The following is a 105,260-nucleotide window of genomic DNA, read 5'->3' as shown; positions in this document are numbered from 1 at the left end:
ATAAAATAAATAAATCTTTAAAAAAAAAAAAAAAAACCAAAAAACTAAATTCTCTCTCTAGAACATCTGTTTGCAATAAAAGAGCCAGGAAGGTACGACGGCACATCTGTTAGCTCAGCTCCATAGAGGCTGAAGCAGGAAGATGAGAGTTCAAGGCCAGCCTAGGCTAACAGGGAGACTCAACCTAAAAAAAAAAAAAAAGTTAAAAGTAACACAACACACTTCTCATGTCTCTGTGTTCTTTTCTTGCCACTAAATCCAGAGCCTTGCCTGAAACAGAGCCACAACCGACTGGAAGGAGCGAGAAGTTCCCAAACAAAAGAGAAAAATACACTTTGGAGGTTAGTAGAAGATCAAGAAGGGCAATCGGGCAGCTACCGGTTTCTCCTCCGGACCCTGAAAGAGCCCCAGGAAGAGGGGAAGACAAGAGAGAAGGCTTCTCAAGCCTACAAGAGGAAGTGGACCCGAGAGACACGAAGTAGAGGTCAGAAAACAGTCATGCAGAAGGAAAGCGGCAAACTAAGCTGCCCTGAGCTCCAAGGCCTGCATGCAGCCCAGGGCACAGGAAGTAGGAGGCAGAGCCTCTGGCCAGTTGCGGGGTGGGGTCAGCCTGAGCCTCTTTCAGGGTGGAGCAACTGGGACCTCCAGCAGATCTTGTCTGTTGGTTCTGGGGCAGCCTGGGCCCGAGGTACAGGGCCCATGTCCTGACCAGAAACCTCAGCTATGTCCAAGCAGTCCGGGACTGTGCCGGGCTGCTAGCCTGGATACATGCGCACAAGCCCTGTGCAAAGACCTAGCCTTAATAGCAGCACTCTGGAGGTAAAGGCAGGCAGAACTCTGTGAGTTCAAGGCCAGCCTGAGCTACATCATGAGATCCTGTCTCAAAACTAGCATGAGCATACCCCTTACTAGGGCCAGGGCTAGCTTGGTCCTAGAATCTACTGCTGCTTTCCAAACCCTTCAAGCAACGAAGGCCTACACGAGGCCTGGGAGGTGGGGCTGTAGAGGAACTGACTTACCCCAGGGTAGGTGGAGTTCAGGACTTGGGGGGAACAGGGAAGAAGATGCATCAAGGGAGGAGTTTAGATCAAGTTGGCACTGGAGGAGTGCTTTGTCTGCTGGCTCTGGCTTGGCGCCTCACTCTGCACGGGTCTCTTTGGAAGTCGGAGGAAGACAGGCATTCAGAGAAGCTACTCTGGGGCAAGGGATTAGAATCCCTTGAGCTCACAGGCAAGAAGGGCCATTTTCCCAAAGAGCAAATGCTGGACTGTGGCTGGGGCCTCAGCAAAGAGCACCCTAACTGCTAAGCACCCCTCCCTCCGGGGTGTGCCCTGCCCCTCCCTGAGTCACACCAAGGAGAGAGAGGAAAGGGAAGAAAGGAGAGGCACTGACTACAGAAGGAAAGGGAAGCAGAGGAGGAGAGAAGCCACGTAGGAGTTGGTGACAGAGAAGACCAGAGAGGGCAGACCTAGGGCAAATCTAGGACAGGGGGAGATCAAGAGAGGGCAGGCTGAGCATCCCAACGTGGGAGCGCCCCTGAGCACAGGACCCAGGGGCGGGGAGCCAAGGGGCGGGCCGGCCATGTCCCACGGGACCTACTATGAATGCGAGCCTCGGGGTGGCCAGCAGCCACTTGAGTTCTCAGGGGGTCGAGCTGGGCCCGGGGAGCTGGGGGACATGTGTGAGCATGAGGCCTCCATTGACCTCTCCGCCTACATCGAGTCTGGGGAAGAACAGCTACTTTCTGACCTCTTTGCCATGAAGCCAACGCCTGAAGCCCGAAGCCTTAAGGGCCCAGGAACACCTTCATTTCCTCACTACCTGCCGGCTGACCCTCGGCCATTTGCCTATCCCTCACACACATTTGGCCCAGATAGGAAGGCTTTGGGACCTGGCATCTACAGCAACCCAGGGAGCTACGACCCCAGGGCTGTGGCGGTGAAAGAGGAGCCTCGAGGGCCAGAGGGCAACCGAGGCACCGGCAGAGGCAGCTACAATCCCCTGCAGTACCAAGTGGCACACTGTGGGCAGACAGCAGTGCACCTCCCCCCGACCCTGGCAGCACCTGGCCAGCCCCTGCGCGTCCTCAAGGTAAGACTAAGGTAGCTCTCCTGGTTTCCTCCCCGGGGTGGAGCAAGGTGGTTGGATGAGGGAATTCTGACTACTGGGCATCCCTAACGAGTCTGTGTTTGGTGCTCCTCTGTGAACATGGCTTACCCCAAGACCCTGTTTCCAGACTCTGAATTCATTTCTCAGAGCTCTACTGTGTCCTAAAGATACTTGTAGTAGCCGCTCTATCCTGTTCCGGAGGAGGGAGGGAGCGTTCTGCTGTCCACTATGCCCCGTCTCTTGTTTCTCTGCTGCCTGCTTTCTGGATGAGGAAATGCGGCTGACTAGAATTTTTCAATAAGAGACTTATTGCAGACAAACCAAAGGAAAGGGTCCTCAGAGAATATGAGAGCAAAAGAAAGCTCTGGTCTCAGATCAGGGACCATATGCATCCGGGCTACACAGACACAGGGTGATGCCCGGGAGCCCTATATCCCTTTAAGGCCTCAAGTATGCCCTTTGCTACTGGGATTCCTGCTTAGCCTTCACTCGGCCTCCTGGTGGAGCCTCACCTCTCTGTCCCCTTACCCTCCAGGCCCCTGTGGCGGCTGCTGCCCCTCCCTGCAGCCCCCTTCTCAAGGCACCCTCCCCTGCTGGCCCCTCGCACAAGGGCAAGAAGGCAGTGAACAAAGATAGCCTGGAGTACCGGCTGCGACGCGAACGCAACAACATCGCAGTGCGCAAGAGCCGGGACAAGGCCAAGAGGCGCATTATGGAGACACAGCAGAAGGTGTTAGAGTACATGGCGGAAAATGAGCGTCTGCGCAGCCGCGTGGACCAGCTCACCCAGGAGTTAGACACTCTCCGCAACCTCTTCCGCCAGATCCCCGAGGCTGCCAGCCTCATCAAGGGTGTCGGGGGCTGCAGCTGAGCCTGCCTGGCAGACTATGGGCACCGGGCCCTAAGGACCCCGCCCACCCTCCTAGGTCCCCAGAGTCCTAAACAGGCCAAGCCTGAAAAAGAGATCATGGACAATGGCAGCCAGTAACTGGGAAAGTCGGGACCAAAATGATTCTGTGGCTGAATAAATTGCACTGTGACTTGATGCTGGAGCTGTTCACTGGGTCTTGGGCCAGGGCCTGGTGGGAATGCTGTGTGTATACTCCTGGAAGACCCCGAGGGCAGGGAATACATGTGGCTAGTCCACATCGTGTCTTCTCCATGGCCAAATGAACGCCTAGAAATACTAACATGCTACCCATGGCTCTGTCCGTCACACCCTCCAGCCAAGCCTCAGCCTGTCCCTCTCTGCTCCTCTGTCACTTCACCTCCATGTCCACCCACCTACCCACTTGGTCCTTTGTACACTGAGCACAGGCTTGGTAGCACCACCACGGTGCAAGCCAGTGTCTGGAGCAGCCTCTGCATCGTGCCCTGAGAAACTCCTGGGGCTCAGCGTGATCCAAGTGCTACACAGCTCCAATGCCAGGCCCACTGACCTTTGGCCTGCTCTCTGACTTTAGGCCTGGGAGCTCTTTTCCCAGGTGACCAAGGGAAATTTTTCTGATGGCCCTGCCATATTCGTGGTCCTTGAGCTGTGGATCCAGCATTCAGTCTCTTTTTTCTTGTCTTACTTCCTCACTCCCATCTTTATCCCTCATCCCCCAGGCCACTGGCTTCCTAACTCTGGAGAAGGTAAGCACCCCGAGGAATCAGTTAGGATCTGACTTCATGTGTATGTGAGAACACTGACCATGAAGAAACCGATGACAAGCCCCACTACTCCGGGTGTTTTCTTTCCCACAGAACTGCGACCCAGGAAGGGAAACCATACAGTAGTTGAGGGCGTCAGCTTGCTGTCTCACCTTGAGCCAGTTACCTCTCCTTTCCATGCCTCAGTTTCCTCATCTGCACAGGAGGAATCTGAGTACCTAGCCCACGCTGTTATTTTCATAGAAAAATGGAGTTTGACATGTTTGACATGTGGTGAGCATGAGTATTCTGTTCCATTTGCTAAAAGGAGAGAGAGCGAGAGAGGGAGGGAGGGAGAGAGAGAGAGAGAAAGAGAGAGAGAGAACCTAGAATTACACAATTATTTAGAGGCAGAATCAAAATTAGCTCCATGAAATCACAGATCTCAAGAGGTCCTAGGAGAGACCTCAAGAGATCATCTGGGTGAGCTTTGCCCTCAGACAAGCAAGATAGTGGGAGCCACATCTTGTAGATAAAGTAGGGAGGGCCCGAGTGGATAAACGCTCGCTCAGTCTCTCGCTGCCTCAGCACTGTACCTTTCTTTTACTCTCTCCTCAGCAAAAAACAGCACAGATGTGGCCCATGAGGCACACTCGAGGAATAATTACGGAGCTGGGGACCAGACCGAGTTAGCAGAGTGCTTGCCTGGTGGTCACCAGACCCTAAGTCCCAGCGCTAGCACCATGGAACAGCAGAAAAGAAATCGTGAATTGGCCCCACAATGTCAGAGACTAGACAGGATAAGAGTGTGTGTGTGTGAGAGAGAGAGAGAGAGAGAGAGAGAGAGAGAGAGAGAGAGAGCACAGGTCTGTTTCTCTTTCCACTTCAGATCTCAATGGTAGAAATTCTCACCGTGTCCCAGGCATCTTGTGTACAAGATGTCCAAATGAACGCCTAGAGATACTGACACGCTGCCCATAGCTCTTCCACCACTTCCTCAACCTCACCTCCAGACTAAGGTCCAGGCTGACACCCTCGAGGCTAGCTAACCTTGGCTCCCTTTTGCCTCTGGATCTCAGCACTCTCTTTTTCCTGCGTCCTCGGGTCTTCAGCTGATGAGGGGAGATTTGAACCTTTGAGTGGATGGACTGATGGACTCTGCTTGACTAGGAGATGCAGCTGCCCATCTCTGTGGCACCTGGGAAAACCCTCTCACTTTCCCCAGTGAGATCCCAAAGAGATATGACAAAGAACAGCCAAGCACACCCCTCCTTCTTTCCACCTGCACGAAGCTCTCAGTCTCTTAGCTGGCTTTGGCCAAAGTAATTTAGTCAATCATCCTTCCTGAGAAAGAGACAATTTCTCAGCTGCAGGAATAGGAAAAGTTAAGGATCACATCCACCATTCTCTGTTCTTTTTTTTTTTTTTTTTTTTTTTTTTGAGCTGGGGATCAAACCCAGGGCCTTGTGCTTGCTAGGCAAGCACTCTACCACTGAGCTAAATCCCCAACCCCTCTCTGTTCCTTCTCAAGTAGCTCTGCTCTCAGGAGGCTGCCTTCCTTCATCAACTGGCTTCCCCTGGCAGTGTGGAGACTGGAGACTGGTGGAGTGTGGGGGCTAGAGAAGAAGGAGACAGAACCTTCATGCTGGCCCCTCTCTTGGCACTCCCCTGGTGTGGCAATGACTCCCCTGCTGTTGGAGCTCTAGTACCTGCCATTCCTGTGGCTTCCCATGGCTCTCTTACATGCTTAGATAAAGTGCTTTCGTTCTCATTATCCCACTTAAATGTGCCTGCCGGGGAAATCAAGTTAACAAACATACTGTTTTGGCTAGGAAAGTTAAAGGCCTTGCAGAGGAAGTGACATTTAAGTTGAAACCTAAAAACTTTCCAGGAGTCTGGTGTGCTTCAGAGTAGACTGTGGGCACAGGGAAGAGCAAAATGCCAAGGATGACTGGGCTGGATGACCTGAAAGGACAAACTTGGGTACTCCAGAAAATACCTCCTCTTCAGGAAGGAGTTGGCAAAGGACTCTCCTGCTGTTCCCTCTGTCCTGAAGCTGGAGCCAGGAGGCAGCTGCTTTATCTCTGCCCCGAGAATGACCTCTCAGGGCTGTCCACAGGGAAAGAACTCAGCAGGCCGAGAGGAGGGAGGGGCATTTGGCCAAGCCCTGCTGCAGGGGCTCCAAGTCTGGGGTTTGAGAACCTGTGAAGAGCAGCGAAGCAACCCTTCCCCACCCCCCAGCCACATCCATTCCTCTTGTTCAGAAGCCCCTTTTCCTTCTTGGGCAGAACTGAGGTAATGGACAGGAGTCCTGAACTGAGACTCGATCTCAGGCTACAGAGAAGCCTGTGAGAAGGAAGGTTGTGGGGAGATACAGACACCACGAGGGAGGAAGCTGGCCAAGGTGAGTCTACCAAGGTCAGTCAGCGGGTGCTTGTGAAAGCTGCCCCCCTCGATGCACACCTCCCAACCCCCAGAGATTGCCTCACTCCCGGGGCCCCCAGGGCCCCCATCCCAGTGTTGCAAGATCCCGGTTGGGGTTGTGGTGGAAAGAGGCCTCTTCACCTCCAATGCTTGCCCTGCTCCAAGCCTGTGAGAAACTCTAGAAGGTAGGGATGAGACAGCAGGGCCTGTGTAGTCCCCCTTAGACATTCACTCGTTCCCACGAAGGCTGACTCCTCCTTGAAAGTGAAAGAGGTCTAACCTGGACAGTACTCTCTAGCCTGAGCTCTGAAAAACCAATGGCAGGTGAGAGTCTCTCCATGGGGGAGAGAAGGTGGGCGTTTTCAAAGACGCCATTTGACTACATCAAAATGGCCATCCGTTGTGACTTGAGGGAGCAGGGATGGTCCTTTGTCCTTAATGGAAGGCCTTGCTTGCAGGGCAAGACCCTGTGCTCTCCCACTTGTCTTTAAAAGAACCAAAGTGTGATGTAGGTAGAGGCAAGCCAAATAGAGCGTAGCTCCACCCCAGTGGCCTGAAAGCTAAACTTCATCCGAAAGGCTCGAACTCAAAACCCCTGTCACCACCACCTACCACCACCCACCAACATCTAGTTGGGTGTCATGGTCACCCTGGCCAGACCATCCAACCCTGCTGCAATCGGGACGGTTTGCAAAACTCCCACTAGCTCCCCTTTTGTTACCATCTGAGGTTAGGACTGTACTTGGGAGATAAGCTCGGGCTCCACCCACCTGTCCCACAGACTGCTGGCCTTCTGCAACTGGGAAGGTTTGCAAAACCCCTGCTAGCTCCAGCTGTCAACATCTGAGGCTAGGGCTGCACTGCGAGATAAAGGCTGGCTCCACCCACTGGCCTGCCTTCAAACCTCCAAAGTATCATGGCCCCAAAAGGAAATGCTCCTAGAAGCCTACTCAGGGTCTGGAAACCTTCTTGGGCTAGCCCCCAAGAGCCTCTTACCTGTATCTTGGTGTTCCTTCAACGGCTTCACTTTCTGGTTTTGTTTTTTGTTTGTCGAGACGGGGCCTTAACAACTGAAGCCCAGGCTAGCCTAGAATGCAGAGCCATTCCTGCCTCAGCCTCCTGAGTGCTGAGATTTCGGGCTTAATGCATCACATTCGACTTCTTTTGCACTCCTTTTCCTCAGCTCTCTTCTCGTCGCACTCGTGTTTTCTCTAGAAAGGCTCTTGGAACACTTATCTTGGCCAGGCACTGCACTCACTGTAGGAACTACAGGCTGCACAAGGGTAATCTTAGCTCTTGTGGAATTCAGTTAGAGTGGCAGACAGGCATGGTGCGAAGGCATAATTCTAGATTGTGGGCACTGTGTCTAAAGGAGAGGTGATTCGTGATCAGTTTTGTTTGTTGTAAGACAGGGTCTCACTATGGTGGTTCAGGCTGGACTTGAACTCTTTTTTCTTTTTTTTTTTTTTTTTGTTCTTTTTTTCGGAGCTGGGGACCGAACCCAGGGCCTTGCGCTTCCTAGGTAAGCGCTCTACCAGTGAGCTAAATCCCCAGCCCCTGGACTTGAACTCTTAATCCTCCCATTTCAGCATCCCAGGTACTGGGATTGCAGGGGTGTACTAGAACACTTGGCACCAGTGGTGGGCCTCGACGCAGGCATCTGCTTTTAATGCGAGGGTTAGGAAAGGTTTGTTTGAGGTAACACAGGAACAGCACTCAAGAGGTAAGTCTGGCAAAAAGCAGGGTTTCCCACATACAGAGAGTTGTTCCTAAGCAAGTCTTTCCCAGTCACTGGCCCAGAGTGCAGTTGGCATGGGGCAGACAAGATTGGGAGGGACAGGGATGCTTGGAATGAGGCCCAGCAGAGCTGAGGCTGGAGTTCCCAAGATCCCTCAGGTGGAATCATAATGAAAGGACTGCCCTTCCAAAAGAAGAGATCCCAACCTCTCTCTCCCTCTCTCATAGAAAGGGAAAGCATAGATAAAAAAGAAACAGAGTGTCGGTGAGATAGCTCAGCAGGCAAAGGCATTTACTATTAAACCTGATGCTAGTTTGATCCCCAGACCAAATGGGGAATGGCTACACACACACACACACACACACACACACACACACACACACACACATGCTTAGACACACACACACATGCACTTGCACTCACGCGTGCACATATACACCACTGTCTTTAAATTTTTATCTTTAGATTTATTTATTGTATTTTGTGTGAGAATTTTGCTTGCATATATATGTGTGCACCACATGCATTTCCAGTGCCAAAGAGGTCAGAGGGTATCGGTCCCTGCCCCAACTGCTATTCTGCAGATACCATGGGGGTCCTGGGACCCAACCTAGGAAACTTTCGAGAGCTGCAAGTGCTTTTAACTGCTTAGTCAACTCTCCAGCCTCCAAAATAAATATCTTTAAACATGTATGCTTATATGTTTAAAAACGTATAAACAGGGGTTGGGGATTTAGCTCAGTGGTAGAGCACTTGCCTAGCAAGCACAAGGCCCTGGGTTCAGTCCCCAGCTCGGACCCCGGAAAACAAACAAACAAACAAATAAAAAAACCCAAAAACGTATGTACATAAAAATCATTTAAAACACATAGGTTTGAGCTGGGCATGGTGGTGCAGGCCTTTTAAGTCCAGCATTTGGTATGCAGAGGCAAGAAGATCTCTATGAGTTTGAGGCCAGCCTGGTCTACGTAGAGAGGTCAAAGGTAGGGATTATGCATAGTGAGACCCTGTTACAAAACACAAAAATACTAATAATTAAAAAAAAAAAGGCATTGGCTGGACTTGGTGAGGCAGGCTTGCAACCCTGGCACTCAGGGACTAAGAAAGACATTAACAAGTTTGAGGTCAGTCTGCCAGCCTTGGCTACATAGCAAGACCCCATCTTAATAAAAATAAAAGGCTTATAGCAGACTGAGGGTGCTCCTATCTTACAGCTTTTAATTTCCACTGGGAAAAAAACTGGCTCCTAAAGTGGTTGGGCTGCAGGGGAGGCTGCAGACTGAAGGTATAAAATCCCAACTGCTAAGAGTGGAAGGAAGAGGGGGTGGGGTGTAGGGGAGGGAGGGCAAAAAAAAAAAAAAAAAAGAGTGGAAGGAAGAGCCGGTGGCTGAGATTTCCGACCTGGGAGCATACAATTGAAGTTGATGAGAAACATTTTAGAGCAGCAATAGTCTGTCTGCTGGAACGATTTTTGCTGGTGGTCCTTAGCTGCTCAAACACAAATGCAAGTGCTCGATCCATCTAAGCTTGGTGCTGAACTAGGGAGGCGGGGTCGTTATGATAGTCAAGGGAAGGGGTTGAAGCGATTCAGGAAAGAATTTCGGTGGAGAGTCTATACCCTAAGACAGAGAAGGGGAGAATAAAGAAAAGAAGGGTCACCGTTCCCCAGCCAGCTTGTCCAACAGCAACAGCTAGGTTGCAGTGAGCCAACCGAGCAGCGAACCATAAGGAAAAGAGATCATATCAGAGAAGGGTGTTTGATTCCGTTATTTCATAGATGCTTCAGTTTCTGCTGGTGATAAGGCTCTGGGCACGGCCCTCAGACTGTCTCACTTGAGAGGAATGGAGGAGAAGGGTGTCAGAGGTGGAAGGGAGAAGGCTGAGAGGAGCGTGCTGAGGGAGCTTCGCGTGGTTATGTCATCACCACCGCTGCAGGGACACCACCTGTGGGGACCGTGTCCCTCAGGCCACCCTCCCTCCCTCGGGTCTTCTCTCACCATTTCCCTAAAGCAATCCTCCCTTCTCCAGTTTCTGTCTGGTTTCCCTTCATGGCTCCAGTTTCTCTTTTCCTCCCAATGTGACTTCCACCTCCCTAGATGAATCTGAGAAGCCATCCTGGACAGTAGGTGTGACCAGGAGTCTGTGAGGGTTGAAATCCCACAGCTGTTTTATTGTCTAATCCTGCTGCACCTCAGTTGTAAAGTTGGGATAGTATCAATGATGCCTAAGCCTCCTAAGGTTAGTGAAGAATCATGGGAGTATAGGGCAAGGTCAGACACGAAACCTTGATGAGACAATGGCTGTTCTTAGTGTAACCCCTCACCTTCTCTTGCCTCATCTTCACTCTCTCACCTCCACCATACCTCCACAGTTACTTCATATGCCTTCAAAGGGACGAACAAGACTTACTTCTCTCTGAAGTCTGGCAGAAAAACAGAGTCACACAAAAGTCAAAATGGAGCTGGGGGTGAAAGAGAAAGGCTCAGCAGTTAGGAGCACTTGGTCCTTTCGCCAAGGGTTCTGTTCTCAGCACTCCCACGATGGCTCATAAATGCCTGTCACTCCAGTTCCACACCATCTGATGCTAAGCTCACATGTGATGCATATGCCAGCAAAACATTATACACACAGAATGATGCTTTGCTTGTTTGTTTGTTTGTTTGTTTGTTTGTTTGTTTGAGACAGGGTTTCTCTATGTAGCCCTGGCTGTCCTGAAACCCACTCTGTAGACCAGGTTGGCCTCGAACTCACAGAGATTCACCTGCTCTCCCTGCCAAGTGCTGGATCTAAAGGCGTGCTCCACTACTGCCTTGCTATAAATAAATCTGGAAAACAAAAGTTAAGAATAAGTAAGTAAAAAGATAGAATTGGGCATAACAATACATTTGGGTGATCTCTGCACTGGATTTCAGTAGAGGGGAAAGGTCGAGAACCTGAGTTCAGGTGAAACGTATATCAAAAAAAAAAAAAAGAAAAGAAAAGAAAAGAAAAGAAAAAGTCAGGGAAATATATAAGTGCTGCTAAAAATATGTCAAAGAGGCCTGGAGAGATGGTTCAGTGGTTAAGCGGACCTGTAGCTCTTGCAGAGAGCCTGTGTTCAGACCCCAGCACCTACATGGTGACTGACAACCATCAACAATGACGCCAAGTCTAAGGGATCCGACACCCTCTTCTGACCTCCATAGACACTGTGGAGCACGTGCGCCGCACGCGTGCGCACACACACACACATATATACACATAATATATATATGTATATATACATAAATAAAGTGAATGAATGAATGAAAGCAAAACACACACAATACATCTTTGAAAAGCTCTTTGGTGGGCTAGAGAGATGGCTCAATGGTTAAAAGCACTGACTGCTCTTCCAAAGGCCCTGAGTTCAATTCCCAGCAACCACATGATGGCTCACAACCATTTGTAATTAGATCTAATGCCCTCTTCTGGTGTGTCTGAAGACAGCCACAGTGTACGTATATATAATAAATAAATCTTTTTAAAGGAAGGAAGGAAGGAAGGAAGGAAGGAAGGAAGGAAGGAAGGAAGGAAGGAAGGAAGGAAAGCTGTTTGGTGGGCTGGAGAGATGGCTCAGTGGTTAAGAGCACTGACTGCTCTTCCAGAGGTCCTGAGTTCAATTCCTAGCAACCACATGGTGGCTCATAACCATCTATAAATGAGATCTGGTGCCCTCTTCTGGCCTGCAGGCACACATGCAGACAGAATGCTGTATAGATAATAAATGAATCTTTTTAAAAAATAAAGAAAAGCTGTTTTTAAAGTTGTGGAAGAATTGCTGCTGGAAAACAAGATCTATCCTGTCTGGTGAATAATGGTAGGTAAACTGGATCTGTGCAAAGCGGGAGCAGGGATTTCTTCCAGGCTTTTCCTGCGTCTGTGCAGGGCTGACTCGTAGGTCCTAAATGGAGAGATACACTTTAGCTAGCTGTCACCTCCTATGGTTGGCTATGCCAGACCTGGGAGGTGTCACATAATCTGCTTATAGGCATGCGGGGGGGGGGGAATAGTAGTATGGGGCAAGTTCCACCCCACCCCCACCCGCACCCCCTCCATCCCCACCCCTGACTCTGGCAGGATCATGCCTCTCTCAGCATGACCACCAGGAGGCAGCAAAGAATAAGAGTGTGGACAGAAGGGCCAGGAACCCGTTTTGTTTTTTGGGTTTTTTTTTTTCGTTTTTTGTTTTTGTTTTGTTTTGTTTTTTCAGGGGAAAAGGTCTTCAGACACCTGGAGAAAGCTATATTTGTCTTAGAGAAAGAACTAGAATCCCCTTCAAACTTATACAGCTGTTAATAATCAATTTTTAAATTCTAAATTCTTGGGGCTGGGGATTTAGCTCAGTGGTAGAGCGCTTACCTAGGAAGCGCAAGGCCCTGGGTTCGGTCCCCAGCTCCGAAAAAAAAAAAGAACCAAAAAAAAAAAAAATCTAAATTCTTTAACTCCAATGTGTGTGTAATTTTTTTTTCCTTCTGGTGAGAGTGAAAGTAGGACTTTGCCCCAATCTGCGTAATAAATATCCTTTTCTTGACTTAGCAGTTATCACGAGCTGGACACTCCTCTTTTTCTTTTCCAACAACTTACGCTTATTATTTTTACTTACGTATATTGTGTGTCTGTATGTGGGTGTGTACATGAGTGCCAGTGGAGGCCTGAAACATTGGGCTCCAAAGAGCTGGAGTTTCAGGTGGTTGGGAGCCACCTGACATGGGTTTTGGGAACCAAGAGTTCTCTGGAAGTACAGCATGTGCTCTTAGCTGCTGAGCTATCTCTCCATGCCCTGGGCACTGTTAGTGTGTTAGAGACTCACTTGCTGGAGAGATGGCCTAGTGGTTAAGAGCCCCGACTGCTCTCCCAGAGGTCCTGAGTTCAAATCCCAGCAACCACATGGTGGCTCACAACCATCTGTAATGGGATCTGATGCCCTCTTCTGGTGTGTCTGAAGACAGCCACAGTGTACTCATATAAATAAAAATATATAAATCTTTAAAAAGAATATTTAGGGCTGGAGAGATGGCTCAGTGGGTAAGAGCACTGACTGTTCTTCCAAAGGTCCTAAGTTCAAATCCCAGCAACCACATGGTGGCTCACAACCATCTGTAATGAGATCTGATGCCCTCTTCTGGTGTGTCTGAAGACAGTGACAGTGTATATATATAAAAAAAATAGATCTTTTTAAAAAAAGAATGTTAAAGAAAGAAAGAAAGAAAGAAAGAAAGAAAGAAAGAAAGAAAGGAAGGAAGGAAGAAAGAAAATAACGTCTCCCAGGCATGTTGACATACCCTTTTAGTCCTAGCATTTAGGAGACAGAGGCAGGTGGATCTCTTTTGAGTATAAGGCCAGCCTGGTCTACAAAGAAAGTTCCAGGACAGCCTGGGCTGTTACACAAAGAAACCCTGCCCCCAAAAACAAACAAACAAACCAAAGATAAGTTCTAGTCCTTACCTGTCATACACTAGATACACCGTTTTAACATATGTAACTTTATCGTGTGCATTCAAAGCAAAAGAGCGGAGCAGACATGACAATGCCTGGCCACACGGAATGTCAGCACTTGGGAAGCAAAGGCAATAGGGTCACAAGTTCAAGGTCTGGGCTACACCAAGAGAGAAGTTAGAATAATAATAATCCCCACACTGAAGTCCTGACAGGAAGTAGGCTTCTTCTAGGAGTTTGGGAGAACAGGAAGAGCCTGAGCTAGTAAGTACTGAGGGAAAAGCAGGTCTTGTCAGGATCTAATAGGCCAGAGACCTCCTCAGACTGTTCCCTCCCACCTCTGAGAGGTGTGGAATTTGGGCTGGAGATGTTAAGAAAGGCTTCCCAGAGTGAGGTGGGAGCTTCCCACAGGAAAGGTCGGAGTTAGCCAGGCTGGGGAAGAATGGTGGCCAATCAGAGAAGATAGTTCAGAAAAGCACAGTAGGAGGCAAGAAAACAATAAAGTCTCCAGGACTTCTTAAAAAAAAGTCTTTGAACTTCTGTTAGGTCCACCGGAGAGTTTATCTTCCCTCTCCTGGGAAGCAGTGGGCGGACTCTACAAAGTGTCATAGGCCCATCCCGCAGCCCCCAAAGGAGATAGCAGCCAACCTGCGTGTTTGTTGGGCACCTGGTGACAGTACACACAGGTGCAGAACATTCCTAAAGGTCTCACAGCTTAGAGGCTGGCCCAGTACAGCGCAGGACCTGTTTGCTCTCTGCCAGAGAGATAGCAGGCATCCACCAACAACACCCAACAAAACCTACAAAACCAAAAAGTGCCACCCCCCCCCCCCCACATTCCTCATCCACTCTACACAGCTAACACTTTTGTTGCTGTTGGTGGTGGGGTTTTTTTGTTTTTTGTTTTTTGTTTTTTTCTTTTGGGGGCGGTGGTGTCCCAAGGCTTCCTACTGAGAAAGACAGGGGACTGGGAATGTGGTGTAACCCCTCTCTAGAAAAATAAACTGAAGGCTCAGAACAGTACTCCTCTATCCAGCATCCACCCCTGGCACCCTAGAGGAGACGCCTTCAACTCCTGTGGCTCAGACCTGGCCTCCCTTATGCGAAACTGTAGACTTAGTCAACAACTTCCAAAACTTCTGAGAATTCGGAGAGTGATGCAGAGTGTGTGGTGAGAGATACACCGAGAGAGGGCAGAAATAAATGAGCAAGCCACGGCAGACTGGACCCAGGGAAGGCCGAGGAGACACAGAATAAAGATGTGGTGGCTACTCCTCCTTGGGGCGGCCGCAAGCAGATGTCTGCATGAGGAAACCCAGAAGTCTGTGCGCCTTCTTAGGCCTCCTTTCCCCCAGATGTCCACACACTTCCGCTCCTCAATCCTTCCTCTCCCTGGCTCCCCTGAGCCTCAACCCCTTAGAATCCAAACGCACTATACAAGAGGTCCTGTACCCAGTGAGGCTCGGGATCTTGACAGGGAAGCTCGAGCCCTGGCTGCAGTGAAAGAGACCACTCGAAGGATTCAGGGGATCCTAGCAGGTATGTGAGGAGACAAGAAGTATCCGGGAGGGCTGAGGCAGCGGGGTCTAAAAAGAGTCCTTCACAGCAAAGGACTCTCAATCGATGAGGTAAAGAACCCGTTCTCTTGTCTTAAAGTTCTTCCGGTACGAGGACCTCTGCTTCTGAGCCGAGACCCTGCACAATACTGCCATGCTGTCTGGGGAGACCCCGATACCCCAAACTACCATAGGTGAGTTTGTCACTGTTTGATTTTGGACCGGGGACAAGGGACTGAAGTGCGTATTTTACATGCCCTAGCATACCTTGCTTCCAGGTTCTCCCAGCATCCCTCAGGCTCTACCTGGCACACCCTGTCCCCAATCCTGAACTTTCCAATCCAAAGGCTGAGCTGCCTTCCCCCCCAGAGGTTCTTCCCTATATAATCCAGACATTTTGCGCGCTCTCTCTCTCTTCTCCTCTTCTCTTCTCTTCTCTTCTCTTCTCTTCTCTTCTCTTCTCTTCTCTTCTCTTCTCTTCTCTTCTCTTCTCTTCTCTCTCTCTCTCTCTCTCTCTCTCTCTCTCTCCCCCTCCCTTTTCCCATGGCAACTCGTCCTTGGGGCCAGTGAACTCACCCGAGTGCAGCTTCCTAATAAACCTGCCTTTAATATAATCTCATCTGGTTCAAATTGGCTCATTTTACTTATGGCGGACAAATAACCTATCGTTAATGTTGTGTTTTATAAAAAAGCCAAGTATATGTTTTATAGAGCACAGTTGGGTGGGGTGGGAGGGGTGCCTCTGCGGGCCCATGCTGAGTTATCAGCCATACCACAGGGGTATAATGTAAAATAGAGTTTAAGGCATGGAAAGGGGAGTTGAGAAGGGAGTAGAGACAGAGAAAGGGGAGAGGCACATGGAGAGAAGGGGGAGGGGAAGGGGAGAGAGAGAGAAAGGGGTCAGGGAGAGAAGAGAGTCAAAGAGAGAAGGGACACAGAGAGGAGGAAGGGAACAAACAGACCCTTTTATAGCAAACCAGACCTACCTGGCTGTCGCTAGGTAACTTGGGTTGAGCCTAGAAGGAACACCAACAACTAAAGTCTTCTTCAAAGGCATCTGTTTCCAGCTCACTTCTGAACGTCTTGACAGGTGCAGCCTCTTGAACCCAGGGTACAAAGGAGAGAGTTGCCTCGGAGTAAAGGTGAGATTAACTCTCCAGTCTCGAGCATCTGAAGGGTTCTAACCTAGTTAGATCACCCCCAATACCTGAGTATGTAAAAGGAACAGTCGGATGTGTGGAATTGCCCTCCTGTCTGCTCGTCATAGCAATGCACACTCTGTAGTCCCTTTCCAGCCATGCCCCTCAAAACGCATTAAAGCAGAGATCTGGGGGGAGGCTAGAGACGTAACTCCACTTTTCAGTTTTTTTAAACTCGGGTTTGAACCTTGCACATGCTACAAAGGGCTCTGAGCTGTAACTACTCAGCTAGAAATCCGATTTCAACTGGCCACCTGGATGGTACTGAGGCAGCCCCAAGATGTCTTCTTCCTCTTAGTATCTAGTTTCTACCCATCTGCTAAGCTTATACTAGATTTCATTCCCTGGCAGATACCTGATGCCCACCTGCGTGGTTATTCCTTGTGGCCAGAGCATGGTCTGCCCCAACTAATCCAGCCAGATGGCCCTGGCGTCCAAAACACTGATTTTCTCCTGTATGTGCGGGTTGCCCACACTTCCAGATGTCACAGAGAGGTGAGGTTCAAAGCTGATCTTTTCCCTGACTCTGTTGCTCTCAAATGTTAGACTTTGTTAAGGAGGGAGACGGAAATAGCAGTTTTACTGAATTGCGCTTCTTCGGTACAGTTTGGAATAGTCTGATAAAGCTTGACTCGTGTAGGGGCTAAGAATCTTCCAGGCTGCCCATGGGCGCTACCCCAGCAGAACTGTATAGAGCCCCTGCTTCCTCTGTCTCAGGAAGATTCCATCTACCTGTTCTATCCCCCTTTCCTTTCGACTCTCCCTTCTCCTGGTCTGTTTGCAGCCCTCTGTCATAGCCTACGCTGCCTGCTGCCAGCTGGACTCAGAAGACAGGCCCCTCGCTGGTACTATTGTCTACTGTGCCCAACATCTCAGCAGCCCGAGCCTCGGCCACGACGATATTGTCATGGTGACTGCTGCATGATGAATGGGAGATGGGGCCGGGGGTGGTAGTCTCCCATGAAGTGGGAGAACCTACAGGGGATGGCTCAGGTGTATTTAGCTCTATGTAGAGCTGGTTGCGCGGAAGGGCTCTAGTCTTCTGCTAAAGAACTAGGCCCTTGCTCAGTAGCCATTTGCTCTTAGGCTACACTGCATGAACTGCTGCACGCTCTGGGTTTTTCTGGACAGCTCTTCAAGATGTGGCGAGACTGTCCCTCAGGACTCAGTGGTAAATGGAAGGAATGTGGGAATAGCCAAACTATGATGTCAATGGGGGGCAGGGGGAGTTCACGACCTTCCAGTTCTATTTCACCCTTCCCTCTCCTTGTGTTGCCTTCTTCCCTTCTTGAAGCCAGCTAGAGAGAATTGTTCTACAAGAAAACAGGTGACCAGACGAGATGAAGGGGGACAACTGCTTCTCACCACTCCAGCTGTCAGCCGCAGCCTAGCCAAACACTTGGGGGTGCCCGGGACTTCGCTGGGAGTTCCTTTGGAAGAAGAGGTGAGAGAGAATACAACCTTGGGATGATGGGAGAAAGAGTAGCCCAATGGCAACCAGCCATCTGCTACCTTATCCAACAGGGCTCTTTGTCTTCACACTGGGAGTCCAGATTACTTCAGGGCTCTATAATGACCGCTGCCTTCGATGGTGCCCAGCACACTCGACTTGACCCAATAACCCTTGCTGCCTTCGAAGATTCAGGCTGGTATCAGGTCAACCACAGTGCAGCAGAGGAACTTTTGTGGGGCCAGGGTAAGGAATAAGAAAGAGCTGCAAGACACCAGAACCCAAGTCAGCTTTGTGGGAAGTGAGATAGTCTGAGTTACTTGCCATTAAGGTATAATTCAAATTGTGAGCAGGGCTGGTGCGGAGGGATCTCTGTGGCTTCGTCTTTTGGTTTTTGTTTTCTTTTTTGGTTCTTTTTTTTCGGAGCTGGGGACCGAACCCAGGGCCTTGTGCTTCCTAGGCAAGCGCTCTACCACTGAGCTAAATCCCCAACCCCGTCTTTTGGTTTTTGAAGCTGCATAAGTCCTGGAACTCACTTTGTAGACCAGGCTGGCCTGAAACTCAGAGCTCTTACTCCCAAGTGCTGAGATTAAGGCATGTACCACCCCGCCCTGCTGAGCTGTTATCTCTGTGCTTTCTCCTCTTATTGGACAAGCAGGCTCTGGCCCAGACTTTGGTCTGGTGAGCACATGCAGGAATGGATCCTCAGACTTCTTCTGCACTGGCAGGTATGTGCTGAGTGGGCACGGGACAATACAACTGTCGGTTTGCCTGGTGTCATCTCTCTATTGTCCCTTCCGCACAGTGGGCTGGGCTGTCACTACCTGCACCTGGACAAAGGAAGGTGTTCCTCAGACCCAATGCTAGAAGGCTGCCGCATGTACAAACCCTCAGCCAATGGGGTGAGTGAACCACAGAGGAGACCGAGCAGGCCCAGGAGGTGTCAACCTCTACCTGCAGCATCAGCGTCATGCTGTTCTCTCCTTTTCCCTGAACCACAGAGTGAATGCTGGAAGGAGAGTGGACTCCACACCAGAGCGGAAAACCCCCGAGGGGAGATCTACCATATGCACAGCCGCTGCTTCCTTGGCAACCTTACCTCCCAAGTGCTCTCCAAAGACAAGACCAGCCAATCCTCAGCAGCACCACTCTACCTTGAGGAAGGTCCCACGGGCTGTTGTTATTTACATCAATGCACCCACAAGGGAGCCTACGAGGTTCAAGTGAAGGGATCACCGTGGATCCCCTGCCTTCCGGGGAAGGCTGTTCAGGTGAGAAATAACGTATGAGTAGTCAGAGCACACAGGCAGGAAGGTTGGCTGGTGATTACTGTTCAGCTTCTTTGGAGTCTTACTCTAGTCCAGGCCAGCCCAGAATTAGCTATATAGCCCGGGTCAGCTTCAATCTTGTGATAATCCTCTTGCCTTAGCTTCTCATAGACTGGGATTACAGATCGTTGAGCCTAATGTCCAGCTTGCTTTTTGAAATGTCTTATTTTTATCCTATTTATGCATTTACTCAGCAGAGCTGGGGGCCAACCCTGGGATATTCTGAGCTGCACCCTCAGCCCCTGGAAAACCTTTTTCTAAATATCTCCTTAGCCCGTGACTGATCAAGCAAATACTGGTTAGAGAGTAGCCCTAAGCAAGTAACTGAAGCTGTGACCTGTACCCTGCTGTTGCCTTGCAGATACCTGGGTACCATGGCCTTCTCTACTGTCCCCAAGGCCGGCTGTGTCTGAGTGAAGGTGTCAGTGTTGCCACTTCTCAACCGATGAGCTTTACAACCCAAGACCTGGTATTCCAGCTGTCTCTAAGACTAACAGGGACCCTGGGCCACTCTCTGGGGAAGGGACAGAGAGAAGAGCTTGCTGAGGTAGTTCTGGAGGCTCTGGTGATAAGAGCTGGCACTAGCAGGTAAAGGGACAGTTCCACCTACTTAGACAGTGGACCACAGAGTACTCAAGTGCTTTCTCTCACTTTCTTCTGCACCCTGTTCCTCCGACTCTGGAGACTACACTTACCTCTTTGGATGCTCTCTCAAGCACTTCTCCATTTTAGATCCCAATGTCTGTTCAGGTGTTATTTCTACAGCCCATCCATCACCAGGAGCTTGGTATTCACTGTGAGTATGTGGAAGCCTTCTGGCTGCCAAGGGCCGTCCACTGCTATGCTACATAGGACCCTGACCCTGACTCTTCAGAAGAAACCCCTCCAAGTACACCACGGAGAAGCCATCTTTACCACAGAATACAGCAAGTAAGGTTGTGCCCCAGATGGTAAGCTTTGTCATTTGAATCCCTGCTATGCAGAAAACTGAATTTGTATTTGGGAAGCATGCATTTGTATGTGCCTACTGTATCCTAGACGGGATGATGTATGTCAGTAAACAGATGCCCAGCATCACCTTAAGTCCATCGAACAGTAATAGGGCCCCATTCCTAGAACTTAGGGATTTCTATTGTCTTGGCTTTGGTTTTTGTTTTCGAGGGGGAAGGGTTAACACAGGGCTTCACTGTGTAGCCCTGGCTAGCCTAGAAATTACTGTAGTAAGTTACCTAATACAGAGCAGATTAACCTTCAACTCACGGAAATCCATCTGCATCCTCCCCAATTTTTTTTTCTTTTTTTTGCGCACCAGACTGACCTCAAATTTACTATAGAGCTGAGGATGATCTTGAACATCTAATCCCCCTGCCTCTGGAGTACTGGAGTCATATTGTAATTGTGCCATCACACCTCTCTCAAACAGCATTCAGGCAATCTAGCTACCAAAACAGTCTCTTCCCATATCTAGTCCTCACCATCAGCTACTTCAGTACTGAGGCTGCTGGAGACTTGGATCTTAGTCCTATCCCTACATTTTGGGTTTTACCTTCCCTTTCACTCATCGGTCTGCTCTAGTGCTTGACTCAAACAGGTCTCCATTTCCTAATGCCAAGCACGACTACAGAGCACTGCCTTCCATGTTCCTAGGCTGCAGACTTCCTTGGACCATAGCTCCTCTGTGGCTGAGCTACTTCTGTACACTGGCTTCTGTCTGCTGTTGCTAATTCTGCTGGGTGCACTGGGAACTCTGGCTTATCAGAAACGAGCGAGGCTTCAAGTGGAACCATCTACTACTTAACCATCACAGGAACTGTATGGTACAAGAGATCAGGTTAAAGCAGATGTGATGCCACTTGGAACGTAACTGCCAAATGTCAGCCAGCAAGATGACCACCTGAATTGATTCCTAAGGAGCCACAATGTGGAGAAAACCGGTTCAACAAGGTGTCCTGACTTCTTCATGTGCATGGTGGCTCATGAGTACTCCTACACAGATGTGTATGCACACAGTCAGAGTGGCTCTTGTAGAAGACCCAAGCACCACCAACATTCCATAACTGTAGTTCCAGGGGATCTGACATTGTTCTTTCCTCTGTGAGCACTATCATGTAAATGGTACATACACGTAACATGTAGGCCCTCACGCATATATGTAATTATAAGTAAAAGAGCTCTGGATGGGAAAACCTACTCACTTTAAACGCTCTACTTCCTCTAGAACAGACTTTGCCAGGTTGTCATCTTTATCGCAGCTTTGCCATGTGTAAATGTGGAGCCTCGCGGTAAAGAGCAGTCTTTATTATGATACCCTCTCCCCCAAATCAACAGTTTCACTTGTGAAGACTCCTGTCCACCAGCCCCAGGAGGCCGCGCATGCTTTGACGAGGGTGCTCCTATTTAATACTTACCTGGTTTTCATTGCTGCTCAGAGCCAAACGATGTGAATAATAGTAATTATTTCTTTCTCTCAATTTTCCTTAATTTTATTAAATCACCGCTGGGAAACCCAGCAGTTGGGAAATTACATAATTATGTTAGAGTTGGGTAGATGTGGTAAAAGCAGCCACATCTGGGCCAGCTCTGGACTCGAGTTACAAGATACTGGTTCCTGTTAGTTATAGTGACAAAAGCAGTCATTAAATTCTTGAGATTTAGACATCTCCTGTAAAAAAAATCAGATTTGCTAAAAATGGAGAGAGTCCAAGTGACGTACTGCCAGGGTACAACAGTGTTAGCACTCAACAGGAAGTCCATGCCAAAAAAATCTTTTTAAAGGCAGAGTCTCACTTTGTACTGCTGGCTGGCCTGGAACTTGCTATGTAGACCAGGCTGCCTCCTGAGTGCTGGAATAAACGGTGGACCACTACCCTGGCAGTTCAGGTGATTCTTTAAGTGACACAGTTGCACTGAATCATCACTACAGTCATGGCCTTGGCGTGATCACATCATTCGCTTGATCTGAATACCTGTCAGTCCTTACCAGCAGTGGCAGCCACTGCTTGGTAAAATTTTGCCACGAAATCTGGCTCACCGACCTCCAGCTGCCTGACAAATTCATTGCGCTCCTGCTCAGCCCAACCTCGAAACCACTGATCCCAAAGACGTAGCTGACACTCAAAGATACACGGTGGTCGACTTGCCGCAGATACACTGAGCTGCTCCAGACCATCCAGCAGTAGCTGCACCTTTCCTGGCACTGCCTTAGCGACCAGGTCTTGGAGAAAACGTTCCCGCTGGGGACCTGACCAACTGGCAAACCAGTGAAGAACACACTTCATCTCCTGGGAAGTGATGTAAGACATTGGAGGGGGGGAAGAGTTGGCAATGTCATCAGGCACTGAGGGTAACACGGAAGGGAAGCAGGGTGGCACTGATGTGGAAGACGATTCCAGTGGCATCCTGAAACAAACAAAGCTCTGTTAATACACTCTCTGGCAAGCGCAACCAGAACATTACCTTATAAGCAATAAACCCTACTACACCCAATCAGCATCCACCAATTCAATCTGTAGGAAAACAACAGGACCCTTTCTTATGGTAGGACTTCACTACATATGTGCAGCCCCAGACTGGCTGGGAATTTGGTCCTCTTGCTTCAGCTTCTTGAATAATACAAATGCACTTAGCTACACCCACAGGTAAGAAGATCCTTTATTTTTATTTCTATACAACTACCTTAGGGAAACCACCCAAGAATAACTTCACTTGGTATTTGCCAGTCTTACTTCCTTTTCAACACCACCATCTAAAAGCCAGGTGTGGTGCTCAGGCCTATAATCTCACCGTGGAGAAAGCCGAGATGAGGGACTGCCAAGAATTCAAGGCCAACTTGGACTACACAGGTACAAAGTAAGTTCCAGGCCAGTCTAGCCTACAGAGTGAGGCCCTATTTCAAAACAACGAAAGAACAAAAAACACAAGCCCGGCATGGTGGCACACATGGCAGAACTGGTGGAGGCAGAAGTACCAAGAGTTAAAAGATCAGCCTTAGTCACATTATGTTCTAGGACAGTCTGAGACTCTTGGTCCAAAAAACAAAAAACAAATACCCTACCTGACCAGTGCTTCTTCCTGCCTTTGTTCCAGCACATTAACTTTTATTTACATTTATTTGATGCTAAATTTATTCACATGCTGGAAGTTTTTGTTGCATCAGTCTCTTCTGGGATGTCCTTTCTTCTTTGTAGCCTCCTCTTTTAGCTCAGGAACAGCTTTTAGTGAGAATCATTTCAATGTGGCAGACAAGCTCACATGTGAGTTTATCTGACTCCAGTTTGGGTGTTTTCCTCTGGATTGTCAGTGACCACAGAATCTATATCAAAACCTGTAAGTTCAGCATTTTCAAGCACGTATAGCAAAACTCCATCACTCTTCTGAGGCTACCAATCATATGTCTAGACCTACTGCTTGTCGGCACACTTACAAATTCTACTATTACACTGTCTATACTGCTTCTTTAAAGGGACACCTTTCAGACACTGGGTGGCTTTTTAGGTACACATAGCCTTGATGGCTTGGTAATTTCATAGGTGATCTGAACGCCTTGGTTTGAATGATTTGGGGGCAGAGGTTTCTGCATCAAGAGTAATCATTTTCCCAGGCTACCTTGGGTTTTAGAAAAAAATCTCACAGGCCTCAAATTCAAGATCTTCTGCCTGAGCCTTGAAGATTACAGACATGTCACCTACCCATAAGCCTCTCAGTCTCGTGTAGCCTAGGCTACACTAGTTTCATGAACTGTGAAATGTCACTATACCATTTCTGTGATGCTAGAGACAGAACCTGGCAAACTAAACAAGCACTCTACCAATTGAACTATATCCCCCACCTACTTCTTATAAATGATCTTAAAAACAACCAATTGAGGGGCTAGGAAGACAACTGTTCCAAAGTTAAATTCACTTTCTGCTCTCCAGAGCACTCATGTCAAGTGACTTGAAAGCACCTGTAGCTTCGGCTCCTGAGCTGAACTGTGAACTCCATGAGACAAGCACACACCCGTAGACAGACACACATATACACAAAATAATAAAAACGAACCAGACAGTGGCAGAGCATGCCCTTAATCCCAGCACTCAGGAGGCACGCGCAGGCACATCTCTAGTTCATGGCCAGCCTGGACTGCAGAATGAGTTCTAGGATAGCCAGGGCTACACAGAGAAACCCTATCTTAAAAAAAAAAAAAAAAGCAAAAAAACAAAACCCAAACAAATAATAAGGAAAAACAAGCCATTGAGGCCAGCCTGGGAACACAGTAAGAACTGATCACAAACCTAAACAGAAAACACATGTCTTGCTTGTTCTCTCTAAAATTAATGTGCACAGCTTTTTAAATTTTGGTACAAGCGACTAGTCCCAACCTAAATGTTGATTTTTCCACAGTTACATGCACTGTGTGCTGGGAGTGGAGACAAGAGGCAAGAACCTTCTGTTCAAAGTACAAGCAACTGGTCCCAACCTAAATGCTGATTTTCCCACAGTTCCCCACTGTGTGTGTGTGTGGGACGTAGGGGGTGGTCATGAGACAAGAACCTACTGTACAGTGTATGAACCACCTCTGAAACCTGTAAAAAATGTTTATGTTCTATGACCCCCTTATTAAATTCTCTACCACACTAGTAAATTTTGGAGCAGGCTAGGTAAAGTTCTTGTCTCAAGGTAAGGTAAGGGTTAGAAAATCAGAAGCCACTTTATTAAAGTTCTGAAGAAAGTCCTTTTGCTTCTTTCTTGACTTAGGTAACCTAAAAAGTGTGATACGGATGCACACGTGTCTCTCAACAGTTTTCCTTAAAGCTTTATGCCTACAAGTACCACTCATTTTGCATCATGGATGCAAGTGTCAGCCAACTTATTCCAAAATACTTTAGTCCTACAGTTTGTATCTCCAACAAGGAAAACCTTCAACTCTCTAGGACCTAAATTTCTACCTGTTCTTACTTCTCCGAGTTGGAAAATTTGTATCCATGAAGAAAAGAATACCTAAACGTCAGTTCTAAGTCCCGGTTCAGGGTGACTGCCAGTTTCAAAGTGGCCCTACAGGGAGAAGTTTCTCCTAAAACTTCTCTTTTTCAGAGAAAGGGAATTATTTACCCAGGCTTTTTTACATGGCTTCCACTGTAAACTTAAATTCGATGTCATTAATAAATTTGCTGTCTGAGATCAAAGACACAATGCTACTTTTTCCCACGTTTGGAAGCAGCAGGTCTCTTATTCCTTAGCCACACAGGACAAAGCATTTCTTAGACCGAGTGGCTGGGATATAGAGGATGGGGACCACAGAGATTTCGCCAGGAAGCAGAAGGGTTCCCCAAAAGAAAACATTCAGACACCAAGTCTTATCCGGCCTAGGAGAAATTTCTTTTCCTCTTACCTCCCTTTTCCCCTTGGAGGGCGCCCAGAGATCACAAGAGTGCTTCAGCTCCTGCTCCAATTCCCCGAGTCTCTTCCATGTTTCCGGAAAACCCTAAGTACAGCCAGCCCCAGTAACCCACGCACTTCCGGTCCGGAACCAGCCCCAAGTACCCAAGTGCCCCAGCGCCTCAGCCCTCAAGTCCGGAGATAGCCGAATATCTCCGATTATGGGTATGCCAGATTCGAGGGCTTCCGAATAGATTCGATTCAAAGCCTCGGCAAGACGAAAACAAACGAACCTGAAAGTAAAATGGGAGGAGCCGGCCGCTAGGCAGATGGAAAAAGCCGATTGGTACCGATGTGGAGACGGAAACGACCGAACAGTTCCGGAGGAACCCGGGGAATTCTGAGCGGTAATAGAGGGGTAGACTATGGCAGTGGGCGGGGCCAGTTCGGTACGTTCGAAGGGCGTTGGCGGAAATTACCGAAGATGCCCGAAGCCGTCGGGACGGACCCGAGTACCTCACGCAAGATGGCGGAGCTGGAGGAGGTGACTCTGGACGGGAAGCCTCTTCAGGCTCTGCGGGTGACCGACCTGAAGGCCGCACTGGAGCAGCGAGGCCTAGCCAAGAGCGGGCAGAAGAGTGCCCTGGTCAAGCGGCTCAAAGGGGTGAGAAGTCAGCGTTGCCGAGGTGTCGGAGGGGAGCGGACCTGGTAGAGACGAGTCTCCGCTGCGGCGCAGGCGCAGTGTCCGGGCTCGGCGCGAGCTCTCTCAGGCCGCCAGCGCGAGCCTGCAGATCCACGCGCACGGTGGTTGGTGTGGCTGGCGCTGGAATAGAGATAACGCCGGTTCCCGCCTTAACGGCAGCGGCGCGAGCCCAAAATGGGAGGGTGCGCGCTACTCTCCCGGAGTGTCTTAAGCTCCTTCCTTCTTCCCCCACCCCCTCCTTGTTTGTGTCTGTGTTTTCGGCGCATGCGCTGCAGAAGGAGTTAAATCCCTCTACAACCACCGGTGTGGCTGGCCTTAAGGGGGCGAGCAGGGCTGTGTCCGAGTTAGGGATACAGTTGGGCGGATGGGGTTGGTGTCTGTGTCTGCAGTAGTACATTTTGGATAGGGTAAAAAATGTCCGCTTGACTAGATTAAAACCTTAGATGAAGGAAAACCTTGATAGAAGGACTTGTCAGAGACGGGTGTCTAATTTATAGGGAATCGAGAAACAGTCTGGATAAGAATTTGGTGAATATTGGTGCGAGAGGTGAGACAGATTACTTTAGGCTGGGGATTTTGTATCGGTTTGAGCAGTGAGAATGAGCTTGTTGTCGTGAGGTATACATACTGTGTATTGGTTTGGTGTAAATGGAGGGAAGGAAGGTGAGAAGGACTAGTGTAATTTGAGTTCATTAGGGTACGTGGCTCATAATACTGATAGGGACTCGGTCAGTTCAGGCTTTGAGTTGACAGACCGTTGCTTATCCCGAAGCTGACAGTTTGTGGGTGGGTGTGGATTAGGTCAGACCACAGGTTACAAGGTCTGTGGTTAGTTTCTCGGTGAAGTTTTTAGTACATTTGATTTGTCTGGGTGTCAACACTGATGGAAATTGTGCAGGTTCATTTAAGTAGTTTTAGTTCTGAAAATCAAATAATAGTCAAATCTAAATTAGCAGCCTAGTGTTGGTTTCATGTAATTTGAAACTTGTTTGAGTACTTGTAATTTTTTTTGCCTGTATTACCAGATTTAAAAGTGGCTCCTAGTCAAAATTACAGACAATAACAGGGGTTCTAGTTCTGATTCTGCCACTTTTGCTGATTTTTTTGTGACATAGCCAGGTCACTGATTCTTTGTGTGCCTGTATTTTACATCCGTATACTTGGGAGCAGTAACCATGGCTACCTTTAAGCGACTTATGAAGATGAATGAGAACAATATTAATAAAGCGCTTTTAGGCTCTGTGAAAGGAATGTAGTATAAATGTATATTTAAGTAATTTAGTGAAAAGGCTGTGGGAGAGGTAGAGATCTGGAGTGCTTTTTTGTTCCCCCTCCTGGTTTCTGATTTTTGCTCTTCTTTATACCAGGCTCTAATGCTAGAAAATTTACAAAAACACTCAACACCCCATGCTGCATTCCAGCCAAATTCTCAGGTAAGAAAAAAGGTTTGTTTAGATAGAATGGGCTATTTGGAGAAAATGGTAAATGGGAAGACTTGGTGTCTTCCATGTTTATCAGAAACAGAATTTTCTTGTTTTTTTATTGCAAGTGATCTCAGTTACTGGGTTTTTGTTTTGTTTGTTTTTGTTTTGTTTTTTTAAGGTCTGTTTTTATTTTATGTGTGTGGGTGATTTGCCTCCAACGGGTGCCCACAGAGGCCAGGAGAGAATGTCAGATCCTCTGCAACTGGAGTTACAGACAGCTGTGAGCCACCATGTGGGTGCTGAATCGAACCTGGGTCCTCTATAAACGCAGCCAGTGTCTTAACCATTGAGCTATCTCTCCAGCCCTCAGACAGTTGAATTCTAATCACCCTCAATTTTGCATAAAGACCTGGAGTTTTAAAAAAAAGAAAAGAAAAAAATATATATATATAAATAAAATCAAAGGAGCACTGAATGAATTTTGAATTCTTGGAGTGTGTCAAAAGTATCACTCTGGGGGTTGGGGATTTAGCTCAGTGGTAGAGCGCTTGCCTAGGAAGCGCAAGGCCCTGGGTTCGGTCCCCAGCTCCGAAAAAAAGAACCAAAAAAAAAAAAAAAGTATCACTCTGATTAAGTGTGCCACAAGAATCTGAAGTCACTTGCCATCAGCTTAGGGGAAAGTTATCTTTGAATATAGATCTTTGAATATAGATGTAACAAAATACTTTTTCATCAAGAACTCTTTTATTGGTACAAATTTACTTTAAAGAATTTGATACTGTATTAATAAACCCTTATTTCTAGGACTAACTCTTAAACATCCTTAAAACCTTGATGACTTAGGACAAGGTACTTAACACTTAGAGACCTTTGTTTCTTTACCCGAAATAGGAAAAGTAGTTTGACTTAGTTCATGGTTTTATAACTGCTCTGCTGGGGTGTCTTAGGGGAAAAAACTTTGTTCTAAGAGTTCCTGCATAAACGTTTTTGTGGTTGTTGTTGTGGGTTGAAACAGGGTGTTTATGTTGCCTGCTCAGACTCAGGGCAGTCCCTCTACCCAGCTTCCCTACTGCTCTACCCTCCAGGTTTCTGCAAATATTTTATTTTGAAGACACTGTATAGTTAAAAACAAAATACAAATTTCTACACTATGTCATCTTGTAGGGTACTCTTCAGCTTTTAAACTCTTCATTTAATGTGTCACCCACTTAAAAGAAAATGCAGTGGTGTGTGGGCCCAGGACACTGGAAAATGTGCTTTTCTGTTCCCTTGCTAATACCTCATTAAACTCCAAGGCCCATCATCTAGTCAGCTTTGGGAGGTTACACAGCATTAAAGAGCTACCTAAAAGGCTGGAGAGATAGCTCAGTAGTCAAGAGTGCCTGACTGTTGCCCAGTGATTCACACCAGAGCTCAAGATCTCAGCACCTATATCAGGCGGCTCACAAACATCTGTAGCTCCAGTGCCAAAGTCCCGTCCTGCTTCCAGGAACATGGCTGAGCACACAAACACATGTATATACTCACAGATACATGTAAACACACAGATAAATGAAGCTGAGAAGATGACTCAGTCATTAAGAATACTTGTTTTTATAGAGTTTGCTCTTAATAGAGGACCCAGGTTTTGTTCCCAGTGCCCACCTGGTGGCTCACAGACATCCATAACTCAAGTTCCAGGGTATCCTATATCCTCTTCTGCTTTGGACATCAAGCACACACATTTCTATGCAGTTAAAACATTCATGCCATGTAATAATAATCTTTAAAAAGCAATTCAGAAAACTGATTGAAATTCTCAATTCACAATTGTATCTTGGATTGTATTTTAGACTTTGAAGTTTTACTTGTGTTAACAAAGGTTTTGCGGCAAATACACTTGTTTTCTCATACTTAAAATGCACATTTCATCTGTGGCCATTGGGTACTAAGGCACTTACTATAAGTGAAATAAGTATTTACTGTTAGAGAGTATGACAGAAAACACAGGAAGTATTGGATTGACTTTGTTTCTGAAGGTCTATAGGCATGTAAGGACTTGAGGAGGAGAGTTTGTGAAGAGAAAGCAGAAGGACAAAGAATGATGTGTGCACGCCACAGAAAGAGAGACAGGGTTAACCCTGGGCTGGTTGCTTGGCTGGCTTGCTTTTTGAAGATTTTTTTGGCAGTGTTATTTTTGAAAACAGAGTTTCTCTGCATAGCCCTGGCTGCCCTGGAATTCCTGCCTCGGATTAAGGGCACGGGCCATAACACCTGGCATGCTGGAGGGGTTCTTTTCACTCAAAAAAAAAAACAAACAAACAAAACTGTTGGTTGGTTGGCTGGTTTGGAGTTTTTGAGGACTTAATGGTGTATGTAGCCCAGGCTGGACTCAAACTTAGGCACTTTTCAGCCTCAGCTTCTCTGGCACTGTGCTTGCAGGCATAAGCCATATGCCTGCCCCTTTCCGTGGTTTATTTTGTGTGTATGTGGTTTTTTGTTGTTGTTTTTTGTTTGTTTGTTTGTTTTTCCGGAGCTGGGGACCAAACCCAGAGCCTTGCGCTTGCTAGGCAAGCACTCTACCACTGAGCTAAATCCCCAACTCCATTTTGTGTGTTTTTTAATGGAAGTAATTAATGTATATTCCTTTCCTTGGTCTCTTGATTTCATGTATTTAAATACTGTTTTTTATATTTATTTATATTTTATACATGTAAATGTTATGCCTCCAATTGTGCATTTGTGCCTGGTGCCCTCGGGTCAGAAGCAGGCATTGGATACCTGGAATTGTAGTTAACAGATGATTGTGAGCCACTGCCCACTAGGACTCAAACCCAGGACCTCTGTAAGAGCGAGCAGCCGGTGCTCTTAACCACTGCGCCATCTCTCCAGCCCTGGACTTGAACTTTTGAGACAAATGACAAAATGTTTTCCTGGGTTGGTAGAGCTTGATCGTTTGGAGAAACTAGTACTTTTTTCTTTTCAGGTTTACTTATTTTTTAAAATCTGTTTCAGATTTATTTGACCAAGCCAGGGCAAGCTTGGGCTTTCTACATTTATTTACTGCTTGTATGAGTGTTTTACCTGTATGTATTCATGTACATTATGCCAATGTCTGGTGCCTACAGGGGTCAGAAGAAGGCCAGACACCCTGGAACTGGAGTTAAAGATGGTTATGAGCTCCTGTGTGGATTCTGAGATCCAAATCTGGGTCTTTTGCAAGGGCAAGAGTTGCTTCTATCTGCTGATACATCTCTCTAGCACTTATCTTTTTATGAGATAGGAACTCACTATGTAGCTCTGGATAGTCTGGAACTCACTGTGTAGACCAGACTGGCCCAGAACTCAGAGATCTGCCTGCTTCTGCCACTCTAGTGCTGAGGTAAGATATGCACTATGTTGACTCTTCTCAGTTTTGAAGAAAATAGTACATTATTTTTATAATAATAATAACAATAATAATGATCATACATTTAAATGAAAAGGCATAATTCAGCCTGAGGATATAGCTTACCTGTACATATCTAGGTATAATCCCTAAAACAAACACGCACAAACGCGCACTCGAGCGCTCACACACACACACACGCTCGCACACACATGCAGGTGCACATTCGGAGGTGGGGGATGCTGGTCTGGCATGGGGGGACAACAAGGTCCATTGAGGTAGCATACCTATACTATTCAAACTAGGATGCTGATGCCAAGGGATTGCAAGCCTAGACTATGTAGGGATACCTTTTCTCCAAAAGACACATAATTCCCTAGAATTCTTAGTTCTTTTCAGGTTACCTGTGTACTAACATAATCTTTAGACTGAATATTTTGGGTAAAAGATTTAATATAGTTTCTCTTTTTTTGCCATAGTGCTGTTGATTGTGATCTTTAATATAGGAACAGCTTAGAAAAAGCCTTCAGCTGGTCAGTGGTAGCACACGCCTTTAATCCAAGCACTCCAGGATGCAGATGCAGGCAGATCTCTTGAGTTTGAGGCCAGTCCAACCTACAGAGCTAGTTTCAGGACAGCTAGAGCTAACAGAGAAACTGTGTCTTGAAAAGTCTTACAGACAGACAGAGACAGAGACAGAGACAGAGACAGACAGAGCCTTCCAGGAGTTGTTTTTCTTGAGTTGAGATACATGGAGTAGACTTGCTCCGTGGAATTTTTCTCTTTTCTTGGTATACGTTCTTAGACTGTTTTCTTTTTATAATCTCTAAAAAATAAAGTCTTAAATATTTAGAAACTATCAGATTTTTGTTTAAATTCATGTTTCTTTATAAGGTAATTTGTCTTTGTAGTTATTTTAACTTTAGTTTTTTTTTCCTTTCCCTCTCCTTTTTTTTTTTTTTTTTTTTAAATCCCTTAATTATATATAAGTACACTGTAGCTGTCTTCAGACACTCCAGAAGAGGGTATCGGATCTCTTTACAGATGGTTGTGAGCCATCATGTGGAAATTGAACTCAGGACGTCTGGAAGAGCAGTCGGGTGCTCTTAACCACTGTGCCATCTCTCCAGCCCTCCTTTTTTTTTTTTTTTTTAGAATTATTTATTATTTTATTTATCTGAGTACACTGTAGCTGTCTTCAAACACACCATAAGAGGAGACATTGGATCCCATTATAGGTAGTTGTGAGCCACCATGTGGTTGCTGAGAATTGAACTCAGGACCTCTGAAAGAGCATTCAGTGCTCTTAACCGCTAAACCATTTCTCCAGCCCTATTTTTTGTTTTTTTCAAGAAAGGGTTTCTTTGTGTAGCCTTGGCTGTCCTTGAATCTCTCTGTAGACCAGGCTGGCCTCAAACTCGTAGAGATCTGCCTGCCTCTGCCTCCTAAGTGCTGGGATTAAAAGTGTGTGCGCCACCACCACATAGCTTCATTTTAATTTTTTTTAAGGAGTAAAGTTTTTTTTTCTTTTTTTAAGATTTATTTCTTGTATGTGGGTACACTGTCACTGTCTTCAGACACACCAGAAGAGGGCATTGGATCCCATTACAGATGGTTGTGAGCCACAATGTAGTTGCTGGGAAATAAACTTAGAACCTCTGGAAGAGCAGTCAGTGCTCTTTTTTTTTTTTTTTTTTTTTTTTTAATTTATTTATTTAATGTATGTGAGTGCACTGTAGCTGTCTTCAGACACACCAGAAGAGGGCATCAGATCTCATTACAGATGGTTGTGAGCCACCATGTGGTTGCTGGGAATTGAACTCAGGACCTCTGGAAGAGCAGTCAGTGCTCTTAACCGCTGAGCCATCTCTCCAGCCCAAGGAATAAAGTTTTTAATGACTTTTTAATTTTATTTTATGTGCACCGGTGTTTTGCCTGCATGTGTGTCTGTGTGAGGATTGGATCCCCTTGGACCTGAGGAATTACAGTCCTTCCCAGGTCCTCTAGAAGAGCAACCGGGGCTCTGAAACACTGACCTGTCTTTCTAGCCCGCATAATTATTTTTAAAACATTTTAACATATCAAACTTAAATTTGTAATAGGCATTTCTAAAGCATTTTTTTTAAAGGGGGTTGGGCTGGAGCAATGGCTCAGTAGTTAAAGAGCTCTTCCAGAAGACCCAGGTTTGATTCTCAGTACCCAATACTTTACATAGTGATGCATAGACAGACACACATGCAGCCAAAACACCTGATACACAATAAATAATTTTTCTTAAAAAGAAAGCTTTCATTATTTAAAAAAAAAAACTTCATTACAAAGAACTTTTGAATAAAAACATTATGTGGCTAAATTAGCCAGACCCAAGGTATGCACATCACCATGAGCGCCTCTAGAGTTAGAATAGCCATTCTGACGCTCTGGGGCTTCACAGTGGATTTTATACTTGGACTGTGTAAGTATATTTTTGCATACATATCCACACGTGCACGCATGCACACACACACACACACACGTGGGCGCACAGACAGAAACAAAATATAAAACTAAAAATCTAGGGCAGGGTTAAAAGCAGAAAAACAGCTTTGCATCTTATTTTCCGACTCGGGTGTCCATTACCTGTGCTCAGCCCTTTCCAGTGACCTCATGGCTGCCCTGCTTAGCCGTTCTTGTTTCTCTGCGCAGATTGGGGAGGAGATGAGCCAGAACAGTTTCATAAAGCAGTACCTGGAAAAGCAGCAGGAGCTACTTAGGCAGCGCCTAGAACGGGAAGCTCGAGAGGCTGCAGAACTTGAAGGTAAGCTCGAATCGTAACTTCTAACAAGGTCTTTGCTTTAATTTCTGTCACCAAGTAGATGAGTCTGGCTAATTCCAGGAAGAGGTCAGGTGAGGCTGCTGCTCATTTGCTTTCCATATTTCGTGAAGCCAGATGAGTTACAGTTTAACTTTGTCAGGGAGAGAGATGCTCAGTTTGAGTCTGAGAAGAGGAGTTAGAAATAAGTCGTGGCACCCTTTAGATGAAGGAGAGCTTACCTCCAGTGAGGCTTTCTCTTTCATGGTATCTATCTCTGTGTCTATAACTGTGCCCACCACCCCTTACTCCTATGGAATTCCCACATGCTGAGCCCTTCACTCCCTCCCTGCCCCGACCCAATGTGTACTTTGCAGAAGCTTCAGCTGAGTCGGAGGACGAGATGACCCATCCTGAGGGAGTGGCTTCCCTGCTGCCTCCTGACTTTCAGAGCAGCCTGGACAGACCAGAGCTGGAGCTCAGCACACATTCACCTCGTACGTATCTCCCTCCCCACTGCGCTGTTTGTCAAGCCTGCGTAGTTGGTGGGGGAGGTAGTGATGCCTCCTTTCATGCTAAGCCTCCATGAAAGTCTGAGGAGAATTCTGTGAAATTGATACTTGGTGTCTGATTTTAGAGAAAGTGTGTCCTCTTTGAAATGTGGTTTTTGCTTACATGTTAATGACTTGGTGTCTCATGAGTCAGTATGATTTCTCTATACCTTTTCAGCCTTTTGTATCTGATTTAGCAACAGTCCCAGCTTATTTTCATCTACTTGTTGTATGTATATATCTAGTCTCCACCTCCCCATATTTGACATCTACTGCTTTATTATTCAACAATTTTTGATGTGTTTATAGATATGAGTGCTCTACTTGCATGTATGGCTGCATTCCAGAAGAGGGCATCAGATTTCAATATAGATAATTGTGAGCCACCATGTGGTTGCTGGAAATTAAACTAAGGACTTCTGCAAGAGCAGCTAGTGCTCTTAACCTCTGAGCCATCTCTCCAGCCCTCAACAAATTTTTGCTGCCTGCCTGGTGTATTCCAGGATGTGCTAGACCCCGGGATGTACTAGACCCCAGGATGTGCTAGACCTCAGGTGTGTGCTAGACCTCAGGTGTGTGCTAGACCCCAGGTGTGTGCTAGACCCCAGGATGTGCTAGAGGAAAAGATGCCTTCCATAAGGGAATTGACAGTCTAGTAAGTAAATGGACGCCTGATAAAATCATTGCATAATTACAGTCCTGCTAGCACTGTTAAAGATGATGCGGAATTTTATAAACAGAGAGCTCTATATAATTGGTTCAAACAAGATTACTTTTTCACGCTGTTATAGAGACATTAGGTGCCTGACTTTCTGTAGTATCTCTGTAAAAGGCTATAAATGTAGCCTCTGTCCCTTGGAAGACTTGAATTTTGTTCTGCTTGTTTGTTACAAGATCTCAATATATAGCCCTGGCTATCCCGAATCACACTAATGTAGACTAGGTTAGTGTTAAACACAGATCCACCTGCCTCAGCCTCCTTGGTGCTGAGATTAAAAGTATGTGCCACTCACACAGCAAAAATGAGGATTTTCAAGACATTGTGTATGTGTGATGGTGGACATTAGGTAGATGTATAAGGCAGTGTGTAAATGAACAAATATTTTCAATTGTTAATACTGTTACTGGTTATCAGAAATGACAGTCCCTCCATATTTAATACTTTTAGAAAATAAGTGTTTTCTTTTTCTTTTTTTTTATTGGATATTTCTTTATTTACATTTCAAATGTTCCGTTTCCCGGTTTCCTATCCATAAGCCCCTATTCCTTCTCCCTCCCCTTTTTCTATAAGGGTGTTCCCTTCTCCATCCTCCCCCTCCCTAGAATATTTGTGTTTCCAGTTCTTATGTTAGCATAGAATTTCTAGAACAGGTTAATTTTTTAGAGATATTTATTGGAGAGAGAGAAATTTTATGTATTGTTAAAAGAAAATGAAGAACTTTTGAAGCTAATTTTAAGATCTTAGATTAATGTCTGAGTCCCTGAAGGGAATTTTTGAAAATCATTTATTTGTTTGTTTTTATTTTAATTTGTGTGTGTGTGGTGTTTTGCCTGTGTATATAGCTATGCATTACATGTGTGTCTGGTGCCTAGGGGAACTTGTAAGAGGACATTAGATGTCCTGGAGTTGGAGTTAGAGGTAGTCATGAACTGAGACATGGCGTTAGAAACTGAGCCTGCGTCCTCTGCAAGGGCAGTAAGGGTTCTTTTTTTTTTTTTTTTTTTTTTTTTTTTTGATTCTTTTTTTTCCGGAGCTGGGGACCGAACCCAGGGCCTTGCGCTTCCTAGGCAAGCGCTCTACCACTGAGCTAAATCCCCAACCCTGGCAGTAAGGGTTCTTAACCACTAAGCTACCACCACCTTCTTTTTTATTTTTTGAGACAAGAATCTCAATGTAGTCTAGTCTGGCTTCCAGTTCACTAAGTAACCAAGAATTACCTTAAACTCTTGGTCCTCCTGCTCCGGCTTCCCAATCTGTAAATTATGGTATGCTCCATCACATCCTACTTTATTCAGTGCTAGAGATCAAACCCAAGGCTTGTTGCATATGGGCAAGCTCTCCACCGACTGAGCTCCATGGCCCTAACTGAACATTCCTGTCAATAATAATTTCCTTCTCTTTTTCCCCTTTGTGTATGGATCAAACCCAGAGCCTTGCACGTGCTGTGCTCTGTCCCCTTGGAATTTTATGTGTCTAGGTGTTCTGCCTTTTTTTTTTTTTCTTTTTTTTTCTTTTTTTTTTTTTTTCTTTTTCGGAGCTGGGCCCGAACCCAGGGCCTTGGGCTTGCTAGGCAAGCGCTCTACCACTGAGCTAAATCCCCAACCCCAGGTGTTCTGCCTTTATGTATGTCTGTGTACTACCTGTGTGCCTGGTGTCCATAAGGCCAAAAGTTGTCTGATCTCCTAGAATTGAAGTTACAGATGGTTGTGAGCCACCATATGGGTGCCAGGAGTTGAGCTCAGTTCCTCCTAGCAACTGAGCCATCTCTCCAGCACACCTTCTCTTGCTGCATTTGTTTGTTTTGGGGAGGGCGGCGGAGAGAGAGAAATGCATGCCACAGAACATGTATGGCTGTCAGGACAACTCACTCCTTCTGCCATATGGATCCTGGAACTTGAACTCAGGTCATCAGGCTTAGTCGTAGTGCCTTGATCCACCTCAGCTGTCTTGCTGGCTACAGACACTCCTCTTTACAGGGTGTGTGTGATGTTGTCAGCCCCCCTGGAAACTAAAGTTAACACTGATAACTTTGGAATGATTGAAGAGCTCTTCAGGGACCTCTCTTGTCTCCAAATAGGGAAGTAGTAGGATGGTCCCTTGCTTTCCCCTATCGGAAAGCAGGAGGAGAGAGATGGCACTCTAGTATAAATGAGTCACTATCATTCTCACATAAACGTCAAGAGTCTGTTTTCCATTCCTATCTACACATCTTGTTATTAGAGTATTCAGGGCTGTAGCACATGTACTGTCTGTGGGTAAAGAGATTTCTGATTGCACAGAAAACCTTAAAAATGGTAGCTAGGACAAGACATAATGATACGTGTGCATACTGTAGGGTTGCCTTCTAAGATTTTTATTTTTTATTTTTAATTATATATCTGTGTGGGTCTGTTCACAGGAGTGCATTGGATCCCTGGAGCTGGAATTACAGGGGTTGGAGCCACCTAACATGTATGCTGGGAACAAACTAGGGTCCTCAGGAAGAGTGGCACATGCTCCTAACCACTGAGCTATCTCCTTAGCCCTCTACCATAGGATTTTTTTTAATTGCATTCATTGATAAAGTGTGTGTGTGTGTGTGTGTGTGTGTGTGTACCAGTGCCAAGGCTCACATGTGAAGGTCAGACAACAACTTAAGTGTGCTCTCTCCTGTCACGTGGGTCCCAGGGACTGAATTCAGTTTGACAAGCTGGTGTTCTTACCCACAGAGCAACATCGTCTGCCCTTTCTTTTCTTTCCTTTTGTTTTTCTGAGGCAGGATCGTTGTGTTGTCCTAGAACTTGCTATGTATCAGGCTGGCTTCAGACTCACAGAAGAGCCATTTCCCTCTGCTTCCTGAGTGCTAAGATTAAAGGCGTTCCCCATATGCCAGGCTTTTTTACTATGTAGCCCCAGGTTAACCTCAATCCTGAGGTCTGTCTTCCTTGTTTCCTGAGTGCCAGTAATTTAGTTATACACTACTATATCATCAGAGTATTTCTAGTTCCAAAGGATCTCAGGCCTCCACAGGCATCAGGCACAGGAATAGTACATAGACATATATGCAGGCAAAAATATTTATATACATAAAGTTAAATTTTTAAAAAGTGAGCTATCTCAAAACTGGAGTAATTAGAGGAAAGCCTCATGGCAGAGGTATACATTTGAGGTGATCATTAGAAACCAGAGACCAGAAAAGGGAGTCATTCTGGAACTAAAGGTATGTGAGCCTCCCAGCGTGCATGCTGGGAGCCAAGCTCAGGTCCTCTGCAAGAGCAGCCAGTGCTCTTAACAGCTGAGCCATGTCTCCAGCCTGTAATATTTTTAAAGGAGGCATGGTAAACTTGGAATAATAGCACCAGAGAAGTGCTAAGAAGAGAAGGCTTTAAGGCTAACCCAGTAAATATGAATTTTAAACATTTTCTGAGTAAGTAGGGAATTCTTGAAAGTTCTCATAGGTTAAAAACTTGTGTTTTTTTAGGAAGTTCTTCTGGGGACTAAGAGGCAGCAGTCAGTCAGTAAAGTGCTTGAGAACCTGAGTGTGGGTCCCAGAACTCATGCCAAAAAAAGCTGGATGCAGTGGTGTGTACTTGTGACCCCTGCACCATAGACTGTCTCTGAGACTTGCTGGCCAACCAAACTAGCGCCTAGCAAGCTCCTGGCTAGTTAGTGATCCTTTCATGACAATCAAGGTAGGTGACACTCAAACATCCAAAGTTTGTCCTCTGGCACATGGGCGCGTGTACACAGACACATGGCTTCTAGGTGTAATTTGAAATGAAAATGAGCAGTGTGTCCTTGAATAGGAAAGGTTTTGAGAAAGTCGAGGGTTCTGGTGTTTAGGTCCTCAGCAGAACTTTATCTGTGATTGTAATTGATAGAGGAAAGGGTGAGAAGCGGCGAGTGCAGCCAACAGTCGCCTTCAGTGCTCACCACTGTCATCCATAGGATATGCATTTCACCAGAGATGTGTCTGAGTTGGGGACAACTTAGTTTGTTGAGACCCAGTATTTAAAAATAAAGCTGGGTATGACGGCTCACACTCTTAATCCCAGTGCTTGGGAGGCAGGGGGAGGATGGTCTCTTGAGTTTAAGGCCAGCATGATCATTGTGAGTTCCAGGACATCCAGGGCCTCTAGAGAGATCCTGTCTCAATGATGGTGATGAGGTGAGGGAGTGAGGTGATGAGGTGGGGAGGCTCAGTGGGTAAAGACAGGCGTTGCTAAACTTGAAGGAACAAACTTTTTTTTTTTTTCTTTTCTTTTTTTCGGAGCTGGGGACCGAACCCAGGGCCTTGCGCTTGCTAGGCAAACGCTCTACCACTGAGCTAAATTCCCAACCCCAAGGAACGAACTTTCAAAGGTTGTCCTCTGACCTCCACACTTGTAGTGGCATGTGCATACCCACATACTTAAACAGACATATACAGGAAAAATAAAACATCATTTCCAGTTGACCTGGAACTTGCTCACTAGACCAAGATGGCCATAAAATCTAATTTTCAACAATTAAAAGATGAAGAGGTGGAACAGGGCTGGCAATGTAGCTCAATGCAGAGCACTTATGTAATATGATGAGGTTCTGGGTTTAGTGACAAACACTGAAAAAAAAAAAGGTGTGGGAGTGAGAGGGAGAGACAATAAGCTCAGTGAGGAGGAACACTTGCAGCCAAGCCTGACAACTTGAATTCAGTCTCCAGAAACTTCTGCAAGATGTCCTCTGACCTCCGCAACCTGCATTTATCCCTGCTCACAATGAAATACTTATAAGTGAGTGAGAAGCCAACATAGTGGTGAGGCCAAGGGCACCCAGCCTAGGAAGGCTGGGCACAGGAGAGCCACAAGTTCCAGGCCGGCCTGCACTATTAAGTAGCAGGGCAACAGGGTCTGGTTGGTAAGGCTGAAAACAAAAGGCAAACCCAAAGCAGGAAGCCGTCGTTAGTTACTGACATAGATTGGCATTCTCCATTCCCGCAACAGTGAGCACCTCGCTCTCCCTCCCATGCTCGCTATCTCTACCTCTATCTCTCTCTCTCGGTCAGGTTGCCAAGAGTCTAAGGAAGGCTGAGTGCTCTGGCTTTGGCATCTTTCCTAGTTACTTATTTTATTTTATTTTTTACTGGATATTTTATGTATTTACATTTCAAATGTTGTCCCCGTTCCCAGCTCCTCCCCTCTCCAATCCCCCCTCCCCAGGTCTGTTTATTTTTGCTGTTTATGTATATATAAGGGTACCATGTTAGTAGTCTCTGTCGTGATTCATATTTGCCTAATTTGGGTCCTATAAATCCTATCCACAGATTTGTCTTCTGAGATAAACTACTTTTCAGCTGTTAGTGGGTGGCACATTTCTTTTTTTTTTTTAATAAATCTTTTTTTAAATTTATTTATTTATTATGTATACATCATACAGCTTTCTGCCTGCATGTATACAACTACAGGCCAGAAGAGGGCACCAGACCTGATTATAGGTGGTTGTGAGCCACCATGTGGTTGCTGGGAATTGAACTCAGGACCTCTGGAAGAGCAGTCAGTGCTCTTAACCTCTGAGCCATCTCTCCAGCCCGGGTGGCACATTTCTATAACCTCAGCACTCAAGAGGCCGAAACGGGAGTGTGGAGAGGTTGCAGTCAGCCTGAGCTGCATGGCCATTCCCTGTCTCAAACAACAGTCCTAAACCACTCCTAAATGTTCTTCATGTTCATGCGCCCTTCACTGTCTGCCAGCCGCCTTTCCTTTCTCCAGATGGCTCTGGCTTTGATGTTTTAGAAATAAAGCTTTCCCAGGTTTATTTTGTTTATCTTAACCCATTGCTGGCAGTGGCTTCACCTTTAGGTAAAGTGCTCAATGTTAATAACATCTGACTTCCAACACTCGTGTGGTCACGTGAAGCTAGCCCAAGTATGGATCCCATGAGACCACCTTCTAACTAAAGGCTACCCTCCGTCTCCCCGTGTTTGTATTGTTAGTGATTCCTTGCTTCATTCTGAGAGTCCCATCCAGTTTTCCTAACTTTATCAAAACAGTGATGGTTAAAACTCTGAGCAGCTTCCAGACCTGTCTGGGCCTCTTACTTGGTGCTTCCACAGTTATGTACCATAGGCCAGCCTGCAGTTTACTGTGGGTGGGATGAGCCTGATAATCCTTCCCGGAGCTCGGACCGAGCCCAGGGCCTTGCGCTCGCTAGGCAAGTGCTCTACTGGTGAGCTAAATCCCCAACCCCAAGTTTGGGTCTATTTAATTTTTAAATTACAACTTAATAAAACTTGCCTTTGGCCTAATGACATTCATCTCTGGACAACGTCATATACAACTTTTTATTGCCACTTCTTCTGTTATTTTTTTATAGTTAGTAGTGGGTGGTTTGCTTTGCTGTGTTTAGTGTTTTCGTAGTAGTGGGGTTGCACCTGGAGCCGCTGCAGTCCCTGTTCTATGAGTGCTGAGATAGTGAGCTGCAGCTCCGACCCTGTGATTCTGAGACGTCACCTTACTCTCTTCATCCTATGTCTCAGATGGCTTTGAAGTCATTGGGAAGTCCAGGGTGGCCTGGAATTCTTTATCTACCTATTTCTCACGTTCTGGGATAATAGGTGTGTATTATCATATCTGGCCTTGGTTTTGTCTGTCTGTCTGTCTGTCTGTCTGTCTGTCTGTTTCGAGGCAGGGTCTCTATTAAGTGACTCTGGCTGTCCTAGAATTCACTATGTAGACTTGCCTCAAACTCACAGCCATCTGCCTGCCACTGCCTTAGTGCTGGACTGAAGGCATGGCTACCCCACTCAGCAAGTGCTCTGCTTTCAAATTGGGGAGGACAGCATCTCTCCCTTAGTTCTCTCTTCCCTAGCGCTGAGCCTCGTTTCCTTTTAATGTAACATTCAGGTCAGTGACTTAGGAGATTGTGTCGTTCAGCCAATAGTGTTGGGGGAGGCAGTGTTTGTTTGTTTTCTTTTTTTTTTTTTTTCTCGGAGCTGGGGACCGAACCCAGGGCCTTGCGCTTCCTAGGTAAGCGCTCTACCACTGAGCTAAATCCCCAGCCCCTGTTTGTTTGTTTTCAAGATATGGTTTCCTGGATATCCTGGAACTCAATTAGTAGTCCAGGCTGGCCTGAAACTCACAGACATCCTCCTGCCTCTGCCTCTGCCTCTGCCTCCTGAGTGCTGGATTAAAGGCATGTGCCACTGCCACCCAGTCAGCCAGTAGTGTGTTAAGATGTGTCCTAGGCTTGTGAGAGTGTATATTGTCATTGTTCGTCACATGGATCCTGTTTGCAAGGGATGCAAATGTTTGTTTACTCATGTGAAATTAAATAATTTCAGAGATTCCGTTAATCAAGTGATCACACAATTAAAAACTTACAAAAATGTGTAATCTTGTTAGTTGGTTTTATAAGTTTGGGTTTGGTTTTGTTTATTACAAAAACCAAGCCTAGTTCAGTAGTGTTATTGGTCTATGGAAAACAACAGCAGATCCTGGGTCAGAGCTTAAACTACCAGGATTGTCTGCACTGGTTTAAATACTACTTATAAGGCCATGCTTCACGTGTGCTGGAAACTGTCTTGGTGGTGCTGCGGACTAAGGTGGTGCCTCGTGCCTGCTAACCATCTGAGCTCTATCTCCAGCCCAAATCCACGCTTTGTGTGCTGTATCAAAGTTAAGCTGTCTTATTAACTGCTCCCCTTTCCTTTGCATGTTGAACCCAAGCTTTGTGCATTATTAGACAAGTATTCTCTTCAGAATCCACCCACTCTTCTAATGAGTACCTCCTGTCCTTATGCCAGCTTTAAAATTTTATTTTGTTTGTATGGGTGTTTTGTCTATGCATTTGTCTTCATACCACACTGCAGTGCCCGTGGAGGCCAGAAGGAGGGCATCAGATCCCCTGGAACTGGAGGTACAGATGGTTGTGAGCCACCATTGGACAGCTGGAAATGGAACCCAGGTCCTCTGGAAGAATAGCCAGTACTCTTAGCGACTAAGCCATCTTTCCAGCCCCTGCTTTTTCTAAACTAATTCTTATCCATATATTGCCCTTCTGTATGACTTCTGCCCACATTGGAGGTTAAACCTAGTACCACGTGTATGTGAATAGGCTTGTGCTCCACCACTGAGCTGTGCACAGATCTTCAATGAAGTATTACAATGTTCTAGAGAAACATTCTAGACTTGAATGGTCTAGATGATAATTTTCAAGCTTTCTTTTCTTTGAAGGAAAGAAAAAAACTTTCCATCTTGAACATCAGCATATGAAACATAGTTAGGGGAACCTAGTTCTAAAGCCCTGTTCATTTGGCATGAATTAATTTGTGTACTTTTTTGTTTTGTTTTCCAAGACAAGGTTTTTCTACGTAGCTCTGGCTGTCCTGAAACTCACTCTGTAGACCAGGCTGGCCTCCAACAGAGATCTGCCTGTGTCTGCCTCCCAAGTGCTGGATTAAAGGCCTGCAGCACTGTCACCCAACCTATTTCTTTTTTATCCCTGGGACTTTTGGCCCAGGTCTTTGCCACTTGGTTAAGTGAGCACTCCATACTATTGAGCTGTACTCCTAACTTCATTTAAAAAACCAAAGCTTTTTATTTGATCTGGTATATTTCCTCATAATATTTTGGTCAGACCTAGCCTGTAGAGCCAACATGGATCACACATATAAATTCTAGTACTCAGGAACCAAAGGCAGGAAGATCCAGGACAGCAATACCTCATCTCAAGCCTAAACACAGATTAAGAGTACACTTCAATGGTAGCATGGTTTTTGTTTTTTGGGATTTTTTTTTTTAAGATTTATTTATTTATTTCATGTATGTGGGTACACTGTCACTATCTTTGGACAGACCAGAAGAGGGCACTGGATGCCATTACAGATAGTTGTGAGCCACCATGTGGTTGCTGGGAATTGAACTCCGAACTCTTAACTACTAAGCCATCTGTCCAGCCCTCATTTTTATTTTTTAATGTATTAAAAGTACAAGGTAAGGTAAGGTAAGGTAGGTAAGATATTTTCCTACCTGTGTATCTGTGCACCTTGTTCATGCCTGGTACCCAGGAAGGCCAGAAGAGGGAATCAGACCTGAAACTTGAGTTACAGATGGTTGTGAGCTACTATGTATATGCAGGAAATCAAACCCAGGTCCTTTGCTCTTAACTGCTGAAGCGTCTCTCCAGCTCCCTAGAGTGCTTGTTGAGCATGCAAAAGGCCCTGAGTTTTATTTCCCAGTGTTGGGGTGAGAGGAACTAACAAATCACAGTACTAGACATTTTTCAAACATGATACAGGGACTAGAGAGTGCCTCACAAATGGAAGCACTGTCTGCTCTTCCAGAGGCCCTGGGTTTGATTCCTAATACCCACAGGATGGGTTATAACTACCTGTAACTCCCATTCTAGGGGATCTGATATCCCCTTCTGGACTCTAAAGGCACAAGATAAAAATCATGCATTCACACAGATGCAAGCCAAACACCACACCCATAACACAACTCTGGTAAGTTGGTATAAAGCAGTGAACACCTCTTGCTTTTATGTTTTTGAGACATAGTCTCACATTGTAGTCCAGGCTGGCTTGGAACTCAACATAAAGTAGCTCATGCTAGCCTTGAATACATGGCAGTGCTCCTGCCTCAACCTCTGGAGTGCTGACATTGTCCGTGTGAGTGACCATTCCTGACTTCAGAATGGTAAAGTCTCAAATTCTGCTTCAGAATACGAAAAGACATTATAGAACTAGGTATGCTTTCTATTTTGTACCCCTGCTGGGCAGTTTGAAGTTCCTGGAAGTTATTTTACTTTTGAGTTATTTGACATATTAAAATATTCCTCAAAGTGCATAGCAAGAGTTTTTTGTTTTGTGTTTTTTTAAGATTTATTTATTTTATGCATGTGAGTACTCTGTCTCTGTCTTCACACACACCAGAAGAGGGCATCAGATCCCATTACAGATGGTTGTGAGCCACCACGTGGTTGCTGGGAATTGAACTCAGGACCTCTGGAAGAACAGTCAAGTGCTCTTAACCACTCAGCCATCTTTCCAGTCCCATAGCAAGAGTTATTAAAAGAATCTTAGTCTTGAGCACATATATGGGAAAATGAACTATTTTACTCCAGACCTTGTAGGCAATAATTGGTTGAATTTTAGAAAGTCATGAGTCAAGGCTTTCATGTCATGAATATGACTTGATTTTCTTTCATTTGATAGGAAAGAGCTCCTCTTTTTCTGAAGAAAAAGGTGAATCCGATGATGAAAAACCAAGGAAAGGAGAAAGACGATCATCCCGGGTCAGACAGGTAACCCACCCCCACCAGCACAGCTGCTGCTCTCTACGTCTCAGGCTGTCCGAGTTGGTGTCTCTGTTTGTGTAGCCCTTTTTCTAATGTCAGTCACTGTTTTCTGTTGTTTAGATATGCTCTGGTCTTTAGGCTTCTGATCAAATATGTACATTTTTAACTTTTTTTTTTTTTTTGAGACAGTCTCACTGGATCCTCTTGTCTGCCTTTCCTATATACTGGAGTTACAGATATATGCTACTATGGCTGACGCGAATATATATGTGGGTTTTTAAAAACTTAACTGTGAGGGCTAAGTGAGTAAAGGCACCTAATGACCTGATTTCAGTCTCTGAGACCCTCACAGCAGAAGGGGAGTAACAGTTCCCATCAAGTTGTCCTCTTTGAGTTATACACACACACACACAATGCATCTTTTAAATATTAAAGTAATTAAATATGAAAGTCAATAGGCTGGACTATGTTCCTAACCGTATAATTAGACAAGATGTGATATAGTTATTCAATTAAAGCTACACGAGCCAATGTTAAGGAAGAGCAGTGGAGAAGCATAGCCACAGGTAGTAGACTGTGCAAAGCTATGGCAGCACTAGGTGTGATCCACTTGTATTCCCAGCACTTGGGAACAGAGACATTTGTTCATTGCGTTTGAGGCCACTCTGAGTTATATGACATCCTGTTTCAAAGAGGGAGAAAGGAGGAGAAGAAAGCTGAGAAGCAGGGTGTGAAATTACATCCAAAGAGAGAAGGGGAAATGCCAAGACAGCAGAGAAATGCTAAGTAACCACGGGTTAGTTCTCCCTTCTACTTTGTAGATATTCTGTCCACATTAATGTTAAAAGTTAAAATTTAAGTCAGGGTCTGGAGAGAAGTAGCTTAGTGGTGAAGACCTCTTCTGACCTCCTCAGGTACTGGGCACATACACGATGTACCTGTATTCATGTAAGCAAAGTATTCATCCATGTGAAATAAACCTTAAAAAAATTAAAGCCAGGACAGGAGAAATGGCTTAGCAGTTCAGAACACTGGCTGCTCTTCCAGAAGACTCAAGTTTTACACCCAGCACCCACATGGCAGCTCACAGCCATCTGCAACTTCAGTTCCCAGGAATCAGGTGCCCTCTTCCGACCTCTGTTGGCACTTGTGCTCATAAGGATAGCATGTGTCCATAAATAAATAATAGACTAAATCTTTTTAAAAACAAGGAAGAGATTAGAGGCTAACACACAACCAGAAGCAGCTCCATTGCCACGCTCCTGTGTTCCCAGTTTTGGTTTGGTCGAGCCCATCTCAGCACTGTCACTGTCTCACCCACTTCCATGTTGCTAAAGTTCTCTACCCAAGGGTGCCGTGAGGGTGCTTTTTCTCTCTTCACTTCAAACAGATGTATCTGAAGCCATTGTCTATCTTCTTTCAGGCAAGAGCTAAACTCCCTGAGTACAGTCAGGCTGCTGAGGAGGAAGAGGACCAAGAGACGCCATCTAGAAACCTGAGGGTCAGAGCAGATCGAAATTTAAAAGTAGAGGAGGAGGAGGAAGAGGAAGAAGAAGATGATGATGAAGAAGAGGAAGAGGAGGTAGATGAGGGACAGAAATCTAGAGAAGCCGAGGCACCAATCCTGAAACAGTTTGAGGATGAAGACGGGGAGGAGATGACCAGAGCAAAACCAGAAAAGGTAGTGGATGAGAAACCCCCAATCATAAGATCCCAGGAAAAGGATGAGTTAGAGAAAGGAGGGCGAGTTACAAGATCCCAGGAAGAAGCTAGAAGAAGTCATCTGGCCAGACAACAACAAGAGAAAGAGACACAAATTGTTTCTCTCCCTCAAGAAGAAAATGAGGTAAAATCTTCACAAGGTTTGGAAGAAAAATCCCAGTCTCCTTCCCTGCCTCCCCTCCCTGAAGACCTAGAGAAGGCCCCTGTCGTGCTGCAGCCAGAGCAAATAGTCAGTGAAGAGGAAACACCCCCACCTTTACTTACCAAGGAAGCTTCATCTCCACCAACTCATATGCAGCTCCAGGATGAAGAAGAAGTGGAGCCAGCGGAAGGCCCAGCACCCCCTGTCCTCATTCAGTTATCTCCTCCTGGTACAGATGCTGGAACCAGGGAGCCCATAGTGTCTCCCCACACAGTGCAGCTGCTCAGAGGCCTGTCTCCTCTGTCAAGTACTGCAGACACCAAAGCAGAGTCTCCAGCAGAGAGAGTGTCAGAAGAGAGTGTCCTGCCCCTGGCACAGAGAAGCATACTGCCCGAACACTCAGCCCAGAAAGGTGCTGAAAGTGAGCGTGAAAAGTCTGCTCCCCTTCTCCCTCTAACAAGAGAGGAGTTAGCACCCGCCAAAGGGATCACTGAGGAGTCTGTGAAGAAACAGTCTTTGGAACAGGAGGAGGGCAGAAGAGCTTCCCACACTCTCTTCCCAGACCACAGTTTGAAACCGTCAGCCGACTCATCCTCGAGCCGATCATCCTCACCTTCATCCTCCAGCTCTAGATCCAGATCTCGATCTCCTGACAGTTCAGCTTCCCGCTCACAGTCCTCTCCAAGATCTAAACAGAGAGAGGTGTCTCAAGCGCGAGTTCACGCCAATCCTCATGATAGAGCCAAGATGGGCTCCAGGTCAACATCAGAGTCTAGGTCACGTTCTCGATCTCGTTCCCGTTCCGCATCAAGCGGCAGCAGAAAAGTGAGTATGGAGAATCCTGTCTCTAGTGATTTTGAACGTCTGAGTAACCTGTAATGATTTCTGACAGGAATAGAAGAGTCCTGTAGTCTCCACTGCTTACTTTTCCTTCATACAGGGTCAGTGCAGTGGTCACTGGCGTCCCTGCCTGTTCTGAAGCCCTTAGATTACAAAGCGTATTGGATATGCCTCTTTCATTGATACAGGCTTCTTGAGAGTGTAAGCTGTGGGGTGGAACTTAGTGAACTTTCCTAGTATGTGGTTAGAGATTACTCACTTCAGTGGAAGTACACACGAGACAAAAAATCTGGAAGAAGACCGGGTATTCTCAGCCTGTACTTCCAGCACTGAGGAAGTCAAGGCCATCCTGGACTGTGTAGCAAATCCAGTACCTGTTTGTGCTACTTAAGTCTCTATCAAAAGATAAAAAAAGCCCAGACTATATATTGGGTCAGCAGAAGCTGGGGAAAGTCTGGTGGTCTCCTGTATATACAGCATCTACTTACACTCATCTCTCCTAAATATTTGGAATATAGGTAATTTCACTTTTATGTTTCCTTTTGTGTTTTTAGTCTCTGAGCCCTGGAGTCTCCAGAGACGGCAACACCACCTACACTGAAACCAAAGATCCCTCTTGTGGTCAGGAGGCTGCAGCTCCATCAGTGCCACAGCTGCAGGTCCTTGAACCAAAGGAGAAGGCTCCCACGTGCTCAGCCTCTGTCCGGGGGAGGCATATGAGCCAGCCTGAGCCAGAGCAAAAGCACGTGATCCAGAGGTTACAGCCGGAGCAGGTAGGCTGTTTAACCTGTAGGCCTAATTTTCCCATTGTGCAGTGGTTTTGAGACTTGGCCTTGCTCTACAGTCCAGGCCAACGTCAAACCAATGGTGCTGCCTTGGTTCCCCACTTTCTGGGATTACAGTGTTCACTGATCGCGTGTCTTCACCGAAAAATCCAAAAATCTGTCTGGACCAGAATCAAGAAATGCAGACAGTTGAGAACACTTTTTTTTTAAAGATATTATTTTATTTATATGAGTACATTGTCACCATTTATATGAGTACATTGTCACTGTCTTCAGACACAGCAGAAGAGGGCATCGGATCCCATTACAGATGGCTGTGAGCCACCATGTGGTTGCTGGGAATTGAACTCAGGACCTCTGGAAGAGCAGTCAGTGCTCTTAACCACTGAGCCATCTCTCTAGCCCAAGAATTCTTCTTGGGTTTTTTTTTTTTTTAAACCAAAAGCCATTCATTTATCTTTTTGTTTGTTTGTCTTGTTTGTTTGGGAGTTGGCATGTACTGTGGCATGTATGTGGGTTCTACCGTGTGGCTTTCAGGGATAGAGCTCAGGTCATCAGCTACTGAGCCATCGCAGTGACATGTTTGTATTTTAAGATTTATTTTATGTGTGAGTATTTGCCTGCATGAATATGTGCGAATGTAGAAGACCGAGGAGCTGCAGTTAACTGTGCTTGTAAGCTGCTGTGTGGCTGGGAATGAGTGTGAGTTCTCTGCAAGAGAGCAGCAAGTGCTTTCAGCCCTAGAGTTGTATCACTCAGGCTCCCCCAACCCTGCCTTGCCTTTTCTTTTTCAGCATACTTACATGTACAGGTGCACACCCCATAGTGTGTGTATAGACCTTAACACCCTGGAAAGTCAAAGCTTTGTGTGCGGTTCAACAGCAGAAGTCTCATCTCTGGGTATCTTAAGTTATATTCTTCCTCAGAGCCCTTCCACTTACCTGCCTCCAAAGGGAGGCCTTTTCTCCGTTCTTTCAAAAAAAATTCTAAGCTGGATGTGGCAGCATAAACCTTTAATCCCAGCACCGAGGAGCAGGCAGATCTCTGAGATTCAAGGCCACTCTGGTCTACAAAGTGAGCTCCAGGTCAGCCAGAGCTGTTTAGAGAAACCCTGTTTCTTTTGGCTTTTTTATTTGATTTGGTTTGGTTTGATTTGGTTGTTGTGAGACAAGGTTTCTCTTTGTAGCTCTGGCTATCCTGAAACTGTAGACCAGGCTGGCCTCAAACTCAGAGATCTGCCTCCTACGTGCTGGGATTTAAGGCATGTACCATCCTACACCCAAATTCTAGAGCCAGGCACAATAATACAGTCTTATATCTTAGTATTGAGGAGGATTGCTTTGAGTTCAGAACCAGTCTGGGCTACATAGCAAGACCTTGTCTCAAAAAAGGTCATGGGAGCTGGTGGTAGTGGTGGGTCATCCCTTCAATCCCATCACTTAGGAGGCAGAGACGGGCAAATCTCTGAGTTCAAGGCCAGTTTGGTCTACAGAGTGATTTCCTGGATGGCCAGAGCCACTCAGAGAATCCCTATCTTGAAAAGCAAAACAAACAAACAAAAAAAAAAAAACCACACAAATAAATCCAGGGTCTTGCTCATGCTTTGCAAATCCTCATACCTTAGCCTCCATCGTGCTGAGATTACAGGCCATGGTCTAGAGAGTCTTCAAGTACCTAGCCAGGCATGATAGCTTACATATTCAACCCCAGCATGCAGGAGGTAGAAGCATGTGGGTGTCAGTAAGTTTCAAGACTGTGCTGGTCCTCAGTGAGTTCCAAGCCAGCCAGAGCTACACAGTAAGAACCTGCATGGGAAAAACAGTTTATATAGGAGTGATCTTCCTCCACATCCCCATTCTACATTGCAAAATAATAAAGACGGCCTTGTGTGAAACTGCTACTGTGTATGTCCTGCTCTTTCACTAGCTTCAACTTAAAGAAAGTGAATCTAACAGGATTAAACCCTTTGTTTTGTTTGGTTTTTGCTCTCTATGAACAGGAGAGCCCAAAGAAGTGTGAAGCTGAAGAGGCAGAGCCACCAGCTGCCACCCAGCCTCAGACCTCAGAGCCTCAGCTCTCTCAGCTGCCAGAGGCGGAAAGGACTCCTCACACCGCGTAAGTGAGGTGATAATGAGGGAGGGGCGGACAGCAGGTGCGGGTCAATCTTTACCCCATGGAGTCTTTATTCACGATTTCCTTTTAAAACAGAAAGGGAGTGTTTTATATGGACAGAGGCCAGTCACTATGGTAAGGGCCTCAATTCCCAGAACATTAAGGTGGTTTGGAAAGTAGTGATCAGGGCATAAGAAAAAACATGTGGGTCTTTGAGCGGAAATAGGCAACGGCTTTAAACAGTACACACCTCAGTGTAACCCTGCTGCTTAACACAGTCCTAACTCAGGGTTCTAATCACATCCGAGCCCAAGAACTCCGTTTAATAAAGAATGGTCTAAAAGCTAGGCATGGAGGTTTGTGCCTGTAACCCCATCTAGGTGCAAGAGGATTAAACTTGAGTGAGCACATTGCAAATTGACAGCAGCTAGATGAAACCCTATTGCGAAATCAATCAGTAGGCACACAAGAGTGCTCAGGAAGATGAGACAAGAGAACTGCTTCAGACTGAAAGTCAGACCTGTTGACAAGTTCCACACTAGTGCTACATATCAGGTCCTTGGCTAGGCTTAATGGCACATGCTTTTACTCTAACATTTGGGAGGCAGAGAGAGGCAGGTCACTGAATTGGAGGTTAGTCTGGTCTGTATAACAAATTATAGGACAGCTAGGGCTACAGAGAGACCATGTCTCTTAAGAAACCAAAAGGAGTATCACAAACCTAAGCTTGGTGGCACTGCATTAGAGCCTGGGGCGGGCAGACTGTGAGTTTAGGGCTAGCCTGTACTACACAGCAATACCCTAACTCAAAACAAGCACAAGAGAAGACTAATTCTAATTGTATAGGAGCTTGCCTTCCTTGGTTGCTGCCTGTCAACATCATTAAGCAGTTTGTACTAGTTAAGAGCACAGTATGGCAGGTAGGAAGCCCTGGGTCAGAAGTCTTTTTTTTTTTTTTTTTTTTTTTTTTAAGATTTATTCATTTATTATATGTAAGTACACTGTTGGCTGTCTTCAGACACACCAGAAGAGGGCATCAGATCTCATTACAGATGGTTGTGAGCCACCATGTGGTTGCTGGGAATTGAACTCAGGCCTCTGGAAGAACAGTCAGTGTTCTTCATCACTGAGCCATCTCTCCAGCCCCAGAGGTAATTTCTTAAGACACAGTTTTTACAGTTCTTGTGAGCTTTTTAGTACTTAATTTGTAAAAGGAATATTCATATCTAATTAATTCTGTAGGTAGACACTCATTATTCAGAGCTTTGTATTATAAGTTACTGAAGTAATACAGGTGTCACGCACACACCCATAACTCCAGTACTCTCCTGCAGTCCAATATTGGGGAGTCTGAGGCAGAGCAGTTGAAAGCTCAAGGCTAGCCTGGGATGAGTACCAAGACTTTGCCTCCTCACAAATGAAAAGGGAAGAAAGGGCATGTGGTACACACTCTGGAGCTGGAGGCAGGACGATCAGGTGTCAGCCTTGACTTCAGAGTAAGTTTCAAGGCTGACCTGCTACGGTGAGAAACCCTGTCTTTAAACATTTATTTATTTATTATTTTCTCTGAATCCCTGCCTTCAAAGTCTGACACTCATGAAAAATAAAGGAAAAAAAAAGTATCGAAAGAGTAAGGTTGCTTACCTTTTAAACATTAGGAATTCTGGCTTGCGGTGGAAGATGTCCTATTGTTCTGTATTTATTGGTATGTTCTTAGATTCTGCTTCTAGTATCATCTCCTTCTGGGTAATAGTCTGACCATTTGCACACTTTGGAGGATGGTGGGCAAAGGGAGGGCATAGTTTCGTTTTCTTTAGTGCTCTACTGTGGTAGTTTTGCGAGTCTTCTCATAGTCTTGCCTCTGCTGCCATCTTGTGGCCATTATATTTTTTGATTCACAAACCAGAAGCTTGCTCCCTTTGAAAAGGTTTATTTAGTTTTCGTATTGTGAGACAAGGTCATTATCTTAGAGAAAGGGTGGTTCTTCTAGGACTAGGAAATGAAACTTCAGTGACTTGGAAGGTGTTGGAGCCCCAGCTCACACCATGTATGATGAAAGGTGAAAGCTCCTTTGTATGTCATTCAGAATAATATATGTGACCGTCCCAGGCCCATAAGGTACAGCATGGCCTTGCACACTGGCAGTTTAAAAGTGCTTATTCATGCCTGGTGTGGTGGGGTACACCTTTAATCCCAGCACTCAGGGCACAGAGACAGATGGATCTCTGAGTTTGAGGCCAGCCTGGCCTACAGAGTGAGTTCCAGGACGCCAGGGCTACAGAGAAACACTCTGTCTCAGAAACCAGGAAAAGAAAGAAAGTTGTTGACCACGCCTTGGAGAGCCCTCCTGTCCAGGTAAGCAGTAGTAGGGCCTACAGTATTCCCTGCAGACCTTTAAATGGCTGCTCTGTGAAATCATAGCAAGAGAGGGAGGGGTTAGTTTGTTGTTTGGAAAGGCCTTTATTTCTGGATTTTTCAATTCATTTCTTGGATATATGAAGCTTATAGGGTTACATACAGAGGGTTTTTACTGCTAGAGATGAGTTTGACCTTCACTTTATGGCTAAGATAATCCAGTCATATTGATTCTGACAAGATAAAAGCTTGGGCAATACTGAAAATTGTCCGTTGTCTTTCTTGACCTATGACACAGTCTGTTCAGCAACCTAACAAAAAGATATATTCAAAGGCCTAAGCCCATCATCTGTTCTCACAGAGAATTTAGTAAATAAATCCTTGTGGTTTTCCTATATTTCAACTGATTGATTGACAGTGCTCCCAATCTTAGCAGCCTGACAGCCCTCTAGAGCCCTCTGCAACTTTTAAAAAGTAAGATCATTTAAAAATACTAAATAAGAGGAACATTGGTGGCTTAAAGCTTGGTTTTCCTATCTCACTATTACACCACTACAAAATAACAGTAAAAGGTTAGAAAAGGTTAGAATTTACTTCAAGGGCCATTTTTACTCCTGTTAGTTAATCCTATTTTGCTTCTGATTGTGTCTGAGGTACACTAAATGTAAGGAATAAGCCAGATACAGCATACGCCTTTAATCCCAGCACACAGGCAAAGATGGTGGTCATGGTGAAGGTTCTGTGAATGTGGAGACAACCTGGTCTACATAGAGAGTTCCAGGACAGGCAGAACTATCTAGTGAGGCTTCTCCAAAAAAAATATATAGTGGTAGTGAAAAGTCTGGGTTTTTTGTTGTTTGATTGGAGGAATGGGGTGTTTTGGTTTGTTTTGTAGGTGCAGTTGTTCATGGGCAACGGTTAATTCTTATACCCAACCTTTTCTAAGCAGCCTTTCGTATACATACCTAGTAGCCAGTAGCAGCTTCGGACTCTGATGCTGTGCTTACTTGTCTTTATGCTTGAGAAAAGGAAGAAAATATTTAAACCATTACAGCAAACTAACTGATGCTTCCCAGGAGGCTTAGTGCCTGTATCCCAAATGGTATATTATTTTAAACAACAAAAAAAAGCATAGTTTATTACCAGAGTTTGCTTACTCTAAGTAACTTGTGTGTAAGGGTAAACTGATAAACTACCCATGTTAGTCTTGTAGCTAAGCACCTGGGGTATCAGGTCTCAATGTTCCTTACTAAGTTTTCATGTGGGGTCCTTAGCACTTTAGGGTTTTTAGTATTAGAGTTTAAACTGAAATGCCTATACAAACTGCCATTTCCATTAATTTCTCTTAAATTATTCATCCTGTAATGTGATGTTAGTATTTAAGTAATTCTGTCCTTTCCTTCTGAGTGATGCTGCTTTGTGTGGGGGGGCTTTGTGGGGATCCTGTCTCTCCCCTTGTTCCCAGTACAACTTGATAGGTCAGAGATACTTTTTCAAGAGCTGATGAAGTGGAGAAATGTGCCTTTGTCTAGACAAAAATGGTATGGTTTCAATGATTCTTTATTATATTCTAAAAATAGCATCTTGGGAATTCTTGGGTCCTGTAAAATTCATCAGAGGGAAATAAAAGGGGCTGGAGAGACGACTCAGAGGTCAAGAGTGCTGGCTTCTCTTGCAGAAGACCTGGGTCTGGTTCCCAGCACTCATATGGTGGCTCAGGACCACATGTAACTCCAGTTCCAGGGGTGTCAGTGCTGTCTTTTGACTTCTGTGGACACCAGGCCAAAAAAAAAAAAAAAAAAAAAAAACTTCTTTTTTTCTTTTTTTGAAATAATTATATTGTTTCCCCCTTCCTTCCCTTTTCTTCCCGTGAAACCTCCCACATACCCTCCTTGCTCACTCTAGCCTCTTTTTTCATAAGTTGTTGTTACGTGCATTTGTGTGTGTGTGTGTGTGTCTGTGTGTGTGTGTGTGTCTGTGTGTATGTGTATAGAGAAATACAAGGCACAAATCTAATATGTTATGAAAGCCAAGATACTCATTTTAAGAGCTGTAGCACACACCTTTAATCCAAGCAATCAGTGTAGAGGCAGGAAGATCTCTGAGCTTAAGGCCTACATAACCAGTTCCAGGGCAACTAGGGATTTGTCATAAGACCCTTTCTCAAAAAAAAAAAAAAAAGAGGAGGAGGAGAAAAAGAAGAAAAGTCCAATAGCAGAAGCTGACTAGAGGTTCTATGGCAGTCCCAACGTGAAGAAGTAACATAAGCTGCAAGTGAGTTCCAGCAGGTGGCCATCCTTTGCCTAGTGAGACTAGGGGAAAATCCATAGCAAAAAATTCCAGTAGCCAAAAATTCTTCCAACACATAATTCTAGAAGTATTTTAACAGCAGGAAATACTTTAGAACAGTAGATGTACATTCTGTGGGATAATTTGTGAGAACTCTGTGTAGAAGTCAGATGTGGTGGTGCACACACACCTTTAATCCCAGTGCCTGGGAGGCTAAGACGGGCGGATCTCTGAGCTGAAGACAGCCTGATGTACCAGCAAGCTCTAGGCCAGCTGAGGCTACACGAGACCATCTCAAAAACAACAAAACAAAAACTAAAATACTCTTTCAGAAACGGTTTAATGGCTGAGGCACTGTGGTTAAAGTGCTTGTCAGCGAGTGTAAGGACTAGATAGAGTTCTGAGGACCCCACTTCAGATACCTAGAACCCAAGGACACGCCTGGTAGACCTGCTGCCCACCTGCAATCCCATCCTCCCTGGAGGTCAGGGATCACCAGCTTAGCCAGCAAAACTAGCTCTATTATCAAGTTCCGGGTCTCATTGACAGACCCTGTTTGTCGTTTTTGTCTTTAAAGACAGGGTTTTTCTGTAGCCCTGGCTGTCCTAGAGCTAGCTGATTGTGTAGACCTGGCTTATAGGCTGGCTTAAAACTCACAAAGATCTGCCTGCCTCTGTCTCCCAAGTGCTGGAATTTAAAGCATGCACCACCACCTGGGGAGAGGCCCTGTTTTAATAATGTGGAAGAGGAAAATGGCTCCTAACATTAGCTTTTTGCCTCCACATTGTAGGCTCACACAGGTACATATATGCATGCATGGGATCCACTGCTCCCACATACATGAAAAAGCAGATTATCTTTTAGATCAACAAATGTTTTAAAGTATCCACTTGTTACCCACCATTATACTGTAATTAAGAAGTACATACATAGTTATTTGTCTTAAAGTCTGAGCTAAGGACCAAGGCACACAGTCCCTACCCCTGAGGAACGTTGCAGGATGGAGGTAGGTAGCAGGTAACCTAATGATTATCTATTATTCAGAGTGATAAGGGCATTGTCAAAACCTGTCATCCCCATCACTGAATATTTTACCAGCAGAGAAAGTGTCTACCCTTTGAATTAAAAAAAAAAAAAAAAGTCTCCAGTGACGACTGCCTGTGCCTGTTCCCTCCACACTCAGCTCCATTTGCAGCAGCTTCCAGACTGCACAGGGCTAGCCCTATCCCTAAAGTGGGTGTTAGTGTTAGCAAAGCTTGCAGAGTATAGGAGAGGAGCTGAAATGTGGCTACTGTTACAGTTTCTCATTCCTGCGTTCACTTTGTTTTTAACCCTCATACAGGATCTTGCCTTACCTTTGAGTAGACAAGAATCACTTTGTAAAAGGGAACTTTTAATGTATAAACATAGATTTAGGGGTTGGGGATTTAGCTCAGTGGTAGAGCGCTTGCCTAGTAAGCGCAAGGCCCTGGGTTTGGTCCCCAGCTCTGAAAAAAAGAAAAAAAGAAAAAAAACCCATAGATTTAGCATGTACTTTTTGGCATATAAGTTTAGAATTTTAAGCAGCACAGAGAAAAGTTGATTCCTGTCTAAAAGCTCTGACCAAAATGAGGTTGGGTGAATTCCTGCATTCTGAAGGCAGAGACAAGCAGATCTGAGTTCAAGGCCAGCCTGACCTACACAGACCTGTCCTCAAGACAGTGAGCTTGAAGTCAAGTTCTTAGAAGCTTGTGTCCTTCTTCCTCCTCCCCTTTTTTTCCTGTGGGTCTGTCTGTCTGTCTGACTCACATTCCTCCCCCCCCACCCCCCTCACTCACTCATTACCCCAGGAAGAGGCTTTTCTGACCTCTTGTGTGTCATCTTGTGTGTCCCACAGCCTGATGGGAATGCTGAATTTTCAGGTCCTAGTCCTGGTCTGGGAAGGCTTGGTTTCCCTTTTCTGTCACTTATACCCTGATTGTCCTGATTTTATTTTATTTTTTTTTTTAATCTAGTATTGGAGAGGTGTCAGGATTAGAAGTTAGGAGTAGTGGCAGAAAGGTAGGAAGATAGTTTATCTGATGGAATCTCTGGGTTTCTCTGTCTGAAGAGGGTTTGTCCTGCTGTTAGGAAAGGAGCTGAGCATTTCAGTCAGCAGACAGATTCTCTGCAGTGTTTGGTGCTACAACTGGTTTTTTGTTGGAATTTTTTTTGGTTTGAGGTTTATATTGTTGTTTTGTACCGGCTGGTCTCAAACCTATTGCAGTCCTCCTGCCCCAGTCTCTCTAGTATTGGGGTTGCAGGCAAGACGGCATCTTTTGTTAAGGTCTGTGTCCCACTCAGATCTGATGGCTCCCAACCTCGGTGTTGGGCTTATCTTGCCCTGCCCTGCCCTGCCCTGCTCCAGGGAACGCCTTTCATCTGTGCTGTCCTGTCTGCCTGGTAGACCTTCAGGCTTTGCCTGTGTGAGGTCCCCTTGCCTTTTCCTTACCCTGGGGCGGAGTGGTCTTAGTAAAGACTTGGAAACAATCTGTCAGTTCTCTCTTCAGAGACACCCAGCCTTTTTTTCTATTTTGGAAAAGAAAAACTCCCAGATTTATCCACTTCTCAACTTTCCTAGAAGACAGGTTACATGTGATCGTGGCAGAGGTAAGCAAGTTAGTTATCCTGGGCGGACAGGGATGAGCACATTACAATGCCTTGATGTTTTGAGGGTAGATGGAAGCCTTGGTCATCTTTAAAATTTTTCTGTTTTGGCTTGAATCATTTCTCATTCCCAACTCTGCTGTTTTCCTTCACTTAATTTGGGTCTTCCAGTCAGGCAGCTGAAGTGTGTTCTCTCCACCTGGCCCCTTCTTTGCCCTCTGGGAAGTCTGAGAGAAAGCACCCTGGCCCTGTAGCACTAGACTCTGTAGCTGTTGTAACCTGAGAAAAGAAGGGAAAAGGCCTGGCCTCTGGAGCCAGTTGACTCCCTGTGGCCTGCCAGAGGCTAAGAACCTTGCTCACTCAGCTCCCTCCCTCTTTCCCCTCCCCTGCTGCATCAGGGCCCTCCCCCATCCGCACACACGGGCTGCTGGGTAAGTGGCAAGATGGCTCCCCTGCATGTCTCCGGCTGAACGCTGCCGCTTTGCCAATACAATAGAGCCAGCTTACTACCAGCAACCTGGCCCTCTTCCTCCTCTTCCTCCAGAGAGACCAGTCCAGCCGAACTCGGGGTTTGCCGTGAGGACTTAAACGCTTATCTCTTAAACGCCCGATCTATTTTAGCCTCCCCGCTCCACCACCACCTCCCCTTCATTTACCATTTTTTTGGATTCCCCAGTTGCTGCATCTTGATTTTCTCTCTCTGGATCGGGTGGCTGGGAGGAGGTGGTGGGATCTCGGGGCAAGGAAAGTGGTTTGTTTGGTTCGGGGGTTTTTGTTTTAATTTTTTTAGGATTTTTTTGTTTGGTTTTTGTTATTTCTTCCATTCCAGAAAGGGATAAACAGCACTTCCAGGGGGAGAAAAAATAATGATGTTCTCAGACAGCAGAGCAGGGTGAGAGCCTCGCATCCCCATGTGTCCTGCCCCACCTCGCCGCCGCCTCCTCAGCTTCCTCATGGCTCCCACTGTCTTTCATTTTGGTCTGTTTTCAGGCATTCGCTTCTCCCTTTGTCCTTCCTGCTCGGTTTCTAATTGGCCCCGGTTGCCCTCTCTGAGCAATAGGCTGTTTGTTTTGGTTTGGGTTTTTGATAAGCCTTTCTTCAAGATTTAAGCAGAAAATCACGTGTTCTGTGGGGGCCTGTTAGCTTGGGGGCCCAATCCTGACTTCCCCCTCCCCCTCAGCTTTGCACCTCTCCCTGCCTACACTGGGGAGGCTTTTCTGACCTCTCGTGTGTCCCACAGCCTGGTGGGAATGCTGAGTTTTCAGGTACTAGTTCCTGGCCTGGGGAGGCTTGGTTTCCTTTTTCTGTCACTTATACCCTGATTGTCCTGATTTCGATTTTTTTTTAATCTACTTTTTTGGGGGTGTCAGGATTAGAAGTTAGGGGTTGTGGCAGAAAGGTAGAAAGATAGTTTATCTGATGGAATCTCTGGATTTCTTTGTCTTAAGTGAGTGCTAACTTGTGAGAGTGGGTTCCAGGTTTAGGGGGAGTTGTCTGCTGTGGGGGAGGGTATTGCTGACTTGGGAGGCCTGTTCCCTTTATCTCTTGGAAGTTGGAATGAGGGAATGGGAGTGACTGGGTAAGAGTCAAGTGGAAGAACAGTTTCTGCTCTGAGCAGGTGAAAGTGGTCTGGTGACTCAAGTTTTCATACTTTAGTAGTTTAGGTTTTCGGAAAACTAGGATGAAGGAGAAGTAGGCGTACTTCCCAACCCCTCACTCTCTTCTGTTCCTGGGATCTCAGGACCTGTGCCTCATCAGGCACTTGCTTATTAGCAGTTGACTAAGCACAAGGTCAGGATCGTTTGCTACACCTGAGCCCCTTCCTCTTGCTTTTGTTTTTATAAGAGAAGCAGGCTTCCTTTAGGTTCTTGTATAACTTAAAGATGCCTTGACTGGTGAATAGAGAGGCTACAGCCTTAGCGTCAAACTGAGGTTACTTTTGAAGGACTTTTCAGAGGAGAATGTTGGTTTTGTGCAAGAGAACTGTGCAGTTAGTATCTAAGAACTCTGAGTGCTGGGTGCCCACATACAGGTAGCAGCGTTGTCCCCATCTGGCCATGAGCACTGTAATCTATACTTTTTTCTCAAGGAAAACATGCCCACTTTCCCATGGTGGCAGAGTTCTAATCGGTTCTAAAAGGCTACAGTCCCACCCAAGTAAGGAGCCATTGGGATTTTATGGCCCCAAAGCTAACATCTTGCTCTCTCTTCCCCCTCATTCTCTCCTGCCCTTTCCTTCAACCCCTTCCATCCTGTCAGTGAAGAGAAGGAGGACGTGACCATGGACACAAGTGAAAACAGACCTGAAAATGAGGTTCCTGAGCCTCCTGTGCCTATTGCAGACCAAGTCAGCAATGATGACCGCCCAGAAGGCAGTGCTGAAGAAGAGGAGAGGAAAGAGGTAACTAGCCGAGCCACCTGTTGGGGAGGGTGGGCAGAGTGTGGGCCTAGGGAGAATAGATCCCTCTTACACAGTGGGATGACTTAAAGGGGACAAGGCAGGGCCTTGGATCAGGATAGGGCAAGGGAGAATTCGCTGGTTTAGCAAGGGATACCTCTTGTGATAGGGACAAGGTCTTAGGTTTCCTTCCCTACATGAGAAGTAGTATTACGTACCAGGCTTCTAGTTTGGAAGTCTGTTGATGGCTCTTTTTTTAAAAACCCAAGTGCAGCTAGCTTTCTGTGAAGCTAACTCCTTGAGCTTTCCCTCCTTTTTAAAAGCTTGATGGCACTCAACGCCACCTAGTGGGGCTTTGGGTCTCTTACCAAGTCAGCCATGCTCAGGAATTTTTGTTGCTCTTCTGCCCCCCAGTGGTCTAATTACAGAAATGTAGCTTCTTCACCCAGGGCCTGAACCAGAAGGCCGTCTGTCTCGTTTTGTTTTTGTTGTTCTGTTTTGTTTTCGGGTTTGGGGGATTTTTTTGGCACATATATTACCATTTTGTCCTGTGCCCAATCCAAGAGGCTTCCCTCATTGGAGTCAGCGAAATCTTCTTGGCTCTTAAAGAAATAGAATTAGCTGGGTTGGGGAGTGGTATTATTACAGAGTGGGAGGGGCTGTTGTGTGTGTAGCCTTTCTCTGATGTGTGTTGCGGGGGTGGGGGCCGGTGAAAGTGATTTGATGTGCAGAATATTATTTATTACAAGGTCCTTCTTCCCCGTAAAACTTTGTCCAAGTACCTCATGTACGGTAATCCGCCCGTAAAATATAACCCTGCCCAACTGGCCAATCGCTGATGCCGCCTCTACCTCTGGACCCACCCGCTGCTACTGAGCCGCCCAATCAGAGCCGAGTCTGCTATCCAGGTGTCTTGGCCAGAGGGGGCATGTCTGTGGGCTTCTGTGATGGTCCCCCTTTTGCCTCCCTGTCTTGCTTACATCAGGGGGCTAAGAAGAGCACTGTTCTGGAGAGACTTGTATTGAAAACAAAAGGCATTTGGAAAGGGGTGGACTTGAATCATCTCCCTACTCGGGACACCCCAAGAAGAGTTTGTGCCAGTGCTGGGGCGCCTGCCCACGTGCCCTTACCTATCAAAGACTGTGGGTTGCCTTGTGTGCTACAGACTGTTGGGATCCCCATCTAGGGACCGAGAAACCCAAGAGAGTCAGATGTCTGTGATGACAGTGCCGTGCTGTAAACACTTGAGTGGGACCGGTGGCCTAAACTTTGCGGACTGGGAACCCTGCAGAGAAGTCTAGGGTCTGTACCTCAGGGATGTGAAGCTGGTGACGCCTGGCCCACGCGTCATCACTTGCTCCTCACACGGACTTCGCTTTGGTCCCTGCTGTCCATGGTGAAGAGCAGCAGCATGTTGGGTGCTCCAACTTCTCCATCCTTGGAGGCAGGGACTCGCTCGTCCACCTGACCAGAACCACTGTCTCGGCTGCAGTCCCTGAGGAGACAGATGCCGTCCACAACCCAGAAGACACGCTCTGATTTTGCCGCTGAATGTGACGAGGTCCTGGGGAGATCACTACTGCTGCTGTCCCCAGCCTACCTTCATCAGAGGCTCCATGACCCCACCGGGTGACAGGACCTCCCCAGTTACACTCAGGAGGAAGGGACTTTGGAGTTGTCGCTGGACCCAAGCGTTGGGTGGTGGCATTGCTGCAGCTTGCCACTGGTGGACATAGGGTCCTGCCTGCCTCACGGAAGGCAAGGAGTGTTCGTTCCTGCTGCTCTCGGGCCATCTCATCAGGGACAGCAAGATGAGGCCCTGTAGGGCCAGGACTGGTGTTCTGCCCCCATCCCCCTCTGCCCCTCGCTGAGGCTGGCCATCGCCAGTGAACTGTTTTGACATCTTGGAAACTGGGCAGCGTCCCCCCACACGTTTCCCTCCCGCCCCCCCTGCGCCCCTGGGAGGACTCTGGCAGTGCCACGCTGACTACCACGCCGTGCGCCCACCTTTTTTGCCAACCCAACCCCCCACCAATTGCACAACGCCTAGCAGGGAGGGCTCATTCTGATTGGACGGCGGTTGACTAGATACAGTACACAGTGAGGTGCGATTGGCTGAGCTGAAGACCCCAGGTGTGAGATGGTACCTGGAACATTTGTCATATTCCTAGTTTATTCTTTGATTTTTCTACTTCTCTTTAATCTTTATTTTTAGTTCTTTCTTTATTTTTCTGGTTTCTTTGTTAGGTTTATTTATTTGGTTTGTGTTTTTCTTGTTTTAATTAAGTTTTTTTGTTTGGTTTTTTGGGTTTTTTTGTTTGGTTTCTTTTTTGTTTTTGTTTTTTTTTTTTTTTTTCCTTTTCTCACTAACTTACCCATCATGAGCAACCTAGCTAGGGGTCAGGCTGGCCCTTAACACAGACCAAGGAGACTTGGTCAGATGACACAGGTGGGGCTGGGGGTGGGTGGGGAAAGGAGATTAAGAGGGTTCTGCCCTACCCTTTAGAAGGGTGGTAGGGTGGTCTTAGTTTTTCCAGAAATAAGCACCTAAATCTAAAAGTGCCCCCCACCCCATGCCCCTGCACTGTCTGTAATGTTATTCCCACTGTGTGTCTGGGAAGACGCTTGCCCAAATCTGTCTTCTGGGATTTGTTTTGGTTTTGATCCTTGGCCAGAGCCCCCCTGGATTTGAGCCCTACTTGAAGGGGGAGCATTCAGGCTCTGCTGGAGTAAGGGTGGTGGTTGGGAAGGTTGGGGCAGCCTACCCCTTACCAAAACCCCTTACACAAGAGATAGTTGTAAATTCTCTCTGCTACCTGTCAGCCTAAGCGCTTCATCTTCAGTGAACTAGTTAATTATTTTCCTCGGTGTTGCTCTGGGTGCTCTTCAAGTATCCCGCATCCTGTCAAAATGTCAGACTGGGTGCTAAGTAAAGGAAGACTGTCGAAGTTACCGTCTCAAGAGTTGATTTTTCTCCTATCTTTCAAATTGGCAAGGAAGGACTTGGGAGGACCCAGTTACTGGCTCTGGGCGTAGCTCATTGGGTGCCCTCATCCCTTAGAGTTGAGGGCACGATCAGCAACTTTACAGGGCCAAGAGGGAGCCGGGCATGGTGGCTCATGTCTGTAATCCCAGTGCTTGGGAGGCTGAGGCAGGAGGATCACTGAAAGTTTGATGATGTAGCCTAGGCTACAAAGTGAGAGCCTGTTTCAAAGAACCCAAAAACTGATTACATAGCTGGAGTTGTTAAATCCCCTCTCCATCTTATTTCTGGCAAAGCTAATACACTGGTGTGAGGTGATAGACGTGACCTCCCGTGACGTTTGCTTTAATTTCCCTCTAACTTGCATTGATTCTGCTTCGTTTTTTGCCGTTTGCTGCTTCTGTTTTGGTCTCTATCTGTCAGTCTCTCTCTCTGTCTCTGTGTGTCTTTGGCATTTATGCTAAGATTGCCTGATTTAACCTCCTCCCCCCTCTCTGTGGGGTGTCTCTCTCTCTCTCTCTTTCTTCCTTATCTTCTCCATACAGAGCTCGATGCCCAAATCATTCAAGAGGAAAATCTCCGTTGTCTGTAAGTCTAGCCCCAAATCCCTGGTAAAAGTTATAAAAACTGTTCACAGACGATTAGAATTTCATTTTCCCCCAGTAACATTCTCAGAACCAATCCTATCATGCTTTTCTAGCTGTGTGTGTGAGTGCCTGTGTGTGCGTGTGCGTGTGTGTGAGTGTGCGTGTGTGTGAGAGTGTGTGTGTGTGAGTGTGGTGTGAGTGTGCATGAGTGTGTGTGTGTGTGTTGAGGATTGAACCCACAGCCTTACGGCAGGCACACAGTACCACAGCAGCTTCCCCACTCTACCCATACTTTAAGGAGAGCACTGTACCTCAGACCATTTCCAATCTATTCTTTTATTACTTATTTTTAAGACAAGGTTTCTGCTATGTAGACCAGGCTGACGAAAACTGAATCCTGCCATATCCTCTCAAGTAGCTGAGATTACAGGCATGTGCTACCACACCCAGCTCTTAGAGGAGTGTATCCTTTCTGGTGTCTGACCTTGAATTTGAAGAGATGCCTGTGTGATGCTTTCTATTTCATACTTTATTCTAACACACAATCTAAGAAACAAATGTGCTCCTGACAGTAACAAGATTTATTCATTATGTATACAGCATTCCACCTGCATGTATGCCTGCATGCCAGAAGAGGGCACCAGATCACATTATAAATCACATTATAAATGGTTGTGAGCCACCATGCGGTTGCCGGGAATTGAACTCAGGACCTCTGGAAGAGCAGACAGTGCTTTTTTTTTTTTTTTTTTAGATTTATTTATTATGTATACAGTGCTCCACCTGCATGTACACGTGCAGACCAGAAGAGGGCACCAGATCTCATTACCGATGGTTGTGAGCCACCATGTGGTTGCTGGGAATTGAACTCAGGACCTCTGGAAGAGCAGACAGTGCTTTTTTTTTTTTTTTTTTTTTTTTTTTTTAGATTTATTTATTATGTATACAGTGCTCCACCTGCATGTACACGTGCAGACCAGAAGAGGGTATCAGATCTCATTATAGATGGTTGTGAGCCACCATGTGGTTGCTGGGAATTGAACTCAGGACCTCTGGAAGAGCAGACAGTGCTCTTAACCTCCGAGCCATCTCTCCAGCCCTCCTGAGAGTAAACTTAAATTGTTGCCCACTGAGGAACTTGGGCAGTGGTAGTTTGGTAGTAGTCTTGTTTTCTGGTTGTTCTGAAATTTGCTGTGTAGATCAGGGTGGTTTTGAACTCAGAGATTTCCCCTTCATTTCCAAGTGTTGGGATTAAAGGTGTGTGCCACCATGCCCAGACACACAGTAGGGTGCATGTTGCGGAAGTTTATTAGAAGCACATAGTGTGACAGTGTGGTCCTGTGTCCAGGTTCTCCTGCACTTAGTCTGAAGTGCTCCTCCAACTAGTTGCCTACCTTCCTTCAGCTGCGAATAGTTTCCATCTGTAAGGAAGGGACAACATCGTTTTTGTTCACTCTTTACGCCTTAGTTTCCCTAGGGTTCCCTCCCCCATCTTTTCTTACATTAACCTTTTATTAAAACTCCAGCCAAAGGCAACCTATAAGTATTACGGTGTGAGCTAGTTAGGAACCTGAGACCATCTAACTGTTGGGTCCTATTTTTTGGGGACAGCAGCTACCAAGGGGGTGCAAGCTGGAAACAGTGACACAGAGGGGGGCCAGCCTGGTCGAAAGCGTCGTTGGGGAGCCAGTACTGCTGCCACACAGAAGAAACCTTCTATCAGTATCACCACTGAGTCACTCAAGGTGAGGTGGGTGGGGCCAGGGAAGGGAGGATCAGACATGTTCAGGTGGGAGTAGACATGGGCCCAGTGTAACGGGGTAGCGGGGGTGTCTGTGTCCCAGAGCCTCATCCCCGACATCAAACCCCTGGCGGGGCAGGAGGCTGTTGTGGATCTTCATGCTGATGACTCCCGAATCTCTGAGGATGAGACAGAGCGTAATGGCGACGATGGGACCCATGACAAAGGACTGAAAATATGCCGGACAGTCACTCAGGTAAAAGTACTGCACCCTGCATCGGGTGAGGCAGTGGGCAACACCGAACAGCTGAGGAACTGAGGTAATGTTCTAGAAGGGGAACTCCTATGCCGAGGACCTGGTTATGTCAACACTGCTAGTTGCAAAGAAGACTTTACTAGGACCCAACTCTACCAGTTTGTTTACTCCTGTTTCATCAGCCTGTGCCACATACCAGAATTGAAAACTAAGGTTGACAAAGCCTCATACTTTAACATCTTGCCTCATGCAGAAAACTAGTTCAGGCCAGCAAGACTGCTCCGTTGTTAGGGGCCTAATGCCCATCCTCTGGACTCATGTGATGGAGAGAACCTATTTCCAAAGCTGTCCACACGGAGATGACCGCATGTGTTCATGGACACACAAGGGCATACAAATAATTACATGCTTGTTTTTGTTTTCAATAAAACAAAACAATAAAATAAGACATTTTAGCCAGGCACAGAAGCACATGCCTTTAATCCCAGGAAGGCTTGGGCAAGGGGATCTCTGTGAGGTCAAGGCCTGCCAGGACTACATAGATGATGTCTCCAAAAAGACATGAAGCAGAAGGTGAGGGTTATGGAGAATAACCTCCACCAGTGGCAGAGGTTACTATGACTACTGTCTGTCTGGGAGCCAGAGTCAACAGAGAACGTTCTGGTATGGTGAGAAAGCACCTCTGTTTGCTGATGTCTTGTAGGTAGTACCTGCAGAGGGCCAGGAGAACGGGCAGAGGGAAGAGGAAGAAGAGAAAGAGCCTGAAGCAGAGCCTCCTGCGCCTCCCCAGGCGTCGGTGGAGGCTGCCTTGCCCCCACCTGTGGAGCATGAAGTAAAGAAAGGTGGGTGAGCGGCAGCAGCCCCTGAAGTCTCTGAGGCCCTCGTTTGGACCCATCTGAGCATGGGATGCTTGCTGCCTTGTATTCCACAAGTTTTCTGTGGTGTTTCCTAGATACTGTTGTGAACTGGGTTTGAATCTTAGTGTCTGAGACTCCACGATGAGATTCTGCCTTGTACCTGCCGCATTATGGGTTCTTGGCGCATCCAGACGGAAGGGTTGCTGCTTGGTGGGAAATAAAAGGAAGGGGCCAGCAGTGCCGTGACTGAAAGCTGTTCTTACGTTCTCTTCAGTAACATTAGGAGATACCTTAACCCGGAGGTCCATTAGCCAACAGAAGTCTGGAGTTTCCATTACAATTGATGACCCAGTCCGAACTGCCCAGGTGCCCTCCCCACCCAGGGGCAAGATCAGTAACATTGTCCACATCTCCAACTTGGTAAGTCTTCATTCTCTATGAAAGAATGAAATGAAAGAAGAAAGGCTCCTTTTTACTTTGGGGTTTACACTTTGGGTGGGAGCTGGAGACTGGTGCCTCTGGTTAAACACCTTACTGCTGTTGGAGAGAACTTAAGTCAGTCTCTGCATCCACTAAATGGTGCTGGACTCAAGCCTGGATCCTCTGGAAAAAGAAGCCAGTGTTCATAGCCACTGAGCCATCTCTCCAGCCCACATGGGAAATCTTTCCCACCCTCACAACCCCGGATGGGGTTTCTCTGTGTAGACCAGGCTGGCTTCAAACTCAGATTACCTGCCACCCTCCCAAGTCCCAGGAATGAAGGTGTGCACCGCCATCGCCCTGCACACAGGGAGATCCTGCTGCTAGACGTGTAGGTGTTGACTTTAAGACCTTGACGGTTGGTTTTCATTGCAGGTTCGTCCCTTCACTCTAGGCCAGCTAAAGGAGTTATTAGGGCGTACAGGGACTTTGGTGGAGGAGGCCTTCTGGATTGACAAGATCAAATCTCATTGCTTTGTGACGGTGAGGCAAAGGGGCTGACTCCAGTTTCAGGCTCACTGTTCTGTGGGCAGTGTGGGGGACAGATTGGAGGGCCTTGCAGCCGCCGAGAGGACTAAAGGCGCACCATGCCTCTCTGCCTCTTCTCACCAGTACTCAACAGTAGAGGAAGCCGTGGCCACCCGGACAGCTCTGCACGGGGTCAAGTGGCCCCAATCCAACCCCAAATTCCTCTGTGCCGACTATGCTGAGCAAGATGAGGTGAGACGCCTCAGAAGGGGGGTGGGGGTGGATGGGCCAAGGCGGCCAGCACCGGTCCTGGGACCTTTCCCATCCTCAAGTCCCTCCTCTCTACCCAGGCCTGGCTTCCCTCGTTGGGAATGATGTAATTCACATCTCCTTGTCCCTCTACCCACAGCTGGACTATCACCGGGGACTCTTGGTAGATCGGCCATCTGAAGCTAAGACAGAGGAACAGGGAGCACCAAGGCCCTTGCATCCCCCACCCCCACCCCCAGTCCAGCCACCACCTCATCCCAGGGCTGAGCCACGGGAGCAGGAAAGGGCTGTACGGGAGCAGTGGGCAGAACGGGAACGGGAAATGGAGCGGCGGGAGAGGACTCGGTCTGAGCGAGAATGGGATCGGGACAAAGTTCGAGAGGGGCCCCGCTCCCGATCACGGTCCCGTGACCGCCGCCGCAAAGAGCGAGCAAAATCTAAAGAAAAGAAGAGTGAGAAGAAAGGTACTTAGCTGGGAGGAGGGTCAGGGACCAGATGGGTTGGCTCACAGGATTTTATGATTCAGATCTGGTTTAATTCCTTCCACCTCAGAGAAAGCTCAGGAGGAGCCGCCTGCCAAGTTGCTGGATGACCTCTTCCGTAAGACCAAGGCAGCTCCCTGCATCTATTGGCTCCCACTGACTGAGAGCCAGGTGAGTGCTCTTCATGCTCAACAGTGGGTGGAGCTGCTCATCACCCAGGAGACCAACATGACTGACGGTGTAGGCCCTGGCAGGCTTAGGAAAGGAAGAGATGAAGCAGGAGAGTGACTTAGGAGGGCGGGCACTGTAGAGAAAGTGAAAGTGGCGGCAAAGGCAGGATGTGGAATTTGAGAAGCTATTACCCAAACTTCTTGGAACTTGATTTGTTAGCTGAGAAATGCATGCTTTATAAAATCTTCTTTATAAATGCATGCTTTTTTTTTTAAATAGTTACATTTCCTTTTCTATGAGAATTTTTTGGGTGTTATCAGTGTGTATGTTGGGGGACAGGAAAAGGATGTACTTGCCGTGTTGCTTGTGTGGAGGTCAGGACATTTCTGTGGACTTCGGGGCTGAACCAAGTCATCTGGCTTTTGTGGCAGGGGCTTTTACCCAATAAGCTATCTTTGTGGCCCCTTAATGTGAATTAAAATCTGGGAGAATTTTAGACTTGATGCTACTCAGATTTGTCTGCATACAGAGTGATGAAAGCTAGAGAAATATTAGAGACTGGTGCCAGCCCCTGCTGCGTCTTATGGGGGTGGGGGGCACACCTCATCCTGCATGCCTGCCCCTTTTCCTGTTTAACAATGAAACTGACAGTGACCCCGAGCTAGGAGTTCAGGGTCTAGGCCAGAAGCACTAGCTGGGGTCAGTTCAAACAGGACTGTAATTCAGTCTCTGCCTCTGCCCTTCCTGCTTGACCACAGATTGTTCAGAAGGAGGCAGAGCAAGCAGAACGGGCCAAGGAGCGGGAGAAGCGGCGAAAGGAACGAGAAGAAGAAGAACAGAAGGAGCGGGAGAAGGAAGCTGAGCGGGAACGGAACCGACAGCTAGAACGGGAGAAACGGAGGGAGCACAGCAGGGAGAGAGAGAGGGACAGGGAAAGAGAGAGGGACAGGGGCGACCGAGATCGGGACAGGGAAAGAGACCGAGACCGAGGCAGGGAGAGGGATCGCAGAGACACCAAGCGACACAGCAGAAGCCGGAGTCGAAGCACACCTGTACGGGACCGGGGTGGGCGCCGCTAGCTAAGAAAACACTAGGAGAGCTGCAGGTACCTGCCACTCTGCCCTGGGAGGTTAAAGGCCACAGAGGGATAGGTACAGTCACCACCATCACCCTGGAACCAAGGGTCTCACACCGTTGCTCAGTGCTGAACTATAACTGCCACACATCCCCACACACCAAATGGAGTAGTGGCACTCTCCCTATTCCCCAACCTAACTCTTGGAATTTAGCCCTCTCCTTTCTTCCTGTTAAGCCTGAGGGAAGGGCCGGGCTATGAAGGGAGGGATGTGGCCGGAAGTGGGAATAACCATTGTCCCAGACTCCCATTTTCTCTCCATCCTGCTTTCCAACTCCCTCGGTACTCAGCCTTTTGGGAACAGCTGGGGCCAGGACTGGGTCACCTATGAGCTGAATCAGCCTCTCCTGAGTCCCAGGCCCCTGCAGTTCCCGGGTTCTCTGTCCTGCAGCCTCTTGCCCTCTGGTTCCACTTTATATCCACCTTTTCCTTTTGTTCAATTTTTATTTTTATTTTTTTTATTATTAAATGATGTGGTCTATGGAGAAAAAATAAAAATCTGACTTAGTTTTAACTAGTATTTGTGTGCCTTTCCTTGGGGAAGAGTTTGTGTGAAAGGGGCATGTTGAATGGCTGTGAAAATGGTGGGCACCTGCGTTCTTGTGGAGCAGCGACCTTCCTCCGGGATCTTCATTCCTGCCTGATCAGCCCAAAGCTGTATGTCTTTTTACTCTGGGAAATACGGCGGCCTGTTTTCTTTTGCAGTACCCCAACAGCTGGCGGGTTCAGCTTTCCCGTCCCCCTGCACAATTAGGCATTTGGTCACTCTTCAAGGTGCTTCCCACAATTGCCACCAGGGGGTGCAAACACTCTTTAGATTTTGCAAAGAGCATCTCCCCCCCCCCCCCCCAGCCCCCAAAAGGTTCTCACTGCCCACAGATGTGCCTGTCCCTGGCGAGCTCCCTAGACTCTTGCTTCCCCTGCCGTCCTTAAGTTCACCCTAGGTGACTCAACTCGCTGTTGTGACCCGCACAAGATCCTGAGACGGTAGCTTTACAGCCAGCCGCACCCGAACCCAGAGCGTGGACCCGGGTCTCCCGCAGTGCTCTCCCAGCGCCCCGCCTCGCAGTGTGCCTCCGCAGGTGCTGTGCTGGCTGATCTTATTGGGGCCCCTCCACCAGGCCCTGGGAATAATAGCCTGGCCCTGCTGCCCATGTACCTTGCAGTGCTGCGGACCGGCCCGGGAGGGGCCCTGCATCTGTATGCGCCCGGCAGCCCGGGAGCCGCGGGGGCGGGGACTGGCTGGGGAGGGTCGGAGGCAGGGCTCTCCTCTCCCGCGCGAGCCGCCTCTCCTCCGCAGGCGGAGCCTCCTTCCCCCGCCCCCTCCGTCTCGCTCCCTTGTTCTCGCCCGGGCCGCTCAGACCTGCAGCGGAGCCGCGGCGCCGGCTTGGATCTGCTTGGGGCTGCGCCCCCGGGAGCCAGCGACGGAGGCAGGCGGGGCGCTGCTCGTGGTCCCGGGTCCCTCGGTAGAGCCAGGTAAGGGCGCCTGCCCGGGTCGGGAATCCTCGCGGGGACAGCGGGGTACCCCGCAGCTTGCGGTGCGCTCTGGCTGCGAGCCGTGTCGGCTTGGTTCTCCCGCGCTCTGCTCTCTCCCTTCTCACACACCTCTCTCCCTTTGCCTCCCGGTTTTTCTCCACCCTTCCGCCTCTCTGCTCCTTCTCTCTCCCTCATGTCCTGTCTCTTCCCACCTCTTCTGCCTTTTTCTTCCTCTACCTTTCTCCTCTTTTCCCTTTCCCGCTCTCCTTTCCTCTCCCACTACCTTCCTCTCCTTTCCTCTCCTCTCCTCGTTCCATCCCGCTATCCTGTTTCCCCACTCCTCCGTTCCCTTCCTTCTCTCCTGTTCGTCCCGCCTGCCTCTCTGATCCCCTGCTGCCCTCTGGCTTCTTTTCTCTTGGGAGCAAAGGGCCTGTCAGGTGTATGTCTGCTCTGGGAAAGGAGGAGGGGCACAGCTACCTGACCATGGGCCCCTTCTGGGGGAGGGAGAGAAATGGGAAGGGTCCTTTCTCTCCAGCTCCTTTCCCGCAGCCCCTCCCTACCTCTACTGCTCCTGGTAGCTTACTCTACCAGAATGAAGTTCCGAGGCCTGATCTCACACACACACACACACACACACACACACACACACACACACACACACACAGAGAGAGAGAGAGAGAGAGAGAGAGCAGGTTCCTCTGCCCCTGCCAGTTCCCATGCCTGGTACCCAGGACTCCTCTCTGCCTTTCAGATACTCAGGCTGCTTCCCTGATGTCTTTGCTTCTCTCTTGCTGCCCTTCTCTCCCTCCGTGGTCTGTCTGTTTCTCATCTGTTTTTCCCTGTCTACCAGACCATCCCTGATTCTTGATCCAGAGCCCTCAATCTCTCTGTCTCTGGCCCCTGGGTCAGCCTCCGCTTCACATCTCCTCCGTCCCCTGGCACTACCTGCAACCCTGTTCCCAATTCATCCAGTGATAGCCCCACTCTGCTCCCTTAGACCAATTCCCCTTAAAGACTGCAGCTGGCAGAGTGGGCTGGAGGCAGTCTGGAGAGGTGGGGTTCCTCGGGGGCAGGGGGGTCCTTTCCTAAGTCCAGCCCGGCTCAGACTGCACTCCTTGTCTTTCAGCCTGACACTATGAATAAGGAAGGTTGTGTATCTATGAATATCAACCTCTCCGTTTTAAGTCCTTTCTCCGTCCGTCCGTCTGTCTGCCTTTCTAGTCCCCTAGTTATGTGCCCAAGGTAGAACAGGAATAGGATTTGAAATTCCAAGTCCCTTTAGCATTCTCCTCTCCTTTTCCTTCCCAGCTTTCCAGAGTTGACTGACCTGAGATTTATGGGCTTAGAGGGGCTGGAGGTGAATCCAGGCAGAGCCTGAGTGGAAGGCTCAGGCTGTCTGTCTTGGACTGGGTTCTGGGCAGTGGGGTGTCTGGTTTCTTAGAGAGCTGGGCTTCGGTATCTAATTTGGGAGAGGAGTACGATTTAGGTGTTCCTTGATCCTGAGCAGCTACCCGTCCTACAGGTGTGGATCCATGGGGTAGCCTCAACGCGTCTTCCCCAGCCAGCTCATGGGCCACCTGGCCCTGCCCAGCCTCGGCATCCGGGGCCAGTGAACAAGAGCCCTGGCAGGATTACAAACATGTGGGGCCTTGTAAGGCTCCTGCTGGCCTGGCTGGGTGGCTGGGGCTGCATGGGGCGCCTGGCAGCTCCAGTCCCAGCCTGGGCAGGGTCCCGGGGACACTCGGGTCCTACACTGCTGCGGACCCGAAGGAGCTGGGTCTGGAACCAGTTCTTTGTCATTGAGGAATATTCTGGTCCAGAGCCCGTCCTTATTGGCAAGGTAAGGATCAGCCCTCTCCGTGACTACTCTAGTCTGTCAGACCCTTAGGCCCTGCCCAGAAACTTCATCAGTCTGCAATGACCTTGGTCCCATGGCATTCCTCACCCATTACCCAAACCTAGACTCTGACTAACCCCGTGGCTCTGCACTTGGAGCTCTCTGCCGTTTTCTCTGACTCTTGCAGCTGCACTCAGATGTTGACCGGGGTGAGGGCCGCACCAAGTACCTGCTGACTGGGGAGGGGGCAGGCACTGTATTTGTGATTGATGAAGCCACAGGCAATATCCATGTGACCAAGAGCCTGGACCGAGAGGAGAAGGCACAGTACGTGCTGCTGGCCCAAGCTGTGGACCGTGCCTCTAACCGGCCCCTGGAACCCCCGTCAGAGTTCATCATCAAAGTGCAAGACATCAATGACAATCCACCTGTGTTTCCCCTTGGGCCCTACCATGCCACAGTGCCTGAGATGTCTAACGTTGGTGAGCACCCCAGCTCTGAATGCCCTAGCTTACCCGGGGCTCTCTTACTCCTCCGTCTGCTTTGGCTGTCTACCCTAGAACTCAAACCTCCCTTAACTCAGCCCTCTTCACATCCGGGCTCCCTCGATCTACTCTTCTTTCTGGCCTTGCTGCTGCTGAATGGGGTATGGGACTCTCCCACAGGGACGTCTGTAATCCAAGTGACTGCCCACGATGCCGATGACCCCAGCTATGGGAACAGTGCCAAGCTTGTCTACACGGTGCTGGATGGACTGCCTTTCTTCTCTGTGGACCCCCAGACTGGTAAGAATGAACTTTGGAGCCTTACAGGGCAGCCATGGGGACAAGCGCCCCTGACCCGGTGTCTCTCCCTTAGGAGTGGTTCGCACAGCCATCCCCAACATGGACCGGGAGACCCAGGAGGAGTTCTTGGTGGTGATTCAAGCCAAGGATATGGGTGGTCACATGGGGGGGCTGTCAGGCAGCACCACAGTAACAGTCACCCTCAGTGATGTCAACGACAACCCCCCCAAGTTCCCTCAGAGTAAGGGGGGCAGTTCTGTGCCTAACCAATCCTTTGATGCCCTACCTCCAGACCCTGGAAAAAGGAAGTACTGGGGTAGGGAAGGAGGACTGGAGACGTCTCTTAAGAACCCATCTTCCCTCCTTGTTCCCCTGAGGTCTATACCAGTTCTCAGTGGTGGAAACAGCTGGACCTGGAACTCTGGTGGGCCGGCTTAAGGCCCAGGACCCAGACCTAGGGGATAACGCTCTGATGGCCTACAGCATCCTGGATGGGGAAGGATCGGAGGCCTTCAGCATCAGCACAGACTCCCAGGGTCAGGATGGGCTCCTTACTGTACGGAAGGTTAGCTTCCCGCCCCTTCATACCTGCAGACCCAGCTGGGAGTACAGAGCTCAGTGGGAGGGAGGGAGCCTACCTACCATGCACCAAGGCCGAAATTTCATTCCCAGCACCAGACAAAAACCAAAGCGAAACAGAGGACCCCCTGCACCGCGCCCGTGGCTCACTTAAGCCTTGCTCCTAATGTACCACTGCCAATACTTTAACTGTTTCCAAGCCATACTTGGGACCCCTGTGTTGGAGCGTGGGGGTCACGGCAATTTACCTTTTAGAGTTACCAGCTATGCAGTGTGCCACCCACCATGAGCCCTGAGGCCACACCTCTCTGGAGCCACTTCCTCAGCACTGGATGCACACGGAAGACAGTTTGCACCTGTGAGCTGGGCCCACCCCGGTTTCCTGGTGCCTCACTCTCTGTCTCCCCTCCTTGTAGCCCCTGGACTTCGAGACTCGTCGCTCTTATACCTTCCGGGTAGAAGCCACCAACACCCTCATCGACCCAGCCTACCTGCGGCGAGGTCCCTTCAAGGATGTGGCCTCAGTACGAGTGGCCGTGCAGGACGCTCCAGAGCCACCTGCCTTCACCCAGGCCACCTACCACCTGGTAGTACCTGAGAACAAGGCCCCGGGAACCCTGGTGGGCCAGATCTCAGCCAATGACCTGGACTCCCCGGCCAGCCCTATCAGGTTAGCTGGGCCGGGAGCTTGGGAGGAACAAGGCTTTTCACAGGACATGCCGTCTATATGACAAACCGTGTCACTTAGCAAAGATCTCACTTCCTATGCCAGCTTGCTGGTCAGCAGACCCAAGTAGTGGAGGGACTCTGGAGGGACGACTACGGCCCAGCGCAAGGCCCAGCCCAACTGTCCTCGTATTTCTTTGGCTAGACTGGAATGGCACCTCCTAGTGGCAATACAAGCAAATGGATTCTCATTTGATAAATGGATCTCTATTGATCATGCCCTAAGTGCTTCACATCTTACCCACTCGATGACATTTAATTGTCATAATGGCCCAACTGTGGGTGGCTAAGTTGTTTGCCCACCGTGGGGCGACAGAGCTGACGTTCAGATTTGGCGTGGCCCACCCTGTGAACTTCCACTCTTCCACCTTCCTGGCCAGCATCCCTGACACAGCTCTGTGAGGGAGGTGCTGGTGTCCCTCCCGTTTTGCAGTCGGTTAGACAAGGTCAAATGAGTTCCCCCAAGGTCACACAGGTGGTCCGAGGCAGAGCAGGGATGAAGCACAGGTCCCTAGGTTCCCAGAACAGAGCCCACAAGTCTGAAACACAGGGAATGTCCCTCCTCCTACGACTCCTGTGGAATCCAGTCCTTCTAAGTCATAGGGACTCCAGCCTGAATGATGGCTCTGAGTGACTGTAAGGCTCTGCTCAAGACACTCGGACACTCTAGCAAGATGAACCCTGAGGCCCAGCAAGATGAACAGAGGGGAGAGTAGGGAAGGTGGGAGAGGGGGCAACTCCCAGATCAGTCCATTTTCCCTAGATACTCCATCCTCCCCCACTCGGATCCAGAGCATTGCTTCTCCATTGAGCCCGAAGACGGCACTATCCGCACAGCGGTGCGTCTGGACCGAGAGGCCCGTGTCTGGTACAACCTCACCGTTCTCGCCACAGAGTTGGGTGAGAAGTCGTGGGCCCTGAGCATCATTCTGTCAGAGAGCTTTCCCTGAACGTGGGCGGGGAAGGGTAGCGACAGCCGCAACCTCATCTGTGTTCAGCTCCTGGCCCTTGGCCCATGAAACGGGCATCCTCGGGCTGGTGGGGGAGCCTGCCTGATTTGTTCAAACCCAGAGCCATACCTCCCAACCCAAGTGGTAATAACTGCCAGGGCCAGAAAAGGACTTTGCAGGAGTGTGTGTCAGCAGCCCTCAAAAAGGAGCCCTTCTAGGAGCCTTGCAGGGACTTGTCCCTACACACTGAAGTAGGAAACAGTGCCAATTCCGTGTGTGGAGCCCATCTTGTGCCCCCCACCACCAGCAGCAGCACCCGGTTCAGTTCCCTGCCCTGGCGAGACAGGGAAACCCTTCACCCTTCTGTAAGTAACACCTCATGCCCCTGTTCACGCCTCTGCTGTTTTTAAATTGTACATTAACATTATGGCTGTATATACAGACATCAGTACATGTCAGCAAAGAGCTGTAGGTGTACAAACATATAGGCATGTACTCAGGAATGGGTAGAATTTGAGTGTGGCGCATACAGCTGCATGGTACACACCTTTAATCTTAGCACCAGGGAGGGTAAGGCAGGAGAACCAGGGGTTCAAGGACAATCTGAGGTACATGAGATCCATATATGAAGAAAAATACATGTGTGTACATACACACACGTATGCTTATGACGTAGACGCATGTTCACACTTGAGTATTTGCATAGAGTTGTTTTGGCGGTGTCTGTGTGTGTGATCGGATGTGTACAGTGGCGTGTACAAGTACCTGTGGATGATAGTTCCTGTGTGAGTGTTTGTGGATGGTGAGTTATTGATTATTGTGTATTAGGCTTAAGTACCAAAAATGGATTAACTGGTTCAGTCATCACAACCAGATGGGGAGAGATGATTCGTTCCCTGTTTTCCAGTGAAGAAACTCCTAAAGAGAAGTTCAGTGACTTCTCAAACTCACCCAGAAAATAAATGGCAAAGGTCTCTGACCCAGTCAGTCAGTCTGCAGCATGAGCTGTTTTCTCCTCTACCTTCCTGCTCCTCGTGTGGTGTGTGTGTGTGTGTGTGTGTGTGTGTGTACGTGTGCGTGCACGCGTACACGCTGTGTCCTCTTTGGCTGTACCGTGTGTCTGTAGCTGCAGGCGTATCTGTAAAGCTGATTCTGTGTGTACATGTGTGGTGTATGGTACATGCATTGCTACCTCGAGTCTGGTTGCTTGTTTACATGTGGCTGTGCATTTGTGTGTGGCCCTACCGTTTCCTCGTGCTCTTCAAATTCTGTTCTTATCCCTGCCCTGACTTTGGCTAGTAGTTCATGGCCCTTACTGCAGTGTAAGACTGGGCTCGTGTCATTCGGTCTCTAGTTACCTTAGGGCCAGGCAGCCCACACAGCCTGCCCTGCCCCGGGCTGTGAACTCAACCTATTTCACCAGAGCCAGCAGACTGGCCTCGACCCAGACAAAAGATGACTTGGCAGTGAGAAACAAAGCAAGATGCTGGTAGGGAGCCACCTAGGGAGGGGCCTAGGCTCTACACCCTGTAGACCATGAAGCTCTTTCCCCTACAAGGTCAACTCTCAGTGATATGAATTGGTTATTACAGCTTCCCAAACCACCTTTGATGGCGCTTGCGCGAGCACGCACACATGTGCGTGCGTGCGTGTGTGTGTGTGTGTGTGTGTGTGTGTGTGTTTTTTCATGTGCATGAAAATGCATTCTATGGGCCAGGGTAGGATGGGGGATAATGCTACACTCACTGTGCATACCTGCTTCATGTATGTTTAATTCGTTTTCAACACCCACATGCTATATGTATGGTATGACTTTATATTAATTTCGTGGTTTCTATTTACACACCTTGTATGTACCTTCTACCGGCCCTCCATGTATGCATGTGCTGTACTTACCTTGCACGAGTTGCTGTGTGTGTGTGAATCATCGGGTTTTGTATTGGCATGTGTATTGTATAATAATACATAACTTACGTGAACATATCTGTGTGAGCACCCGTGTTCTTGGTATAGAGCACCCATATCTTGGTTCCACCCACTTTAAAACATGGCTTGCTGCTGGTGTATTACACAGTAGCTCATGTTCTGTGCACATGCTGGGCAGCACCTATGCCTCTATGACCAGGTATGTTGTATGTGCATGTATGGTGTACATATGTTGGTATTCTGACTTCAGATAGCTCTGCGCAATCCTCCCGAGTGCAAGTGGCCATCCAGACGCTGGATGAAAATGACAACGCCCCCCAGCTGGCCGAGCCCTATGACCTCTTTGTTTGTGATTCGGCAGCCCCTGGGCAGGTAAGCAGCTGAGGCGTGATGGGTTGACATCTCAAGGCCGCCAGCAGCCACCCCACTAAAAGCTTCGGTCGTCTTCCCCAGTTGATTCAGGTCATCCGGGCTTTAGACAGAGATGAGGTTGGCAACAGTAGCCAAGTCTCCCTTCAAGGTCCTGTGGGCCCTGATGCCAACTTTACAGTCCGGGACAACCGAGGTGGGTGGCCTCAGCATCCACACCCATGCCTAACTCCCTCCTCTCCTTCCCACTCCTGGCCCAGCCCGATTGCCCCCGCCTGACCTGGCACTGGGCTGAACCAACCCTACAGGAAGGTACTTCAACCGCCTTCCTTTTTCCACAGATGGCTCTGCCAGCCTGCTGCTGCCTTCCCGACCTGCTCCACCCCGCCAGGCCCCCTACCTGGTTCCTATAGAACTTTGGGATTGGGGGCAGCCAGCCCTGAGCAGCACTGCCACCGTGACTGTGAGTGTGTGTCGCTGCCAGCCTGATGGCTCCAGGGCACCCTGCTGGCCTGAGGCTCAGCTCTCACCCACCGGTCTCAGCACTGGAGCCCTACTTGCCATTGTCACCTGTATGGGCACCCTCCTTGGTGAGTCGGGCTACCATGGGACAAGATGTGGTATCTGGGTCTGTTTTCCGGGGAAGGAGAAAGCAGGTCTATAGGACGTGAATGACCTTCTCAGGCCTAGATTTTCTATTACCTGATAGGTCCAAGAGAAAACGTCTGTCCTTATAATTACTGGACCTGCAAATCCATGAAAGTGACTAGCCAGAAAAATCGCTTGAGCCCTTATTCTGTGCCGATCCTGGTGCTGGGCACAGCACAAACGTTTCATTTTAATCTTTCAAACACCTAAAGAGATAAAACTTTTGTTTCCCTCACGTAAACTTCTCACACATAGCAAATAAAGGGCAAAGGAAGGATTCAAACAAGGATTACCAAATGTCAGATCTAGGGCTTGTAGACTCTGGCCCCTCTGCCTCAGTTTTCATCTGGTCCTGCATGGAAACCAGATGGCCCCGTGGCCTGTGTGTTCTTGTGCAGCCCTGGTGGTGCTCTTTGTGGCCCTGAGGCGGCAGAAGCAGGAAGCCTTGATGGTACTGGAGGAGGAGGACGTCCGGGAGAACATCATCACCTATGATGATGAGGGTGGCGGAGAGGAGGACACCGAGGCCTTTGACATCACAGCCTTGCAGAACCCGGACGGAGCCGCTCCTCCAGCAGCCGGCCCGCCCGTACGCCGCGATGTGCTGCCGCGGACCCGAGCGCCACGCCAGCCCAGGCCACCGGGCCCCGCTGATGTGGCGCAGTTGCTGGCGCTGCGGCTGCGCGAGGCGGACGAGGACCCCAGCGTTCCCCCGTACGACTCCGTGCAGGTGTATGGCTATGAGGGCCGGGGCTCCTCCTGCGGCTCGCTCAGCTCCCTGGGCTCGGGCAGCGAGGCTGGCGGGGTCCCCGGCCCCGCCGAGCCACTGGACGACTGGGGCCCACTCTTCCGCACTCTGGCAGAGCTGTATGGGGCCAAGGAGCCCCCGGCCCCCTGAGGCCGGCCCTGGCCCTGCCGCTGCGCTGCGGTGGGGTAGCGCACACAGGCCCTCTGAGTGAGCCCCACAGGGTCCAGGCAGGCAGCGGCAGGCCAGGGGCCCAATGTGTCCCTCCTTTTCCCCTCCCTCCTACCTCCCACTCCTCAGTCTGTGTGTTTCTCCAGAGATCCCTGTCTGTGACTCTCCACTGTCCGGGGGGGTTGAGTTTTTTAACTGCCCCCGACCTCTGTTCTCACTGTGACTCTGTGGCTTTTTGTCTCGTAATTCTAATCGCTCAGATTCTGTCCCCCTTGACCATACACATGCTCTGTCTGTCTCCTACCCACATGTCCCTCCCTTCTCTTTGAGTCCCTGTGACTGGCTTTTTGGTTTGTTTGTCGTGTTTTGTTTTGTTTCTGTTATCCATCCCAAAAGCAAGAGAATCTTCCGGCCACTGCTGCCCCACCCTACTGCAGGAGATGCTCTGCTCCAGGTTAGTGGCCAGGGACTACATAGGAGCCGGGTGGACCAAAAGCGCTCTCCCAATCCTGCTCCTAAACCAACTCCTATCCCTTTCAGACCTGCCCGCATGGTTCCATCCATCACTCATGGCCTCCTCCTGGCTCCATTGGCTTCTAGCAGAAGGAAGGAGGGGAGCCAGCCCACCTCCTAGGGCAAGAGCTTCAGCCCCACGTGGCCACCTCCCTGGAGCTCTGCCCAGCTGTCACAGCCTGCCCTGGGCATCCCAGCTCTGGGCATTGTCTTGTGTGCTTCTCAGGCCCCAGAAGGAAAGGGAGGGGGAGGGGGGAAGGCAGCTGGGGAAGAGGGAAAAGGGAGGAAAGGGAGGGGCCTCCATCTCTAATTTCATAATAAACACTTTATTTTGTAAAGTAAGAGCCTGCTTCTGTTTCTGCACTGTTTCTGGACAGAGTTTCCTTTGTGTTGAGGGTAGAAACAGTCAAAGCCTCTCTACCTCTGGTTCATCCCTTCTCCTAGGTGGCACCCACTTTAAGACTCAGAGGGAGGAGTGTGGGGACTATTCCACTTGGAGGAGGAGGATACTGACTGTCGCCATGCCTACCACCAGCTCTTCAGTTCCACTTCCATTTGTCTCAGGCGGTCTGTGGGATTGGCAAGAGAGGTGTGAACAAGGGGAATTCAGGGTGAGAGTGTGAAGACATGAGACCAAGAGGAGGGAAAGCGGAGTCTGCACTCAAACACAGCAACAAAAATGTGGGTTGGTAGAGGGCCGAAGGCTGCAACCCAGCCCTGGGCCTGGAGCACTAATAAGGGGTGACCTGAGGTACTAACCAGGACCTGTCACTTCCTCTGTGACACACACTCCCAAGCCCAGAAGGTCTTGGTCTACATGGAGCACGGAAGAGTCAGGATGGAAGTGTCGAGAGGTAGAATCCATCAGGTATTGTGCCAGCTAGACAGGACTGCTAGCATCCCCAGTGGCCATTTCCCAAGGCAAAGGAGACAAGCCTTAGGACTAGGACAAGCCTCAGGCCTCTTCTCCAGGGCTACCTAACAGTAGGTGGGACCTAGTCAGTCTTTGTGATGCTCCCTACTCAATGTGTAAACCTGGCCATTGGAGAAAGCTGCTCCGATGGGAGAGACAGGGTCTCACGGTGTAGTTCAGGCTGATCTGGAACTCACTGTAGAGCCCTGATTGGCCTTGAACTCACAGCAGGCTTCCTGCCTGCATCTCCTGGGGGGCTGAATGGAGGTCACAGGGCTGGGGGCAAACCTTATGCCTTCTATAGTTGCTGGTTTAGAATGAGTGGGGTTTAGATACAGTGGGGTGGTCAGATGCTGCTTGTATTCAAATGCTAAATTCTGTACCTCAACACCTGGCTGCTTCAAGAGGAGGGGACCCTCACATATACCAGCTTTTGTTGTAGAAACCTTGCCCTCCAAGTTATCTGTGATTGGTTAATAGATGCCTGCAGCCTGTAGCTGGGCAGAAGAGAGGTAGGCAGGGCTTTGAATCTCAGGCTTGGGGTCTGAAGCAGGGGGTAGGTGGATCACGATGAATTGGCCATGAGAGCCAGTCTGTTGGAGTAGGAGGGGCCTGGGCAGAACATGGCAAGTGTTATCTCAGGGTCACTGACAGTGAGGTAGACACAATAGAGTAGACAGTTGACATCTGCCCAGAGCCAGTGTTTTTAAGGCTCATTATGAAGATTCATGTCTATTATTTGGGAAATAAATTCTCTAAAGTGGGGTAAGGAACCCCCAGGTACTTGCAGGGAGACTGAGAGCCCTCTCTCCCTTGTTGGTTATTTTCTCCCCTGAAGTTGCATTAAAATTCCTGTGTAAGAGCAGGTGGGTATCCATCCCTCCAGGGTCTCAAGAAACTGAAGATTCAGCAACCAAAGCAGGACACCAGAGAAGGCAGGGTCCTGTGGTCAAGGCAAGGCCCTTTGGTCTCACCCTGATACCTGCGTCAACCTTCTTAAAAATTATTGGAACAATAGAGAGAAGGGTACATTCAAAAGGGACATTAGCATCGCCCAGGCCTGCCAACCATGCTGAGGCACTCCGACAATGCATTAAAAACTTAAAGGAGCCTGGGGCTGGAGGAATAGCTCAGGTGTGAAGGCTCTTCAGAAGGCCTGGGTTCAGGTCCCACTCACATGGTGGCTCCTGAGGATCACTAACTCCAGGGGATTCCATATCCTCTGCTGCCCTGCAGGCAGCAGGCAAGTGTGAGGTACAACTAACACATGCAGCAGAATACCCACACATATAAGTCTAAAAGACGTTAAAGCAAGGGGCTGGAGAGATGGCTCAGCAGTTAAGAACACTGACTGCTCTTCCAGAGGTCCTGAGTTCAATTCCCAGCAACCACATGGTGGCTCACAACCATCTGTCATGGGATCCGATGCCCTCTTCTGGTGTGTCCGAAGACAGCTGCAGAGTACTCATACATAATAAGTAAATAAATTGTTTAAAAAATTAAAGCAAAAACAGTTAACAGAACCTGGAGAGGTGACGTAGCACTGACTGCTCTTTCAGAGGTTCCCTTCCCCCCGTCATTTGATTCCCTGCACCCACAGTCATCCAGAACTTTGCTTCCAGGGGACCTGATAGCCTCTCCCAATCTCTGTGGGCACCAGGCATGCATGCGGTACACATACACATACATGAATACATTCATATTAAAAAACAAAACGATGTGCTCGCTTCGGCAGCACATATACTAAAATTGGAACGATACAGAGAAGATTAGCATGGCCCCTGTGCGAGGATGACACTCGAATTCGTGTAGCGTTCCGTGTTTTTATAACAATTGAAATGTAAATAAGAAATATCCAATTTAATAAAGACGGAGAAAAAAAACGACAATAAAGCACTTAAAACATTTCCTCAAGGGGTTGGGGATTTAGCTCAGCGGTAGAGCACTTGCCTAGCAAGCGCAAGGCCCTGGGTTCGGTCCCTAGCTCCGAAAAAAAGAAAAAAAAAAAAAAAACATTTCCTCAAAAATGGCTTAAATTTTTTCCTTGTTCATGTATTTACATAGTGTATCTTTTTCCTGTCTTTTTCCACATGTTGGTCCTGGGGCCTGAATTCATGTCATCGGGTCTTGTAGGTGGACGTCAATATGCAGGTGAGGGCTGACACCAGTTGGGTCAAGGCCATGATTGGACAGTAAAAACAATAAGGCAGGGACAAAGCTTTTGTAAGGTGGGGGAGAAGGGGAAGGAAGGGGAGTCAAGATGGAGACGGAGAGAGAAGACCCAGATCCAGGTGGTCTTGAATTCCCAAGGCAGTGGGAATGGATTTCTGTGGGCAAATTTATCTTATCTAGGTGGGTGGTTTATATTCTTATCAATTGGTTGTAAGTTTATTGTGTGGATGTATCGTGGACTGAGAATTAAACATATAAATCTGATTGTTGGGTTGCAGTTTGTTGAGTCTTGATTTTACCAGGTACTTGGGAGTTTATACCATAACTATTAGGGGGAGGATGTTGGGAATGTAAACAGAGCAGCAGCAGAGAGAGCAGCGTGAGGGTAGTCACTGCTGGGACCAGGGGGTGGATGCTGGAAATGTGACCTGTAAGAGAACCGTGAGACAGGCAGCCTCTGTACGAAACTGGCATGGCAGCGACCTGCCTGGGTCAGAGAGTGCTTTAGGGGCAGCGTGCAGCCTCTGAGGTAAGTTAGTGCTAGTTCCAAGGGCCTGCTGGAGCCAGAACTAGCAAGGGTGTGACCAAAAGGATACACACGGAAACCGGTCAGGTGGTTTATATTTTTATGGCGACAGGGTTTGGTGGCAAGTACCTTTACCTGCAGAGAGACATCTCTTAGCCCCTCGAAAATTTTACAAGGTCTGGGGAAACAAGCTTATCAGCAAAACCTGTAAGCTTAAATAGCTCATCACCTGCCAAAAAGAATAAGGATAGATAAGACCATGGAGGGAAGACAGGAGGAGATGGGAGGAGATATAAGCTCTGTTCTTTCAGGGTTCTAGCCTCCTTGTCCTGTCTGGGAAGAGAGGCACATTGCATCTCAGGGGATCGAGTTGCACATGCGTACTTCACAGCAGCCCTTTGGTCTCAGATGTTCATGCCAGGTCCCAGACCACCCTCTGCCCCTGCCTCTCTCTCTGTTCACTGCCTGAAAGCCTCAGAGCAGACCAGGAGGGCAAGGAGTAGCTATAGGCTAGTGTACACATCCGCCCCAACCTCCTCTTTTCTGTGGCTCTCCACTGTGCAAGATGGCTGCCACACAAACTGCAGCGGCTGCTCTTATTCAAGTGTTGCTCCTTCCTCTTCCACAGAAGAACGACACAGGCCCCACCCACCACACTGAAGAGCAGACACCTATCTTGAATCATTCACCTATAGCTGGACATAAGACCCCCACCAATGGCTGTGAATCTGAACCCACTCACGCCTGTGCAAAAGTTACCTCTTCTCATCTGCTTCTTCAGGACCAGGATGTCCCAAGTGGCCCTAACCTTTGAATATCACTCTTGGAGACCCATATCTCCTCCCCAAGGCTGGGGAGTTTGCAGGGGATGAAGGTTGCTATGAAGACCAATAGCCAGATTTCCACCCTGGCTTGCAAGCTCGTTCTAATGTACTAGGTACCTTTCTGTAGTCCTCTGGGTTTGGGAGGTTTGGTTTTTTGTTGTTTGTTTGTTTGTCTGTCTGTTTCTAAAGACAGGGTTTTTCTGTGAGGCCCTGGCTATTCTGGAACTCACTCTGTAGAGCAGGCTGTCCTCAAACTCAGAGATCTGCCTGCAACTGCCCACTATGTGCTGGGATTAAAGTCATAAGTCACTACTGCCCAACCTCTGTTCTTTCGGGGGTGGGGGTTCCCAACTTTCCTTCTGACTCTCCAGAGTTTGAAGAATCCAGGTCAGAATCTGTAGGTCTAAGTTAAGTGTAAGTCTGGTTTCAGGGAATTCTTAATCCGAAGTGCAGACTGTCAAGGAAGGAGAAGCAGTTGTCAGTCAGGACTGGAGGCTTCAGGTGAGAGAAAAACTCTTTCAGGGCTCTTTCTCCAGACCCCACCTCCTGCCCAGCCCTGGGAAGGGGGTAGTGGTGCCCCTGAAGCTGAGAGCCTGGATCTCCAAGGCCAGGCTCCCTAGAAAGCCAGAGCAGGCCAGAAAGGCCAAGTGTGCTAGCTTTTCCCTCCCTCTGGTCTTCATTCTCTAGCAGGAGAGGCTGGAGCGAAGAAACAGGTAGAAGTCTGCAAGGTAGAGAACAGAGCTGCGTGTGCTACAGGGCATTGCTCAGGCCCTGGCCAACACAACAAGAGGAGACCAGGAATGGACAATTTCTCTGAGCTTGCCTCTCCAAGTCCATGAGTTCCTTGGAGTTCATTCATCTCCAGCCAACAGGCAGAGATTTGGCCCACTCCCCAGAAGCCTGAAGGAAGGCAGAAAAAAGGCGAGACAGTGGGGGCTGGGAGGGAAAGAGGCAGAGAGCTGGGGAAGGACTGTGAGTGTCTAAGCCCCCACAATACTGTCACCTACTGTAACCTGGGTAAATCACATAACTCTCTAAACCTGACCCAGCTTCAATAAACAGTCATGCTCCCAAAAGCTGTCATGAGAGGGGTTGGGGTTGGGGATTTAGCTCAGTGGTAGAGCGTTTGCCTAGGAAGCTCAAGGCCCTGGGTTCAGTCCCCAGCTCCGAAAAAAAGAACCAAAAAAAAAAAAAAAAAAAGCTGTCATGAGAGCTGCACTCCAGATATGTGGAGTCATTACAGCCACTGTGGGGGGTGGGGGGCCAGCAAAGACAAGCCCATCACCACCATCACTAAACTAGGCCCTGGATACTCTCTCCTGGCTGTCCAGCCTGACCAAATTGAGGTGACCAGCTGAAAGAGAAAACAAACCAGATAAGGACCAAAATGAGAATAGAGACTGGGATGGGATGACAAAAGAGGGTCCAGCACAAAGCATGACAGTTGGCACACAGTAGGCACTCAAGTGCTTGTTGAGTTACTTTTTTTTTTTTTTGTTCTTTTTTTTTTTCCGGAGCTGGGGACCAAACCCAGGGCCTTGCGCTTCCTAGGCAAGCGCTCTACCACTGAGCTAAATCCCCAACCCCTTTGTTGAGTCACTTTAGAAGCAGGAGGAGGCTATACCATCCATCGGGCATCATCAGAACAGGTTAGACAGAGACATCAGTAGCTCTGGGAGGCAGAGAGGATGGGGACTTGAACAAATAAAGCAGGCAACCCGGAAGGGCCAGACCCAGATGCCATGAGGCTGCTCCCAGAACAAACCCTGCCAAGGGAGCTTCATTCCCTGACCTACCCTCCCCTGTCCCAGTGGTCCCCAAGTTCTGTCCTTCCTCACATTGTTTCGGTCTTCACTATTATCTTGCAGTCTTCTGGTGTCACCTCCTCTAGTTCCACAGAGAGTTCACTTTCTCGAGCGTCTTGTGGAGTGGCAGGCTCAGGAAGGACTTCACTAGCTTTTGCCTCTAGCTCCTGCTCGAAGCCCTGGGCTTCCTGCAGCTCCCTATACAGTACGCAGGCATCACTGCGGGATATATACTCCCATCCACTCTCCCGAACGTGGAAAAGGTCCACTGAGCCCCCTGAATAAGCATCACGGTGGGTGGCATGGGCCACAGCACAGCGGGCCAGGGTGTAGGCTTCCTGGACGGTCATGTCATAGTGGTAGCTACGGTCAAGCACACCGTAGGCATAGGGAGATCCAGAGCCCACCGAGAAGACATCCCCCTGCAGACAAGTGCCATCGCTGTAGACATAGAAGAGGGCAGGTCCAGAGTGGTCCCAGCCACACAGGGCAGTGGCCACACACAGATCCAGACCCCGATAACGGGACATCATAGCTGACAAGAGTTTGGCTGTGCCTGCCACGCTGGGCAGCTGGCCTTCCCTCAGTTCCCGAAGTCGAAGCTCCCGCCGTAGCACCCGGTACCATGTGGCACAGTCAGCAGAGGTTCCAGAGGTGGTACCCAGGAGATGCCGGTGCACAGGGATGACCTTTCGTGAGGCTGGACAGGCCACATAGCTGCCACAGGAGGAACGAGTATCAGCTGCAGCAATGACACCGTGACGAAAGCGAAAAGCCAGGGTGGTGGTGCCATGAGCCAGCCTGGGGCCATAGATCTGCAGGAAGGTTTGCGGGTCACAGCCCCGGGGCACAGCCCAGCCACCAGCCTGAGGCAAGCGAAGGGACAGTCCATGAGTGTCGGGGGCCTGCCACTTGCAGACATCCTGAAGAGCCATCCCTGAGGCTGAGTGAAAGTTGGAAGGAGCAGGGCAGCATTTGAGGCCTGGGCCAGCAGGGGAAGATGAAGGACGCTGTGGAGAAGCTGGGCTGTAGCCAGAACCAGCAAGCGAGCCATGTGAGCTAATGCTTCGTTTCTTCTCAGTCTCAGAGCAGGCTTGGGAATTGGCTGGCGAGGGATCTCCACCCACCTCAGAGAACTGCCAAGGGGAGACAGGACAAGCCTGCAGAGCTTCCCACCTTTCCAAGACGCCACCTGTCAGTCTGACCTTCCACTGTTGTGACACTTGTAAGAGTCCCCAATAGAGTCTCCTGTCTGTCATCCGGTATTTACCCCAGAGGTGGGTAGAGGCAGGAGACCAGCATGAGCCCATAGAAGATTGGATGCAAGCGGAGGGAGAGAGCTGGGTCCTCCGTAGTTTGGTTGTGTGGGAGGTTAGGCATGCAAAGGCTTCCAAGTCATGGGAAAGTAAGGGAACTAACATGGACTGTGCTGAACAAGATTGGTTACTCCTAGGCTGGAAAGGTCACTCAGTAGGTAGGAGCACTTGCTCCACATGCCTGATGACCAGAGTTTGATCCTCAGAACCCACAGTTAAAAGGCAGAGAGAATGACACAGATCTGTAAGCAGCATGTCCGCGGGAGCCCGGTATAGTCAGGTCCACATCCATTCACCACAGCCTCTTTTCTCTCTACTCCTAGCACATTTCCCCCTTATATGCCTCCTGTCTTCAACATTTAAATCCTATCCCTCCATGTCTGGCTTAAGTACCACATAGTCTGAAATCCTTCCCCAGTATGACTTAAAAGGTAAGGTCGTGGTTTGGGATTGTCACCACCATCATCATCATCATTATCATCACCACCACCACCATCATCATCATTATCATCACCACCACCACCATCATCACCATCACCACCATCATCATCACCACCACCATCATCACCACCACCACCACCATCACCATCACTATCATCACCACCATCATCATCACCACCACCACCACCATCACCATCACCACCATCTTGGTGTTTTATTTGGTTGGGTGGTTTTTATTTTTGAGACAAGGTGTCTCTGTGTAGCCCAGGCTAGCATGAAACTCCACATATAGTTAATTCAGGTTGACCTTGAACACTCCTTCCAAGTCCTGAGATTACAAGTGTGTGCCATCACACCCAGCACTTGTTGTTGTTGTTGTTGTTGTTGTTGTTGTTGTTTGGGTTGGGGGTGCATTTTGTTTGTTTTTGAGACAGGGTCTCACTATATAGACTAGGCTTGGCCTTGAACTCATAATAGAGATCTGCTTGCCTCTGCCTCATGAGTCTTGAGATGCTGTCTTGTTTTTTTTTTTTTTTTTTTTTTAAGATTTATTTTATTTATTATATATATAAGTACACTGTAGCTGTCTTCAGATACACCAGAAGGGGGCATCAGATCTCTTTACAGATGGTTGTGAGCCACCATGTGGTTGCTGGGAATTGAACTCATGACCTCTGGAAGAGCAGTCGGGTGCTCTTAACCACTGAGCCATCTCTCCAGCCCGCTGTCTTGTTTTTTGAGGTAGGATCTTGTTTTGTAGCTTAAGCTGGACTTCAACTCCCTCTATAGCCCAGGTTTGCTTCAAAAATCACTCTCCTCCTGCCTCTGCTTCGTAAATGCTGGTATTACAGGCATGTGTCATGCTGTGGGACTCTTGTCTTTTGGGTAGGACAGAGACATTACCTTCTTGAAATCAGATCATCCACACAAGATCCTCACATACTTCCCCACTGACGTCCCTTTAGGAAAGGGGAACAGTGCTCAAGACACACACATGTGGCGCTCACCAGGCCCCACCCCCTCCCAAAGGATAATAAGCAGTAAGGGTTGTGTGGGGCTTTAATTAATGTATTCATTTTATCTTATGTGTATCTGGCCTGCATTTAGTTTGTAGCCACGTGCATGCTTGGTGTCCCTGAAAGTCAGAGGAAGGCACAGGATCTTCCGAAACTGGAGTTACAGATGGTTCTGAACCATCCTGTGCATGCTGGGAATTGAACTCAGATCCTCTGAACCAGCCAGTGCTCTTACTCGCTGAGCAGTCTCTCCATCCCCCAGTTGTAGGGCATGTGGATCGTGCCACCAGCTGGGCAGGAAGCTGGAGAGGCAGAACACGCTCAAAGCCCAGGCATCTCAGAGATCTTAGAAGGCGTGAATGGGGCTGCTCCCCCTGCCTCCACGCCTGCTCTGGAACACAGGCCCCTCAGGGTGACCACAGGCACTCAGTCCTGAAGCCCGGCACCTGCGGCGCCTTTCCGAGGTGGTGAGGCATCTCAATAGCCTTAGCCTTCAGCCAATGACTTCCCTTCCTGGATATTCTCACACCTTTCCCAAAATTATGCAATCCCCCAAGAAAGAGTATGCATTCACAGTCACCCCCAATAGAGAAATAGGAGCGAGCTAAGATCATCTCAGAGAGCTGCTTTATTCAAGTTTGCCATGGGAAGGCTGTAACACTAAGACTCCCAGTGAAGGCCTTCTCCTTCTCCCACCCCTCTGGCACTTGCTCCAAACTGGACGGAACCTGTTCGTCCAGAGCCTCACCTTCCCCTTCTGGCCTAGCATACAGTAGTGTTCTAACACCCCAAGGAGAGAGGAGGACTGAAGCCTCCCCACCCCAGACTTGTCCTCCCCAGCTGGTGAATCAGTGATGCCCAGGCAACGCCAGAGGAGAGGCGGAACACTGGGCCACATCCAGAAAGAGACTACTTTCCAGTGGTATAGTTTCCATAAGTTGCCCAGGTTCCTATAAGTAACCGCTCGGTCACACACCTGTAACTTGTTGTTTTTAAAACAAAGTCCCAAACATTTGATAAACCAAGTGAAGACTCAGGGGTCAGACCTGTGAGATGGAAGCCTGCTAGCTCAGAGAGGCAGAGAAAGCACCCAGATGCCGTTCCTGCTCCATGGAAGCCCCAGAGGGAAAGAGCTCCTCTCCTTCTCCACGCTGTCTTAAATATCCTTCAACTCAAAACCCCTCCTGTCTCTGTCCTGGGTTTTCTTCTGTTCACTCCCTGTCCGCTGGTTGCTTGCTCCGCCTCTTGACCTAGGGTTGACTTTATTTAGCTCTTGCTTACAGACAGCCCTTGGGTTAAAGGTGGCCAGGTCTGAGCCACACCACAACTACTTCTTTTTTTTTCTTTTCTTTTCTTTTTTTCGGAGCTGGGGACCGAACCCAGGGCCTTGCGCTTGCTAGGCAAGCGCTCTACCACTGAGCTAAATCCCCAACCCCACAACTACTTCTTTACAGTAAACTCTTGTCGAAAGTACTTACTCTCAGGTGGGGATTTCTACCCTGCCTTTGATCATTCAGTTCCCAGATAAAAAATGCAAAACTTTTATATTTGTTTTATATACAGTTTAAGCCTTAAAGCACTAGAGCTGGGCAGATATCAACCCTCTATGCTACTATGTCTACCTCCCTGCCAGTACACCTGACATAGGACTTGCCGTGCTCCCCCTGGGCTGCTCTTGCTCTGACTGGCCAGCCCTCACGGTCAGTTCTCACAATCATTACCCCAAGGTGTCTTCTCGTCTCTTGACCTTTCTCTCCTCTCCTCATCTGGTTCTGCCTTAGACTTCAAGGCCCCGCACTGAAACTCCACCTACCTCTCTCTGCTGCCCAGGTCTAAGCTGTAGGCACCTTTATTCAACCAATAGTTTTAAATTAAGGACCAAGGTTACATAGCGGTGTGCACTTGGTGTGCATGAGAACCTCCTCGTCCCTGGGGGCAACCAGACTTTGGGGGGCAGTATTTAGCATCACAATACAAGGAGCAGACCAAACCTCAACAGTAAACCAAAAGCTCTTGGGTTAAAGGTGTGTGGTAAGGCCGAACAACACCACAACAAGAAACAGGCTTTTCCTGTTCACAGTCTGAGGGTTGATAATGTGATCAAATATCCTGCAACAGCTGGTAACCTCACTGGCTCACCTGGGCCGAATAGTTCTTTGGTCTGTCCTTGGTGTCCTATCTGTTCACATCGCTCTAGGCAACCTGCAAACATTCTGGTCAGGCTCTGGTTTTGAGGGGCGATGGAACCCAAGTGGACCCCAGATCTCTCTGATAAACCCATCACTGACTGCTTCTTCACTTCTTTGTAGGAAAGAAGTGTCTTCTGACCTCCAACCCCATTTTGGTGCATACAGACACAGACACACAGACACACACACGGACACTGACACAGACATGGACATAGACATATAGACACACACACACTCACGGGGTGGGGGTAGAATGTAATTGACAATTTTTTTTTTTGTTTTGTTTTTGAGACTGGGTTTTACTTTGTAGTCCTAACTGGCCTCAAATTACCTAAGTAGACAAAGCTGGCCTTGAATTTGCAGAACTCCAAACTGTGGTGATCCAAAATGAAGTCAGATCAGGCCCTTGTGCTTACTGTGCCATCTCCCAAGTCCTACGTTGCCTTTTCCACACCATCAAAGGGTGAGGCACAGATGAAAACTCCCTACCTCTGGTAGGTTAGACTTGGAAAAGGTTGCCAGATTTCAGCATGAAAAATATTGCACATGCAAAATCTACGATAGGAGAAGAGGGACTGAGCTGGACATCAGAAGAACTTAGAGTTTAGAAACCGAGAGGTAAATCCAACAAGCAAGGCTAGACGCAGACTTCACAGACCCACGAAGCAGGAGGCAACACTGCATGTGGATGCCTATTTCCTGACTTGTCCGTCCTAAACATGTTGAGAGGTGAGGGTGGGGGAGGAAGAAAAGGCCATGAAAGCCCACTCCCAGTGAAGTGCCTAATCTGATAGGCTACAGTTACAGCCCCTTCGTGTATCTTTATGGAACCTCTCCTGCAAGTCCTCAGGTGCCAGTTACTATTGACTTAAATATACAGGTGCTAAGCCTGGTGTGGTGGCGCCCGCCTTCAGCTCTTGGGAGGCAGAGGCAGGAGGGTCTCTGACTTGGAGGCCAGACTGGTCAACAGAGAGAGTTCCAGGATAGCTAGCCAGAGTTACACAGCGAAACCTTATCTTAAAACAAACAGGGGCGGGGCTGGGGATTAGCTCAGTGGTAGAGCGCTTACCTAGGAAGCACAAGGCCCTGGGTTCGGTCCCCAGCTCCGAAAAAAAGAACAAAAAAACAAAAAAAACAAAAAAAAAAAACAAAAAACAAAAAAAACAAACAAACAAACAGGGGCTGGAGAGATGGCTCAGTGGTTATAGAGCACTGACTGCTCTTCCAGAAGTCCTGAGAGGTCTAATGAGATCTGATGCCTTCTTCTGGTTTGTCTGAAGGCAGCTACAATGTACTCATATAAATAAAATAAATAAATCTTTAAAAAAAAAAGCAAACAAAAGACAAAAATCTACTTTTTCAATTAGCCAAACCTTGTTTTTTCTTCTTTATTTGCCTTTCAGGCAATTTATTACTTAAAATTCTCACCAGAGGCTGGAAGAGAATCTTAAAAGTTGGTTACTATTAGCAGGGTGTGATGTGTAGCCCCATGCTTTTCTACCTAGAAATAACATCTTTAAGACAATATTTCTGAATAACTGCCTAGGCCAATAGCTCTGGCTTGTTCTGTGACCCAACTCAATTACCCTTTTTTTTTTCCTTTTTTTCGGAGCTGGGGATCGAACCCAGGGCCTTGTGCTTGCTAGGCAAGCGCTCTACCACTGAGCTAAATCCCCAAACCCCCCCCCTTTTTAAATAGATTTATTCATTTATTATATATAAGTACACTGTTAGCTGTCTTCAGACACACCAGAAGAGGACATTGGATCTCATTACAGATGGTTGTGAGCCACCATGTGGTTGCTGGGAATTGAACTCAGGACCTCTGGAAGAGTAGTCAGGTGCTCTTAACCGCTGAGCCATCTCTCCAGCCCTCAATTACCCTTTTAAACTAGTTTAAGTCCAGTCATGTGATTGGTTACCTCTCCTGAGATTCATGCCAGCATCTCCAGAGTTCAGAGTTCAGGGCGAATCTCTCATCTCCCGTGCCTATTTTCCAAAATTTTCTCTCTCTCCTGGATGTCCCACCTTCTAATCCTGCCTCAGCTCATTGGCCGTAGATTTTGTTGACAGGGGACTGCTGTCACACAGTGCATAGAAAGTAACTCTACAGTGGTGAGCCATCTTTAATCCCAGTGCTCTGGAGCCAGACCAGGCGTGAGGGGCCCAGTTTGAGGCCAGCTTGGTCTACACAGTAAATTCCAGCTCAAGCCATGACTATATATGGAGACTATTTTTCAAAAAACAAACAAACAAACAAACAAACAAACAAACAAACAAGGGAGTTTGAGTAATGGCTCAGTGGTTAAGAGCATCAGCTGCAGGGGTTGGGGATTTAGCTCAGTGGTAGAGCGCTTGCCTAGGAAGCGCAAGGCCCTGCGCTTATGTGTTTACTTTATGTATATGAGTGCTCTATCTGTATGTACTCCTGCATGCCAAAAGAGGACATCAGAACTCATTATAGATGGTTGTGAGCCACCGTATGGTTGCTGCTGGGAATTGAACTCAGGATATTTGGAAGAGCAGCTGATGCTCTCCCCCACCCCCCCACTCAGAGCTGGGGACCGAACCCAGGGCCTTGTGCTTGCTAGGCAAGCGCTCTACCACTGAGCTAAATCCCCAACCCCATAAATCTTAAAAAGAAACAACAAAACAAAAATCTGGTGTGTGGCTCAGGCCTGCTGTCTCGTTAGTCTGAAATAAGGCAGGAAAACCTGGCCAGTTAGAGGGTAGCCTGGGCTATCTACCTAGTGAATTTAAGAACAATCGTACGCCCATCTTTAAAAAACCAAAAACCAAAAACCAAAAAGCCACAACAACAAAACCCAAACTATGGTATATAAATGCTATCAAAAAAAGAGGGGGTGGGGTTTTTGTTGTTGACCACACTATTGCGGCTGAATTAAAACCATGGGGAAATGCCCTGAAAACAGTTATTTTAGCCAGTATTACCATGAGTGGCCTTAAAGAAAACGACTACAGTCTCCTTAACTGGGTTTTCAGAAATAGGGACGCTGCTTATAACCTGAACCTGGGCCTTGGGCGGTGAATCCAGAATCCAGCTTAGATTCTCAAGCAGTCACGCCCTTCTCAAAGATGGCCGAACTCGCTTCCCTCACTCGACGTGAACGTTCCAACCACTCTCTAGGAATTTGAAGTTAATCTTAGCCGTACTGCTTCGACACCAAAGTAAAAATGACAATCTTAACCATTTAGCGTTCTCCTTCGCCCTTCCTAGCTGAAAACAGTCGGGCGCTGGTATTTGGAGGAGTGGTTGCCCGGAGTAAAAATGGCGCCTCCTCCGCATACTTAACTGGGCGTGAAGCTGTGACGTCGCGGCGTTGCCCGTCCGTTCTTTGGCGGTGTTCTCGGAGGCAGTTCCTGTTGCCCTTGCTAAACATGGCGCTGGCCAGCGTGTTGCAGCGGCCGATGCCGGTGAATCAGCACGGGTTTTTTGGACTCGGAGGTCGTGCAGATCTGCTGGACTTGGGTCCGGGGAGTCCTGGTGATGGGCTGAGCCTAGCCGCGCCGAGCTGGGGTGTCCCGGAGGAGCCACGAATCGAAATGCTTCATGGAACCACCACCCTGGCCTTCAAGGTACTCAGACAACTCGCAATTCTCCGGCATCTCAGCGAGTCGGGCGGAGGTTCGGTCCTCTCATCCCGATCCTTAGCGGTTTCACTGTCTCAAAACTTTGAGAAAGGGGTGGTGGGCGGGGATGGGGAGCAGTGAGGGAAGGAGACGGACAGCGTGGGTTGACTCCTAGGCAACCCCAACTCAGGCGCCCTATCTGGGAACAGTAACAGCGGACCGTGGTGGAGGGAAAGAAAGCTATTATCGCTGTTCTCCCAAGCTTTTTATAAACTTGGAGTCCCCTCCGGGGAGCTTGATGAAGTCCAGGGACTATTGCAGTGAGTGCCAAACAGTTAGGGTCCCTGTTCCAGCTCTGCAATAACTGGCTCTGGATCTTAGGCCAGTCTTTAAAGATTTATTCTTATTTTTGTGTTTTGCCTTTATGTATATTCACCACGTGTGTAGTGCTCGCAGGGGCGCCAAAAGAGGGCATCGAATTCCTTGGAACAGGAGTTACAGACCTTTGTGAGCACTGGGAACGGAAGCTTTGAAGAGCAACCAGTGCTAAATCAGGGATTGCTCTTAAACCCAAATAACATCTAATATATGAAGTCGATTGTAAAACTAAAGGGATGCCAAGCCAGATTATCTTTCTGTATTTATACAAAAATAAGTATTGGGAGTATTTGTGGTCTTATGTGGCCTCTTTGTTTTCTTGACCTTAATTAGTTTCAGCATGGAGTCATTGTTGCAGCGGATTCCCGGGCCACCGCAGGTGCCTACATTGCTTCCCAGACAGTGAAGAAAGTGATAGAGATCAACCCTTACCTTCTGGGCACCATGGCTGGGGGTGCAGCGGATTGCAGCTTCTGGGAGCGGTTGTTGGCTCGACAGTGTCGAATCTATGAGCTTCGCAACAAGGAACGCATCTCGGTCGCGGCGGCCTCCAAACTGCTTGCCAACATGGTGTATCAGTACAAAGGCATGGGGCTGTCCATGGGCACCATGATCTGTGGCTGGGATAAGAGAGGCCCGGGTGAGTTGTGCTGTGGTCCTGTGATCCTTGACACCACGGTTGGAGGGGTTGAACGGATCGACGCATTGAGGGCTTTTAATGGGTGCGGAGGATGGAAGTGTTCTTAGCCCTTCCTCCCTTTCCAAGGAAGGCATTGTATAGCAAAGGACAGGGAGTCAGACTTGCTGTGTCACTGACTGCTGAGGTAACCTTTATCCTTAGCCTGTTTCTTCATCTGTCAATTGGTTGAGTAAACCATCACCATGGTTAAGTGCGGTACATAGAAAGCAATTAGTATAATGTCTGCGCGACCGTTCTCCTCCTTTCCCGTACAATAATGACAAGAAAACATTTGTACTTGAGAATTAAATTGATCGATAAACTAGCTAGCATTTTTTGACAGGACAAATTATGAGCTACCCACATTATTTTAATATTTCTCATGAGTAGCCAGGCCGTGGTTATCCAGTACTCAGGAGGCAGAGGCATGTGGCTCTCTGAGTTCGAGGCCAGCCTGGTTTACAGAGGGAGAGTCAAGGACAGAGAAACCCTGTCTCTAAAACAAAAAAAAGAAAAAGAAATTCTCATGAATTGTTTCCTTTTATATGCATGGATGTTTTGTCTGCTCACCATGTGTATGCCTGGTGCCTGAAGAGACCAGAAGAGGGAATTCCAGGGGTAGAATATAGTCACAGAGGGATGTGAGCCACGTGTGGTGCTCAGACTCAAACCCAGGTCCTCGGCGAGAGTGGCCTTGGGGCCATCCTCCAGCCCCGTTTTTTAAATTTTTAAGTTATTATTTATTTGTTAGTTTATAGTGTCTGCGTGGACAGAGCATACATGCAGTTCAGAGGATCACTTGTGGGAGTTGGTTCTCTTGTTCTGTGGATCCGGCTCAGGACATCAAGCCTGGTGGTAGTCGACAACTACATGCTCTGTGATCCTAGACCACTAGGGAGGTTGAAGCAGGAGGGTCAAGAGTTCGAGGCCAGCCTAAGCTATATAGCAGTAGAACAGCCTGAAGCACACAGAGACATTGTATCTCAGAAGTAGATATAACTAGTGGGCTTGATTTATTAGTTGATTTTTTTTTTTTTTTTATGAAATACCCAAATTATTTCTCAGTATTTGGCAGTAGCACCATTTTAAGTGTTGATGTCAGTTTCATGCAGTTGGTAGCCACAGGCGACAATGCTCAGCTATGGAGTTGCCATTTCTGTTCTGTTTCTTCTTTGACCTAAAAGGAGACAACTATCGCAACCCTGGGGTTATATTTTAAGTGTTATCTCCCACCATTCCTGAAGTTCTGTGCTTGAATTATCCAGCATACTTGCCTTTTGGAGTTGTCAAGAGAACAGGAGGGATGGTTTACATGCTGTGAGGAGAGATGAGTGGTGTGAACAGGAGGGATGGTTTATGTGCTGTGAGGAGAGATGGGTGGTGTGAACAGGAGGGTTGGTTTACATGCTGTGAGGAGAGATGAGTGGTGTGAACAGGAGGGATGGTTTACATGCTGTGAGGAGAGATGAGTGGTGTGAACGGGAGGAATGGTTTACATGCTGTGAGGTGAGGTGGGTGATGTGAACAGGAGGGATGGTTTATATGATGTGAAATGAGGTGGGTGGTGTGAACAGGAGGGATGGTTTACATGCTGTGAGAGGGTGGGTGGTGTGAACAGGAAGGATGGTTTACATGCTGTGAGGTGAGGTGGGTGATGTGAACAGGAGGGATTGTTTACATGCTGTGAGGTGAGGTGGGTGATGTGAACAGGAGGGATGGTTTATATGATGTGAAATGAGGTGGGTGATGTGAACAGGAGGGATGGTTTATATGATGTGAAATGAGGTGGGTGATGTGAACAGGAGGGATGGTTTATATGATGTGAAATGAGGTGGGTGGTGTGAACAGGAGGGATGGTTTTACATACTGTGAGAGGGTGGGTGGTGTGAACAGGAGGGATGGTTTATATGATGTGAAATGAGGTGGGTGGTGTGAACAGGAGGGATGGTTTTACATACTGTGAGAGGGTGGGTGGTGTGAACAGGAGGGATGGTTTATATACACTTTGAGGTAAGGTGGGTGGTATGATATGGAATCTGGAAATCTCAAGAGTAAATCTGATTCTGTCTTCAATTTTTGAAAGTTTACTTTGTTTCTTTGTGAGTTCTTATGTGTATATAAGTGTGGCCTGTGTGTCTGTATACCACTTCATGCCCTGTGCCCACGGAAGTCAGAAGAAGGCATTGCATCCCCAGAAACTGGAGTTACAGACAGTTAGTTATGAGCCACCCTGTGTATATTGAGAACTGAACCTTGGTCCTAGACAAGAGCAACAAGTGCTCTTAACTGCTGAGGAAGCTTTCTAGCCCTTGTTTTGTTTGAGACATTTTTTTTTCTTTTTCTTTTTTTCGGAGCTGGGGACCGAACCCAGGGCCTTGCGCTTCCTAGGCAAGCGCTCTACCACTGAGCTAAATCCCCAACCCTTGAGACATGTTTTTATGTAGCCCAGGCTGACCTCAAACTTAATAGTTAAGCCTAGTCTTTAACTCCTGATCTTCCTGCCTCTACCTCCCAAGTGTGCTGAGATCCTTTTTTTTTTTTTAAGATTTTATTTATTGTATATGAATACACTGTAGCTGCCTTCAGACAAACCAGAAGAGGGCATCAGATCTCATTACAGATGGTTGTGAGCCACCATGTGGTTGCTGGGATTTGAACTCAGGACCTCAGGAAGAGCAGTCAGTGCTCTTAACCACTGAGCCATCTCTCCAGCCCCGAGATCCTATTTTTGAGGGGGTGGGATGGAGCCTGTGTGTGTGTGTGTGTGTGTGTGTGTGTGTGTGTCTGTCTGTCTGTCTGTCTGTCTCTGTCTGTCTGTCTTGGCAGATGAATAAAATAACAGAAAATGATGTCTTTTTTCTTGTTTTCCTCCTCACCTCATCTTCAGGCCTCTACTATGTAGACAGTGAGGGGAACAGGATCTCTGGAACCGCCTTCTCAGTGGGATCTGGCTCCGTGTATGCGTTTGGAGTCATGGATCGAGGCTACTCCTATGACCTACAAGTGGAGGAGGCCTATGACCTGGCCCGCCGAGCCATCTACCAAGCCACCTACAGAGATGCCTACTCCGGAGGAGCAGTCAACCTCTACCATGTGCGGGAGGATGGCTGGATCCGTGTCTCCAGTGACAATGTAGCTGACTTACATGACAAGTATACTTCATCTATCCCCTGAGGGAAGGTGGAGTGCCCTGGTTATAATAAATAATAGTACCCGTTCCATAGTGGAGTCCACAATTATTTAAGTACCTTTGGTAAAGCTCTGAAACATTGGTGTACACTACCAGTTGATGAGCCCCTGATTCATTAGCTGTTTGTGTTGCTCTCTTGGGTGCTAAAATTGTACTGTTTCTCAGCCTCTTGTCCACACTGTCCCTCCTTCAAGCACTTTACAGTCAAGCCAGGAGAGTGAGAGAGAAGGCACTGTAATTACAGGAAACGGTGTGAGGACAAAGTCTGGTGAATACATTAATGTCCCCAGTCCTGAAGCTAATAGCAAAGCAAAAGAGAGAGGCGGGGAGGAGGGGGGGACTTCCTGCTTCAGTTTGAAAAGATGAAAAGTTGATGAGGTGGAAAGATGCACAAGGATGCTGTAGGCAGGGCTGCAGAGGGAAGGCTCTTGTGTTTGAGGTACGACGAGACTACACAGTGTAGAATGATAAACAGGATAAATATGGTTTGTTTGTTTTTTTTCTTCCTTTGAGACAGGGGTAGCCCTGGCTATCCTGGAACTTACTCTGTAAAACAGGCTGGCCTTGGACTCACAGAGATCCACCCGCCTTTGCCTCCTGAGCCCTGTGATTCAAGGTATGTGCCACCACACTGGGCCAGATCTGGAGTCAAGTGAGAGGGGAAGGGAGGGCCTAAGCCCTGAAAAAGTGGAAGCCCTAGTGGTCCTGCTCTCTCAGGGTATGGATGTGCACACCCAACGCTATTAGACTGGATGAATAAAAAAGTCCCCGCTGTGCACACACAGTTGACGTCACACACCCAGCCTGGTGGCCTGTAAGCCAAGGTGGGTTGTCAGAGGATGTACTGTACACTACAAGTGAGTCATGTAGAAGTCAGGTAGGTCCTTCTCCCCTGTGCTGCAGCTCTCTTCTCAGTACCCTGCAGTTTGTGTTCTGATTGATGAGGTTGTCCACGGGAACTGATCGAGGCTTGCTAATTGCATTTGTCAAGTACAGGGGAAATGGTGGATTAGTGAGCCTGGAGGACAGAGTTTGGGAAACAAATGACTCTTGCCTCAGGAGATTCCTTTTGCTGTAAGCCTCTGGAGCCAGAGAACCGTTAGCATAGACCCAAGCACACTGTGCATTTCAAAAGTTAGAATATTTGGGCTGGGATGTAGTCAGATGGTAGAGTGCATTTCTAGCATTTAGGAAGCCCTAGGTTCAAACCCCAGCCATTCTCAGCTACATAATAAATTGGAAGTCAGTCTGAGTGTTTTTTTTTTTTTAATATTTTATTTATTATATAGGAGTACACTGTAGCTGTCTTCAGACACACCAGAAGAGGGCATCAGATCTCATTACAGATGGTTGTGAGCCACCATGTGGTTGCTGGGATTTGAACTCAGGACCTCTGGAAGAGCAGTCAGTGCTCCTAAGCGCTGAGCCATCTCTCCAGCTCCCAGTCTGAGTGTTTTTAATGCTCTTAAAAACTGAGCCATAGGGGCTGGGGATTTAGCTCAGTGGTAGAGTGCTTACCTAGGAAGCGCAAGGCCCTGGGTTCGGTCCCCAGCTCTGGAAAAAAGAACCAAAAAAAAAAAAAAAAAAAAAAAAAAAACTGAGCCATTGGCTGGAGAGATGGCTCAGTGGTTAAAAGCACTGACTGATCTTCCAGAGGTCCTGAGTTAATTCCTAGTAACCACATGGTGGGTCACAACCATCTAATGAGATCCAATGCTCTCTTCTGGTGTGTCTGAAGACAGCTACAGTGTACTCATATAAAAATAAATCTTTAAAAAAAAAAAAAAAAGCTGAGTCCTCTCTCTAGCCCTGAGACCCAGTCTTTTTTTTTTTTTTTTTTTTTTTTCCCTATTCTTTTTTTTGGAGCTGGGGACCGAACCCAGGGCTGAGACCCAGTCTTAAGAAATAAATTTAAAATGTTTAAAATGGGGTTGGGGATTTAGCTCAGCGGTAAAGCCCTTGCCTAGGGAGCACAAGGGCCTGGGTTCAGTCCCCAGCTCCGAAAAAAAAAAAAAAAATGTTTAAAATCAACTTGGCCAAGCGGTGGTGGCACAGGCCTTTAATCCCAGCATTCAGGAGACAGAGGCAAGTGAGTCTCTGTATTTGTGGCCTAAAGAACGAGTCCCAGGCTAGCCAGGGCTACACAGAAACCTTGTTGTGGAAAATGGATGGATAGACAAATTCACTTTTAAGGAGAAATCTCTATACCTGAAAGAAACCAGGTAAGAGGCTGAAGTGGAGTTTTGGGGTACAGAGCCCCCACCATTGCATTTTTACAGCCTCTGTAACATTCCCTGGGGTCCAGAGAACACTATTTGAAAATGATGTGTCTTAAAGACAGAAAGTGCTGGAGACAGATTGCAGTTCATTACTCTAGAGAACAAAAAACTCTGGTCTCTGTAAGCAAACGGATGGGCTTCTCACCCGTTCTTCCTCACACTGCTTTGGCAGTGGTCTGTTTACCTAATCTGCAGAGTCCTGTACAAGAGAATGTGAAACCTGCAGACCTATTATTTTCTGGGATATTCCTCTTCCTCTAACCTGGGTCTGTGGTACCATTTAAGAGAGGTCAACAGGGGGGTTGGGGATTTAGGTCAGTGGTAGAGCGCTTGCCTAGCAAGTGCAAGGCCCTGGGTTCGGTCCCCATCTCCGAAAAAAAGAAAAAAAAAAAAAAAAGAGAGAGGTCAACAACCTATGATAGATTTTCTGGAAAGGTTGCTAGTGTCTATGAGGCTAGAGATAACTTGGGTTAAGGGGACTTGCAGTTCTTCCTGAGGACCCCAGTTCAGTTCCCAGCACCCATTTCAGGCAGCCTACAGCTTACTCCATTCCAGTGAGTCTAGTACCTCTGGCCTTGAGGGTACCTAAACTTACGTGCACATAGACAGACACACATCCACAAAAAATATTCAGCCATTTTATCGAAGCACCTGGGAGGCTGAGACAGTTGGATCTCTGTGAGTTTGAGGTTAGCCTGGTCTACAGAGTGAGTCCCAGGACAACCAGGGCTGCACAGCAGAACCCTGGTTTGAAAACCAAACCAAAGGGGTTGGGGATTTAGCTCAGTGGTAGAGCGCTTGCAAGCGCAAGGCCCTGGGTTTGGTCCCCAGCTCCAAAAAAAAAAAGAAAAAAAAAAAAGAAAACCAAACCAAGGGGGTGGAGAGATGGCTCAGTGGTTAAGAGCACCCGACTGCTCTTCCAGAGGTCCTGAGTTCAAATCTCAGCAACCACATGGTGGCTCACAACCATCTGTAATGGAATCTGATGCCCTCTTCTGGTGTGTCTGAAGACAGCTACAGTGTATTCATATAAATAAAATAAATCTTAAAAAAAAAAAGAAAAGAAAAGAAAACCAAAACCAACAAAGAATAAAATTGAATATTTATTTAGTCATTGGTTTCTGAGCTGGAGAGACGGCTCAGCAATGAAGAGCATTGGTTGCTCTTGCTGAGGACCTGGGTTCAATTCTCACCCCCACATGGTGGTTCAGGAGCATCTTCGATACCTGTTCCGGGGACCCAACTCCTGACGCCTGCCAGTACCAGGCACCCACCTGCACATAACGTCTATGTAGGCAAAACAGTCATACACAGAAAATAAACCTAAAACAATAAAAACTGCTACTTTGTAGGCCATCAGTAGCTGCCCTGTGTGCTTGTAAATTCCCCCTCGTGGGGGATGGCTTTGCAGTAGCGATGATCTATCACAGAGATGATGGATTCCACGTGGTGCTGATGCAGCCCCTGAATGGCATGTACTCGTTCAGGGACTCTCTCCAGATTCATTCCTAATACAGTGGTCTTGACAAAGGATGATGGAAAAGAAATTGCCTTAAATAGCCGAGAGATTGATTTCTCGTGGCAGTTCCTGTTTCCAAGAGACAAGGCTCTTGAAGGGATGGCTGACATTTTCCCTCCCTCCACATACAGCTCAGTATCACCAAAAATCTGACTCCTCTGGGTTAGTCTGGGGACGAATAGGTTTAAAACAGAGGGCAAGCACCCCTAGAGACCTGGGAGTTCTCTTGCAAGCAGAGAACATCATCGTGGGGGGGTCAGGACTGAGTGCCTTATGGCATCTCTGTATCTGGCAAGGCAGGGCAGTGGGGGTAGAAAGTGCTGCGGGGTGGGCAGAATGTGAAGAGATAAGAAGAGGTAGGTGGGGCACGGGGGAGGAGGGAAGAGGACAGCTAAGCACATCAGAGGCTGAAGGTAATAGTTACTGAGTGTTCCCTCCTAGGCAAGACCAGAAGGTCCGTGTCTCTTCAAGATCCTCAGCTAGCAAATGAGAAAACTGTCAAAGCCATTTGTGGAAAGGAAAGTCACATCCTTTGAGGGGAAATGAAACAACTGTGATTTATTCTGGCCTACAGAATCCATGTGGTATGTTGGAAAGCATTAAGAGGTAAGATGAAGCCTAGGACCACTGTAGACCCCCGAAATCCTAGCACTTAGAGGTAGAGGCAGACCCGAGGCAGTTGACACCGGCCTTTAGTCTCAGCACTAACGGGGCAGAGCGGGGTAGATCTCTGTGAGTTTCAGGCCAGCCTGATCTACAGAGCAAGGTCCAGGACAGCCAGGACTATGCGGAGAAAATCTGTCTGGAAAAACAAGTAAAGGAGGTGGTGGTAGGAGTAGGAGTTCAAGGCCATTCTTGTCTCAGTAGCAAGTTTGAGGCCAGCCTGGGTACATGACAAAAAAAGAAAAAAAAAAAAAACAAAACAAAAAACAAACCCAAAGGCTGAAGAGATGGCTCAGAGGGTAAGAGCACTGTCTGCTCTTCCAGAGGTCCCGAGTTCAATTCCCAGCAACCATATAGTGGCTTACAACCATCTGTAATGAGACCTGATGCCCTCCTCCGGCCTGAAGGCATACAAGCAGCCAGAGTATTGTATACATAGTAAATAAATCTTAAAAAATAAAATAAAATAAAAAGCCAGCAACAGAAGTGGTAGGATAATGAGTAAGTCTGAGGTAGGGAGCAGATGGGGAGTATCTAAGGGGAGTGCTCCCCTCCTGCCCAAAGTAAAAGGAGTACTGGGGCCAGTCAGAATCTATTTTAGTGGGCACTCTTGGGGACTTTTCTTTTTTCTCTTATTTTGCTATTTTCTTAGAAGATCCCCTCCTGCCAGGGCCATAATACAGGAATAACAGTGACCAGTAAGCACTGACCTTAGGACACAAGAGCTTTATGCTTTAAAATATACCTATCTTGCAACCAAGCATCTCCACTGTTTTGTGTTTATTTCTTGCTTGTTTTAATAAATTCTACTTTCCTTAGGAAGCCAGAATCATATTGGGAAAGTTTTAATTACAGTGGGCAAGCAGAAATCGCAAACACAGCAACCAGAGCTGCCCCCAGGAGCAGCTGCTGCCTCCTCTCTGACCCAGCTGCCCCTCCTCTCCCCTAGCCTGCAGACTGTCCTCATCCCTCAGGACTCTGCCAGGCCTGGCCTCAAAGCCAAGCTCTGGTTTCCAGGGGCTATGCCCAACTGAAGCTTAAAAAAAAAAAAAAAAAAAAAAAAAAACTAAAATATCTGCTTTGCATTTGTTAATGGGTCAGGCAGAAGAAATTCTACTCGTGTCAGCTTCTTGGGTTTATTTGACTCAACTCATTTTTCCCAGAAGCTTTTGCCTGTGAGTTAGGTGCTTAAGATAACTCAGTACTTAACCCTTCATTGTTCAGGTTAAGCTGTCACTAGATAGGAATAGCAATTCCTATCCTGTCCTGGTTTATTTA

At 47.8% G+C, this 105,260-nt stretch overlaps 7 protein-coding genes and 2 non-coding genes across 50 annotated transcripts; 6 read left to right on the top strand and 3 right to left on the bottom strand.

Annotated features, from left to right (window-relative positions):
* The first annotated feature begins 1,393 nt into the window (after positions 1-1,393).
* Positions 1,394-3,154, top strand: Cebpe (CCAAT/enhancer binding protein epsilon). Its single transcript, NM_017095.2, is given in 2 exon segments — positions 1,394-2,091; positions 2,645-3,154. Coding segments are annotated over 2 exon segments (846 nt in total). The 5' UTR covers positions 1,394-1,581; the 3' UTR covers positions 2,981-3,154.
* Positions 3,155-14,593: 11,439 nt separating this feature from the next.
* Cirop (ciliated left-right organizer metallopeptidase) lies at positions 14,594-21,759 on the top strand. Of its 3 annotated transcripts, none has more exon segments than NM_001402377.1 (14): positions 14,594-14,899; positions 15,017-15,110; positions 16,007-16,058; positions 16,467-16,610; positions 16,900-17,025; positions 17,202-17,286; positions 17,414-17,559; positions 17,640-17,811; positions 18,224-18,293; positions 18,371-18,467; positions 18,567-18,836; positions 19,255-19,481; positions 19,644-19,823; positions 20,541-21,759. In NM_001402377.1, coding segments are annotated over 14 exon segments (2,094 nt in total). In that variant the 5' UTR covers positions 14,594-14,619; the 3' UTR covers positions 20,692-21,759.
* Positions 21,351-26,200, bottom strand: C15h14orf119 (similar to human chromosome 14 open reading frame 119). 4 transcript variants are annotated; one of them, NM_001108376.3, is given in 2 exon segments: positions 21,351-22,292; positions 25,264-26,200. In NM_001108376.3, a coding segment is annotated over 1 exon segment (429 nt). In that variant the 5' UTR covers position 22,292; positions 25,264-26,200; the 3' UTR covers positions 21,351-21,862.
* On the top strand, positions 25,385-70,270 carry Acin1 (apoptotic chromatin condensation inducer 1). 37 transcript variants are annotated; one of them, XR_015637995.1, is made up of 20 exons: positions 25,385-25,914; positions 27,321-27,386; positions 33,430-33,541; positions 33,913-34,032; positions 44,976-45,064; positions 46,482-47,747; positions 48,317-48,535; positions 50,547-50,662; positions 60,188-60,329; positions 61,076-62,459; positions 63,855-63,897; positions 65,508-65,641; positions 65,777-65,893; positions 66,597-66,735; positions 67,025-67,170; positions 67,606-67,713; positions 67,843-67,950; positions 68,108-68,432; positions 68,521-68,621; positions 69,380-70,270. XR_015637995.1 is itself a non-coding variant. In XM_087585621.1 (19 exons), the coding sequence occupies exons 1-19, from the start codon at positions 25,603-25,605 to the stop codon at positions 69,698-69,700; spliced, it is 3,981 nt and encodes a 1,326-aa protein (XP_087441747.1). In that variant the 5' UTR covers positions 25,385-25,602; the 3' UTR covers positions 69,701-70,270.
* An 845-nt stretch (positions 70,271-71,115) lies between these two features.
* On the top strand, positions 71,116-80,825 carry Cdh24 (cadherin 24). Its single transcript, NM_001427281.1, is given in 13 exon segments — positions 71,116-71,232; positions 72,755-73,072; positions 73,257-73,551; positions 73,735-73,854; positions 73,928-74,095; positions 74,232-74,419; positions 74,850-75,103; positions 75,923-76,059; positions 78,286-78,407; positions 78,489-78,600; positions 78,746-78,994; positions 79,451-80,422; positions 80,509-80,825. Coding segments are annotated over 11 exon segments (2,346 nt in total). The 5' UTR covers positions 71,116-71,232; positions 72,755-72,871; the 3' UTR covers positions 79,951-80,422; positions 80,509-80,825.
* A 2,288-nt stretch (positions 80,826-83,113) lies between these two features.
* On the top strand, positions 83,114-83,220 carry LOC120097300 (U6 spliceosomal RNA). The gene has a single exon (XR_015639225.1). It is a non-coding gene; the product is annotated as a U6 spliceosomal RNA (small nuclear RNA).
* Positions 83,221-86,750: 3,530 nt separating this feature from the next.
* Positions 86,751-87,670, bottom strand: Psmb11 (proteasome subunit beta 11). Its single transcript, NM_001394651.1, has one exon. The coding sequence runs from the start codon at positions 87,654-87,656 to the stop codon at positions 86,751-86,753; it is 906 nt and encodes a 301-aa protein (NP_001381580.1). The 5' UTR covers positions 87,657-87,670.
* Positions 87,671-93,287: 5,617 nt separating this feature from the next.
* Positions 93,288-93,362, bottom strand: Trnaa-agc93 (transfer RNA alanine (anticodon AGC) 93). Its single transcript has one exon. It is a non-coding gene; the product is annotated as a tRNA-Ala (tRNA).
* Positions 93,363-95,071: 1,709 nt separating this feature from the next.
* On the top strand, positions 95,072-99,554 carry Psmb5 (proteasome 20S subunit beta 5). Its single transcript, NM_001105727.2, has 3 exons — positions 95,072-95,280; positions 95,986-96,292; positions 99,219-99,554. The coding sequence occupies exons 1-3, from the start codon at positions 95,083-95,085 to the stop codon at positions 99,503-99,505; spliced, it is 792 nt and encodes a 263-aa protein (NP_001099197.2). The 5' UTR covers positions 95,072-95,082; the 3' UTR covers positions 99,506-99,554.
* Positions 99,555-105,260: the final 5,706 nt, after the last annotated feature.

This window comes from Rattus norvegicus, chromosome 15 (assembly GCF_021556685.1).
Source record: "Rattus norvegicus strain SHRSP/BbbUtx chromosome 15, alternate assembly SHRSP_T2T, whole genome shotgun sequence".
NCBI lineage: Eukaryota > Metazoa > Chordata > Mammalia > Rodentia > Muridae > Rattus > Rattus norvegicus.
This window is presented reverse-complemented; position numbering and strand designations above follow the sequence as displayed.

What these genes read in the sequence shown, in the direction of transcription:
- C15h14orf119 (XM_087586106.1), bottom strand. Translation starts at nt 22,291, where the DNA reads ATGCCACTGGAATCGTCTTCCACATCAGTGCCACCCTGCTTCCCTTCC.
- Psmb11 (NM_001394651.1), bottom strand. Translation starts at nt 87,656, where the DNA reads ATGGCTCTTCAGGATGTCTGCAAGTGGCAGGCCCCCGACACTCATGGA.
- Psmb5 (NM_001105727.2), top strand. Translation starts at nt 95,083, where the DNA reads ATGGCGCTGGCCAGCGTGTTGCAGCGGCCGATGCCGGTGAATCAGCAC. An exon ending in CCACCACCCTGGCCTTCAAG is followed by an intron (nt 95,281 to 95,985) that starts GTACTCAGACAA and finishes GACCTTAATTAG; the next exon opens with TTTCAGCATGGAGTCATTGT. An exon ending in CTGGGATAAGAGAGGCCCGG is followed by an intron (nt 96,293 to 99,218) that starts GTGAGTTGTGCT and finishes CCTCATCTTCAG; the next exon opens with GCCTCTACTATGTAGACAGT.
- Acin1 (XM_087585619.1), top strand. Translation starts at nt 25,603, where the DNA reads ATGTGGAGACGGAAACGACCGAACAGTTCCGGAGGAACCCGGGGAATT. An exon ending in GAGGAAAATCTCCGTTGTCT is followed by an intron (nt 63,898 to 65,510) that starts GTAAGTCTAGCC and finishes TGGGGACAGCAG; the next exon opens with CTACCAAGGGGGTGCAAGCT. An exon ending in TCACCACTGAGTCACTCAAG is followed by an intron (nt 65,642 to 65,740) that starts GTGAGGTGGGTG and finishes TCTGTGTCCCAG; the next exon opens with AGCCTCATCCCCGACATCAA.
- Cirop (XM_087586107.1), top strand. Translation starts at nt 17,212, where the DNA reads ATGAACTGCTGCACGCTCTGGGTTTTTCTGGACAGCTCTTCAAGATGT. An exon ending in ACAAACCCTCAGCCAATGGG is followed by an intron (nt 18,468 to 18,566) that starts GTGAGTGAACCA and finishes CCTGAACCACAG; the next exon opens with AGTGAATGCTGGAAGGAGAG. An exon ending in TTTACCACAGAATACAGCAA is followed by an intron (nt 19,824 to 20,540) that starts GTAAGGTTGTGC and finishes CCATGTTCCTAG; the next exon opens with GCTGCAGACTTCCTTGGACC.